Genomic DNA, 144,179 nt, shown 5'->3' on the forward strand with positions numbered 1-144,179 from the left:
AAAACCACTTAAGATAAACGCAATGCATTCTGGGTATCCTCAAAGCACAAAACTCATCAATGACTCCCAGCATGCATTGTGGCTGTAAGTTTTTCATTTGTTAGTCACCACTGTTGAGATTCATACTCTGATTCATGATGTCTGAGTCAAAGACCAAATGCAAGCTTTTTAACAGTTCAAATACTTTTTATATTGACAATTGCAGGAAATGTGAATTTTAAATACAAATCCATTGAGACATTCGTATCAAAAATAAATTAAGTAATTAAACAACATCCTAGAAAAAGCTTTTGAAAATTTCTAAATACATTTTCATTTGATGTCATTTGCTACAAAACTATGTTTTATATAAAACAATGACATAGCAGCCCAAAGATATAACTTATTCATGACGGCTGAAAGAGCCCAACTAAAGCAAACCCTTATCACAAAAACAGTGACTTTGAATACACCAATAAAGCATCAAGTCATGGCTGTTATGCTGCAGTCCCTGTGAAGCAGAAGTGATGATCGTCTTCAGTATTCTGACGCGTTTACAAGATGAATAGTGGGTGTGGCTCATGTTTTCTACTGTGAATTGATTGGATGAATAAAAAACAGGATGTTCCTGTAATTTTACGGTAGTTTGCTGGCAATCAGAGCTGCCGGTATTTTTTGTGGGTCACCACTATGCTGAAGAGTGGAGTCTGTGTTTAACTTAAGGTCAGCAATGAGATGTTGATGTCATGCTGCATGTTGTTTTTTCAAAAGTGACTTTGATGTTTTAATAAAGAATTACAAAGAAATAAATTAAGTAAATGTCATGTTTTCACTTTTATGCATTTGGACCAAGTTTTCATTGTATATAAAGAAATGCTGTTGATATAAAATACTAAAATGTATTAAGTTAATTCACAGCTTGAAGTTTGTGCCCTGAAGTTTTAAACTGCAAGACTGTTTACGTTTTTTTCCTGTATTTTTTACAGAATTTTACTGGCAACCACAGCTGCCGGTATTTTTCCGTAAAAATTACAGAACATTTTTTCACAAAATTTCTTCGTCTTTTCTCGTGTATGGATGCTTACTGCTCAAATGTAAACAGGAGCACCAACTGTATTTGTAGTTTTTTCCCGTAGCTTGGAGAAACTAGACAATTGTAGACACCCTGTACAAATACATTTTGATAGAATAGGTCAAATCATTTCCTGGTGACTTTGGGAAATCTGACATTGTTACAAACTCATCTAAAACCCACATGAGAGATTACCAGGTGTTTTTTAGGAGAAACATCTGAGAAACAAGAAAGTGTCTCCATCTGTTTATGAGCGACAACGATAATAGAATGATGAAATTATTTGTTTCCTGTTGGTTTGTTCTTTTCACTGGTAAACACTGAAAGTTTCTGAACCCGTCACACTTCTGGATATGTTATAACTGAAGATGACATGTCAAGTTCCTTCCCATGAGTCTCTCGATGATGGCTCTTTTGATCCTAGTCGTTTTCATTGTATCCAGGGTTCACTGACCACATGTTCTCACATACTTGTGTGAGTACGAGACTCAGGGGAGCAATTACAGTCAGTGAGAGATATGGATTACAGTACAATTGCTTTTTTACCACACCACAGAGTCTGACACATAGCCACTTTGCTCAGACTATCCAGACTGAGGTTTGTAACTGGATGATGTCCTGTAAAATATATACAACACAAAGTATCTCTGTGAATGCATTCAGAGGGCACATCTGTTTCCTGTGCGCATATAATTGCTGATGATTTTCACATTCAAGCAGTTCATCATTTTAATCTCAAACAAGAACCGATCTGGACTCCACTTTCTGTTTTAGAGGACTAGAGTGGATTTATTTTAGATCTTTCTCTCTACAGATGAATTCCAATCCACCTCTATTGGATTTTACAGTCGTGATTTCATCCATGTTGAAAAGTTCATTGATCTGCCTTTTTTGAAAAACTGCCTTAATCAAGGCAAGGTTACCTCTGAGACAACAAATATTGCAATATGATAGGCCTTCAAACAGCCATGATTCCTCTGCCCCGGGGTTGTTAACCCATAGACCTGCATGTGAATTATTTAAAGCTAAATTCATGCAATGTGACCCAGTGCTTCACCTGCCCTCATGCCCTGAAAAACAGAGAGAGAAGAAAGAAATATAGAGAGTGAAGAAAGAACGCTTTGACTGTATAGACGTTGTATAGAAACTTTGGCAAGAGTTATTGTTAACTGTATTTCATTAGACAGCCCCTGACAGACATAAACTTACTTCGGAAAGAAATTTGGAAATTCCAGAAGGCTGTGTCCATCACTGGAAGTGCTTTTGGAAGGAATTGAATTGCTTACAAGGAATGGGTCATTTTTTTTCTAAATAATCTTTATTAAAAGTTCATGAAACGAATGTCTTCTTGTTTTGAGAAATGGGATAAAAGGCATTTTGACCTAAATAAGTTGAAAAAATGGAAATGTCCAGTGTTCCAAATTTAGCGGCACCTAGTGATGAGGTTGCGAATTACAACCAATGGCACACATTGTCGCGTATTAGCTTAAGAAGATATTACGAAACGCGTTCTGTAGAGCAGTTTTTCCATTTAGGGCTACAACATTGCCAATTCCATGTAAGGGGACCTGGGGGTGTATATTAATAGTTAATACACAAAATATAACACTTCATAAGGTCTTTATAAAGAAATAGTAATATACTGTATATGTATATTGCATTTATGTCAATAAATCCTCCAAAAAAATGACACATTCGACCTTCAATAAAGAAACCACAGTAATTTCTTATAATGAATGTAAGTGCTGTTTGGTAATATTTGTTTAAATATATGGCAGCCTGAGGAGCTCCCACAGCAGAGTTTGAGTTCTCTTATGGTTTCTCATTCATCCTATCTAACCACCATTGCTTGCCACTGTCGCCTTTGGCTGCTCACGGGAGGTTTGTGTGGCATGTTTATTTGTAAAATCGCTTTGGAACATTATGTTTTGTGCAAAGCATAAAATATTACATCAGAGACTTTTGACGTGATTTGTGACTTATGACTGAAGTTGCTATAAGATCTTGATGCGAGATTGCTGTGAGGTATAGCATCTGTTGATGGCTGAGAGTTGAGCGTTTTTTAAACACAAAACATGTACAATTATATTACAGAATAAATAAGAAAAGCAGACTTTCAAAAAAATGTGTCATTGGTGTTGCTTCACAAGGAGAATACACATAACTACATCAATATCATCCTACTGTTTACCATGAAGCTGAGTTTAAGTAATGGAAGAAAATACAGATAATGATACAAGATTACGTTTAAGTGTCCCACTTTACCTCCACTCACCCCTACAGCCATGAGAGTTTATATATTTTGGCTAAACTTCTCCCGAGCTGCTCAGTCAGTTTATATAACACATTTTTCTTCATGAGAATCATCTGGAGTCCTGCTCTGATCAAGTCAAGCTCTTGTTAATCCCGTCTGCTGAGGTGTTGATTTGTTTACCACCGGAATTCCCGCCGACAACATGTCACTTCTCTTATGACAATCAGACGAGGGCAAGCCGGAGAAAACAATCTTTAATGGCTTTCCTGGAAAGGGGCCGACTGTAAATTGAATTTAAATAATTTCTTCTGAAATCACATATTAGCATCTTAGCTTACTTGAATCAACTACGATTTCTCTCTCTTTCTCTCTGGTAAAGCACTTTCATCAGCGCTTGGAAAATATGAATTTTATCCGTTTTGTTGGTGTTGAGTCAGAATCTATGAATTAGAGATGCATTTGATAGTTGAGAGACGAGGTAAATTAGAGGCAGGCACAACATTCCAGTTCCTTGTCCGTTGAAATGTAGACCCCTAAAAACATTTTTGACCCGGCTCCAAAAAGAGTATTAATGGAAAGGAGAGTTGCTCCCAGCAACTGCCCTTAAGTCACGAATCAATCAATCATGCATGCTGCTTTCTCATGCTTCTGATCTATACCCAAAGCATCCATTTTAGGGTCATCTGATGAAAGGTCAATGTACTTCCAAGTAAGGGATTCGGACAAATTCTCTCAAGCTGAAATTGAGCCAGCCTGCTGTACATTTATGAGATTTATGGGAGGATTTATTTGTTTCCCCAGCACCTATATTTACAGTAATATCACAGTGTATTTTTTTTACACCGTATGCCCCATATTTGAAAGAATTCATATCACATTCAGTCACTCTTCTCCATTTCATGCAGGGGTCAAGATTGTTTGGCCAGTGAACCCTTAGCTCCGAGATATTGTTTATTTTTGGACTGCAGTTATCCTAAAACAGAAACTACCAGATGAACATGAATGCTAAACTGTAGCTCTCAACAGGTATTTTAGACCCTTTTGGTTTTATACACATTCCCGTATTGTGCTCATCTGTGTCATGTTGTTTGTTTATTCCTTTTCTAGTATTATTTACGTAGCCAGCTGTTTACGTGCCTTGCTTGTACTATTAAGACATATCACAAGTGACGTTTTGTTAAGTCAGCTCTTTTGATACTGTGTTCAAGGCTAGTGGTGTTTGCTAACGCAAATACAAATGAAGCTGTAGGTGTTTGAATTACTCATAACTTAAGCATGAGAAACAGATAACCCAGTGTAGCCTAAAATTTTTTGCTTTAATTTTAACCGTTTCTTCATAAAGTTTAACATTCTGAAAAAAAATTTTTGTGTGTTACATCGATGGTAAAAAAATTGATTTCTGTATTGAAAGTGTTTAACTTAATAATAAAACAGTAAATATGAAAGCAAAACATCTTTTGAGAAAATTCAAAGTATTAAAAATATTTAGGTTATGAGTTTTTCAAACCCCTAAAGCTTCGTTTGGAACTTCTATGCATGACATAACATGCACCATTGTGATAAGAACCCAAGCCACAAGACCCATTCTTAGTTTTAAGATTTACAGTTGTTTATTTGGCAGATGCTTTATACCGTGAGTGACAAAGTATAGCATTTGATCAATTTGAGTGTTACCTGGGAATCGAGCACTTGGATGCCCACATAGCAATGCCATGTCAAACACCCATGTTGCCCCACGTTTCATCTAGTGATAAAGCAGAACTCACTTCAGAATTTCAAAGAAATATAGCTTTAATAAAAGCAATGCATTAAGGATGGCAATAACACGTTCAGAGAAGACATGATCACATTCTAAATGTACCATTACCAAGTAACAAGCCAATTCAGTTCAATGCAGCTACTTTGATATGGTGTTATACATCATATAAAACATACACTCACAAAAATCACAGCATTATTGAACCCATGTATAGTTTATGTACCAATTAAATGTCAGTGCACTCAGATTAAACAAAATACACTTGACATTCGTTCGTTCCTTCCCTTTATTAATTTTCTTAATCTCCACACCCGTACCAGCACACGGCACATCTCCTCGAGTCCCATGAAAGAGAGCAGCGAGTGTTCCTGCATAGAGAATGAGGAGGGGCTTGAGGTCCTTCTCCATTAGCACCACTCTGCTGTTAATCTCTCTCCCCTGGTGTGTCTGTTACTGCAGGAAGAGATTACAACTCTTTGTTTATCTCACATCCCTAATATTAAAGCACAATTAAAGCGCTGCAATGAAAGTGTAATCTTCCTTCTCTAGAGACTGTGGGCAATAACGCATACATTTACAAAGACACGGATGCAAACATGTGTGTATGTAGGTACATGTAGAGAATCATGCCGCATTTTATTCGACATTGTGTATAATTCACATTAGTTCATATAGTTTGTAATCAAATATTTCAGTTTGACATCTTTCGGTTCTAGCGCATGTACATTTTTATTACTTTGAATCTAGGAGCATATGTATGAGTACAGTATAAACAACTATAGAGATGTACAAATGTACTGCATTTATATGTTTTTCTATTTTATTCATGATAAATTCGATAAATTTACATAACTAACAACTAATTGGACATTTCATGCAAACAGTGTTGTTTTTTGGGACTGATTGAAATCATAGTGAAAACACATAACAAAAGTAACAACTCCTACAAAAATATGCTAGAATACTGTACTTAACATAGTTTGTACCCACACATACAAAAATGTGCATTATGTATTATGTGCCTGAGATATTTCCTTCTCTTTCTTCCTCGCTCACACTAACACCACTGTCTGTTTGATTTAGTCACGTCTGGACCCTTGTCTCCAACAGTTGAAACATCTCAAATGGAGAATTTATGATCCATGGCTGCCGTTTGCATTATTTTACATGATCTACAACATGTGTTCCTTATGAAAAAAGTGTTTTGACCAAAAAATATTGGTTTTATAATTTCCTTTAAAATCATTTAATTATCAACTGACAAATCGTCTTTCTTGGCAGATTAATTAAGAAGTAGTTTCTTTCTCTGCCTGTAGAACCCTGACCTCCTGTTATCTGTGTGTGTGTGTGTGTGTGTGTGTGTGCAATTGTGAGTGTGTGTATGTGCACGTGGCAATCAGTAGCTCTCAGTCTAATCACAACTGTGCACACACACACACACACAACTTCATATTAAAAATCTATAGATGCACACATTGAATCTAATTTGACATTGTCATAAAGGGAAGAGTGATATCAAATTTATTTAGAAATGTGTATTTGGAACCATTTTTAAATGCACGATGTCATTAAGTAAATGGACCAAAAGACTAGTTAGTCTAGTCAAATTGGAGATGCTAAATTGCCCTTCCCCAGTTTGTGTGTAGATAAACTTGTATTAACTTTAACAGGATACAGTATAATTTTCAGTAGATGCAGTATGTTTTGCAGTATAGACAATAGTGGGTATTTCACACTATACTGTAGATACAGTATTTTTACACTAGATACAGTATCTTTCTAAATTACACAAACATATTCAACTACTTGTGACAGACTTTTGGACCCCACTGTTACACGGGTCAGAAGAGGTGTACGAATTTGTTTAGTGCAAGCTTCTTCAGTCCCCAGGGAAACACATCAATAAAAATACAGTTTACATGCTTATCCGATCAATCCTAATTCAGTTATTGAATGTTCCTTTACAGAAGAACCGCTGTTATGAAGCGCCATGTCCTCGAAAGCTAAAACAAAACACCATAATTGTATTTCTCTTGATCTGACCAATGGAATATTAAACGCTTGTCCTATTACAATTCCAACAGCAATTTTTACAAGCTTACAGTAGACCATTAGCATACAAGACCGCAGGGCCTCAACATGGCTGCTATACGTCCTGTCAAACACAGTGACACATTTGTATTCCGCTCACCACTTTAGCCCTTCGTTGCTCACATAAAGTCATTCTGATTCATTTCGCTCTTTTGATCAGGCCTTGTTTCTCTGCGTGACCGTGTGAAATTAATAATTAATGTTCCCCTGGTTCGCTTATCAATTTAAAGGCACAAACAATGGTCTTGAATCGAGGTAAAACGCAAGACCTTCTAAGAAAACGAAAGCGATGAGAGGTGTTATTTACACAGGAAATAAAAGAAAAATTTCCACCAAAATGATTTTGTGCTCAACATTTTTCTTCCAGATGACTTGTTTATTTTCCTCATTTAGAACATAAGGTGAGAAAGAATTCCACTGAGAAAACAGTTTTTTATCTGTCTGGTTGGCTCATCGCAGTATGAGATGGAGGTATGGCAGTATGGCATTTATCAAATGGCTGGCTTGACAGCACATGGGAAATTCTAGTTTGATTGCTGGCAGAATGAAGATCTCAAGATGGTGTCGCTCTCATTGGACAGGCATGTCAAAATGAGGCTTGTCAGAAAGCCACTCAGGATAGGACTGCTGCACCTGGTCATGCAGGGGTCTGTCGCAGAGGAAAGCTGAGTCAAAGGCAGATATGCAAAGCTGGAGATGCTTATAAGGTGACAAAGCTTTTATACATTTTGCAAATTTTATACATTTATATTTTGTTTTTGTTTACCATTAATATCTCTGTTGGTAACTTCTAGTATGTTGATCATAAATTAAGGTGGATGTTTACATTCCTCGAATGTTATCCATAATGAGGGAAAATATGTGCAAGGCGAGAATACAAAAACAGATTCTACGAACTCTTTCATAATTATATCCAAATATCCAATAGTGACCATCACTTTACTGAAAAATGATGTCATTAAAGCATAATGATATAATTTCCCTAAAGTGTGTCTGACATTCAAAAGGAGGAGGATGTGTTACATAAATCCTATTAGATTTGCCTAATCCATGAACCCAAGCACTTATCAGAATTCAAACATTCGCTGCTGTGAACTAAAATGCACAAGTAACAGGATTAAAATTGCTGGAATACATTCCACTCGACTTGCTCTCACAGAATGAGGCAAATAAAGCAGATTACAACAAATTCAAAATGAAGTTTAAATAATAAGAAATGAAAGCATGAATGTGGATAGAGCTGGCTTTATTAAAGGGATGGGTCACCCAAAAAAAATTTTTTGCCATTTATTCACCCTCGTGTCATTTAAAACCTAAATGTGTTTTGTAGAACGCTAAAGAAGATATTTTGAGATATGTCTCGGTGGTGTTGTCTCCATACAATGGAAGTCAATGGCCTGATTGAAAATGATGATAACATTCTTATCTACAGTGGATCACGATATATTTGTTACTGAAAGTTTGGGTCATTGATGTTTTGAAGGCAGTGAACATCCATTGAACTGGCCAGGAACAGGAAATAAACAAGTCCATTTTTCATCATCCGTCGCCTCTTCCACTTGTATCACAAGGTCCAACATCAATCTTTATGAGTCCTGTGCAGTAGTGGCTGTAAACGTAGGTAAACATGCTCCATGATGAAAAGGAATACCAGGAGCGTAATGATGTCAGTATTGTTGTGGGAGATTTCTTACTTGCTCTGCCTTTTGTTTTCTTTTTCCTCTCTGTTTACCTTGTTCTCTCTCTCACCACATAAATATTTCATATCAATATACCGATGCACTGGCATTACAAGATCAAAGGCGAAACAAATTTCCGCAATGCGACATGTTCTCGCATGTCCTTGGTTGCATTTCCCGCGAGTCATTTGTTTCTAATATTCAATACATGTTCAAAGAATTATGTTTAATCTTCACATTTTGCGAAGGATTTTCTAGCTGCCATCTTTGTCTAGCATCATCTGCCGAGCTTTGAACTGCAGTAAAGTGAGTCTGTGTAACTTCTGTGAGTAAATGTTTTTTGATCCTACAGATTTCTGAGATAAACTTTAGGAAGACCCTACAGGCATACCGCGAAACTGTGCACCACGGATGAAACAAGAATGAGTAGTGAAACCAGAACATGATGACCTAACTTTGGCTCCGAGCCAGAGGAATACGCATAACTTACAGTTAAACATGCAATAAGCTGCTTCACTGTGCAAAAAGGCCAGTGAACCGGGAAGGCCAGATCATTGTTAAATTTATATTAAGGATTGCATGCTGTATTATTGATCCCTTGCTAATCTATTTCTTACATTTTAAAGTGTGGTAGAGGTCTCATGCATACAGTATAAATACATTTGAGATGTTTCCAATATTCTTGCTTGTTAAATCTCATTAAATATTGTGTGTTTGTTACTTGTTTGAGTGCTGACCAGAACTCCTGTTTTTTTATACAGATGCTCACCTTGACAGCACATGGCTCTCCTGAGACCCTTAGGCAGGTTCTCGTGCCCAAGGCGACGCTGAAAGTGATAATTCACACTGAAACGCATTTTAGGACGTACTTTACTGGACTGCAAAGATTGCTACGTCTGTCTCTGGGTCCAGTGCACCAAGACAATTACTAAAGTAAGCCATGCATATCAGTCATCTATTGGCCTGGAATAAAAGTGAGTCTTCACCTCTAATACATGCTAGCAAGAACCTTCTAACTAATTTGGGTTTACATGAAACATTGGCATTGCTCTTATTATGCTTTCAGAGCTTGTTTTTTAAAATTGGCCTTATGAAGATTAAGGCTCAAAAAATTATATAATTGTTAATTTGTTTTGGCTGGCTGTTTTTATGTGTACCTGCACTTTCAACCTAAGCAGCTAAAAACGTAATATTCGCTGTCACTCGTGATGCTTGAAGCTGCTAATGCTACTTTTCCACTCCACGGTACCGTCAGGTTTAGGACGACTCGGCTCGGTACAGCTCATTTCACTTCAGCTCGCTTTGCATTTCCACTGCAGTTTAGAACCGCTTCGGAGTGGGTGGGGATAATAAACTATTTGTCATGGATGCGCCGCCTCTACTGCCGTAGCATCATTGTTAAGGCAACAACACATGCACAACACATGAGTAATGGAGCACATCGATTGCGGATGGCTGAAAAAAAAAATACCAGAGAGTTTGAGAAATCTTACACCCAAGAGCAGAAAGTGATCATTTGGTTTGCTCGACGGCCCACGAGGATAAGCTAATGTGGCATTTAGCATTGCGTTAAGCGTCTCAATCTCCATTTTACTGTCACGAAGCATATAACGAAATGCCAATATTATATATTAAAATGCGTATTTATGTGTTGCAAATGCAATGACGCTGATAATGATTCTCTCTGCCCAATCAGTGATCTGTCACATTTGAGTATCTGAACAGTATGCTTGAAACCTAAACCAAGGGGGTTTTGAAAAAACTATCAGGTACTAGGTAATGTACCCAGTGGGAAACCCCCCAAAAGTGAGCTGTACCGCGCCTTACCGTGCATTACTATGCAGTAGAAAAGCGCCATGAGTTCCCATTGAAAACAGTGAAATCATGTTGCTGCTAGTCACTTGCAGAAATGCAAATCATTGCTGAGAGTTTAGGTTTAAATGTGAGAAATAGATAGAGCTAATTGTGTCAGTCATTGAGCGATCCTATAAAACTGAGTATTGTTGTTGCTATGCACAGGCTTGTGTCAATCCTGACACATTTTGGCGAATGGGAGTAATTGTTGTCCCCCCTCATTTCCAGAACAAAACACCAGTGGATTGAGGCTAATTACCAGATATTATGATGAGGAAATCAAAGGCTTTAAAAACCCCTCGTCACCAATCATGAACGATTTATGCAAGTTACACCAGACAAATTCGGCACAGTTGGAGCACTGCTTCGAGTTTCCACGGAAAATAACGGGAGAAAGGAAGGGTTTTAACATTTGATTTATCTGACTTTGGAATTACTTGGGCAATAAGGACCCAAATTCTGTCCAGATACATGACTTGGTTTATGGAATGCATTAATCTACAACCGCAAGAATAGTTGACATGCCATACTTTAAGTCTAAGGCTGCAGCCTTTTTTTTAATTAAATAAGTCTAATTGAATAAAGGAGTTTTTGAAGAGTAACTGATGTTGAAATGTCTGAAATGAGTGCTACTTTAAACATGAAGTGTGTCATTTTTACGATGTTAAAATACTTTTTCCTGTCTGAGTTTCTTTTGTAACATCGGCTATTCAGATAGGCTATTCAAGTGTGCTTTTAGTATATGTCTGAAAACTAAAATCAAGGAATATACTTTTATTTCCTGTACAGTACTTATATTCTGAAGTATTGACTTATACTGATAAAAATGTCTAAATGTATTTTGCCTACTTGTAATTAATCTTTTAATAAAAATAAAATAAAATTATAATTAAGATCTGTAAATGAAGAGCTCTTTTCCAAAACGCTATAAATCCATATAAATTAAACGCTAAAAATCCACGCTATAAATTCATGAAAATGACATTTTCTTACCTAGACCCATACATTTTGTTAATATTTAATTTATTCTGTTAAAATGGTCTGTTGGCTCAGTCTGAACATGTTAAACAATTATTGTTAAATGAAACAACAATATTGTCGATTATAAATTCAATTTTTTTTTTCAAAACGCTACAAATCCATCTTTTTTTTAAAAAAAATGTTGGTTTATTTCTTTTTAAAAACAAACAAACAAGAGAACATGAAACATATAACAACAGGGACTCATACTATAAATTAATACAAAATAAAATAAATGCTAATGCATGAAATAAATAACAACCAAATAAATTAAATAGTAACAAACTAAATAGTAAAATTAAATAAATATTTAAAATTTCTTGTTTCAATATTTTCCACCACATACAATAAATAATTTAGAAATAACACATACAAATATCAGTAACGAGCGAATTCTGATTGTTCGAGAGGACATATCGCATTTAGGCTAAAAAAGGTTCAGGATTCATAGCGTTTTGGAAAGAAAATGCATCTTGCAGTACATTTTAAACAAGGAAATATAGCGATTTGTTATGAAACATTGATGGAGCAGTGAATAGGTTTAGTACACAGCAAAATGGGATGACAAACTCATTTTTAAAAAAATTGGCATTTATTGCATTTTGGAAAAGAGCTCTTCAAATATACTTGTAGTCAAGGTGTACATTCATAAACTAAAACACTAAAACGTGTGGAACACGAATGAACTAGAAAACCATTAGTATATATTGTGGTATTTTTGTAGTCACTTGTAGTATAGTTGCAGTACATATGAAAAACATAATTGTCGCATACTCAAAGTTTTCTACTATTACACTCAAAAAGTATACTTGTATAAGGCTAAAAGTACAGTTGGCAAATTTAGTAGTACTTAGTACACCCACAAGTATACAGTACTACAAGTACAAATTAGATAACTTACTACAAAAAGTATACTTGAAATGTCCTTAAAAAAATTAATAACATTAATTCAATATAATTTGCTATACTTCATAAACTGAGCTTGAAATATACTTACTTTAATTGACAGCCTCAACATTTTACTGAAAACATTTACACCCTCTCTCTCTTTCACCCAATAAAAACCTATCTGAAGCTTTCAAAGAATTCCCATTGGATGCATATGGGCTGCAAAATCTTTCACAACAACAGCCAGAGGGGAATATCCTCTAGTCTAGCACTAAGACCGGAATGGTCAATAGGGACGTAAGTATCACCTAATTAGGATTAATATCTCACTCCATTCTGGCCCACAATAAAAATATCAGCTCTCAGGGGACATGAACCAAATCCAAAAGGACCAGAAAGCATTTCAGATCTTCCACGTTGACCTAGAAGTATCAAGACAATTGCAAGGTTGTCATATTTTTTGCCCTGCTGTGCATGGCAACGAATGACTCTTGGAGGTTTAAGTGAGGACAGCTGTGCACACAATTAAATAAGATAATGGTTAATCTCAGTTAGAGTCACGCTTTCTCTGGACAATCGTGGGATGGGGCAAAAGTTCATCTTAAGGCCCATCTGAATATGTCTTGTTTGAGCAGCTTGTTCCCAGAATGGGGGACCGAGGGAGTTTGCCATGAACACTTGGCATGGTAAGCGAGGATCTGAGAGGGACCCCGCTAAAAGCAAATAGCAAGGAAAAGACAGGTAAGTCTTTATTTTCTGTTATCTGGCTGGATTTTCACACACATTCCCTTACACATTTGTACAGCTGGGTATTGACCTGGATGAGGACCAGATTGGGCCTTGTTGCTAAAGGGGTTGGTCCACAACCACAGGGAAGACTGCCAGGACTCGGACACCAAGACCTTGTGATCTAATTTGATCTGGTGTGTCCCAAACTTGTTTCTCACTGCCTGTTTGAGTAATCCCAATAGCACAACAATTGAACATGCCTAGTGTTGACCACAGATCTGGAGAATGGCTTTTGCATCCGCTTCAAATCAATCTGGAGAAAAATCCAGGAAAGGTGTGTGAACTACGCTGGGAAGTTTCAGACACGTAGATAAAAGCCCAACGTTTCCTGCTAGTGTGCGAACGTTAGTGGAAGTGTCGTAAACAGTGAAGTGCGTTAATTGTGAACCCATTCCTGGAAAGTTAATTATAAGCACCCGTGGCGAGTCTATCACGCCCCTTTTCTTCAACCCCGAAGTGTCACTTCTTATTACATTCTCCCATACATGAAATAGTGTGCCGCTCTTGTTGTCTTCACAACTCCACGTCAATGTCAGCGTGCGGCACAAACATTATAGGCGCTCAGCTTTCCCCCCATGATCAGGCCAGACCTGGCTGTGCATCACATCACCACAAACTTAATTATGGGTCGTAATTACCAAGATCTGGGTGAGCTTGACTGAAAGTCAAATTACAAAGGCAACAAAACACGAGCTGAATTGAGGGAGTGCTTGACAGGAGTCATTAAATCGTCATTCACATTCAAATGTCCGGAGCGTTTCAACATCAGTATTAAGGTTTTGGCACTTTGACTCCCTCTTCTCGGGTTGTTTGCTCAAGGCCTTTGTGGTGGGATTGAACAAAAGCTGTATGGCCTTTCTTTGCAGGTCATGAGAAAAACAGAAGTTAGTTCTCCTAACTAAGAGCCAAATTACCATTTCAGTTTATTTGTGAGAGAGCACAGACATTTTAATTTTATCATGGTAGGCATCCTTCCAAGAGACAGACGGAGACATAATACAGTATAGATTAGTTTGGATCAAAAGTGAGAGTTGGTAATAATCCGTAGGCGTTTTTAGATTAACCCCGCGTGGTTTTACAGAATAAATGTAACGTAATTATCTTTTTAAAACATATTGTAAATGGGTACCTTCATTATTAGTGGTTTACAGCTATTGCCAATGTTGCTCTAAACTCTTCAGGCATGTTAAGAGATAGATTAAGAAGAAACCGTCTTCAAAAGAAGCGGCAAGCCAGCTCTGTGACGATTGAGCCATAATGCTTATATTAATAATGAAAAACACTCATGCCCATAGGGACCAATTCGCAGTGGAATATAAGAAAAACATCTCTGTTCCATAATTCTCAATCGGCTCCTTCTTTTCTAGAGTTTTCTTATGGATAAAAGTTTTAAAAACAATAGGTAAAGATAAAAGGGGTAGATATTGCATATTAGCATTTTTTTTAATTACACTCTCAGAACAAAAGCTACAAAAGCCAACATTAGGACAAAACCCTTTTAAAAAGGAAATAATATGCACACTTTAGGTCCAAATGTAAATAATAATAATAAAATATGTGTCTTAACCATAGATTAATTGCAAACTCTCTGATCTCAAATCTCTAGACTGATATGAGAATATATGAAATTGATCAGAGTCAGAGTTTAACATATTTCATGGTGGTGGCTGGCATGACACTTTAAATCATAATTGGTCACACTTCAGTATAGGGGCAATTCTCGCTTTTAACAAACTACGACTTTCCCCCCAAAATAACTCATAATTTGTTGCTTATTAATAGTTAGTTAGGTAGTTGTTTGGTAATGTATTGGGTAGAATCAGGGATGTAGAGTATGGTCATGCAGAATATGTGCTTTATAAGTACTAAAAAACAGCCAATAGGCCAATAACAAGCAAGCTATAACAACTAGTTTGGATGGCCCCCTATACTGAAGTGTTACCATAATCATTTTAATGTAACGCACAATACTATAGTAGATACAAAATTGACATTAAGTACAAGTCATGTTTGATATAATGAATTCAATACACAACAATATGTATTTTTTACATCTGTTTAATCAAAAACACTATATATACAACATAAAACATTATACATGCATATGGTCCTGCTCCCAAAATAGACATCAATTTATTTAAAGCTCCATTGTCTTCTTTTGGGCCCAATTGTACTTTGAACTAATTCCCTCGTAATTCTTAATGCCTGTAAAATCGACCTTTTAAAAACAGGGCAAGCTTACAATTCTGATGCAATGCTAAGAACAAACATTAAAACATAAAAGACCCATCTCATGACGCGAAACAGAGATGCATACTGTAGCACAAAAACATCAGTTAGCCCCATTTTGCAGCAATAATTGGCGTTGGAATTTATTGTGCTGTGACTGTTGTGGTGGGCTGACAGGCTGACGACTTTGGTCAGAGAAAAATAAACTATGCAGAGTTTAGCAGTTTGGAAACTCTTAGATGTGGCATGTAGCATTCCTGTACAGTGACTGTGCCCTTATTCTGCAGTCTGTTCTTAAACTAACTAACAGTCTCATTTGGGATTTACAGCACACCACATCCTTCCCACTGCCAAACAGACGCAAGAATTTTATGAAGCAGGGCTTGTGGTAAATTCATTATTCTTTCAATAAAAAATCTCTTAAGTGCACTGGGAAAGATAAACTGATACTGGGAGTTTTACACATTTTCGTTCCTATTATGTCTTGCCAGGTGTCACTTTTGAAAGTAAATGTGATCTCACGAACCGATCTGATGTTTTCTTCTGCACAGCTGTTGTAGGTACAGTAGGCTCACCTATAATATCTTGCTGTTCCACAAGGGACCGGGTGGCTTATCACCTTATGTTTTTTACATATAATTCAGCAGTAACAGCTTTTAATAAGATACACATACAGGTGTTCCCAACGGGCTGGTGTAATCTGATTTATATGCAGCACGCTGGGTCATTACCGCATGCTAACCGCCGCAGGACTCCAGAGGAAAGTTGCGTCCCGTGTAGACAAACATGAACATGCAAAATGCATAGATCTGCCTGCAGCATGTCGACCTTGGGGTGAACGTTGCTGCTGCAGCACTTCCTATGCATGCTTTTTCAAACTGCAGAGATGCATGCAGCAGCAGCAGCAGCTGGCTGACCCAGTTTCACAGCTCCGGCAGAGAATTGAAGTTTTCGCTCAGCACTTCTCAGGTGGCCGAGGGGCAGGAGCCAAACTCCTATGAGACCCATTCCTCTCTCGTCCAGTCTGCATCTTACCTCTGACTTTCAGATGTTAGTGAGAGTGAGTTGTCAGTCTCACGAGCTAGGCAGAAGTTAGTCATGCGCTGTGAGACCGCAGGCCATCACCTGTGTTGTTTTTTGCTGTAGGTAGGATTCCGGGGCCTTTATAAAAATAAAATGTATGAATTGTTGTGGGTTAGGAATTAGGATTCATTCCTACATTTCACCACTTCTCTGTTTGTACTATTTCTCTGTATTTCTCCAGTGTTGCTTGTCACTTCTCGGTGTAGAATCCAGTGTCAGGTTTCTGTGCTTAGTAATGAGTAAGAGTGAGTAGGGGAGGGTTTCATTATTGTCAGATCCTAATTTGTTTTTAATTAAAAGCTAGGGGATATTAATTGTAGTTTAATCAGTTAGCTAAAGTTGTTTGCTAAGGTTCCATGGTTCTTAGATGCAAAGCTTCAGATAAAAAACTGTGGAGGTTTTGGCGCTTGAAAAATGCGCCAGAATCTGTGAGCAGCATATTTTCCTCCCTACTCAAAGCATTCTACTCACTGCAACTATAATTTGATTGCATTGTTTAAATTTATTTTTTGCAATACATCTGGGCAATTCCAAAGTTATAGATGTGACATTTTGTGTTATGGACGTGACATAAAAATGCTCAAAGAATGAGCTTGTTACGGATATATTGAACCATCTGTTTATATTTGACTAAACCCTTGTTGAAAGAGTGAGTCTAAACATAAAAAATGTAAGTCTATGAACAAATTTTCTATTTTAAAAAAAGGGACAAAACATCCGTTATAGATGTGACAAAAATGGGAAGCGGTTTTTGGGAGACAACAAACTTTGTAGGATTTCTGTGAAATAAAATGCACAATCCTGAAGCAATAATACCCAATGAATGGAGAAGGGATGCCTCTTTATTGAACATAAAGTAGTTACTTTATTTACATTTTGAGGAATATGTAGCGTTATGGATGGGACAATTCCGAAAATGGAACTTACCTGACTATGAAAAATGATGCACTAAAAATAAAACAAATGCTTTACAAATTTGAAGAGAGATCTCACATGGGTATTTGAACCACCAAATGCTAATATCTGTGCTGTTACCAAAGTAAACACCGTTGGTAAACAATTTATTTTTTTGTGGTAAGGTTGACATTTGGAATTGCCCAACTCATACAATTAACATTCAATCGAGAGCCCTGGTTGTTTTGTAATATCAGGGCAAAGATGCATTAAGTGAAAAGAGTGACGTATCACTTTTCTTAGATGGGAAACATGTATTTCTTTTACAACACATATATTAGAATTTTGATTTGAATGACTAATGATTTGTTCAAATGTTCATTTATGCATTCGGAAAACACTTGTCTCTTACGACTGACAGGTTATCTAGTGCAGTGGTTTTCAAACTAGGGATTGTGGATGGATGGATCCAGGGGGCCACAGATTTTGTGCCATTTTATGAAATATAGAAATTTATAACATTTTCAGAAAAATAAGCCCACCAACCAAAAGAATTGATGTTTCAGCATAGTATAACTGAATATGTTTGAATTGTATGAATACAATTTTAAGTTTAAGATTATATGTCTTTGTTTGGGGGGACGCAAATTAATGCACCCTACACAAAGGAGGCCTTACAACAGAAATATTTCAGAACCACTGATATAACATATACATGTCTTTTAACAGTATGTGCGGTTCCTGTGATCAAACCCACAACCTTTGTGTTCCTAGCCCCTTTTCAATCTATATTTATTTTAACATTTAAAGCTGCAATGCATAATGTTTGCCTCTGTATGTCCATCTCTGTTTAAAACATGAAATTTCAGGTTGCTTTATTTACTTATCTTTGCATGGGGGTATATTCAAATATGGGCATATTCCATAAAATTGTATCCTGCAGCTTGACTTCTAAATATGTTTAGTTTTTTATGTACTTGCTGATTTATAAACACAACCGTAACTATTTTACGACATGGCTAATTCATATAGATTTGTAAGATCTTATTCATACATTTTAATACAATTTGTCAGGTTCAAGGGTTTTAATTTTGCATTAATCAAATTATTACAAATAAACCACCTCGTAAAATAGTAACGAATCCTCGTGAGATTAGGTCGGATATTTGTTATTTTTACCCAATAAAGATACAGATTGCCACTTTAAAATGATTCGGCTATTAACAAAATGTAATACATTTATCTAATTCTAACTGCTAATATTATATTCTTGGTCTTCATTCACATCTATTCTTTTCGCAATTGAGCCATGTTTAAGCAATCCTGGAGCGAGAGATAAAATGTAAAAAAACTTTGCCCCAGGCAAAATCATACTCCACTCAATTTCCACTTCACATCACACACACTCTGGCTTAGGTGTTAACTCCATTTTAAGCTTCTGGGCCAAGCTAAACTATGATTGAATAATGTCCAAGAAATAATCAAATGAAGTCATCCCAAGGATTACACAGAGGCATGTCTTTAAAAAGAGCCCCGCCCTTTGATTTAAACCTATTGTGAGCTGGGGGGCCTCCAAAGGGAAAACAAGGCTGTGTAATTATGTTTCCTGCAGGCAGGGTGAGTGTGCCTTTGACAAAGGGCTGATTCCCTTGAAGACATGTGAGGAACGTCAGGGATCAGAGAAATCCTGGGCTAATTATCTCAGTTCTGCCTGGTTGTTAGGGCTCTGGGACGGCCTCTCTCATTGGTCAGCTCCGTCATCATAGCATGAGATTAGAGCGAGGTGAGAGGGAGGCGGAGTCTGCCCCTGTGGTGGAGAAGACCCTCGGAGCATCGTAATTGAGGACATTCCAAATTTTTCAAGGAATCAAGCACAAAAGTTCGGGTGGCGGACAATGGAGCTCTCGGTTTGTCTCCACACGCGGGTCCAAAATCTTCTATGCTATTGTTACCCTCGCCTGCATTTAATTTCCCAGCAGTCTCCTTTAGATCACAGTGTCTAAGTCTTTAGATGTGTGTCTGAAAAGGCTATTGTGGATAGAGGTGCATGCTGGGAGCAGGGACCCTGGGTCCTGTCTATGGTCAGCTATTATCCTCTCTTTTGTTGACAGCTTTAGGAAAGAAGGTGGTTGCGGTGAGGGCAGCTTTGGATTTCATATTTTAATAATTTTGGTTATGGCTGATTTAAAACGGGTTTGGAATCCATCAGTGCGCTTGACATCTTCATTCAACAAACTCGGCAAGACTTACAGACCTCCAGCGGCCAACAGCAGCAGGTCATGCAGCACTGTTGCTGAGCTCAATGGCCTTGCCAAATCTGACCTGCTAAGCTGTACAGCGGTAATGAGCTGGGAGCTCATGCAAGCAGGTTAATGTGCTTTTATTGTCACGGTGCGCCCATTAGAGCTGTGATGCCTGTCAACCCACCTCCAACCTTCAATGGAGGTTGACAGAAGAAAAGTCACAGTGAATTCCCCCCAGAGGAAGAGAGGTTGTCATTGGACTAAAATGTACCAGACTGATGAAACAATCTTGAATTTTAAATTTAAATCTTTTTTTATTTGTTTCATCCAGCTTATTTCTGGACTGTTGGTAAATTTAACATAGCTCAAGGAGAGAGTGCTGAGAAAATGGGGAAATGGCACCTCGATACATCACCACCCCCATTGCAAACGTTTTATTAATGATTTAGCCCAGTCTGGAGCTCGGAGACCAAACTCCCACTCACTCGAGCACACTGAACTTTACTCTAATGCACTATTGATTTATCATAATGATTTGCATCAGTTGGATCACAAATATATGCTTTTCTGAAGCCGGTTAATGGGATTTACGTGAAAACTGCAACAGCCCATCAAATAAACAACTTTTGAAACATTCCAGAAACGCATTTTACAGCAGTAAGTGTATAAACTTAAATTCACTCAAGCTGATATCCATTGACTATTTATGTTAGTTTGCATGAGATTTTGGAGCGCTTCTTAAGACCAATCTACACCAGCAACAACAGTATGACAGCAGGGTTATTAATATTAAATGCTGGTTACTGTGGAACTTCATGTGAAAATACAGGGATATTTACAAAAGTAATCATATGATGACATCAAACATCACCATAACCACATATAAAATCATAAAATAAGCTTTCCCCCAATTTACAGATGTTGCATTTAATGTTATATGTTAAATCATTTTAGAAAATCTATAAACAATTGTGCGGGTATATTTTGTTTTTGCATTCAGTAATTCTAGGATTTGATTACCAATGGTGTAAATGGTCGAGGGGGTTTGGGGGGCTCTTGTTGGGAGCATATTTTAAACTCATACAGGAAGAAGATTGCCATTTATGTCTGTACAAATTTGTGTAGTGTTTCGATGCAATATATTGGATAAAATATCAATATCATCAACATTTTGAGGTGAAACTCCGGCTCATCCCCCTGAAGTTTCACTCCCTGGACTACGTTCTCTCCCTATTCCCCCATTTCCAGCCTTGATGCTATTAGGTAACAATACAAACACACCCAAAAATATGTAATTAATGTAATTTGTGGTATGTCCTTATCTTGTGAGAGGGTTCTGAAGGCAGCATCACGGACAACGTACTAAACTTTCAATCAGGGACTGTACAGCATCACTCCAGAACTGTGATCCCACCACTTGAATCAGCTTCTTAAAATGATTAAATTGCACCTGACCACTTTTTACATTCTTCTTTAATATTAAACAAACTACTGCTGCCATGTTTGTTATATACAGCTAGACTGTAAAAAACTGTAATCTTACAGAATTTTCCAATTTCATTTTGAAATATGTAAAAAAATGTCAGATTACAGAAATCGACTGAAAAAGTATGAGTTTGATGCAAGGTTATTTAAGTTTACTAAAATAACATTTTTGAAATGTTCTTTCTGTTTCTGTTCATTAAAGTTAAATAAAATATTGACCTTAAAAGTATTGGGAAAAGTTCTACTAAATAAAAAGATGGAATGTTGCCATAAAAACTAAACTGAAATAAGTTTAAAGCACTAAAATTATTAAAATAAAATAAATAAATAAAAAATGTATCTTCTATAGCAGCATTAAAAATAAACAAATAAATAAAAAATGACAAAACCATGCAACAAAATTTCTAAAACTTTAACAAAAATTAAAGTGTTTTGTTCATGGTTTCCTGTGTGGCTTATTATTGACATTTCATATGTAGCAGACGTCCTTCAGCGCTGTTCCATTGCTTTGTATGTTAAGTTTGTTGTATGTATATTCGTCTTCTGTAAATCTTAAGTATGTTTTTTTTACGTTTTATTATTGTTTGTATCCTTATTTAATTATTATGTTTTTAATTATTTGTTAATATATTTTAAGTACATTATTATTTTCTATATTAGAAATTTGCATCATTCTGCACATATTACCCATACGAAAACATCAATAAAGATTTGATTAAAAAAATTCAAAAAATAAAAAAAGGAATAATTTAAAATGTTAATAAAACAAAACTATTATAACTATGGTTGTGTGTAAAAAACTATGAAAAACATTATTTTACAGTACTTTCCTTGCACCCCAGCTGCTGTGATTTGACCGATTTTAACAGCATTTTTTTACATGTGTATAAGCCGCATGAAAAATTGCCACAACTGTTTTATGAATTCATCCAAACATGTCCCTTTTCACCCCTAGAGCGCCCGCAGATGTCCTACAGAAACAAAATGAGCTAGTTCGAAAATATGTGATTTAACCTCAGACATATCCATCCAAATTACTCTTTGATTGGTTTCAGCAAAAGATGCATGCAACGATTTTCAAGTAATATCGCAGTATTTTTTGTTGTTGTAATCAGATTGGAATGCGTTTAATTTGAGGCTCACGGGGTGAGCTGTAAAATGTATTCGTATAATTAAAGCCGCTCCCGCCAAGCAGGACAGCGTTGTGCATACCACATCCAGCTGTCTTCAAATGTGTGTCCATAAAAACATGATTCTTCCGCGCACTTATCCACCCTAGGCAAAAATGCATGGAATATTTAAGGGACATTGGCATTCCCAGCCACTCACCCAGAGACTGAGCCCAGAAAAAGCTCTAATTTGATCAAAAACCCAAACGGTAGAGTTGTGTCCACACCTGGTTTCTCGCACAACTACTCTGATGATCAATTCTAGAGGAGTGTACTTCTATATTCACATGCATGGTTCCATGTCCTTGCTAAGCTGTGCGAATGTTAAATCTGACAGGCGTTTGTGTTGTGCAATCCACGAATGTAACCTGAGTGTTTATATTGAAACAATCCTCCAACCTACTGTTAAATTCTCATTGCACTTTTTAGTCTCAAAGCAGCAAAATGTTCCATTTACTTTGCATTCTGACACCTTCTCTTCACTCTGCAGTACCCATGTTTTAATCTTCTGAGGAATTCCTCTCAACTGTGGTGGCACTGAAAGTGGTAATTGTGAGAAGAGAAAAAAAGGATAAAAAAACAAAATCTGTTTCTCTCATGTTTGCCAGAGGTCTCCTGCTCCCTTCCATGCACTCCTGTCCAGAAAAGTAGGATTACGTCTCCACTGAGGCCAGTAAATCTCCAAACCCCAATTACTCTACTATTTGGTGATTTATGGGTTTATTTTAATGACACATTAAAATGCAATTAGTATTTGTATCCAGAACAAACTGTGTGCATCCAATGAAAATCCAGCTCTGTAAATGACAGTCTCTCTCTCTCTCTCCCCATGTTGAGTGGCTGCTTGGCAGGGTGTATGGTGGTGTTTTGCCCGTTGGCTTCAGTCTACCAATACTTAATGGCTGATCTTTTAAGCCTACTGGGTTTGCACTTTGTTGATGTTCCATGGAGAGAAATTTGAGCCATGTTAAGTTTTTGTTACATTTCGATTTTAGGTCACATTTCACAGCTTACCATGGGAACAAAATTGTTATTGCAACCTTAAAGGGATAGTTCACACCAGAAGGAAATCCTGTCATTATTTGCTCATTTCTTTAAGAGACAAAATGGTCAGGGGGGATTGAAATGAGACAAGGGTGAACAAATAATAGATTTTTCAGGTTTGGGTGAACTGTGGCTTAAAAAGGAACAGGGGAACATTTTAAAGAAAACATATTTTAATCATACATTGCTACGCAGAGGCAGAGACGTCCTGCGGCAGTGACCTCTGAAATCGAGGAATTTACTCTGCTTGAGTGAGAAAACATTTTCTGTCAATACCTACCGTGACCTACAGATGCCAAACCAAAGACTGTCTCCCCGCAGAACGATAGACATCTTTACACACGGCAACATACAGAAATAGCTCAGAGATCGGCCGATTGCATTCTGAGATGCCTCACAGCATACTGATTGGTGTTCCTCTCTGAGATCAACGACTTCACCTTTAAACACATGACTGTGAAATAAAACCAACTGCATGTGATGCAGATTTTCTGCAATAATATCTGTTCACCGCAGATATTGCATTGATTTTGCGATGTGAGAACATGCAAACGAGAACATGTAGAGGCTGAAGGGAGTCATGAATGCCACAAAACAGATATATATCAGTGATGCAACAATTGGGAAAAATGAATTCAGACCCAAACATAGTGCAAAACCATATGCATTTATTCTTTTGAAATTAAACACATTACAAAACAACATTGCAATCCAATGGGTATTGCCTTGGTTCGGTAACCAACATTCTTCAAAATATCTCCTGTTGTTTTCTGCAGGAGAAAGTCAGTCATATTGGTTTGTAATGACGTAGTAAATGATGACAGAATTTTCATTTTTTAAAGAGAACCATCCCTTTAAGACCCTTTATAGTGTCTACTAGAAACCATTGGCATAGTAATACATTGCCATATGAGTATTCCAGCGAGCAGCCGAGTAAAGCAAAAGTTTATAAAAAAGTCATCTACCCACTGGGTTAAATGCAGTCAGGTCAAGGTTTCTTTAAAAGGACGGTTTAAACCCGAACAGACAAGTGAAACAGGACATGAAAGAGTCGGACACCCAGCATCAGAGATCAGCTTGCTTATGGTGACAGCCTGGATGAGAGAGATGACCCATCAGCCAACAGCCAGACTCAATTTGATACATCCATCGGACTGACCACAGATAAAGCACCAACAACAGCCTCTAATCTCATTTCCTCTCATTTTAGATTGGCGAGCGAGCGACTTTTAACCCTCCCCAGTCTACATGTTTATGTTAGAAGGGCTTCCTGGACAGCCAACTGTTCCCTTGCAGCAGTTTTCCCTCTCCATCTCTCTCCCATAAACTAATTAACACGCATAGAACATATGGCCGCAAGCACAGGGAAGTAATCATATGCAAATCTCCGAGATGTATTAGAGGGGCTTCATTTTCCCTGGGATGCATGCCATGAAAACTGTCAGGACAATGCGGTGAGAAAATATCCCACTCTGTGGTTTTTGTGTCCATGGAGACCGAAGACGAAGAATATCAAATTATGCTTCTCTCTTTCATGGATGGTAAGTCTTTGGATCGTATGCTTTATTTAGTGAGAAAGGGAAACTATTTCGCCCGCCCCTGCACTTCAACGTCACATATATAGTCGTGTGGAACAAAAAGCGTCTGGTTTGTTTCGAAGGATAATGAATAAGAAGCGTGATGTTTTCAATATTCTCACTCAATGCTTTGATAAGAAGCTCTCCATCTCAACTACATGAGCTGTAAGGAGTTGTCACAAAACCATTTGTATTGTTTTTCAGAACATTCCTTCACGGACATGGGGTACTTACTGTTCCCCATGTCAACCCCATCTCCAGCAGATGTACAACACAGCTGACAGCTGTGTTACTCGCCAGAACTGCATCAACAGTCGCAACTGAAATCAAGATTTCTCCTGAACAATTCCGTCTGAATGGAGGCCATGAGGTTAATTTAGTAATCACGCAATCTGCATAAATTGGAGATCAGGAAATGTAATGAATTATGTAAACTGTTGGTGATGTTCAAAGCATTAAAACACCCGGAATGTGTTTCAAGAGGGAACGTTTGGAGAAGTTGGTCCATAGACCTATAGACATAAATGTGGCAAGGAAAATAACCAAGTAAAAGTTGAGCTCTTTTAACGTACATGCTCTGTTCCAAAATCTAGTCTGTAGAGGTAACATTTCCAAACATCGCATAAGAGGCAAAGGCCGTTGAAAAACGTATGCATCTTAAAGTCTGATTTCCGAATTACGCTTGTTTAGACAAAGTCGGGCCAAGTACCAAAACAACCTTGTTGTCCAATCAGCGGTAAGGTCACAGTGCACAGGATGGACATTAGTCGAGCCCAGGGCTGACGAAAGCGAAAGATGGGGATAGGGGTGTGTTTGTTTTGGTGATTTGAACATCAACACAGCTATGAGAAATAGGACATTCAGCCTTTATAGAGATCATAAACAATTATTTTCATTACCTTCATCAACTTGTCTTGTCTTGAGGTGTGCTAAGATTGGCCAGTTAACCAGTGCATAGTGATTGGTCGAATACTGCAAGCGTGTTACGGAAATGAAATGCTTATTACCATATTTGGAACATCAGGTTCCAAAGCAATTGTACTGACAGGTACACCCACCTTTCTTGAGTAAACTTTGGGAGGTCTTAGTAAAATCATACCATGAACTGACATTGATTTGTGGGGGTGTGGTTACACGAGGTGTTTCAGGCAGGTCTGGGTGAGCATTTGCTTTCAGATAGAATGCATCTTTTGTTTCGACACTTTCATTTTTGCAATTTTACGTGTCTAATACATGCATGCGCAACTTATAACACACCAAAGACACAGAAAAACATGTATTCGCGCCACATGACCCCTTTATCAAAGTTTCCCAAGGTTTCCAAACTGTGGGTCACGACCCACAAGTGGGTAGCACACGTGAATAAAATGGGTCGAATGTGTGTTTCATGCACGCTCTAAACACCCAGCTGCGCATCTGAAAAACAAACCGCACCCACGTGTCGGATCTGAAAGTGATTAAAAAAAATGTATTGTGAGCAGAGGTTGGACTATCGATACACCTTTGTGAAAAAATATGGTGATAGTTTGCCGTATCGATATTTCTGCACCAGCCCTACAAACAAACAACTGACCCCATTGAATTCCATTAATGGACACAAAATATGTTAATGGGCTTTTTTACTATTAATTCAACTTTTTCAAAATGTATTCTGGTGGGTTTAATGAAAAAAACAATTTCAGCTGACGAAAATATTGCTTTATAAAAATAGATGAGTGTATTGAAACAAACTTTTTCTGCGTATACTGTTATTCAGCCATGGTGCTGTGAAAACAATACCAAATATTATATCTTAGGCCGTGTGTCTGAAATCGACAACCTCCCTGCTATATAGTAGGTGAAAATGAGTCTGAAAAGTTTTGAGTATGTCCGAAACCTTAGTATGCACAAAACATTAGGCGAGAAATACCCACATGGTCTTCTACTTCCGCCGAGATTTGTGAGTGTGAATCAGATGGACACCTCTCTATCCCATGATGCAGCAGGAGCTGAACAACGGTCAGATTTCAAAATGTGATCAAATAAAAATAGCGGAAAACTTCAAACAGGTGCCTGTTTGTTTAAATGTAACTGCAGATTAATGAATCATAGGTCACAGAGCATTCGGGTCACATGACAAGAAAACATGGTTTCGGAAATCTGTTCATACTACCCCCACACAAACTATATAGAATGTACTGTTTTAACGGTCAACTGGTCGGTACTTCATTTAAATCAGTATGTACTGTCATAGTATGCGATTTCAGATGTAGCATTAATGAGTCATAGCCAAATCATGAGCTGAGAGTTTGGCTTCTTGTAGCTTCCACGGTGATACTGAACAGCATTGCTGGAAAATGTCTTCTCTGTTACTGTATCTCCCAAAGGTCCAAGCAGAGCATGTATTCACTGATCTGTTAGATGTACTGTAACTGTATTGCTTAGGTCAGGTTTTAATACTAGACCCAGAACATCATGAGCTATGGTCAAGGGGGACATGATTTCCCATGATCCTTATCACCAAGCACAATACGCCACAGGTAAAGGTGACAGTAAGCTAACCTAGTTTACAATGAACACGCTAGATAAGGTTAGAAGGGGATATGTACCCTATACATCATCAAGGCAGTTTTCCAAAGGAGGACAATACACTGGAGGTCGACAAAGCACAATGCAGAAATGACTTTCATGTTGTTGTGGAAGCGTGGTAATAAGTCAGAAAGCCAAACAAAATATTCGGCAATATTGCGTTTTAATTTAAATTAATTTAATAATATTACAATCAGATTTTAGATTTTATTGCATAATCTTTAGACATACAGGATGTCATCCACAGGCTTCATGAGCACTTCGGATCATTTTGTCTTTGTCTCTTCAAAAAAAACTTTTTGAAAAGTTATAAGCATTATTTTAATAGCGAGCTTAACGAAAACAAAAAGTTCACTTTCTCTAATGTTTGGAAATATACGTATCTAAGATTATATTTGATATACTTGACTTTTCAAAAAACTTTCATTTAAATTTAAATGGATTTTTTTGGCATTGTTGTAAAAGCAGCTTTGCAGTACATAAATATTAATACAAACAGTGACAGAAAGAACATATATCAGAGCTAAAGGTGTATTATACGTCAATAACAAACATAAAGATGCTATAACTCACATTTGTGCTCAAAGCAGAACCAGCAGTAGTATGCTCAAAATCACATAACGATAAATTTAAAGTGACGGTTTTCCTTCAAAGTGAAAATTCTGTCATCATTTACTCACCCTCTTGTCATTCAAACCTGCATGACCCTCCTTTCTTCCACAGAACACAAAAGAAGATATTTAGAAGAATGTTGTTAACAGCCCCCCATTCACTTGCATTGGTTGTGAATGGGGCTGTTTTTTTCCCAACATTATATTTTTCAAAATATCTTCTTTTGTGTTCTGCAGAAGAAAGAAAGTCAAACAGGTTTGAAATGACAAGAGGGCGTGAACTGTAAATGATGACGGCATTTTCATTTTGAAGGTGAACTGCTCCTTTAAAGGATGAAGTGAATAATTTGCACCTGCCACTGCAACTTATCGAATTGCCAACATGTTCCCATACTTATTAACCCAAAAATCACTGATAACAATGAGCTACAGTTATAGTACAACACTTCCATCCCTACGAGCTATAATAGTCCACCCTTTATCTTGAAGATAGCTCAATTTAAGAGACTGTTATGGCGAATTCCCTCTTGCTGAGGTGGGATTACACTGCTTCATACCCCTGTGAGTAATCAATAGAGAATCTTTGTTGTTGCCTCTTAGAACTCTGTATCCCTTCTTAAAGTTTAGCTGTGTTCCCATTTAAACACATTAGTAACACAGTGGGACCCAATCAATGGCGTCAGTATCATCACCCCCTACAGAGGCATCAGGGTATCGACCCACTCTGCACAATATGTGGTGTAACAACATCTGCTTCTTTCTTTCCTTCTCACACTGGCGCTATGACCGTCTCATTCATCTGAGTAGGTGACTGTTACATTACAGTAAACTGTGATTATTTGCTGCGGTTGATTTGTTATCAGAGCAGCAGCCAAACATCTGTTAACACCTCTGTTACTACCGTAGATATATCATTTCATATTCAAGAGTCTCTCTGTCGTTTTCCTGCACGTCATTCATTCAGGATGATTGTTGTGTGGTTTTTAGAGCGATGTGTAATTATTGAGATGAGTAGAAACAAGGAAAATTGCACAGAGATGGGAACAGCGGTAAGAGATTGTCAAACAGTTCTGTGTCAATGTACCAGATGTATTTTCACGGCTGCCATTCAGGAGGAACAAAATTAATCAGTTTGGGTTTTAATCCACGCTTAAATTTAACATGGGCGATTGGTCAAACTTGGGAACTATGACTCACCCAGATACATTTCTAATCAAAGGTATTATCTAAGTACATTTCAGAATATGTGCACAATGTATTAAAATGTTGGGGTTTTGTAACTAAAAACATATAAAATACTCAAATTAATATTTGCGTACCTTAACATAATGTATGTTTTACAGTGCTAAAACACTTGACTGTGACTTTACAAGCTTAATAAATGAGAAATCGATCCAGTCTTGCGTACTTATTACAGGCCTTACATTAAAAAAAAAAACTTTATAAAAGAAAAACAATGAAGTATACTTTAAGTCTAATTTCTATGTAGTTGTCAGAAATATTGTTTAAATTACACTTATACTGACAGAAAAGTCTATATTTGGCCTATACTTATACTTTGTCTATCTTGATCAAAAGAGGACATTCACAGTAGTAATACTACTCTTTTGATTGAGTTTTTTTAACTTTTTCACATACTTCAGTTCAAGTTAATACATAAATACAGTAGGCACATTGTAGTATACCTAAAGAACATAAATAACACAACATATATAAACTATAAGTATCATGTTAAAATGAAACTATCCAAACTACTTAACTGGTACTATTGTGCTTCAAAGTGTACCGTGAACACTCAAAGTAAGCTAGTATAATGTAGCAGTATTGCTGTATAAATGAACATGTAAGTTAGGCTAAGTCCCGATTTGAGCCCCTTAAAGTATTCTCTTAAAAACGCAATTTAGTCTCAACTATTAAAATAGTAAACTTCCATGCATACTTAATAAGTAAATATCACTTCAAATATACGAAAAAAGTATACAAGTATGCTTAAAATATACTTGAACTTTACCTTTAATAAAATTATCTTGAAGTATACCTATTTTTGTAATTGTAGAAATGTGGCTTAACGTAATTTCTTGTAGACCTCAGCATAGTTTTTAATTAATTTAATATAATTAATATACAATTAAATATTAATAGAAATGAAATAGAAACTTAAAATTGTTATATTACTAGCCACTAGCCAGACTGATAAACAAAAACAAACCGGAAGGTAACTTCGGCCCAGGCGTGTGTGTCTGATGAAGCCCTCTATGGTCAGACCTCACATTGCAATTTATAATATATAAAGTAAAACGCGAAACATATTTGCAATACGTAATCATTTACTTCATTGTTTAATTACTGACTTATTATTTCACGAAATGTAAAGTGTGGTCAAGTTTTTTTATCATCTACATTATTAATTCATTCGTTTTTCAGTGATCAAATGGTACTGAGATTGACAGATCTTCTCTATTCATCTCATATCCACGAACATCAAAGCCTCCGGGATTCTCCATGCTCTGCCTATTATTATGGGTAATATCCCACATCTTTCCCGAGATGAACTGATAATGGTGTCACAATGCTGTCACACATCTTCACAATGGGCTATTCTCCCATCTGTTGAGTATTTCGTGCCTTGCATTACTGTCTGCTGAAGTCTTATGTGTAGCAGACACTCGCACGGCCCCCCTCTCTGACCCTCCTCATCCAGAGAGCCCACGCAGATCCAGCCACTCGACCTGTGCATATTGTCGAGGTCACATCTGCCAGATTTTTTTGCTGTCCAGCCGCTGCCATTTTGTCCCACAAAATGGGTTCCTAAGAATGTTTAATTATGAATCCAACTTGTATCATTTAGAATCATTTTTAATTTGTCTTGGTGAATAGCACTTTTTCTATCACCCGACTGCATTGTGTAAGCATATCAAAGAGAGGAAATCCAATATTTTCTAATGAAAACCACTTCCCGCTACGAAAATTCATAAGAGGCTGTTTTGGAAATAAAATGCTAATACGTCTTTCTTGCTGACCTTTGAAATCTCCTCGGGTCTCAGATGCAAGTGCCATTGTTGTGGCAGCCATTTCACATCCAGCCACACCTGCAGTCATTTCACCATCATAAATGAAATCTCTGTCCTTCCGAAGATGAGCTGTCCATGCCACGGGCCGGATAATGGTGGCAACCCCATTACTCATCCCGGTCTTGCATGCCTTTGAGGAAACCATCATATCTGGCAGATCCATCAGAGAAGGCATCAGGCAGCCTGTGAAATTGATCATCTGCTCAGGAGATGGGAGAGGATGGCAGAGAGGCAAGGGGATATATTTTACTGGTTCCTTTAAATACTTAATGCCAGAAGGTGCCACGAAAAAAAGGAAACGTGCAGATCTACAGCAGCGAAAACGCTTGGAATAAAAGCCTTTAGGTGTATAGCATCTAATAGGTTTTTAATAAACATATAACAGTTACTTACGGTTCTTGAATCTGATTGGATGAGAAGTGTTCTAGAATACTGATGCTCTACTGTTCTGTATCATTCAACAACAGTGAAGCAGTGACGACAGGTATCTTCTATGCAAATTACTAAACTCGTACTACAAATTCACTAACATTAGGACAAGGTTAAGAACAAATTCATGCACGTGTTGTGAATTAGGCAGAAAGTGGGAGGTTCAAATGTGCGCATAAATACGAAAAATCTACACAATTATAAGTGAATGACACCCATTGTTTCTCGTTGTAGAATGACATTTATGATTTCTTTTTACCCTAACCATTGACAGTTCTCCCCAAAATGAAAATTCTGTCATCATTTATTCACCCTCTTGTCATTTCAAACCCGAGTAACCTTCTTTCTTCTGCAGAACACAAAAGATATTTTGAAGAATGTTGGTAACCGAACCAACTTCTATTCACTTCTACTTTATGGACACAAAACCAATGTAAGTGAATGGGTACCATGATCAATTGGTTAACAACATTCTACAAAATATTCTCTTTTGTGGTCTACAGAAGAAAGACTGAATATAAAAGAACGAAACCATAACATTGACTAATTCCACAGGGAGAAACATTACATTTGCGTGGTCAATGGAAATGTCTGTCATCTTTGCACGTGCCTCGAGATGAGTGGCTTCGTCCGGCACATGACAGTGGGGAAAGATGCTTCTTTGTATAGGAATGTCTGATTATCAATGTTATTATAACAGGCACTCTGGATCCCTTGGCAAAAAAGAGAACTCACTATCATTATTGCATCACAGTGCATGGGGACGGTAATTACTACCCAGAAACTTTTCTGCACCTTGCCAATTATACGCTACATCACATTCTCATGGGTATTGTATAACCAGAGCAGAATGAGTATATTAAAAGGGAAAAAATAATAAAAGAAAAGAGGACAAAACACATACTGCATCAAGCCGTATTAGTGTAGTTGGACCTTTACGGGTTCACATGACAATACAATGACATTAATGAAACTGAATGACTGATGATTCATTTAATTGTGCTCATCGAAATGTAAAATCAACTGCTCTTTGTATATATTCTTACATTGAATGTCTTTGTGCTTTGTAGAGCCAAGTTGGATAGATTCTGTTGGGAAACTTTCAGTAGGTTTCACGCCGGGTTGTTTTCATTAGTTGAATCTGACATCTGAATGCGTTAAAGCCGTGTAGCTTTCGAACACCTGACAGAATGAACGGTTTACGTCAGCTAGCCAGTTCATTAATGTCAAACATACACGTACCCTTATGTCTAAGTGTCAGCGCTGTAAACAGTTTCAATTACCTGCCCTTCTCTTTCTTACCGGTATATACATTAGATGTCACTACACTTAAATATTTTTAGAACTTAAGTCCCACAGACAAAATGGGAAAATAGCTGACACTGGCAAAGAGCAGAGTTGGCACTTATGAAGTTTGTTTCTAATTTCCTCTATAATGGAAAAAGAAGTAAAATGTTCCTAAATGCCCCCTATTGTCAGACCAGCAGGGCAATGTTTTTATAATGCATCAGTGTTTACGCTTTTAGTGGAGAGTCAAGATACCAATGGATTATTTAATGTTCAACCAAACAAAAATCTGATATTATTTTTCACCCTCCTGTCATTCAAAACCTGTGTGACTTTCTTTATTGGAAAATATATTTTAAAAATGTCTCAGTGGTTTGTGTCTGAACAAAGTCAATAGGGACCAAATGTTGATGGATACCAACGTTCTTCAAAATAACTTGTGTTCTGCAGAAGAAGAAAAAACATCAAATTAAGAAAACGTTTTTTATTTTTTGAGTAAACCTCAGATGTCTTCAGCTGTTTTCTTATATATATATATACAGTACATAGATTATTTTATAGGTATTTTATTACTGTATTTTTCAAAGGTTTAATCCTCTCCAACAAAATAGACAATTGTCATTCCATTCAGGGGCTGTGTGGAATCTAATTTTCCCACATGTACAGTGGTTTTTAGAGAGCCTTCAGTTACTTTTCTTTGCCAGTTTTGCCCAAATACCAAATACACACTCCAATGTCCATTTTGTTATCTTAACCGAGGATTGTAATCCCTTTTTTTGAAGCAGTAGTGTTTTTCTTTCGTATGTTTCCAGACAATTTTTGCTTCTAAAATGATATCAAATTTTGAGTGTTTTATTAGATGTAAATTGCAGGCTAATGATTTGATTGTTGAAGGGTTTATTGTGTTGTTTTTCCATCTAGTTTTCCCTCCCTTTATCATTTTCTTTTGAACAGTGGTTCTTACATGATACGACTCGATCTGGGGTCCACTGAAGGTACTTGAAGACGTGGAAGTAAAATCTGGTATTCTAAATTTTGAGTGTCATTTTGAGGCTCAGTTGTGTTCACATCAAAAGAGTCCGGTAATGTTTAATGGAAGAAAGATTAGGGTTAGATCTTGGTCAGAAAAACAGTGCAAGAGTCTTAAAGCAACCATGTATAGCCCGCAGTACCTTTCGGCTGTGTGTTTTCAACAAGATGATGTTAAGATTCGACCAAGTTAATAAAATAAATATCAGAGTATCTGCAGAGATATAATCTTTGTAAATCCATTAGGGGCCTCTTTATTTAACTCCCAAAGGAGGCGCAGCTTAATCTTCCCACATCGGGGGTTTTGGATAATGTCTTTATAATGACACAATCCAGGATACTGTCACGAGCCGGGTCATCAAACTCTCTCTCTCTTCTCTCTTTCTCTCGTCAATACGTAATGTTAATATTCAGAGAGGCTGTAGCAGGGGAGGATAAAAATCCCATGCGGTATATGAGCTCTTTGAAATGTTCTTGAATATTTGATAAATTGCACGACGGGGAACTTGTACTCAAGTTATTGTAGTCAAATCATAGGGGCCCTACGAAATACTGTACAGAGCACTAACAAAATCGTTCAGAGAAATGAAACACACAGACACAGCTATAGAGATTGCATTATATTTCCAAAAATATATGTACAGTCTATTACAAAGGTTACAAAGCAAAAAAAAAAGGTAAAAGAGGTCTATGTAACAAGAAATCGTCTAGGTATGACCATACAGTTTCTCAGCTGGGGAAAATACTTTTTTGACCAATGAATACTCTCCGTTCTCTTGCCACAGAAAAATAAATAATAAATCGACAATTCAATTTCAACTGTACATTTTTAACCTAAAGAGAAAACCGTAAAGCGAAAAGATCATTCGAAAATGGAAACCTATTAACTCTCTTTGGTCCTAAATGAGAAATTATGTACAACTGAAATAGTGAGGGTAACAATAATCAGCTGCGTGTGAGATAGAAAAATATAGTGCATTTTCAATGAGCTCACTACAGAGTACTTGAGTGAAAAAAGAAACGGCAATTATAAATAAAATATACAAGTTTTACAGTTAGAACATACACAAATTGTCCTCTGGTTTCGTGATTTCTCCGACACAATCAACAGTGCTGAACTCTTTGGAATATTCCATTTCATTTTTCTCTAGGTGGGGTCTCTCTATACGTCTTTCTCTTCAACTTCATAACAGGATACCCTGGTGCACCGTGAACTCAATCTATCCACATCACCGACTGTCATGACAAAACCTTCGCTACCAAAAAAGTCTGAAATAGCACGAAGCGCCTATAAGAAGAAAAATGGACAGATTTGTCATTGACCCGTACGATGGCCTCAACGCGGGATTGATTGAATCCAGGCGATAATCTCAAATTGGCTCAAATTGCTGTCACTCCCGGGGCCCCGGATCCATACGGAGAGGGTAAGAGCCCGCGAGGGGCCCCGGAGTGTGAGATCAGAGCGTGGGGAGAGTGAACTGAGCGACTGCAGCAACCGCTGAAGCTCGGGAGGTTTGTGCTGACCAAGAGCCTTTCCGCTTGCGTTCAATTCAAAGGCCTGGCACGGGCTCAGTGCTGAGGTTTGCGAGATACAGCGGATGGTAGACGGGCCCCTGACCAGGGCGTGATATGATCCACGGGGGACGTGCGCGCACACACATAGGCACACGCGAACCAGCTGGGTTCGGGCCTTTACGCTGGCTCGCGATGGCGTAAAATGAAAATAGCCAAACATTCACATAAATCCTCTAGTGACGCTGTGTCTTCTTACAGTCGAGAATAACACGGTAGATTTGCACAGCTGTTAATCACGGGGCAAAATAATGAGAATTCCACTGTGTTGTGAACATTTCAAAAGACACACAATCCTGATTTCAAAATAAATAAAATACCTTAGTGCTCCAAGCTGAGTAAAAAGATTATACAAGTGTTTTGTAAAGTAAAATGCAAATGAATGAGCTCTTAATGCTCTGGACGCAATTCAACGCTCATTTGTTAAGGTGAAAGGCAGTTATGGCACTAAAAGAAAAGATTAAACCTCTTGAGCTCAGAACATCAGGGAGGCGGAAGAAACGTGAGGAGAACATATAAACATTTAACCTCATAAGAACAACTTATTAAATTATACAGTACTGCCGTTGTTAAGTGGCTTTCAAGCAGTACATAATAAAAGTCTATATAGCATCTTAAATGTCTCAGCCTTGAGTAATTATTGCTCATATTGGTCAGTCTCTCCCCAACTCAGCTATGATCTCACAAAAAATCCTAATACCTAAAAATAAGAGCGATAGTTGACTTTTTTAAGGCAGTATCACTCCTTTACACCACAACAATGAAGTCAGTCAGTCACAAGGAATACAACCGATATTTAACAAAAACGAAATACTTCTTGCCGAAACAGATTTTGTTTCTAGATTAAAACAGCCGCATTTTTTTGCTTGCTTTTCTCTTTATGGAAACTTGTATTTATGGTAAATAATATCAATATTAAAAAGGACACATTCAACAACAGCACTGATAAGATCAACTCCATTCATGTGGTACATATAAACTTAGAAAGAATATTGCCACTGTAATAGTTGTTCTTACACTTTAAAAAACCCACCTGAAGTGGTTCTCAATTGTCTTTGTACTAATTCACATCTGAATTGTCATGTAGGACCGTAAAATAAACCGTCCGCTCAAACTATTCCTAAATGCAACCAGTGGGAAAAAAACACCCTCGGGAGCTTCATATAACCGTATGTGTAAAAAACAGTGGGATATTTTCATTCAATATAAAAGACTACTGCAGGTCAGATGGACTCACAGCCGATGCAATTCAGTCTGGAGAGAGCTTCATGTAAATAGTGCTAAAACCTCCTCGGCTGACTTTGAGCCTCTGGTTGGGTCTCTTTTCCCTCCGATGAGACATTTTACCCTGTTGTCAAGTCCGTAACGCAATCCAAAAAATACAAGCTGATACGAAATGAACCACATCGTCCAAATGTGGTTATTCCAAAACAATGAAAATCTCTCCAAATTCACTTCAGATATTATCTATAAGAATTAGACTTGCTTATTTTTATATTCACCCTTTTCGATATAAAAAAAACAGAAATCAGTGAAATCTATATCAACTATGAGCAAATTCGCAAACGTTTGTGACGGTGAAGTAAGGACAGTCCGTACAAAGCTTAAAAATCCCCTCAAACGCTCTGTCTCAAAGTAATGCGAGTTCTTTGGAGCTTTCAGAGTTCATGTAGGATTCTCCTTTGTCTGTCTGCTGTGTCCTCTCCGTTTCTCGGTTTCCAGCACCCTCGCCAAAAATCATTCGCCAAAAACTAAGGAATGATTCTGTTCTGTCAGTTCTGGAAGGTTAATCGCACCCGGAAGGAAGCGGCAAGTGTTTACTTTGTCGTCGATTTGTCTTCTAGTGTTTTTTTCCTGTGATTATCACCGTTCACGCGCTCTGCGGTGCTGCTGAGTTCCGATTGGTCGGAGCGGGCCGGGGGACGGGCCGTCCACGCCCATTACACCTGAATGCCCGTGCCGTGAAGATGAAACATCTGGGCTCTCATAGTCTGTATACTGCTCATGATCTTCTTCTGATGGCCCACCAAGGAGATTCCCAAACTCATTACATCCCTAAAGCAGAAACACAACGTTCATAAATCACAGCAATGGAGCATGAAGCGCCTGAGAGGTATTTCATTAATGGAGCAAAAGGAAATGGAAAAAAGGCCCATATTAAGTACAACATGACAAGGCTGAGTATGAGTCACGTGCTCTGATTAAAATTCAGAGCGATGCCAGATTCATATTGTGAACGAGAGCTGAAAAGACTCTTAGAAGGTTCTCTAGAGGTGAGAAGGTGCATTTCTATAGAGAGTTATGAGCGGGAAAGATTGTTCTCTTACTCGATGGTCATTCTAGCGACGCATTCCAGAGAGCTGTATCCGGCAGCTGTGAAGTTGTCCACGTATCTCTCCATCTTGATGGCTTCCAACCACTCGCTGACCAGTCGGAAGGACGCGAAATCTGGAGTGTTCTGGTCAAGCAGTGGGCTTATGGGTCTGAAGAGCAGAATGATTGTTATGAAGGACACCTACCAACTTTTTAGTACTGGTATGTAGAACAAGGAATGGGTCAAAACAGACTGTCCAACTAGATAATACATGAGTAGACAATTTTTTTATAATTTTTTAGTTATGATATCTTCCTGGCTACATTTAGCATTATGTCTGTAAGTTGCAACCCACAAACTAATGGATTTTTTAAATGGCCAGTTTCGCAAATATCTGTAATGTAATGTAACAAGTTGGTCAGTTCTGATGTCCTAAAAGCATCTGCATTATTATACTTTTGTTTTGAGTTTTATATTTTAAATAAACTTTTATATTTATATTTTTTAGTTTTCATGTTAATTTCAGTTAATATTTTAGCAATTTTGTTTTATTATTTCATTTTTTATGTCGCCGTATACGATTAATTTAGTTTTAATTTAGTTTTCGTTTATCATTATAATTTAAGTGCGTTAAAATTATTTCGTATTTTTTTTTATATTTCTGAGGCTTTTGTAACATTATTATTTATTTGTTTGTTTTGTTGCTATATAAGATAACTTTATTTATAATTTAGTTTTTGCTTATTATTATAATTTTAGTGCCTTAAAATTATTTCAGATTTTTTATTTTATATTTCTGAGGCAACATTAAAATTATTAAATCATTTTAGACCAATGTTTAATTAGATTTCTATATACAGAATTTTTTAGAAAGTTTTGATTTTAGTAAACCAAATAAACCTTGATTTAAATGTATAAAAGATATTGTAGATTTATTATAGGCATCACAATATTGCAGTTATTGTATAAAAAACATAATTATAGATATTGTATTAATGCTACACATATATAAAAAAAGAGAAAACACAAATAAACAAAATTGAAGATAGCATTATTTATTTATATTTAAAAATGTTTAATAGATATCGCAAGAATAACACTTTGCCAATTATTCTTTCATGATAACTGTGTAGTGAAAATCTGATATTGTGACAGCCCTAATACTGACAATAACATATTTATTGTAATCACAGATCAGTGATTTAGGAAACTGTTACTTTTATATCTTTTACCATTACTGTTCAAAGTAATGAAAAGGAGACCAAGACTTTCCTTTTTTTAATGTTAAATATTTTAATTAAAAAATGTGACGCATTGCATAAGGAATATAACCTCCCCCACAAGAAGCTAAAGTTCCCACAAGGCTTTAACATCTTAAAAACTCATCATGACAATTGATTTCAAGTCCTTGTTATTGAACATAAGGGCATGGAAGCCGTCCTGCTTTATTTATTCTTTTTTCATCTGCAAACCCCAATAAATAAACGAAATACCAGACAGATATATTTATTGATATTATTATCTTATTTTTTAACAAATACGCTCAAACCCTAAAAAAGGCCTGTAAGAAATTGTCGACATGTGTATAAAAAAAATACGGTACCAAGCAACTTCCAATCCATAAAAGCAAATCTGTGCCGTAAACAGCATCGTTTTCCTTTAGAGGAGATAGATAATAGCGGGGTGTAAAAATCAAATGGGCGTCCTCACCGTGTACACGTCCCCATCGGCGTTTTTAAAGTGTTGGGATTGCGGATCATTTTGTCAAGGATGCCTACGATCTGGTCAAACTTGGGTCGGTCGGCTCTGTCTTTCTGCCAGCAGTCGAGCATGAGCTGATGGAGGCCAGGAGGGCAGTCCATGGGGGCTGGAAGACGATATCCCTCCTCTATAGCCTTTATGACCTGCGAGATCACAGAAAGAGATGGAAAAATGACTAAAGGTGTGGACAAAAAGTAGAAATGAGAGACCAAGTAGAAAGAGACAGAACCAAAGACAGGCTTGAATTTGCTAAGAACGGTAATTTTCCTGAATCCGCACAGCTGCATGCAAAAGCGTCAAAAACGTTTTCAGAATCCGCCTCGGAGAAAAGGCACGAATACAAAGAGAAATGCGAACGAGCCATTAGTATCCAGATTGAAATATACACAAAGACAAATCCTTTCCTGCACCTCAAGCTCTCTCTTTACATCCTCTCTCCATTTTGCTCATCCTTTAATCAGGATTCTGTAAACAGCAGCTTTACCGGCTAAATCTTTCTGCGGTTTACCTCCAGCATTACCAACTTCAACAGAGGGAAAGTAGGCTAACCAGATGTGATTATTCTTGCTCCGGTTATTAGACTTGCCTGAGCACACGGAAAGGGCGCAGACTGCTGAAACTCTATAAGAGTGTGGGCTGGCACACTGAGTCGGGTCTGTCGAACAGCTGTCTGTGACCGTCATACCACCACGAGCCCGTGTAATTAAGCAAGATAACAAGGGTACGTCTAAACCAGGGATGATTGCATTGGATGCTTGGATGTCTCTGTAGTTGACTAGGTCCACATGTGTGGGTTTACGAATGCAACGGGACCGTGAAGTAATAAATCCACCTGCTTTTTCACCCAACTGATTAAACAATCTGAGTCAACTAAACTGAGAATTGGGTTGTCCAGGGCGATGCTTTCTTCCTCGTCTACTCCCGAGCAAGAGTAGACTGTTTATTTTCCCCGAATCCTCATCTGCTATTCTTGTCGTGTCTCACCAAACAAAGCTTGAGCTATGGAAAGAAAAGTGTCAAAACACAAAAAGTTGAAGAAATGTAAATATTTCTTCTTTTCTTTCTGGAGCCCTCGAGGATTTGTTCGCCTCCACCCGACGGGATAGAAAAACTGGCGCTGAGGCGAGACGAGTATCAACACTTCTAAAAGGCGCATGTTCGAATTTACATTTATTAACGAATGAGAGTGGTTTGACTGCACATGCGGTCTTTTCCAGTTTTGTAAAAAATTTGAAGTTTCTGTATGTATCGAGAATTCATCATCGGTCCCTCCGATAAGGGTTGTTTACCTTCTCTGAGGATGTTAAAGCCTGCGTTAAATTTTGACAAAGAATCAGGCTAACAGAGCAGCGTACACAAGACGAGTGCCGACATCCAGCGATGGATTAACAACACTTCTCCTCCTACATCTCATTAGCCCGAACAGTATCTGAATTTCAATCCAGTTCGAGTGGAACACCCCGAACGGCTGTGATCGGAATGATGAACAGCGCTCCCCTGTACCAATTTCTTCCAGACAAAAGCTTGGCCTGCAGATCATTCGGAAGGTTTTGCATGGCTAAGCAGATATCTTTGAATTGATTGAGTTCTGCTAATGATGAATTTGACTCACATTATCATTTTTCATTAGAAAAGTTGAAGGTGTACCGGGAATACGAAAAGGATCTCTACAAGCAAAACACAATTCTTTTTCGGAAACCCATTAAACCGTTTTATCCTCCAAATGTACGAGATCATCGCTGACAGAGTTGACATCTAACTTGAGATTTCAAAGCGTCAAACCTGTGAAAATAATTGTCCTGAAACTTAAAAACCAATAGATTACCTCCTTGTTACGGTGATTCGAATTTTAAGACTACCTTTAGTTTTACAAGGCCATAAAGTAAGACGAACTAACAAGAGATGTCTTTAAACTGCTAGAACTGCCTTGGCAAGTGAAAGGAAGCTGGAAAAGACGTCAGTTCTCCCAATTTTTGTTTAAACAAAAAGTAAGAGAGATGGGTGGGTTTTTTAAATGTGCAACAATATGCCGGACATTCTTTTAATGAACACAGACATGATCTGATGAACCTGGTATGACACAGGCATGATGTTATAAATCATGTTTAGCCTTCTTTTCAATTTTGTTCGCTATGTATCTATAAAGCTGTGACTTACATCCTGGTTGGACATGTCCCAGTAAGGTCGTTCTCCATAGGACATGACCTCCCACATGACAATCCCGTAGCTCCACACATCGCTGGCTGATGTGAATTTACGGTATTGGATGGCTTCCATTGCTGTCCACCGAACTGGGATCTTGCCCCCCTGAAAAATGCACATTAGAAGGATGAGCAACAAAATGTATAACAACCTGTATCTTTTTTACTACAACCAGTATCTTACATCATATAGGATGCACAGAATGATGATTCAAAACAGAGATTCTGTTTCATTTATAATTAAATTCTATTAAAAAATCTACTCTATATAAAAATGCCCTTTAAATTAGGGGGTATTTATTTTACTGGATTAAAAAAGGACAATCTTACATGGTACTGTAATAAATAATTATATTAATTAAATGTAAAATATATTAATAACATATTAAATACATTATGAATTTAGAAAAAGATTGTAACTTTTTTACACAAATTACTTAAATAGATTTTCATATGTTTACTTGTGAAGACACAGCACATTTTGTCGACCTCTATGTTTAAAAAGGTTAATATATATATATATATATATATATAAATTGTTTGCAAAAAAGTTGCCGTAAAAATATACGTACTCATAATATAAATATTTAGGTCACACGAGCAATCCCTAGCATAGATGTTCAATCCCTTTCTTATAATTCCTACCACAGACAGCCACAGGCAGCATCTATATTTGCTCACCTCTGATGCACGAGTTGATTTGTTTATTCTGACAGCGCCGTGGGTTTTTAGACAGGTACGCCGAGACAACGGCGGCTTAATTGACTCACCGTCGTTGTGTAGACAGCCTCGGGATCGTCGTCAATCACTCTGGACAGGCCGAAGTCGGACACTTTACATACGAGATTGCTGTTGACGAGGATGTTCCGCGCCGCCAGATCGCGATGGACGTAGCCCATGTCGGAGAGGTACCTCATCCCCGCCGCAATGCCGCGCAGAATTCCCACCAGTTGGATGACGGTGAACTGCCCGTCATGCTTCTGCATGAGAAGATAAACACGATTGACTATCCATCTCAGCCGCGCATCCATTGCGAGCGGCGGAATGGTAAAATGCGTTGGGTGTAATGAACAGAACAGAAAAGATATTGTGTTCGCTGACCAGATTGTGTAGGGTGGTTTATACGTACCCTGAGGAAGGCGTCTAATGAGCCGTTTTCCATGTATTCAATTATTATCATGACTGGTTTTCCTGAAAGAGCAAAGAACAGACTCTATTAAAATGAAGCTCGGCCAACAAGAGCCGTACGAAAGCGGTAATGAGAAACAATTCTGAGACCATTCTACAACTGGAGATTTTCTTATTAACGTTTTTGTGGAGGACATAGCTTTAAAACAAAAATTTAATACAAATTTAGCGGCCTTGAGTCAAAAATAACACAATCCTAATAGAAACTGAATTCAGAATTTCACACTAGATTTACGTCTTGTAACCTGCCGATCTGCATAGCAAAAAGACACCTGACCAAAAGAAGATCTTAATAAATCATTTCATAATCTCAAAACTTGCGTTACCACATAATTCAAACTGAATTATATAAACTGCTAACCTCTGGTGACCACGCCCTCGAGATGAACCACATTCGGATGATCGAACTGTCCCATTATGCTGGCCTCGCACAGGAACTCCCGCCTCTGTTTCTCGGTGTAGCCTACTTTCAGCGTTTTAATAGCCACGGAGACGTCCCTCTTTCCGGGCAGCTTCAGCCGTCCGCTGCACACCTCTCCGAACTCTCCTGTGACGCACACAACCACCCACAAGCTGAGTCGTAGCTCTCTGCGCCGACTTTAACACCGTTACCTGCACCGCGTTACCTAATGCGTATCAGTCAAGCTGGCGGCAGGACTCGGCATTATATGATGCTATGCATCAGTACACAGGGGAGTGCAACCGAGAGAGCAGGTAATTGGATATGCTATATAGAGGACACGCTAACGTACTTATACGGTTCGTAACTAAAAGGAATGCGGCGGCAATTTATCAACGGTGATACATTTATGTGCACGCTGGCCTTAAGAGAAGACATATTAATTATAAACCAATCCTACAGCGGCGCTATCAATAACCAGAGGCCAGAGAGATGTCTTGGCTGCTATCGAGAGTGTAAATATTTGCCTGTCATTGTGATAAATGACAGAGGTGTGTGACTAAAGTGAGGCGGCAAAGAAGACAGGAGGAGCTCACCTGCGCCGATAACCCGCTCGATCTTAATGCAAGATGCATCTAGCTCCTTGGCAAACTGATGGACAGCCCGGTTCGGGTCCTCGTATGTTTCAGGGTCGATGTAGGTTTTGGTGCCTGGAAATTTAACTGTAAAAGGGTAAGAGGATTACTGTTACGATTAAATATGCATGCAGCACACACACAGAGGCCGTGATGGACGGATGCGATTACCGCAGGGTAGAAACACAGGGGCTAAAGAGCCTGGCGTGATGGAAGACGGCATGTCAAAAGGTCTCTTTCGTCTGATGCTTTTACTTTCTGCACATATTTTAGAAAAGCCACGTTACATTTTCTTGTTAGCGTTCTCGGAATTGAGCTGAGAGACATTAGCTGTATTGCGTGGCAAGAGCATTTGTAGCTGTCACTCAACGTGTAATGGGTTTTATGAGCCGGAGCTATTGTTTGAATGTGACGAAACTTCGGTTCGGGTATTTTGCTCCGAGTCAGAGAGTGAGAAAATATCCATATGCGACATCAAGACTTCACTTTAGACCCAATTAATGTGTTCAACCAGTCTTACTATCTAATCAAATCCTATAATTACATCGCTACCTGTCAACTTCAACGTTAAGCCCCATTTAATGAGATGCAAAAACTAATAGGCTACATCACGCTGCGATGAAAACGACTAAAACGGACTGTTGTTAACGAGTAATTAAATTACTAATTTGCAACAAACACGCTAAAGAACAGAGAGGTAGAGCATTTGCCTAATATCTCCCCGCTCCTTCACATGCCTTGGCATCTTATATTTACTTCTTTCCTCGCATGCTAAAATTTCTTCCGTCCGTCTAAGCTGTCGGTGAATCTGATACAACGCGTGTTTGTATCGGACGCGTGCGACAAATTGGGCTTACGAGGCAGGTGTGTGCCTTATCTGCCTTTTGTCAACCCAGCTAGACTCTCACGGCTTTGCGTCTCAGACTAGATTCCCTTTTTAAGCTCTGGAAGATGTTATTTGGAGCTTTTGGTGCTGTTTTTTGGCTATGTTTTGCCACAGCGTAGGTATGGCCAGAAGAGGTGCTCTCCGGGCAAGGAAGCAAGCGAGGTTGCGCTGCCCCGTACAAGCAAGCTGCGCCACCTTGAACCTTTGTTTCCAAATCAGCACTTTGCCTGCAGCGCTGATCATTAGCACAGCAAGTGTGGGAAGGCCATCGCCGGCTCTATCTCCAGGGGCTTCATTAGGGACTGCTGAGAGGAAACATCATACTGGCCGAGAGGCCTGCGAGCAAGGGTTTAGAATCTGGAGGAGTCGAACACCTCGAAGAACGTCTGAGAGGTCTGAGGGCTCTCTTTAGATCTTAAGCGCGAGGACTTGGCGGTTCGATATCTGCTAATGGCCCGTTTTTATGAGGGTTGTGACCTAGCTTTTCACCACAGCCGAGTCTATATCCTGTTCGGAGGCGATTCATTCCCCCTTTCGCCCTCTCCCCCTCCCCTAAAAATTATGTAACAGTTTCGACCATAGAGTTGCATTGCGCACTGTACTATACTAGTTGAATAATTTTTCTAAATAAAATAAACTGTATGTTAATGAAATACATTTACTAAGCAACATTTTGACACGTGACCTTCTTGCTCTCAGAACAAAAGGCGAACCTGCAGACTTTCTTTTTTATATGTATACCATTTTTCTACCTTTGGTAGATCTTGCTTACATGTTCTATTCTATTTACTGCTGTCAAATCGATTAATTGCGATTTATCCTGTAGCCTGTTAACTGTCACCTGTTTTTATGTATTTTTCACTCTAAGAAACATAAACCTTTTTTAATTTTTTTTGCAATAATCAGCTATTTTTTTTTTCAAACCCGTAAGTCTGTTTCCAAAGAAGTCATGAGTTACCGCATTTTAGTTCCAACATGCGTTTTCATGTGTAGGCTCAAAAAGGGCTCCGACAGTTAATGGTTATGTATAATACATGTGTGTGTTATGTGAAAGGAACAGCCATGCATATATATATATATATATATATATATATATATATGTAACAAATATTGTAACAAATATATCATATAAACACAAACATTTATTTTTGAACCAATTAATTGCGATTAATCGATTTGACAGTCAAAATTCTAATCTGTTCTGTTTCGTTCAAAAACTTGCTAAAATCTATAGGCGTGACTCAAAGATGTTATTTTAGATACCGCCTTTAGACTGGAGTTTATTAGAGAGTGTTAAACAGTAACAGTTGATCTGAACATTGGTCGGTGCTGTACAGCATGAGTGCGTGCGTCTCCACTACTGTGCAGATCAGTTCCAGCTCTGGTCCAACACACCTGCCCGTAATTCAAGTGTGAACCCAAAGACCCTGATTAGCTGGTTCAGGTGTTTGATTAGAGCTGGCAATAAACTCGGCAGGACGGCGGGTCTCCAGGAGCTTCGCCTGACCACCGCCGATGTGTATATGTATAATGAGCTGATGAAAGCTGGCACTCACATTGAAAGTAAAGCTCTTCGTCTCCTTCCTGATCTGCCTTACTGTAGCCACAGTGTCTGTGCGTGACACAAAAAGAAACTAATTAATGACATGCAGTGACCAAGAAAATGATTTCATACATCACAGGGCTATGGAGGGCAATGCGTCTGTCTCTGCTCAAACTCAACCAGAAATGGCGAGAAAACGTGGATTCTTGGAGTCACGGAACAGAAATGCAGCACATTTATTTCTGTGAGCTTTGGAATAAATCGATCAATTAAATGCAAAAATATTTGTGTTGGCTCATTGTGATTCAGAAAGACTGTTTGAAAGTCTTTGGGAAAACTTCAGGAATATATAAATAATCTTGCATTTGCCTACAGCTGGAAATGATCTATCCATCTGAACATTGAGAATAACTCAGAAAAGAATTTAACTGACATGGAAAACCAAAGTATTCAGAGCATTTTGTGTTGATGGACATGCAGGGAAGCGATGTGCGTGTCCGTGACCATTTCATGTATATTAGTTTACTCCAATAATATGACAAACAGCATGAGTGATGAGTTTTTTTACATGACAAAAGGCAGTTCTGGTTAATCGACATGCACTGCAAAGCGTTCTTTTCATATTCAGTGTTGTTTTTTTGCGCATTAATATCTAAACATCCTTCCAAGATAAAAGTAACAGTGTAAAGCAGTGTAAAAGTTTAACTGTGTAAAAAATAAAAATACCAAATAATTGTAAACTAAAAATATCGTTTGTGGTCCTCTTTGTAGTCAAACAATACAGATTGATCTCAAATAATAGTTTTTAACTGTAATGTTACCAAATTTACTGAGGTTTTTGTTTAACACACACAGACACACACATAAATTACCAATAGACTTGAAAAAAGTTGTACTACAAGATAATACAAGACTCAGAGAACAAATCGTATTATTTTACATAATTTTGGGTCTAGTACATTCATCTTGCTTTGGGATATTTAGATATTTTTCCCGGAAAAGACAAAACTCACACACACACAAAGATTTTCTCTATGGCGAGTAACAGGTAAACAGGTGTGATTATTTGTGAAGGGAGAATTCACAGTTCTGAATCTCATCCTAGGCTAACAGCATGAGCGTGTGACAGGGGAAAATGCATCAGAGGTCATTCCCACAGTGTACGACATGATGGTGGGTGGGTGTGATCACACGCAGGGGGACGAGGGTGTGAGACGTGAATTCCACAGCTATAGTGGCCTTTGAGGGACAGAAAGGCAAACCGAGAGAGCGTACGAGACTCACAGTAGTGGAGAGTCAATGGGGGCCGCGAGAGCGTACCTTCTCCCTATGATGAAACCGAATACCATGAAGACCAGGATGATGGTGCCGGCCACGGCAACCACGGCGATGATGATGACCGGATTCTGCTCGCTCGATATAACTGTAGCTGCGATTGAAGCACAAACACAACACAGAATATGGAGTGAATGAGAACAAGCTGTCAAAGGCAATCCTATGATCTTAGTTTAGAAAACACAAGACGAGAGGAGACAGCCGGATAGCTTTGTTGCGAAGCACAAAACAAACATTTTTTTCACTGTTTGCTCTATTGAAACCAGTAATACAGGCATTTGAGAGGCACAGGGCTATGCGGCAGGGAGGGGCCGGCTCTATTTTAGGGTCTCGCTGAGCGCACGGTTCTACTGTTTCTGAAAGTGGGCTTAATAGTCCCCGATGGTAATACAGTTCCCTGCATTTGAAACAATGACACATTCAGGTTGGATTGTTTCTTGTTAACATAGAACATCTTATTGCATAAAATACACAGTGTCTTAGTGCTTAGACGGCTTAGTTTGTCAGCTAACGGGTCTCCCAGCCGCATCGCCAAAAACCAGTTGAAATAACTATAGCTAAATAAGAAACATTTAAGACATTAAAACCAGTTAAAAATGTACAATCATAGCTAAAAAATAGCTTTTTACATACTGCTTTTCTCACCAGATCCAGCTGAGTCTTCTTTGGTGGTGACCTCCAGTCTAGGACCGAAGGTGCCGTACCCGGCAGCCGTGAACGCCCGGATCTGAAAGATGTACGCTGTGCTGGGTTTCAGATTATTGACTGTGGCCGAAGTGAACTTTGACTTCACCGTGGAGTAAATGCGATCCTTCTGGTTCTTCGGGTTAAAAAAAAGCACAGCAAAACAAAAACTTAGTCCCAGGATATCAAAAGAGCAAATTCTTCAGGCAAGGGTGGTCACGGCGAAGTGCTTGGCAGAGAATACTGCAGCATTTGGCCCTTTTCACACGCAAAGAGATCAAGCGGAGGCAATATCCCAGTATTTCATCCGTAACCAAGGTAACCGGAAACAAGCTGTTTCAGAGGAGCTGGTGCTTCATTTACAATTGGAATGTCAAAGAGAGCTCGAGGAAACACAAACATGCGGCGTAAGGCTGCATCTCAATTTGCATACCCTCCGTTTTTATAAACTGTGCAAGATTAGGCGAGTCACAAATCATTATGTGTAGGAAATTATTCGGCAGTGGTTTTCAAAAATGTATTGCACCCGTCTATGTTTTTTGGACAAATATTGCTCATAACCTCAGACTGGGTTCACTTTGACGGTTCTCTTTGACTATTTCCAGGAGGAAAATGTTAAGCTTTTTAGAAGTAATTTAAATAATTACTATTGCTAATAATTAGCAGTTGCATGTCCATTGCATCAAAAGTGCTTCGAACCTGCATCATCCACGGCCAAAGCTGCGCCACGGCTCATGTATTTATCCCCTGATCTGTAAATTATCTCCTTGGACTCTGAGCAGGAAAAAGTCTCAAATGAAATGCCACAGGCTGTTAGAAGTGAAGTCAAGCTTGTTTCTAATTTCCAAACTGGACAGACCTCAGGAAGAACGAGCTGCTCATGAGAACGGTTCAGAGCAGAGTCCAACAGGCCAAGCGCTGAAACCCGGTGAGCAAACGATCTGGACCTTCCTGCTTATGCTTGGCTAGTTGACGTATAAATTTGAGCGTGTACACTATGAAGCAGTGCTTCATAATGGATGGAGAGACCCAGCAGTGGAAAGAAAATGCATGGCTGAGGTGAAGGAAATTAAGTGAGTGTGTGTTTTTTGAGACTACACTTCTGATTAATGTTTTAGTGACAGCGTGTGCGTGCCCGCAAGGGATTGTGGGTTGTTTTTCATTGAACAGATGCTCGTGTACAATCCCAGACATTAAGAGGTACGTGCGCCAGACTGTTTGTGCGTTACAAAGTGGTCTCAGACTTGTGGCTACGGTCCTGAAGAAGATCTTGTGTACATTATTGTGTATGTTTGTGAAAGACCTCAGTCTAATTAAAGTCTGTTGAGTGGCTCATTTATTAATGCAATTAGTCCGGAAGAATCCACTCACGCCAGAGCGTGTGACTGCGAGCTACGTGTGCAAGAATGCAAATCATAAAAAGATGAAAAAATCAGTAGGTTGCATGGGAAATGAAAACCTGACAGACACACGGTCTCTGTTTCTTTTCCAGCTCTGTCTATCAATTCTGGAACACACACACACGGATTCATTAATAGCTTGTGTTGTGGAGCAGGTGGTGTGCACTCACTTTCTCATAGTACTTGATCTCATATTCGGTGATGACGCCGTTGGGCTGCTCTGGTTCCTGCCAGGAGAGCTGAACGCTGTGTTGCTGTACTCGCTCCTTTATCACCTCGCTCACTTGAGACGGTGCTGAAAGAAACACAGAGAAAGAAAAGTTGCTTTTTTACTTTATTTCATTTTGTTTCAACTTATATATTTTTTATTTTGCACTACTGGGATTTTGTTTTATTTGCTAATATTACTTGTGAGTTTGCTCTATTGTTGCAGCATCCATGCTGCAAATGCTTTGGGAAAACAATATAACATAAAAAAAGAAATATAAATGGCTTGAAAATGGCTAAAAAAAGTTGTATATATTGATATTATTTAAACTTTTGTTTGATAAATATTTGTATATGCATTGCATCAAAACTGTGCTCTATATTGTATTTTTATTTAATTACAATAAATATGCTTTTTAAGATATCATTTTCTCTATAAACATTGTCTAAACCTGTATTAACAAGACACATAAATACATAATTTCAACAAACAATAATATTGGATGTTTCTGCATGAAGTATATAAAAACCCACACGAAGCCAACAAGAAGATAATATATTCATAAACGCATTACAAAAACGAAATAAAAAACTATTCCCTTGCAGTAATGCTAATTCAGTACCTGTACGCACGCGTACACACACACACACACACACACACAAATAATGTTGTGTCTCTCAGTCACTACTCCAGCTCTGATGAATATTCACTTGGTGGCTCCTAAATGTTTACACCTCATAATGGAAATTTCAATTACTGAGCAAACAACAGAATACAGCCTTATCCCAGCCAGAGTAAAAACGCAACGTCTGGCTTATGAATGTCAATTAAGTCAAATTAATTCTGCCGACGCGGGCGGAAGCGTCTCTCATATCCCCCACATGAGTGAGCCCGTCCGGGTGCTTTTCAAAGAAATACACGCGTACAACCCCGACATCCACATTCCGCCATCTCATTTATTCTCTGCCTTTAGCGTTTCTTCCCCAACAGTGGCTGTGTTTTTTACAGTGTGCTATAATTGTCTTTAAATTACAAAGTTATTGCACACTTTGTACGTTGACTCGCCATAGCTGCCATTTCAAAATGCAGTATGAATTCGAAATGAGGGGCTTGTGGGTAACCCAAATTAAATTTCTTGTTTTTAATAACCTCAGAAATAAGATCCATCTCAAATCTCAGAAGGTAACCTTTGGCTGAGGACATCTTGGAAGGAGCGGATGGAAATGTAGCACTCATGCATACACCATTAATGAGATGTGTCCACTCTCGACGGACATCTGTTAAAGTAAGAAAAGACAGAATTCCCACAAGTAGATGGAATGGAAAAAGAGAATTAGTCTTTGAGAGGAATTTAGCTGATGTGTGCGTGTGAGAGAGAGACAGTCGGAGAGGAAAATGAGTGAGAGACCTGGTAATGTCTCCATATCGTGCTCGGTGAACCGTCGAGGGCAAGGATCTGAGGTCGTGACCCTGTTTGACCCCGGATTTTGTTGGGCACTGACCTTGTGGTAATGAGCGGTTAAGGATTAAAACCTCATTATGGGTTATCCGAGACTCCAGGCACCAGGGATGGCGAGGCGGATCCAAAGCGCAACAGTCGATTTGTGTTTTGACATATTTAGTGTAATCCAACTAAAACAATGTGATTTACCATCTTGATCAGCCATGCCACACACACACGTCTGGTAAATTATCTCCGTGGAGACATTCCATAGGTGTAATGATTTTTATACTGTACAAACTGTACATTTTATCCCCAAATGTACCTCTAAACCTAAAGATCATAGAAAACTTTGTGCATGTTAGATTTATACGCTTTTTTGCCCATGGGGACCAACATTTTGTTCCCACTGTGATACGAGTCCAAACACACGCATGCGTTTTATAAGTCTATAAACACAATTCCTCCCTCAACTGAAAACTACAGCATCAGGACCGACTGCTCAAACAGGAGCGATTTTCCACATTCAGCAGCAGTCAAAGTAGTCTCAACTTCTCAGAATCTGTGTTTGTTTTTCGCCTCTGTCCACATTCATTGTATGCATAGAGTGTCAATTACCCATGAGGAGTGGGGCAACGCAGTCAGGACACAGCAATTTAAAGAGCACACTTGTACGCCACCGAACCGGTTGTACTGGAGTAATTGGATCTTTTGGCCCTTTCAACCGACTGTTGGTTTGTAGAAGATGCGGAACTGTCTCTAGGAGTAATAGTGTCAGTCCTTTTAACCCGATCAGGGAAATGAAAGTTGCGAGTATGTCTGCTGTTACTTTTCCCAAAGAGGCTTGCGAGTGAAGTGTTTTCTTGTTATTTCTGTATATCTATTTCCATATCCACCTCTGAGTCTAGATGCACTATATAAACCACACTTCGCTCAGAATCTGTAAACTCAGGCCATACGTTAACAAACATCAACTTCACAAGTTACAGAAGCTTCTTGTATAAGGTACACATAAAAAAGTACATCCTACTGGTTGTTTTTTCAGAGTACTTTTTTTCACAGTTTTTTAAATGAACATTTTACTTAACTTTTTTGTCAAGTTTTTTTCACACAGTTTTTAATACCTAAAAAAATGTGTTCAAAAACTTGACAAAAATGTTAGTAAAATGTCCTTTTTAAAAAAAGGTGTGCAAATACTTTAAAAAATATATTATTTGCAAAAATTATCCAAATTAACACAAGAAAATTAAGTAAATTCTACTAGTTGTTTTTAAAAGTAGAGGAAACAAAAATAACATTTAGTGCTGTCAAATGAATCGATTCCAAAGTTTGTGTTTATATAATATATCTATAAATGTGGCGTGTATATTTATATATATACATATATTACATTATTTTTATTTTTATTTTTACATACTGTATATTATATAAAGACAAACATTTATTTTAGAATCGATTTATCACAATTAAAGACTAATAAAATTACAGTCACTAATTTGAAGAAAGTAATTCAGATTGTGACAACATGAGGGTGAGAAACATGATTTTCATTCAAATTCCTTTGTAGAGTATTATTTTGACAATAAGGCTCTAAAACATGTGTTACTATCAAGGTTGAAGTGTTCACAGACCACCTGCACTTGTACCACAAAATCCGATTCAGCATGTTCCAGTCTCATCTGTGCTGTAAAGTCTCATTGAGATTAACTGTTTAATGAGACAACGCTCCACTTTCCAGATGTTCCTCGAGTCCTTCTTTCATATATCAGATATCTTAGTGTAGAATCTACTGCAAAAAGACTTTTAAAGCATCCCACAGAAGGAACGTTTACAGTTCAGATTTGTGGCTTGCTTTTAGATTCCTCAAGTGATAGCAGCCATACCACTTACAAAAAAGGAACTTTAACAAGGCCAGATTTGCCCATAAAAATGTATTGATCTGGTCTTGAAAAGGTAAAATACAAACATCTAACCAGCGTTTACACTAAGCACACCTGACAACATTTAATACCAACCTTTCATCATAACGCGCCGCCTCTCACTGCTGAGAAACGGAAACGGCCGGTGCCCTCTTCTCCACTGAGAACTAGCCGGGTAATTGTGAATCGAGCGTGGTGACAGGACTCATATCGACTCAAATCTGCGAGCTGCATGAGAGACCCTGAGTTCAGCGTTAATATGGAGGAAATGTGTCCCTCACTCCCTCTCCGAGCCACCTTCCCCGTGGTATGTTTAACCACTGCCCTATAACAGCCATTAATGACATGCTTACTTCAGATCGCTCCCGTATTTATCGCACGTAAGGGCCCTTGCGCAGCAGAAAATCGCATAATTGTTTCGTCTTCTTACGTGACGTGTTAGGTGGCGCCGTTTTCGCATTCGGTGGCCGGATGATATAAAAGCAGATATTAGTGACCTTCTAGAGCCTCTTAATGCATAAGTTAATTCAAGCAGAAGCAAGCTTCTATCATGTTCTGCATTAGAATACATTAGGGATACATTATGCATGTTTTTATATACTCTTGCTTCCTTTTCTCTCTCTCTCTCTCTTCTTCTGTTGGCTGGCTGAGTTTCTAGAGCATGAGCATCTGAAAGCGAAAAGCACTAGAATGTCATTTCATTATAAAAGACAAATCGTTTCCCACTCTGCTTTGCTTGCGTGGTATTAGCTTTGAAGTATTTTAATTATCGAGCCACTTAAGTCAAGGCTGTCACACTCAGGACCGCCGCGTTTTTTATCCATCTCAAAACGACCGTATTACACGGGCGCCGAACGTTTATCGAGAGACGCCGGCTGAAAAGAAACCGCAGGCGAAACGAAACTCGAAGGCGCTTGACTTCCTTTCTTTGACAAAGTCTAGGTGGAGGACAGGTAAAATGTTTGGTTTTGCTGTATGATGTGTGATGCAGATTATGCAGTTTGATGCATGGCTAAAGACACGCCGCGGACACGCAGGGTGGGCCCGTGGGGGGATAGGGTTGTCCTCTGTGCGGATTCCAGTCATTAGGTGGATTTTTATTATTACGGACATCATTCGGCTGGAGCACGAAATTTTAATAGAGCTGGGCCTCCCACAGACGCTTTTCCAGAGGCCTATGAAAACATCAAGATGGGCGACGGAGCCCTCGCCGGACGCACACTAACGAGGGCTGACGTAATCGAGGCTCCATAGCTTGACATTTTGACTCCGAGGGAAAGAAAGAAGGATCTCGATTCAATGTTTGCCGTTTCCCATGAAAGAGATGGAGCAGCAATATTGCGAGTGTGTGTAAATGAATATGCGAGCAGGAAGACAGACAGCGTGGGTGTTAGACCTGCCTCATTATTGCCTGTGGCTCCCAAAGAGTATTTGAGTGTGTGTGTGCATGAACGTCCTCTTGTTCATCCTGACTGCTGCTGCTTCGTTCACAAGTGTTTGTGCATCTATTTAGACTAACCAACATAATGAATCCCAGCTATGGGATTGTGTGTAGGTGTGTAATCTGTCTACATCCAGTGTTGTTATCATCGTAAACAAAAAGGAAAACATTTTTGGTAACTGAAAACAAAAAGTCGCAACGCAAGTCTAGCGCTGTCAAACGATTAATCGCAATAAATCGCATGCGGAATAAAAGTTTGTGTTTACATAATACTGTATATGTCTGTGCACTGTGCATATTCAGTTTGTATATATAAACATATACACATAGATGCATATATAGAAAAATGTTAAATGCAAAAATGAATAAACATTTATAAATCATTCAAATTATTGGTAACTAATAATAAATACAAGTAAATATTTCCTAAATATGTTTACATGTATGTGTTTATAAATACAAAATGAATATGCACAGCGCACATTATGTAAACAAAAACTTTAATTCTGGATGTGATTAATCGCGATTAATCGTTTGACGGTCCTATTGGGAACATAATTCATCAAATGTTTTGTGAATACATGAAATCAAGTAAATCATTGAAAACAAAACTAAAAAGAAAAGAAAAAATATATGTTTTTATGACTGATCACAAAAATCTATTTGGTTACCTTATTTTAAAGATGTTCTGTAACAACTAAAAATGTTCTGTTGAAACAAAAATAACTGAAATAATTAGATTTAAATATACTGAAAATGTGAAACACAGACTGAACTAAGAAAAACAGCCGCTGGCTGAGACACAAGGAATATATATTAAACTTGCCTATATTATCTTTAAGACAAGTTTGCTCAATCAACGAACAATTTGGTCAAGTGCAAACATGACAAGGTGAGAAAAACAGTAAAGAGAAAACAAGGCCGATATAGAAAAGAAGGAAACAGATGGCTAAAAACGGAAGAAAGCAAGTGAAGAAAAGATTTCAGTCCGTCAGAGTAAAGGCTAAGTGATTCAGAAAATAAAGTAGGCAGAAGATGATGGCCGGGCGTTTTGATCAATGTTGAGGGAACCGGCAGAATTGCCGTGACAACCTTTTCTCTTTTGCTGTCTATCTCTCTTTCTCTCACTTTCCCTGCGTGTCGCTCCACTCGCTGCCCCGGCGTCCTCCCGCTGCACACTACCAAACAGAAATGTGCTTTTCCAAGCACCGTTACTGAGAGCTTTGTCACTTTCGGTTAGAGGGGGGCCGGGGGACGCTCCGATCCGGCGTTCCGCGCGGGAACCGCTCAAGCTGCTAAGTAACGCTTTCATTTCTCTCAGGGATCAAAGCCTGTGCTTATTGGCGAACCGCTAGACGCTTTAAAAGTGAAAAGGCCACTGCAGCTCGCACTTACAGCTAAATCTCAAAGTATAAAGTACGGCGTTAAATCGAGTCGGTACTGGTTTGCCTGGCGTTTCCTTTAAACAATGTAAATGTAAAGAACAGCAGCACGTTGGTTTGTGCCTCGCGGCCTTTATAAATCCTCTGCAATGTTTTTGCTGTATTATCTGACAAGCTGAATGATTTCTCCCACAACACAGATTGTCTAATATTAATGGCAAGGATCCCTGAAGCCCCTCTTGACACATTGTGATTTAAAAGGGTGTTTTTGCTATTAGGGAAATGTCTCAGGATTTCAAACTCTCCAAACGGGCTTTGGAGAAGAGAGGAGCACTTCAAAAGCAGCAAGGCGTGCAGCAAAGTCTGGTCATCCTGGAATATGCTCTTGGCAGGTTTGACTGAAAAAATGATTCATATAAATGAACTGACATCCTCTCAAACAACGTGAAGCTGTCTTTTCTTATTATTCATACACACACGTTGTGAATAATGCTTCACTTGAAAACAAAACTAAAACTAAAAATTCAACTTTAAACTTCTCAAAACGGCCTGCTCTGAAAAATGGACCTGCTTCATTCACTATTGTAACTGCCCCCCGATCGCATATCAACATCTCTGGGTTCATATAAACAGTCCAGCTGTCCCGTGCACTAAACCCTCTCATAAGTTTGGAATGGAATTCACTTATGTAGCAGACGCACAAACGGGAAGCAAGTGCAGACCTTCTCCAAACGTCCTCACACATGTCCAACAATGGCAGCCTATTATAAGCCATTACCACTCCCACTGCACCCTCCAGACGCAGAGCTACCTGACCCCAGTTCAGACCCATTCATGTACTTATGTATAATCACATAGTCTCATTGACTGAGAATGTATTGCTTAAAGATTGATATTTCATGGCCTGTTTCTTTGCCTCAGATGTTCATAAGTTGGGTAGAAGGACATAAAAATAGACGCAAATATAACAATTGTCAACATACAGTGAGAGTATAGAGCTTTAAAAGTAATATAGCTAGAATAACACAGATGGGTGCTTTTTCTCGGAAGGGAAATCTGAGAAGCAAAGACTGAGAAAAGGACTTTCACGAAGTCTCAATGCCATCTGGGAGAAAAAACTGACACATTAAGCTGATCTAAATGTATACAAAAGCACCCTGAGTACCCCAATTCATTTGTCCATTTGCAAGAGCAGCAGCTGTACTTTGACTTCGTTGGTATGTGATAGGCTACTATTAGAAAGAAGATATTTTTCAAACACTTGGACATTTGATCGATACGGACTAACAAGAAAGCAAAAAAGATCACAAAGATTATGTAGATAGTCATGATGTGAAATCGTTACCAACAAAGAGACGTTACGAAACAAGCAAAATTATGATCTAATTCAAGAGATGAGTAATCGTTGAGGGAGACAATGAGAGACATATTCGGGCATCCCTGAGTCTCTGCTGTGCGTGAAGAGAGGACAAACAGAAATCGTGCGATTATGACTTTACTCCCATGTGCTGGGAAAGACAGCGTTCTGGATTTTAACAGGCTACCCAGCAGCCCCTCCACTGAAGCGTGATGGCCACGGCCATAAGCACCTCATCATCTCCGTCCAATTCCCAACTCCGCCGCAGCCTCCGTTTGAGAAACCCTCAGACCGCTTCTGACATTATACGGCCCACCTGTGGCCAAGAGCCACCCACGTTATCTACCAGCGAGTCGCAATTCAACATCTAACTGCCAATAAACAGGACCACGGTTGAGTTGGCTTAAAAGTGAGTTTGTTTTAGATCTGACCATGTTTCTGCAGAAATAAAAAGGACTTATTCTGAGTTTCTTTTAAGAAACATTTTTTTTAAGCTGCACTTCACTGGAAGATCGCTCATGTTGGGACCGGCTTCACATCAGACAGACAAACACGCACAAGCGTGCCTCATTCGAATAACAAACTTTTCGGAGAAACACAAACCGTGACGGTGAGGCGAGAGGTTACAATGTTACATTAAAGTATGTCGGTGCTTTCGTACAATATTTCTCACCCTGAGCGAGGCTCAACCTACAGCAATTGAGGGATGAACATCCCGGGACAGAGGCCAATTACGCCCTACTCCTCCAGCTTATCTGCTGCCAATCTAACCTTTGGCTACACAGGAAGCTCGTGGCCGCACAGAGGCTCGTGTTAACACGAGCTGTGTTTTTTATCGTTTGTCTTAATAAAACGAGGGCTGTGTGACGATTCGCATTTGAAAGGCTCACTAAACAGGCTGAAGGACCTCAACCTTCTCATCTCAGGGAAATGTCAAAGTAATGCCTCGGGCAGGCGCGTCACATCCACACTAGCGAAGCGCTGATTGCATATCTGAGCCACGGCGGAACGGGAAGGCTGCGATTATTCGCGAAACAAGCTGCGCTTTAAACTGATGGGTTTTTCCAGGGTCAGAAGCACATAGCAAAAGCTATTATTTTAGATTTTGCATGCGTTCAAGGCCACTTATCTCACTTTTACCCACAGTTCAGTTCAGTTCCACAGACTCTCTATTTTTCTCTATTTCTAGGTCTCTTTAAGAGATAGTTCCCAAAGAAGGGAAAATTCTGTCATCATTTACAGAATGTCCATTTCATTAATCCAGTTCACAAATTTGTCTACTAGTTCTCTCGCTCTCTCTTGCGCACATGCTCTCTTTCTATATATATATATATCTATATATACAGCACCAGACATAAGTTTTAAAATAATTACTTATTCTTTTTCCGATTATTTTTCACTTTTTAGAATAATACAACACTACACTAAGTAAACTATGGCTTAAGTCTAAGATAATAGTAGCTGTTCAAATTGTTATAATTTTTATTTGTTGTAACAAAAGCATTGAAAATGTATTTAAAACTGTTCTATTTAAGCATCTTCTAGAATTTGCTAAACTGTTTTCTTGACATTTTATAAACCATCTTCTTCAGGGGAAGGTTTTAAAGAAGTATTGAAGGAGTTTTCAATCTATTCAGGGCTATTATCTGATTGGTCTAAATCGTCCATTTAATTTTTTTTATTTAAAATTAGTGATAAAATAAAATGTGTTATAATTAGAGAAATTGATATGTTGCCACATTTATATGTTTGTCTACAAAAGTAATTTCAAACATTTTAGAATACGCCAAGAGATTAAAATTATTTGAAACATTTTAGCTAAGCATTTTCAAACTTTTGACTAATACTGTAAAGCTGCAGAAAAATATATATATTACGTTTTTCTGAATTTACTATTTATAGGTATGCATTAAGGTAAAAATAATATTTTTTGTTTCATTTCGTAAAGTACTACCAATATTTCTCCCAAATGTTGAAATAAAAATATTGTTTCTATTTGCATTTATTTAAGGAAAAGGAAAAATGGAGAAACGGGTCAAAATAAAAGAAAAATGTTCTATATTTTTCCAGACCTCAAATACTGCAAAGAAAACGAGTTCATATACATATAAATAGAGGGAGTATAAAAAAATTTATACTAGCTGCTACTACTTTATAAACATTCCATTCCATTTTCTACCGCTTATCCGAACTACCTCGGGTCACGGGGAGCCTGTGCCTATCTCAGGAGTCATCGGGCATCAAGGCAGGATACACCCTGGAAGAAGTGTTTATAAACATTATATACTTATTTATAAAACACTACAGGTGAAATAGTGGCATTTGATAGATCGGAGAAGACCCCATGGTAAACAACCACTTCTCAGAATCCCAAACCCTCTGTCATGAGGAATCTGATCATATTAATCATCTCTCATATGCTCTTTAATCACAGGTTTGGATGCTGTCCACACGGGTGGAACCGAATCCAGCTTACCGGGGGGGAACAGGTCTCTCTATATTTGCGCATGGTTACATGCATTCCTCTGATTAAGGCTTGTGTGAGAGCCAAGGTTTAGTCACTCATCGAAGGCTGACTAAACCGAAAATCAGGGTCGTTGATCTTTCTTAAGAGAACACGCAGAGGGACCTGACATGAGAAAAATTGTCTTGGACACAAAATCACGCACACCTGAATATGATCATGTGTGCTGATCGGACCGTATCACACGCACAGATGCTCGCGCTCCCCGATGGGAGGAGAAGTTACTAACATGGAACACGCGTGTACAATTAATAGATGCTCTTTCTTTTTTTTAACATGTCTGCTTTCTGAGACGCCGAGTGATGAAGAGGAAATAAGAGGGAAAGAGAGAGAGAGATATGCCTGTATCCTGTACGAGATGTTTTATTTGGCCTGAACACAGCAATCAGAGGCAGGGAGAGGGACACATCTGCAAAGGCCTGGACATGCTCCGTTCCAGCCAAATTGGCATCAAAGCGAGCGAGCGAGGTAAGGAAAATGAGAGAGAGAGAGGGAGAGACAGATGAGAGATTGAGGGGTAAGAGAGAGCTGCTCTTGTTCAACAAACACTCCACTTCTGCTTGTGGCCAGAGAAAATATGAAATGAAAAACAGAGGAGGCTGCCTGGGCCTAAAAGCCAAATAAAGAAAATACTTTTTTCCTTTCACAAAGCGGCCAAATTTATTTTCCAACCTATGGTCTCGACCCCCCTTCACTCATGTCCATTCTCTCTCTCTCTCTCTCTTTTTAATGACCCCTTATTATCTCGCGAGTGATAGAGGGAACATTTGCTCAGGTTGTCACGGTTATTTCACATAGATATGCACCGCCGTACTCGACGTACACTCGTGGTTAACATGCACACGGAAATGCAATACGGGCACTCGTTCATGCAAACACACCAGAACGCGCTTGTGTGTCTCCGGTACGGCGTGTGTGTGTTCAGCTGGTTTTGGACAAACAAAGAACAGCTATTAGAAAACTTTTTGTTTTTGTACCCAACATTCACTAAATATAAATACAGCCGTGGAAACAAATAAGAGACAATTCCGAATTTTCATTTAATGAGCATTTCTAAGTTTAAGTATTGTGGCCATTACAGTCCATTGTCAAAAATCAAGGTTAACAAATATATATATATATTTTTAACTTTTCCTAAATACATGTACAAATATTACTGCTGTATTGCTTAAAAGGTAATATGAACTCAGAAAAAATACAGAAAATCTTTTCTTTTTATCCAGCTTTGGTAGAAAAATATGTTTATGCAAAATATTAAAGAAATGCTGTTCACAAAATGAAACAAAAAATATAATTTTACTTAAACAATTTCCCATAAATAGTGAACCGAAAACTATTTAAAAATTATGAAACTATTTTGAATTTTTTTTTAAATGTTCTCTTATTTTTTCCACAGCTGTATATATAGATCACACAGAACCTATGGACTAAGAAGCGAGAACATTGTATTACTGAAAACCCCAAAAAATATGCATAAGAACAGGAACATTGTTCACAGCAGGCGATTTGAAATCCAACAGCAATTTCCTTGAAATGTATTGTTGAAGGTGGGGATGTTACACAAGTGGTGTTTTGATGGCTACGGCAGTACTGTTTTACAGGACATGAATTTAAAGACTCAACTTCACAGAGAATATTTTACAGTCCTAACCATTAAATACCTTAAAACTCTCAGCACGCTAAAATCCTCTCATAGCGGTTGTGTCTCTTAATTTATCCTCTTTAAAGTAATATAACAAAATACTTCTGTAAAATAAAAATTTTGATACTCATTAATCCACTAGATTAATCCTTTAATTGACACCTGCCTTAATTTGTAATGCATTTCATGTAGCTACTCTAGTCCATTCTTTCCCTTGGACTCAAACCCATGACCTTAGCGTTGCTAACACCACACGATCATCCTAGAAGAACGCTCCTGAGATGCATCTGGCTTCGTTCATCCTAACTCTAGTGAACAGGCTTTGATGGAGGTCATTTGGAATAACGCTAAACTAATTCCAGACACGCTCGCACACAACCGCCAGCTGTTCGTCTGTCACTGCGGCTATCATTGCGCAAGACTTCTGCCTGACTCATGCGGATGTGAATCGTGTTTGTTTGCATGTATCTGTCATTGCAGGTGTGCAGCCTTGTCATTTTGATGTCTCATCTGCTCCTGACGTCTTTATAGTCTCATCCTGACAAAAAAAAGGTGTGAAGAAATCCCCTCTGACACACAGCTATGTGTGAAACACGCCCTTTTTTTCATGAATTAAAGTAAGACAAAGGGCGTCTTGGAGCTTGATGATGTATAGCTTTTTTGGAATTTATTCCAAACGGTCTTGCTTCTGTTGGCCTGTGACATTACTCCACGGTGACAGTCCATCGGATTACAAATAATGAGGCCCGGGAAGCCCCGCTGCTCTGTTCTGTTAGCGTAGAGAAATTGTGCGTTGATTGTGATTAATGTTGAGTTGAAATGGAACTAGAAACAAACAGATTTGTTAATCAGACCTTCGGACTGGAAATACAAAACAGATACTACGTGAGTTTTCGTTGGTTGGTCAGTAGATCGTGATTCCCGCTTTAGTCGCACCTGTAATGATGATTTGTTATCAATTAACGGGATGTTAACAATATCCTTAATGAGATGATTCATGGTCCGATTAATTTGGGCGGTGGGAAACAGACGCTTGAGGTAACTGCGCCGCACAACGGTGGCTAAAAGTTCAAGCTGATTTCAGTGGTTTCATTCTTCCCCTCGGTTTTGTTCTTTCTGGTTTGAGAATAGGGTGATCGGAGTGAGAAAGAGCTGATTATTCTCTCTGTCTAAAAGAGAAGAGGATTCGAGTATCCATCTGGCTCGCTTTAGTGTGAGAACCCGAGGACTGCTGACGGATTCTCTGCAAGCTAAAACAAAGCTCTCTCTCTTACTCAGCCGTGGTTTACCAAACCTCTCCTCTTTCATTCTTTCCCGGTAAACGAGTCAAACCAAAAACATGGAAGCCAAACCTTTGTTGCGTTTTAACTCTTTCTTCGATAACCTTGAAAATTAAGTGTGACCCCGCAAGTGAAATCGGTTCTATTCTAAATTGCACATTTTATATGTATGTAAACTTTTGTACCAATGCTAATGGAAAAGCTCATCAAAAAAATGAAAATTCTTTAAGCATTTACTCCCGCTCATGCTATTTTAAACCTGTATGACTTTCGTTCTTCAGCAGAATACAAAATAAGATATTTTGAAGAATGTTGGTAGACAAACAACATCAGGCCCCATTGTACGGACACAAAACCACTGAGGCATTTCTAAAAATGTCGTCTTTTGTGTTCCACAGAAGAAAGGTTCACAAACAGGTTCTGAACAACATAAGGGAAAATAGTGCTGACAGAATTTTTATCTTTGGGTGAACTAACCCTTTAAGAATAGATATATATTGTAATATATATTCAAATATATTTAAGAATATATTTGAGAATTTCTAGTATTTCTAGAATTTTAATATCAGCACACACTGAAACCCTCGAAGTTTGTGAAAAAAACTGATGATCCATGTTATCTTAACATGATTCGAGACATTAAACATGATTTCAAGGACATCTTGAGGACATCTGAGCTTTTGCACACATGCACTGTCAATTAGGTTAGTGACGTCAAAACATCACAGAACCCCAAAATAGTTCCTCTTCATTTTACGTCAGAGCTCTTCCTCTCTTTAAATATTTCAAAATCCATAAACTTTGTTTATTTCCCTTTTAGAATTAGATTTGTCATCCCAGATTTTCACTGTGGTCTCAAATGGTATGTATAAACCAAAGATCTTTTCCTCTCCCTTTCATGTATCTTTCCATTCTCTATTTTCTAGGCCAAAACCATAATGCTAAAAAGCAAACCTGGCTTACAGTCGGCACAGAGTTAGTATGTTTCCCTGCTTTTCTTTCTCTCTCTCGATTCCCTTTGTCCCTTCATATCTCCATATCTCTCTCTGTACATTGCAGATTCGGAAGACTTAATCGCTCCAATTCAAAGTGCCTGTGAGCAGTCCGAGCTCCCAACACACAGTACAGAGATAAAAGAGAAGGCCAGTTGACTCTCATCCCCAGGATAGCTGGCCCTAATCCTATTTTCTGTACCTTTATGAAATGAGAATAACAATTGCGATAGATAAAACAGTGGCGACATGCTTCTCACTGCTGGAGGGGAACTCTTGAGCTAGACTGAATTTGACGGCCTGAACTTTGACCTGTCTCTGGTTTAAGGGATAGCTCATCCAAAAATGAAAATTTGTCATTAATTCACCCTCATGTCATTTAAAACCTGTGTATGACTCTTTTTTGTGTGGAACACTACAATAGAGGTCAATGGGGTTGTTGGGGCACCAACATTCTTCGAAATATCTTGTTTTGTGTTCTGCAGAAGAAAAATAAGTCATACAGGTTTGGAATGACATGAGGATGTGTAAATGATCACAGATTTATTTTGGGGGGGGGGTGAACTATCTGTATAGAACTATCTATTCCTGTTTTCTATTTTTGCTATTGCTGCTGTATTTGGGCAAATAGGTGCATTATCGTTTCTGGTTATACAACATTTTGTAGTGACGCTACCAGAACTTTTCACAGAAAAGTCTTATCTTGACACAAAGAGACAGAATCTTCTCGCAAAAAATTTTATTTCCCCCTGCCTGCCTGTTTTAAGCACACTGGCTCTGCAAACAGCCGTTGTACCAGTCTTCCATAATGCAACGGAGCGCCGGGCAGGTTTTCTGACATTTTTAATGGGTCTAGGACATGAAAGCCTTTAGTGTCAAATTTCACTAGCATCATTATTGTATAATAACTCTAAGCGCCATATTAACAAAGCAGTCCGAGTCAAGGAAGACAATAACGTAAGCTTTTAAGGCCCGTCGCCGCTAATGGACTAGAAGTCTACGTTTCAAGTACATTTATGTTTTTCATTATCATTAGTTTCTTTTATAAGGAACGAAACAACAAGATCTTTTTTAAACCGCCAGGGAGCCCAGCAGACTTCACACGACAGATACAATGTGGATCAACAGCTCCATGTGTGACATAGTAGAAACTAATTGAACTGACAGCAGGTAATGACTGGCCTTAACACATCTAAAGCACAAAGCTCGCACAGGGTCGGCAGTGACCGGCTTTCAGCTCCTCCACTTAATAGTCCACAAATAGTCCTATAAATATGGTGGCCTCTAGATAACATACTTTGTGTCATTAAGTAATTATTGGAGGTACTTGCTGAAATTGCTCCATTAAATAGATAATGCTTTCTAATTTAAGATCAAAGCCAGCCTCTCTTACTTGCCGGCGCGGGACGTTATTGCGAGATCCTTAAAAAGTCAAATGCAGGGAGAAGTTAAATAAAACTTGGCTCAGACATGTTCTTTTTTTCAATCCCTTCCTCATCATTCTTCCTTCTCCTCCCTTTTGCTTTCTCTTCTATCTCTTTGACTTTCTTGCTATAAGTTGAGGAAGACAGTAAGTAGAAAGAATTGAGATGTAAGTGGAACAACAGTGAAGATCCTTTGAAGTCCCCCTGGCTGATTAAAGTCTGGAGTCTCGGCAGATTAAAAAAATCCAATTTAGCTGTTCAAAATTCTGCTTTTATTTATTTTTTTAGCAAGCAAAACATAAGAATCATGCGTCCACGGCGAACGCATAACAAAGATGTCCCTGAATTTCCGGTCAAGTGAACTCTCCATCCATATGGAACTAATATGTATCCGAAGCCTTGAATCACTCTTAATGGTGCTGTCTTTTAAAGTGGTCGGCCTAACACAAGCACCATTAATCAAAGTACACATATTTAACAAAAGCTGCTCTTGTCTGCTCTTTGTTTATTGGCCTGGATTGCTATAATCCCTCACTATTAAACCGAACCAATAGCAATTCAAATCTATATGGCAGCCCGATTCCAGAATGGGCCAATCTGATGTGATGGTAGAAGTGGAGGACCACCATCACAGTAGCTCCTGTATACGAGGCCCGTGTAACAATAGACACTGGTTGGATAAAGGGTCAGCGATCGGGCTACTCCACAGGGCAACAATTAATAAACAGGTGTTACTTTTTTAAGGAACTGAACAGCTTTAGAGATTTACTGTAATTGATGATTTTACATGTTGGAGGACAGAACCGGGTCGTAAGTGAGGACGAGCGCCACTGTTTTCTTTTAAGAAGCTGAATAAAATTGTCACCAAGCCCACCTCCGTCTTCTCGGAGCACAATGATGGTTACGTCGATGCTTTGGCCTGCCTTTGTGCTCTAGACTTGTTTTCTTAAGGGAACAAAATCTACTTTGTCAGCAGTTAATTGGGAGGATGCTGCTTTTGTATTATGCAAATGAAAAAGTGCTCAATGCTTTTTAAAGTGAGCCACCTCTTCCGTTGGTAAAGAGCGAAAACGCCATTAATGTGAACCTCGGTTCCCACACCTGCCCATTGAGGCATTGAGGCTTTCTATTTCCAATAACAAATATCAGTCTGGGTGGTCACAATGTACTGTCAGGTTCTGGCAAACATGGAATTTGTACTGTGGCACTGAAACGTTGACAAGATTTCTTATTTGCTACCATCACTTTGAGAGTTTGGAATGGAGGATTCTGGGAAAAGAAACATGTCGTGACATTATGGGGGCTGAAAGCCTGCAGCCTGACAGATTGTTTTAGCCCATCTTTTGAAATGACGTGGCGTTTATCACACTTTCTGCCTGGAAAGGAGAATTTGTGCTTGAGTGATACTGGGTAATGGTTGATGAAGATGTCTGAAATACAGGATAACTTATGACTTATACAATGCTGATATTTATATAGAACTTATATTATGATGTATTATATTTTATAATAAACAAAAGAAAAATTAATTAACAAACAACAATTTTCTAAATTAATTAATACTATGTAATTGCTTTACTATAATACTACAATAAATAATGTTTTGTTGTAGTATTTATGTGTATATCATATTGGCCTATATAATGTTTAATATTATGACTAATATATATTCTATACATTATTCAATGTTATATTTTAATGTAAACATTTTAATATTTCGATCTTTTTAAGAAATTGTAAACAAAAAATGCTTAAATCACAAAAAGAAAATAAAACAGTCTAAAAATGTACAGAATATTATCTGAACCAGTATGTCTTGACCATTTCTGTTACTGGGCAATGGTGAGGACTTAACCTGTTTATGTCTGATCTCTCTGAAAGAGGAAACACACCTGTCTAGACCACGCCAAATTTCTTTTTCTTTCCTACAGAGACAGATGAAAAGGTCAGCAAAAACAGACAAAGCAACACAAAGGCGGCAGTTTGTGTTTTGTTTTGTTTTGTTTTGTTTTAACAGGACGTGAAAACGGGCGCCCACTCTTTTCCAAAGCAAGAACAAACTAATGCTCTACATTTTCGCAATTTCAGGTGTTTTCCTATGAACTGTCAGAGAAGAGAGATCACATTCTTCACAGCAAAAGAAAGTATCAAAGAAAATAGGCCTATAAATAAACCAGAAGAAACGTCCGAAAAATAGCTATAGAGCAAGCAACAGAACATTCCCTTGAGCTAGAAATGGTTCTTTTGCTCAGATCAGCGCAGGTAATTTCCAAGCATCTGTCAGCAGAATCTGGTTTCTTTATATGGTACTATTGACAAATAAAGCATTATGCTTAACGCATAATAACCTTGATTCATTATTTTAATGGGTTGGGAAGCTGAGTCGAAATCGATCAAGATATCTTTTTCATGTTCCAAAGAAGAAAGTCACACAATAACAACATGAGCGTAAAAAAGTTTTCATTTTGGAACAACTATCCCTTTAAAGATAAAACATTCTGGTTTTAATAACGTAGAAAAATACACCAAAAGACACCAGTCTAAAAGATGAGCCTTCTGGCATTTATCAAAACCAAAAGTTAATTTTCATATCAAATCAAAGCTTGTCGAAACGCAAAGCGGCCCGCTCATTTGTCCACTGCGATGACAGGGCACCTGGTGTTGGATAAGACTGCAATAAGTTTTTCAAAGCTGGTGGTCACTACCCGCCGTCCCAGCATCCCCTCTGCCTCCTGTTAACACTTTTACAGTGTCCACTCCAGCTGTTTCCCCCATCTGGCTTTAGTATAGATCTCTATCTCTATCTCAGTTCGTGGATGCTGTAATCTTTTTATTGTTGTTTTATACTACAAACATTAAAAGCCAGGAGACCAGATGGCCCTCATATCACCCTCAGCTTTGATGAAAACGTGGCTGAGAGGAAAGGTGTTTGTGCACCTGTGTGTGTGTTATAATATCACGTATTGCTTTCAGCAGGTGTGGCGTGATGGAAATCATGTTTAGGGTCATGCTATGCTTATGAAACAGCTAAAAGTTGTCCGAAAAGTTGCAAATTCCACGCAGGTGCCAAATGTTTTCCCTTCATCCGTTTCTCTTTTTCTCGTTCGCTTATTCCCATGCCAAAAGTAGTTGGTCTAAAACTCATTAGAATTTCAATGGCTAATGGAGAGAATAAGAGGAGGTGTGAGCAGGAAGAGATGAAGACATAATTAGTTTCCTTCTCCACAGGAGACGGTGCGTTGATGAGACAATGAACAACAGAATAATGAGGGAAAAGGAGAACTTTTCCATCATCTTCTGGCCTTTCGTCACGCAAAAAATAGCCCAGCGCCTTAAAAAACTAAAGCATTACATGGTTCTGCTTGCCACGTCGGTAACCAAAAATGTCAAATGCGTGTTATAGATAATATACAGTAAGCCAGCCATTCGGTTCATTTTGGATAAATGACTAGACAACTGCACCCACCAAATACATAAATTCTTATTATAACGAGAGAGAATACTGAAATCCTACAACTGACCAATCAGAACCAAGCATTCCTAAAAGCCACGTTATATGGAAAACCAGACTTACTTGCCAAAACGTGTGTTTATAAGTCTGGCGCCTTTACTGTGAGTGTTTCTTATGTGATTGAACAGACTGCTATAGAGAGGTACGATATCAGATGGGCCCAACATCAGCAGGCTTGAGAAGCTGTTCTGTTTGGCACTTAGATATGCACTTGTCACACGAGCGAAAGACTGGGTTCAAGGACTTCATCGCTACAGCTGTATTTTACATCCAAACACACAGCCGGTACACTCACTCTGACACCTACTATAAACACGCGCGCGCTCCCCTCTCCACATGCACACAATTTGTGAGCTGTTAAGGTGTTGAGTTGGCTCTTGAGTGGTAGGTGTGGCAGTTGGTCTCGGGCACGGGTGACACGTATCCCGATTTAGTCTCACTTTGCCACGGTACCTCCCCTTTATGTCAACCCTTCTGCCGCAGGAAATGAAACACTCTAACCTCAGAACAGCACGCGGGGACACATGTTGCATGTAAACATGAGAAACAAGCAGCACAGGTGCATTTGTATGTATGTATTTGTGAATGTGTCTGAGCCTTTTTAAACTTGAGTTGTTGGGAAAAAATGCTTGGAATCTGTTTAATTTCCCAAAACTGTTTCCTTTCCTTCTAGTCTACTACCATTTGTTACACATTTTTATGTTATGTTTCATAAGTAATGTCATAAAGTATATATAATAAAGTATATAATAAAAAAGTAATTTCGTAAAAATATCCAAAAATATTGTTAAAATATGAAGACATATATCCAGGCTCATCCAATTAGTCTGGAAAACCATATGTGGTACTGTATGGAAAAAAGCATGTTATGCAACTGTTTCTGGGTTTATAAATATCCGCATAACATCCTTAACAAAACCATGAATTATCCAGTAAGACTATTTAATTAACGCCTGTCAGCTAGAACAGACCCACCCTCATGGCCATAGGCATTGTGGGACATTTCCAGTTTTGTTCCAATTTTGATTTCTCTGGTGCATTCAAATTTGTTTACATTCAGGTGAAAGGCCCTAAAGAGTTCAGTAGCCAGTGAGACTAAGAAATTGGAAATTGAAATGGATTGATAGTCATTTTAAAACAGCATCTGATGAGAGACAATGGATTTTAAGGCAAAATCCGGGGGGAGAAGAGATGAGGGGGGCGAACTTTGTCTAAAAACTTTGTTACAGCCTCACAGGAATCTAAATAATTGAACGAGTTGGTATCCGCTCTTCTGACGGAGAGAAAAGATGAGTGGTAGAGGAAGAAGGGGGTGGAGGGGAGGGGGTTTAAATAGGAGACAATGAAGAAGGGAATGCAAGTGAAAATACGCTGTGAAAACATTACCTATTTCAAGTTTTATCAAATTGTTTAAGTCCCTTGAATTAAAATGTTTTTTAAATTGGTAATAAATTGTCTAGTTCCATTTTGTGAAACTTCCAGAAATGTAGTTTCAACTTCATTTATAAGTCAGTTTAATATCACCCTCGAGTTGTTGCAAATCTGAATGAATTTTATTGTACTGATGAATGCAGAGAAAGATATTTAGAAGCATCCTCGTAACTTAACAGTTCTTGGCCACCTTTGACTACAATACTAGGAAAACATTTATTTGTTCTGCTGAACACAAAAGAAGATATTTTGGAGAATGTAGGAAAGCAAACAGTTCTGGGGCACTTTTGACCACCATTAAAAATGTTCCTACTATGGTTGTCAATGGTGGCCTTTTAACATCAGTAGCTTCTTTCCACAACAGATATTACAGTATAGCAAAAAACATTATTTTGTCTCATAATTTGTCAAAACATTATCTAAATTAATAATAACAAAATAAGACTCTGAAATCCTGATTGGTCTTTACAGCATTCTCAACGTGCTGAAATTCAAGATATAGTGACAGCTTTAGCATGACACCTGTTCATCTTATCACGGCACAGCACCCGTATTGCTATTTTAGTTGCATAGCAACGTTGTGTTATGTCAGGGACTATCTACTTAAGCCATGATTCTAGCTGGTCTGATCTTGACAGGGTTATGGATGGCAGGAGAGAAGCAATTCTGAAATGTCAATAATAAAATGCAATCATGTAATCCCACATAGTTAGAACAGTAAAAAGATTGGTTCATTAACTTCTAAAAAGGAGGATAAACATTTTCCATTAAGTCTTTATATCTATCAATCTCCACAGTTAAATATGGCTACTTTATTAAAATGGTTTATTAAATGTGAAACTAATGTCTTTTTCCATTCTAAAGTGACCATCCCTATGCCCTGCTCCCTTTAAAGAGTAAAGAACTTGATGTGTAAACTCTGGATGGAACGACACAACTGTATCTCCTAATGTATCTGTTTAAAACTCACTCGGCATAAAGAGCAATTAAACAACGTCAATATCTCTTTATTTGGAGCGTTGTTATGTGGGGCGTCCCCTTCCCAAAGGTTTCTTTGGAGGGCAAAATAACCCGTTTGAAAAATGTTAAATCTACACACAGGCCACCGGTCAGTACAATTTCATTTGCTGGACATTAAAAATCAAGCTTCCATTCAATCCAACAGGTTTCCTTCAAGGTGGCCGGCAACCATCCTCCACTCCTCGCTCACGCCGAGAGACAAGTGTAGATCTCTTTCTCTCCCTCTTCTGTGACACAGCGGCCCGTACAGGAGGACACTGCAGAGCAGTGGCTGCTGGGAGTCTGCACTCAGTCAAGCAGAGAGGATTCTGGGGGATTTGGGGGGCTTCGTTTGTCAGCAATAAAAGGCTTGCAACAGGATCCTCGCTGAGATTAATGACCTAGATAGGCCACCGCAATGCCATTTAAATGGGAAAGTAATTAAAGTGCACCTTCCATGAAAATTATTCATTGCTGACGGATTGGGTGACGGACGAATCGGGAGGCATTCCTTAACAATGCCACAGGTTAAGTGCCCGCCGAGGCCACCTCGAGCCAGACCACCAGCGATTTAACCACAGCTGTTGAATCGCGGCGACCGGTCCAGCTCTTATCAAATTACCGCAGATGGAATTACCAAAAGGAGGAAGAGAGAATGAGAGAGAGAGAGAGGCAAGGGAGAGAGAAAGGGCTCTCAGGTAACATAAAACGACATACAAATGCTACAAAAGAGTCTTGCGGGATCCGCTTAACTAGAAAATTACACCACCTAGCACCGGTCGACTGGGAAACCCGGGAATCAATCAATCCATTCTGTTTAACGTCCCTGCCACAGATTAGGACTTTGCAGAGATCAATCAATGGCTTTATTGTTCCCCAAAGTGTGATTCTTCTCAGGGGTATTGAACGAGATCCATTTTGCAGTGATAACGTGTCGAAAAAGTGGCCGTATTAATTACCAAAGACTTGCTGGCGGATCATCTTTCAGTCTGGGGCATGAGAATGGTTTCTGGCACTTTATAACGCTTTGTGTGACACATTTAGACATCGGCTGAAACGTTTCTAATCTGAAATGTGAGATGAAAACAGGCGCACTTGGATGCTCCGAGCTCGGCTGCATATAAAATCCCATCAAGGAGTCCCTATTAACGCCAACCAGACTGCCCTGAAGACGAAAATGATTCTCCCCGTTGTTTACCTCACAACACAAAGGTTTACCAGATCAAAGTTTGACGTTCGCTACAGAGAGATCCTCTCTATGAGATAAGAAAGAATAGACCATGTACGGTTCCGCAAGTCTCAAGCACTTAGCTAAAAATAGTCACGAAGCGTCTCATCTCAATGACTCTGCTTCTGCAAATCTCATAAAATGGGTCTACATGCACAATCTATGCACGCTAAGTACGAAATTTAGCCTATTTCCTCGTCGCTCTCTCCAAAACAGAAGATGAAGGCGGCACGGCAGAGTACTGGGTTAATGTGCTTCCCTCTTAACACTTAAACAACTTTCTAGACGAAACGGGCCGCAGTCAAAGGCGGCTATCAGCGGGCAACGTGCACATCGTACACCTCTGACATGTAACCTAAGCATTAAAATTCAATTTCCACAGCTTCGCGTCCTCCCTCGCTTTGATTCTGTTTACCGCGCAAGCTGTTTGCATCTAAACCACCCGTCTCTGTGCACTGAAGTCTGCTGCAAATTCTACGCCACGGAGGGGATGTCGAGCGCCCGATTCCACACTGTTCTCGTCAGAAGCACTCTGCTGAATAAATATTAATGATTATTCCTTAAGCTATTTCCACTCAGGAGCATCAGGAAGAACAATGGGTGTTGTTTAGACACAGAGAGAGAGTGACAGAATCAGAAAGGGAAGAAAGAACGACAGATCTGAGGGCATCTCTACAGAGATGTCAAGTGACAATAGAACGCTGATTGAAATGCTCTTCACCCAAACGTCAGCAGTCCTCTAGGAAGAGAGAGAGAGAATGAACATAAAGATTGCCATTAAAAAAGAAAGAGGAATTTACAATTGCCTGTAAGGAAATACAAAGGTGGAGAAGAGAACGAATGGAGAAAGAAGAATGTTGATTATGAACCTGCCGATACAAAAGCGAATTGGCTATTTAAACCCATTTCAGACAGTCGGGAAAGAAATTGGGCTTTGGAGGAACAATGAAGACTTCGAATAGCCCCTATCTAACACGGACACGTCTCTTTAACTCCCCTGCTTTCGTTTTTTTGGCACTTTCTGTGTCTTTCTTCTTCCTCTCAGTAGTGGAAGGATAATTAAGGAGAGGTGTGAATTCCTCATCAGATGCCTAGCCATCTGGATTCAGGCGCCGCACCTTTGCTTTCTGCTCTGCTTACTGTTTCTACTCCTACGCTCGGTGCCTAGAGAAGCGACTTATTCACATGCAGATGGAGACGAACGACGAGAAGGTCTCGCCTCCCTTCTTCTCTCTCCCTCTTTCATCTGTGCCCTTTTTTCTCTCAGCGTTGCCTCCCGTTGCTGTTTTAGTGCAGTTAACCGTATATTTAACATTATAAATCCCCTTAGATCCCTAATAGATCCACTCTTTTCCAAAACCACCGTCTCATTTTTAAATCAACATGAAACCACATTCGCAACCTATTTAACCGAGAACAGAATACTTGTTGAATGCCGCAGGGACTTGATATGACTCTCCTTAGGCTGCGCCTTGGGTTTAATAGAGCCATATTATTGGAAAAATATAATTTTTCCAACCCATGCAGCCTAGGAGAAATGAGAAGGAAGGAAGAACTTGGACTTTGGAGCCCAAAAGATGCCGTTTTTCCAACTTTAAAGCCTGGATGAAGTCATCAGCGTTAATGAGTGTCCTGCTCCGTTTGACCGACCGGCAGCTTATTGTTTCAGGAAGCTCCATTTTCACCTATTATGAGGTAGTCAGCCATTGCCGTGGTAACCCAGGGGTAAAATTGCGCCCGTAAGGCTCCGGTGAGCAGAGAATTGAGCGCGCTCAGATAGGGTTAAATTCTTCCATCTCGGTTCTAAACAAGGGCCTGATTGTCCAGAGGTCCTATCAGTTTGCCCTCATAGTCAACCTGTTGTGTTCAACTCGATTCTGGGCTTAATTATAAAAAGTGAATTATTAAATCTATTAAGAGTTGAAAAACAGGTACACTTGCAGTGCTACAATCCACATGTCACATGTCTCCTCTTATATGAGGGATATTTCATTATGTTCCCGATTTTCCATCTCTATGGTTCATTTTGTAGTAGACAGACATGAAAGATTAAACCAGTAACTACCAACACTACAAAAAAAGTAGAGCCATACAGTATATTTTCTCAATCTGACAATAACTAATGAGTAAATATTGCCCAGGGTGGCTGGTGTAATTGTCTGTTGTCAGTATGCCAGACACAATTACTTACGGCTCTCTCTCCGAGACAAGGGTCTTTTCCTTTTTCTCTCTTTTCCTCTCTCTCCCGCTTACTAGCTCGCTCCTAACCTACCGTGTGTCCTTGTGGCTTCTTCCTCCAACGTGTGTCTCTGTCATGATCCCTGTCATAAAACATATATCATATTTTCTCCCCTTCCTCCTCGGCTCAATTCCCCCCCCCCCCCGTTTTCCTGCCTGTCGTTCATTATCCTTTTCCCCTGTTTTTTTTTATCTCTCCGACACGTGGACGTGTGCACCGCCCGCATTATCCTGTCACCGACCTTGTTTTATTTGCCAACCATAGAAACAACAGAATGCAAATGAGAGGTTGAGTTTTGAATGCAGGTGGGTTGACACGACAGTTACTGGGATCTGTTTTTTTAGAAGTAGTGAAATACTGTACAGCTCCAAAAACTACCGCTACCATCTGCACAGGTAGCATCTTACATGACTGAAATTTGGGATGTTTATAAGAAATATTCTCTCGCATTTCAAACCTGGATGCTTTAAAATGCTGCCAACCTAGGCAGTTCCCTATAGGTTTAGAGAAGAGAGATGTGCTTTTGTGTGCCAATCGTCCACCACAACTGCAGTCTAAGCACTAGGTCACTTAAGTGCTAAGCATTCATTGCTGCTAACCTCCTGTTAATGACCACAGCCAGTGTGCATTCTATAGCAAATTGTTTTTCATGGATGCTTGGGCATGAAAGAGAAATCTTGTTTTGCAGATCCATAAAAAAAAATCATTAAAAAACGAACAAATAAAGAGCTCTCGTATGGTGTTTCTCTAGCACAGGAGTTCCCAAACTTTTCAGCCCGTGACCCCAAAAATAACAGTGCCAGGGACTGGAGACCCCTACTATTCTCGGAGGTGGGTAAAGGATACAAACTGTATAACAGCCCAACTGTATAAAAGCACTTTTTAGTTATTTCCAATAACACAGTCTAACATAATATGACTTTATAGTTATTTACTCATTTTTTTAATAGTTGTTTACATAAACCATGAACTATTACTACAGATGGTCAAATTTCATCAAACTGATTCGAGTGGTGATGGATGTCCTCTTTGTGCATACGCCGGCCTCTTTTCGTACCCGAGGACGATGACTGCTTCTCCGTCCTGCTCCGCTGGCCTCCCTGCATTGTCTTTGGTCGATATTAACCAACGCTTCATTTTGACCAATAAAAATATACTAAACTTAAAGCGTGAAAGAAAATCTGCGTGCACATATCATAATGTTTAACGTGGTTCTGTTAAATTGACTTGCTGCACCTAACCTATAGTGGTTGCTAATGTGGCGTAATAACCTCAGGGGTCACGATCGAGGGGGAGGAAATTCCAAAGGCTGATGGGTTTTTATTTGCATGATTTAAATTTTAATCTAAATAATATATTTATATTTTGTTACACTTAGTGATTAAATACGGTATTCCTATGAAAAAAAAGATTTCTGGATATCATCTTGCAACCCCACCCTCATGGCCTTGCGACCCCCAGGGGGACCCGACCCCTCTTGACCTCTAGCAGTCTTAGAAACCGTTCCTAAATTACAACAAATCCCGACAACGTAAGAGATGGAGAGAGAAAGAGACAAAAAGAGGGACACCACGAGAGCCCGTCGAGCTTATAATGTTTGTGGCTCTGACTTCAGCGCCGGTGTAAGCATTTGCCACGCATTTAATTTCAGAGGATAACGTGAGACCTCGTTTCATTCATCACAAATTCAACAAAGACTCTCGCAGAAATGTCAACCCTGGCGACTGTAAGTGATATTTAAAGGTGGCGGTTCTTCTGGCAGGCAATAAAAAGGAAAGCGGAAACGCGAGGTATTCTTGTGCGTGACTTCTTTTATTTATCATCCGATGCTGATCGCCGCTCTATCCCCACCACAAAACCAGAAATTATGAACTGCAGGAAAACTGTTGCCAGATAATTTGTTAAATTATCCCAACGGCGGTAACAACAGTGGGGGTGTTCCGTGAATGCGACTGCTGGATATTATGCAGGCTGGTGCTGAGAAACGTTGTCCAGCACAATAAAATATTGACTGGAACTTCATTGAAGCCTAAAATATGCTACCAAGGGACCTAGCACAATGCCAAAAATCCAAAGCACCATATATTTGAAATGCAACTTTGGATATGTAGTCCAATATTAACCTCAACATTTACATTTATGCACACTTCACACTTTTACCCAAAATTAGAATGTTTCCCGCATTTCATCCATACATGCATTTGTTGAGAATCAAACACCCACTGTTAGCACTACGCGCTACCAAATGAGCTACAGGAAGTCCAAACCTCTCACCTGCTTGGCTGGTGGCGATGCTGACGGCAGCAAACAGTCGCTGGGTCCGGCTTAGGTCAGACACGCCGTTCACAGCCTCGACCTCGAAGGTGTAGTTTGCGTGGGCTAACAGGTCGGTGATGGTGACGTAGGTGTCCGTTAATCCACTCTGCTGTGGAAAATAAGCAACGTTGCTCCCGCATGGAAAGCACTCCTCGGGCTCCCATGTGCAGCGGCGGCATATAATCCGGTAGGTAACGTCATTGCGGCCGCCCGTGTCGGCCGGCGGGGTCCACTCCAGGCTCACGGTGGTGTGGTTAATGTTGTAAAGCAGGTTCTGAGGAGCTGATGGTGGCCCTGTAAGTAAGATGAGAGATAAAGTTTAGATAAATATGCCGCCGCTACACAAATTTTATGGGTCCTCCAGACGCTTATGGATTCTGCCCACTTCTCTCCTCAGAGAAAAACACCAAGGAGATTCGAGGAACCCAGAGAACTGGCAAATCCTGACATGCAATTATACTGTAACCTAGATACATGGAGATGTTATGCTTAAGAATTTGGGGGAGTTGAACTTGAGTGCTGCCAAGGTCAATGTAGACAAGAGAGCGATCGCAAAAATGAACATCGAAATACTCTTTCAAACCACAACAAGGTAGAACAAGATAACACTATCTTCCTCCTACTGATGGGAGTCATCTCCACAGAAGCACTTCATTAGAGGGCCAGGGGTAATGAGTTTCCTGTGGAAACATTTGAGGTGATACTTTATCAAAACCAATGCTTTCGACCGCCAGAGTGACAAGCAGTCTGAGCCATGAGGACAGGGAGTCCCTTTCAGAATATAAGAGTCAGATCATGAGCAAGTTATCACCCCTGACAATGGGAACAGCGCAGAATTCCGCTCAGCCAGCTCACAGACGGATGACCACAGTGGAAAACAACTCATCATCCCCTAATCCCCGCCAGTGCCAAAGAATCTGGCGCGTCTCATAAAGCAATGATTTATATTTTGCTACTTTTATCCAACCACCAAGCTCTTGCTTTTATCACCGTAATGTTTTTATAACTGCACCACTGCCTGTTCAATATCCCTTTTATTAGAACCTGGCTTTGTGGTCGTCCTGCATCATGGGTTGGCCGTTTTGGAGGGGTTCGAATTTGGTCCCTCGAAATGAAACAACTAAAGCCAGGCCTCGTTTATGGTCGTTGCTCGTCAGATTGTCAGAAATGAGTTTGGCAGACTGTGCAACATTATTGGTCTTTTGTCTGACTCTAGAATTTACAGCTTAGCTAAGACCTCAGTCAAGATGGACAATATTAACTGGGTGTTATACATCATCAATCCATGTCACATCATGACAGCGTCACTGACACGCAAAATTGAAATGGTACCGCACAAACCCAAGATAGCCTTGCGGTGATAGTGGCATAGTAAAAGAAAAGGGAAATTAAAAGCAAATTCTCCAAAATTGTGTCCAAAGCAAACTACATAACCTTTGTTACGCTCATTACGTTAAAGAATGTTATAGAAATATAGACAAGTCAGTATTAACATTTTAATAAATGTTTTTGCCTCTCTCTCACCACTAAGTCAATTGTTTTGCTCTGTTTGGTTCATCATTAGACGGCTGTCTAACCGACAATGTCAGAATTTTGTCGGAGGCTAATATTCAACACAAAGTTAACTAATTGGATGTCGGTCAGGATGCCACACTGAGTGATCAAAGACTAAAAGTTTTGCCCTACCATAAAAAATCAATCAAACTTTCCAAAACTTAGTGGTAAAATTGCGGCCCACAGTGCACGCCGCACTTAAGTCGCTTTGCTTCCTGTGTTGTCAGTGATGTGCCGGTCTGCTAAACCAGAGACGTTTACTAACAAAACACTTGATGCATATGCATGAGAGGAAAGAGCAAGCATTAGAATTGTGTGAATGCTTAATGTGACACTTAAAATTTGCTCCTCATTAAGGCTAATGGCAGACACACTTCCATCCATATTCATCAAGGTAGGAGGGAAACGAGTGAGAGGAGGACATGAAAGGGCCACCTGTGGCAGGTGAAGAGACACTGTCCGTCTCTCTCTCTCCTCGCCGTTATCTCCCAAGCTAGAAGCGCAACTTCACCTACTGATGCTAATGAGGTCCCTCCTACTCCATTCCCCTCAGGGAGAGCCTTGCACACACACAAAACATCCTTCTAGGGATTTAGCTTTCTATTTCCATGGCTACCTTTAAGGATAATAATAATAACACTAATGGCTCCATTTGGCCTCCCTGATTTATTCCGCCTTGAGTGGCAGAGATCAAGGGATTGTTTATCTTTAAATGGACAGCTGAGACAGAGAAGGGACTTAAGTCAAGCTGTCATTGAGCAGACCTATTCACCGACTCAGGTAGCCCTGAGATGAATCACTACTCAACGCTGGCTACAAAGAGGTCCCATTGATTCAATTTTCACAAAACGTTAAATAAAAGTGCTGTATCTAATAACAATGTATGATGTTATTCCAATTTCATGAATAGCTACAGTCGCTAACATAAAACTAAGAGCGAGCTCATGCAGTGTGGAATGATCCCGAGGGACTAATGCGGCTAAAGCAAGATTTTCACACCGTCGAGTCGGCCGACATCCAACTAATAGCTTTCAACGTCTTTTCCATATTTTATTTGGATTTCAAAAAATTCCAGTGTAACAAGATTGAAACCACTACAACTGTATCCAAAATGTCTGTATTAAAGAATACAAAACTGAAGCTGCTCTTATCGATCTCGTTATAAAACATTACATCGCTTTCTTTTATACTATAGCTTTAAAGTAGATGCAATCAGTACACACTCTTGGATAAGCATTTATGCATAAAATGTGACAATTAAATACAAAAATTCTATAATATATATTTTCATACAGCCAATCAGAGGATGTTTGATCTTTAAAGGGATAGTTCCCCCTAAAATGAAAATGCTGTCATCATTTACTCACCCTCTTGTCATTACAAACTTGTATGACTCTCTTTATTCCGCAGAACACAAAAGAAGATATTTGAGGACAGTTGGTAACCGAACAGCGCTGACGCCCATTAACTTCTACTGTATGGACACAAAACCAATGCAAGTTTATGGGTGCCTATAAACAACATTCTTCAAAATATCTACTTCGGTGTTCTGCTGAAGAGAGAAAGTCACACAGGGTTGAAATGACAAGAGGGTGAGTAAATGATGACAGAATAATCTTTTTTGGATGAACAATCACTATAATGTACAATTACATCTACTGGGCCAATCCAATGTCACTGTAATCGGGGATATCGGCCGTCAGTATATTCCAGCAGCTCAGCCTTTCATTTCCGCAGGCCGATGTGGGCGTCATCAGCTGTCAGTCAACAAAAAAAACGCCTTCTGAGTTTACAGCTCCCATGTGCCTGTTCACATACGAGTGTATATATGTGTTTCTATATATGTAATCTGTCACCTCCTCTGCAGTCTGCTGTGAGACGGTTCTGCAGGGACGCTTGAGGAAGGCTGGGGGAAACTGGGACAAATAACTGCCACAGTCAGTTTCGTTCTCGCCACCGCAAACCAAACTATTCTTTTAATGGATATGGAGTTTGCTTAAAGCCCAAGCCCACTTCTCGCCCCTTCACGCTCTCTTTTGCTTTCCCACTCGACCTTATTTTTAAATACACCCTCATTCCTCGACATACACGCTGTATTGATAGAATAGTAAAAGACGATCTCAATCTCAAACAGTTTATCATCTGATATAGTGATGCGCACAAAACTGTTCAACTCTAATCTGATTGGCTGGCTTTATCCAGCTACCCGTGGTGCTGCCACATTATTTCTTTAAACAATACACCTGAAAAAAAACAGGTAAAGATGTGTTTGCAGTAAAGGACCTAAATGTCTTCTCCCCGACCCAAAATGTGACTGAATATGTTACACCTGACCGAATCTCCAATCAAAACCATGGAAATTTGATCACGACTCCTCCAGCACCACTTCTCTTGCTCTTCTCCTATGAGAGAATGTTAATTAGGTCAACCTGCTGATCTTGTGTGTGTGCGTATGTGGGGGGGGTGAGCGCCTGTATGAATGTGTGTGTAAAGCCTGAAGTCTCAGGCCAAGTAGCGCGGCAGCTTAACTCAGGAATCCAGTTCTTATCTGCACTTTGAGAAGCTCTTGGCTGTTTTAGTGCTACTCCATCTATTAAGATTCAACCCGGTAATGAGGCTGACTCAGAGCTGCTACTCGTGAGCCGTGTTCAAACAGTCTAGCCACTAATCCCTAATCTACAAACATGGTGCCTGAACTTTGACCCCCCTCATACCAAGGATAGAACAAGGGGCCGAACCAGAGAGAAGGGCGAGAGATGCTGGTTTCTTTACTGTGCTCATGTCCCTTAGCAGCTGTGGGAAGAAAGGAAGTCTCACACAGGGACACGTCAACAAATGGAGGTGATGATTCCAGGGGGCTGAGGGTTGGAGTTGAAAGGGAGTATGTGGGTTATTCACCATCACTTTCAATTTCTTACTCGATCTGTCTTACCAACACTCACAAGAAACAAAAATAGTATGGTAATGTAATTTATTCTGTATTTTTAGAAGTACTTTTGTGAAGAACAACGTGAAAAACACTGTACCTTAGTTTCTTTACCACTTAAATGTACTATGATATTAATTGATATCTGATATCATGATACCAACAATGTTGTATTGTATATACTGTGGGTATATATTTAAAGAGATACTTCAGCCAAAAAGATTAATTCTGTCATCATTTACTTACCCTCTTGTTATTTCAAACCTGTATGCTTTCTTTATTCTGCAGAACACAATTTTATTTTAATTTATATTATAGTATTACCATTTGATAGTGTCAGTGTAAAATACCACCCCATCACAGTCTTTTAAAGGGCTCTTTACCGGTCTCCTGGCCTTTCTCTACCGTCTACCACTTTCCCTTCCCTCTTTTCTTTCTGTCACAAAGTCCCACGCTTCTCCCAACCCCTCCAGACCCTCACTTGCGCCGACACTGCACGCAGCTGTCGGATGATTGATGTCATCCCCGAAACCCGTCAAGAACTCTCTTTTTTTCGCTCTATCTCAAGAGGAAGAAAACTTGCCGTAAGCCCCCCCTCATTCACAGCAGGCTCACCTAAGAATCGCCCATTTATTTTAGCGCCTTACACGTTCTGGTAAACCGAATTTACGCTACGCTATTGAGATTATTCGTGCTATGCGGATATAATCACCAAACCAAATCTTTCTCAACAACTACACTTCTTTTATTCGATCAGCAATGACAGACGCGCTACAAGTGAATATTAATTCCATTCACTCTTGAATCTGAATTTCATTAAGGCCGCTCTTAATCCATGTTCTGAAGAGTTGAGTGTGTATTGACAGAGCTTAAAATTCTGTAGGTTTACACCTCGCTCATTTAAAAAGCTGTCCATCAGGGTGTTTATTCAGCGAATGTAAATTCACCCCCAATTACCATTCAGTTCCATGCGGCTGTAAATCCCGGAAAGAAATCTTCATCTCAGACAATTCAGATGGCCACAATAACTTAATCCTGAGATAATTAAGACAAGTCTGCCAAGGACAGTATTTCGATCGCTCTACGCTGTGGCACGACTTCAAAAGCGACGCAATTTATGTTTGTTAGGAGGTTTTCTTTACCCGCTTGATTTACATTGTTTTAACTTCTGTAACAAACTTTTAAAAATCTTCCAAGTTTTTAACCTAACAAATCACACTTTTCCCATTCTCTGTCAAATCCCCCTTGTCCTTTAACATAATAAAAAAAGTTTTAGTCCACCTAAAATGTAATACCATGATCCGGCCCTAGTGCCAAACTCTTCAAATATTGTGTTGTGTTAAATTGTACTTATTTTCCCGTATAACACTTGGCACAAAACATCAAGCTCTCAAGTTTAACCTATTCAGGCAACACTTCCCTGATCTGTGAGAGATTATAAAATATATAAACATTCACTTCATAATATTTTTTCGACAGCAACATAATGACGTAATCTTCGGAAACATCATTTTTCCACAGTGAAGTCTCTTATAATCTAGTTAACGTGTAAAAAACAAATCACAAATTACCTTCATGGTCAGTGAATTTCACATGGTTGCCATGTTACTTTTAGACAACGATGATGAGTTCATGTCAAACATTTTATATCAATTAACTTCACCGGCAGAGACTTCCTTTTTCAACGTTTTTCTAAGAAATATATCCCCCTGACCGCTTCTCAAATGTCTGGGTTAATTCACTGTGTATCCTTTTTGATGATACGCCTCTCTGGCCTCGTGATGTCAACATTGCATGCAACTGTATAAAACGCTGTCGCTCTATATCATCTCTGCAGTATTTCTGCATCACCTCTGTTACCTATTTCGTTTTTTGTCAAATCCATAACGCATTGTGTTACTAAAAAAACCTTTGTACTAAGTTCTAATGCGTTTCAACATCGCATGACTTCTCCATTATTTGCCCTCAATACGCTATAGAGAGAAACAAGATGATTCCTAATCCCTCCCTTCTGTGGCATTTTGCCCTTGATCAACAAAAGACGCAATTGTGGAACAGTAAAGTCAACGTTTTCGTGCCCAGACAATGTAACCACAGCCAGACCACGGTCAGGGTAGTGACGGATCGCTTGTGTGTTTGGAGGGAGAAAGAAGGAAAGCAGAGGAGACCAAAGCAATATTGTGCCACGAATTTAAAGCCGGTGTTTTCTCTGTTCTTTGATTGGAGGGCATTGGGCAACAATTAAACTAAATCGCTTGTAGTGTGATCATCTCTTATGGAAGGCAGCGGTGAGGCTAATTCCAGGAGTTACAGTAATAGAAAAAAAAGAAGAAAGAGAGAATATGGGTGGAGACAGAATGGAAAGCAGAGGTGGATTGTAGCAAATCATTCAAGCGTGATGTGCGTGTCATCACAGAATAGACTGTTCAGTAGTAGCCTGTAAATTTGCCTGCTTCACAAACAACAGAACAGCTCTGGTCTATGTCAGTGCCATGCCTTATTCTTTTTGTTTGTTTTTTTGTCTGATTTGTTCTTTTATCCCATTTGTTTTCATTATGTGCTGACCATCGGCAGTCCTACTGACACTGAAATTCATTCACTGTTAGTGAATCGACTGCAGAATATAAGCTTCCATAATATTTGTGTTTGGTAGGTTAAGTTTGACTCTTTAAGGGTGCACCCTTAAAAAGAAAATCTACTGACAAGAGTATTTCCATTTGAAAGCACAACATGCTTAACATGTCCAAACACACAAAAAAGACGTTCTTTGGTGCCAGAAGCTCTTCGTAATATGCTGTTTTGTTCTTTGGCTTTGATAACTAAGGAGAAGAGATTTTTTCCAAGTACACCTTATTGGCAACCCAATACTTTCTTGAACAAATTTCATAAGCTGTTCTCCTTTCTCTTGAAGAAAAGAATATCCTGGGATTCTCCTCTATTTAACCCACATTTAAGCATATTTCCAGGTAGTTCAAACTCACTCTAAAGAAGAACTTTCCTCCTAGCTTTCGCTCTAGTCTGGCCTGTGCAAATAAGTCATCAATGGCATAACTGTAATATTCAAGGAGAAACGGCCGAGGAGAGCGGAGGAACCGAGAGGAGAGGTGTAAATGAGAGGGAAGGGGAGGAGAACTTGACAGAACATAAAGCAGCGATGGAGAGGAGGGGATGAAAGTACTTCTGAGACCTGCTTCCGTAACTTCTGACTGTAATTATGTTCTCGTTTTACAGGAAAGACACAATTGCTTGGCTGATCATGAGCTGCTGGAGTCGGAATAAGTTGAGTCAACATGCCAATCATAAAGACGTACAGGCTAAGAATATACAAGAGAATATACATATCAGTTCAATATTTGAGTGCTTAACCTGGTTTCACATCCGGAGTGTAGTTATAAATAGTTTATATAAAAGTAAATAACTTACATTAAGTTACATTAAAAAAAAAGAAGGGGTTTGACGTTAATAATTATTAGTATTCAAATATTCATACCCCTGTTGCATGAAAAGAATTAATCAAGAGTCACTCCTGTTAGCAAATATGAACATCTATCACAAAACTTACTGTGTGAACATACAGAGGAAAATTCTCGGGTCTGGACGACTAAAGGGAGGGTGTTTAACACAAATAGTTTACTTACTAGTGCAGGCGACTGAAGGAGGATCGGAGAGGGCTCTGTAGTAGCCGTCCTCGCAATCACACCTCCACGAGCCCTCTCTGTCGTTATAACTGTGTGCGGGACACCGGGAACACTGAAGATCCTGAGATGAAGACTTGTAGAATCCACGACCACAGGCTGGATGGAGATGGAATAATGAGAAAATTTCAGAAGAATTAAACGGTAGTTCACATAATGGAGTAGCAATTTAGCAACTAAGTTCAGGTATTATTAAAAATGCTTTATACTTTTTAGGGATTTTTTTAAACAATTGTAAAAACCCAATTAAAAAAACAATTTTAAGACCAAGCAGAAACCGGTTGCATAAATTCGACTCAATGTTGCAATAAATTCAACCTCCCTTTGAGCGAGGATTAAAGTATGTCATGTAATTATTATTCACGATTCAAGTAGATGATGTATTAAATATATCCCTCCAACGTTTTAAATTGTTTCTACGACCTGGAACACCTAGGGGAACGTAACAGGGGATGATGAAGAGAGCGCAGAAAGCATGTTCGCATTTTGTGCATCTGGTGTTTGTATCAAATTGTCCCTTAAACATCATGACAAGCAGACACACACAAACACGCATTCGCATTCATATGTTGCATCAACCAGAAGCAGATGCATATGTTTACTCTGGTCTAATATTACTGATCTTTCATAAGCACGCCTGCCTTCGCATCACCTCCAGCAGTCAAAAATGTCCTAGAGGCAAGGTTACTGTGGAAAATAGGAAACTTAAATGGATTATTTCAGTATTTCACCTTTTATGAGGGAAAAAGGACATCCCACAGGCAGCCGGGGATCAGAGACAAAGCAGAAATTAGGGCCGGATGGCTTTAGGCTATGCACAAGAATCACCCTTGCACGTTCCAATGACAACGAGTCATTTATTCCCACACTTTATTTCATATGCCCATATGGGCTGCATTTCCGATGAAGCACTACCGTCATATAATACTATTTGCATTATAATTAGACAATAACATATTTTTCGGTGTATTCAAAATATTTTATTATCTCCCAACTCCTTAACTAGTTGTGTTAAATCGAACAAGCAGAAAAAGAGAAATTGCAAAAAAAGGACGGTGTTAAAAAATACAGTTTAGGGCGAGACATTTTTCTCATTCACTCTGCAAGCGGAGAGAAATAAGCTATTTTAAGTTTGGCCTTTTGGTCCGCACTGCTGAGAGACACTAATCCACACTTAGCAGCTGTTTTCTTAAAACCCCCTCCAGCCTAAACAGGGAACCAGCCCCACATGATTTTTCTCAAACGCCAACCACGCCTGCATCCCCGGGATAAATATTACTTTGTTCACTGCTATGCATTTGAAAGATCATTACCGGGGACAAAGCGCTACTGATTTTCGATTCCAAATTGCACTTTTTAGATCTCGGTAGTTCCATCACTGCACGCTTCCGTGACAAGACTAAAATGGAGATTGCACAGAAGGCCGTGCTGGTTTCCTCGTTTTAAGCGCCACCTTGTTGAGGAGGGGGGAGGCTGAGGGATACGGTATCCCCATTTCAGATACATGAAAGCCCTGTCACTGTGTATTTAGCTCAGAACCCCAGTAGGGCCGTGCTACACGCAGAACAAGAGCCTTCTGAGGCTGGGACGACGAGGAAAGGGATGTGATTTTATCTGGGATTTTTCTTTACCAGTGAGGACTTGTAATTGAAAGCAGCAAGACTAGTTTTGCACAGAAACTGGTGCCAGCAAATTGTACAGTGTATTAGCCGTGGTTCAGAAAACAATTATTGTCGTTTTTTTTAATACCTTTGTTACCTTTGTACTTATATTACTTATAATGATAGTGTAAACAAGGTAAATGCAAACACAATCCTCCTGTGGCAGCAATGAGTTGGTTTGATAAGGCACCGAAATTTCCAATATGTTTATTCACAGTGGGTTTCTTGGAAAAGGTGAAAGGAAAAGAGGAAAAAAAATCCAAAGAAAAAAGAGGTGAAACATCTTCACTGGAAAGCTGGTGTGTCTGTTAGCTTTGTGTTCAGCTCTGAGCTGATCTGTATGGGGAAAAGATCCCGTCTGAGCCCGAGAGCTCAAGACAGGCCACCGGCACCCAGCGGCTCCTCGCGAACACGCTAAGATTAGCGCTATCACAAATCACCAAAACAGGAGGACTCTCGACTGCCGACGCGCTGGCTTTTTACGTCTCTGAAGCAGGGACGGTTTATTTTTACATCCGTGTGATCGGGATTTGTTTATTGCGGCGTCTGAGAAGCCCAAGTATCCTTGAGTTGTTTACACAAGCAACCAACCAGCAAATTAGGCCTCAAATCAAACGGAGCGCTGACACGAGGGCCCGTTTGAGAACCTGTCTCCACTCCACCTCACTGCTTTTACCATGAGTGACATGCACAAACAAGGCCATTTCTTGGGGCCCGAATTCCTGCCCCCCCATAGTAACGTCTAAACACTCGTGCTGCGCTAGCCAAAAAACACGCTACCATTGTGCTAATGCACTAACCCGCCGCCGAGGAGATAAATGATAGCTTTGTTTTCCCCTTCCTGACAGCTTTATTTCTGCGAGAGGGAAAAGATGAGGCTTGCCCAATTATGCCTCCTTCTGCCATGCTGCATAATGTCTGCTAGCATGTAATCATGACTAAATTAGCGCTACATGACCTCGTGTGCCAGCAGTTCTGGAGAGCACGCTAACCAATCTATGAAACTGACATTGAGACAATATCCTCCACTTAACTGCCTATTTCGGCTCTGAATTGAAAACATGTCCTGCCAACACAACTGCTTCATTGCTTAATTGCCAAACGGAAAAGAAAAACAGTAGCTCAGGCGGTTTAAAAAGTTAACTGAAGGACTCGGTTACGACGGCTTTGTTTGAGCTGCCGCTAGCATGAAGGCGAGCTAATGGGATGTGCTTGTTGACACGGGCACGTCCCGCGGGCAACGCCAACCTCATTTAATGCACAAAGAAATTAGTCGGACCCTTAGAAACACAAGCTAAGGTTAAACAGAACAACAGAGAGAGAGAGATTAAAATGGGCTGACGTCCCTCGCAGGCTCTTTAGTAGGCAGCGGCGGCGCTAGCGTTTGTAATTTACCTTTAAGTGGTCAACTCTAGCTTTCACTAAGAGAGAGAGAAAGAGAAAACGGTTGAGGTTTCTCATACAGTATTGATAATATAGGAGGGCATTGCAAGAAAACCAGAGCTGGATTTTAAAACATCCCAGTGAAAATCTGTATTCTGTGCGTCTAGACACAAAACAACAGAGACTCTGAAGGGTTTAGATACTGGCTTTCCTTTCTTTCTCCTGTGTTTAACTTGTTAACATTTTTGTCCAAACACTTTAAATGAATGATGAAGAACTGAGCGAAAAATGACCAGCCCAAAACAAAACGCAGTCTTTGCAACACCGAATATCTCTTAGTTTTTTGTGATGTCCGGCTGAACTGCATAGACAGCTAACAATCCCAGCAGTCATCTGTGTGATCAGAATAAGCAAATGTCCTAATCCCACATTTTCCTAAATGCTCCTCTCTTGTTGGCTTTCTTTCGATGTGTTCCTATAAAATGCTGCCCTGCCCTTTTATGACCTCAGTATGTTATATTTTGATCTAAGGCTGCGTTTGGAATATATTTAATTTTATATGTTGTTTTTAATCTATATTTTTTCACTTTTTGTATATAGTGCATTATTGTTTTTATTAAAAAAAAAAAATTATATCTTTATGTATTTTTGCACTTTGTTTGCACCATGTGTACACTTTCTTCTGCACTAAGCTCCTGTCACCAAGTCAAATTCCCTGTGTGTGTAAGCATACTTGGCAATAAAGCTCCTTCTGATTCTGATATACTGCTAAATAGGGCACAGTATACACTGAACACTGCTTACAATTTTAACCATATGATTTATTACACAATTTGCGCACAGGGTTTTTCCTGCATATCAAAATGCGAGGCGGCCGCCTCCGTCAAATTTCTTGCCGCCACCGACTCTCATCAAAATTATGTCATGTATCTGTCTTCACAAAAACACTGCGTTCCCTCAATGAATTTGTAACTGCAGTTGCGGCATTACGCCGCTTCTGAGGCGCGTTTTCTTTATAAGCGCAGTGAGGCGCTGGAGTGTTGATGTATTTCGCAGCTGTTCAGGGTGAATATTGTTTATTTTGCATTCTTGAACTCAATTTCTTGAAAATGTTTCTTAGATTAACATGGTGTCCTTCAGTATGATGTTTTAAGTGCAGATGGCTCCGTTTACACACCGTACACTGTACACATCGAGTTCGCCTGAATGCACACTGTGATCAGAACGACTCGCAAACGAATGACTCTTTTGAACCGATTCGTTTCCAATTGAAACAAATCATTCAAGCTCATTGAACCACAAAAATATAAATACGCAGGATGTGGAAGAGCTTTGCTCATTTAGTAAGACTGATAAATTCAGTTGGCTCTTGTGGGCTACAAATGATAAAAGTTTAAATTTGATTTTAAACAACTTTTCTGTTTGGTTGAATAAATCTAATATTTTCTAAAAATCTTTTATGTAACTTAATAATTGTCATTTTAATCAAATTTTTAGAACAACTTTCTTCGTAAATTGTTTGTTTATACCACTTAAAGGTACAGTAGGCCTACACGCAGTGGTGTAGTGGTGTCTGGAGAAGTGGGTATATTGTTAATTTTTGGCCCCATTTTTAAAGCGGCCCAGCAAAGGATCAAACGTCTCGGTGTTATGAAGTAGCCAGGTTTCCACCCTGGATTTATGCACATTTTAAAGTTTCGTATCAGAAATGAGTCATGGCCATAGAAGAAGTGCAGATTCTGCAATCAATCCTGACTACAGTATGCTATAGTATGATGAATTGTTGTCACAAGATATCACGCTGCATCAAGTAAAACTTGTTTAATTTCCAAGATTTAAAGCACTTTACAAAGTTATCAATTTTGATAACAAAATATTAAACATGCATTTTCCCATCTTTATTTAATTTTGCTTCCTTTTTATCTTTTTACTCAAATCTTGAGTTTTCCACAAGATAAATATTAATTGAAATTGTCATTGTCATTAACACATCTCTGATATGTGGAGGCCTGTTCTATCTGGCTTTGAAAATGTTTTTATCTATAGCTACTACTACACTATTATTTATACCGCTGATGAAAACAGCCTGAAAGAGCCCAGAGTCCGTTTCCATGCGATCAGCCATTGAGTGACAAGCATTTTAATCTTCCCTCCGAAGAGGCCAAGAAATCTACCAAACTCCAGGAAACAGGCAGAGGGCACAAAGGAAGGGGAAAGAATCAAAAGGCAACAAGAAAGCAACAAACCAGGACGGGGTCCAGTTTTGGACCTACCCAGCATGCACTTGCGATACAACAGCTAGACTATAACAAGAGGCGTAATCGTTACAGACTAAAGAAACTTGGATTAGAAAGTTGTGAAAATGGCAGATTAAAATAGATCTTGTTTTTAGCTATTCGCATAGTGCCCCACGCGTTTCTCGCGGCGAACAGGTTGGATTAGGGCTGTGTTTCGTACATACAGACAAGAATCTCATTCATGGCAGCTACCTGTGTGGAGGAGAGATAAGTAGCTTTCCATCAGAAACAAAGAGAAGATTAGCATTCTCTTACACTGTGTTGAAGGACACACCGGGATGCCCTCTGAAGCCCTCGGAGGCAACAAGAAAGTCTTGTAAAGAAAAAGCAGATCAAAGCCCGTCAGGGTCCTCTCCTAAATATAGTTAAAATGTTAACATCATGAATCGTGCCAAAATCCAGCTGCTCTTTCTTGCCGCCAGTTAAACTCCATGTAAAAATAGGTTCCGTTTTGGTGAATTTGCCAATGGAGTTTTCTGGAACATTAGGTCTATGAATAGTGTGCTAACAGAAAAAGCTAATTATGAAAGACATTATAGAAAAACCCAGCAGGGTTAAAAGAAACGCTAAGGAAAAAAGCCGCGGCTGGCATAGTAGTCAGACCGCAAACCTTCAGGAAAGCAGCTGTGAAAATAATTTGCATGTAGCTAAGCTAAATACATTACACTGACTTAAATTAAGCCAAATTTCTTATGGGATCCATTATCCACTGAACAATAGAAAAACAATACTCTGGCTGTCTTTAACCCATACATTTGAAACAACAGAGGAGGACAGCGGCATTATATATCCACAATTATGCTCAATGCGTTTTATTTGTCAGTCGCATCCGTGCTTCGGTCATCCTCCATTGCCAAGAACAGATCATTCAACTAGCTCCTCATTTTACAAAGAGAGGCAATCACGCACAGATATTGGATGGACAGAACATTGTGCCAAAATAGGGAAAAAACGCATAAAGATGTTATTGCTGTTAAATTGACCTAAAAAGCACGGTATCTGTTAAATACAGCAGTGCGACACATCCCCGCTGCATCTGTCCAGATGGTATTCTTGGAATATGAGCTGTTCTGTGATAGTTGAAAAAAATGAAACACAAAATGTCACTTTTACAGAAAAAAGGAATGCTTTTAGAACAAAGTACCCTTTTAAGAAAAAAAGGTTTGGGCTTTAACCCGCATTTCAAATGCCTTGGGTGAAATGCTTGCTTTCGAGTATAAATGCTGTTCTGTTGTTTTTGTCTGATATCGAAATCGAAAAATAAGCATATCCCGAGGCACCTGCGTTTGCTGTTTTGGATCATTCGGCTTGACTTATTGTGTAGATTGGCAAATGGAAAACAAAGACGATTTTACCATTAAATAAATAAAAGGGGCCACGCGTCATTTACAGAAACGATCTGCCTCGGCGGATAACGCTTCTGCCTGGATGCGAAACAACATAAAAATGTGCGTTCGGCTATTACATTTACGACATCAAAATAACCATTTATCACCTTGAGTTAGCTCCTCCCCCGTAAACTTGCTCCGTACCCCTGCCAAATCGTATTTTATGTCTGTGTGTTTACAAATACCACTGAAATGGAGCTCAGCAGTCCCCTCGAAAGACATTTAGCAGACGCTTTTATCCAAAGCGACTTACATTGCTTTATCCTATACATTTTACATAGGGATTGGCAAACCCCTGGGATCGAACCCACAACCTTGCGTTGTTAACGCAATGCTCTTATCACTGAGCTACAGGAAAGCTCAGTGGTAAGAGAGGGATGGAAAACGGCTTTTGCAAGATAAAAAGTGACAAGTCCTTAAGATCAAATCTCCTAAAGGACTCACAACCAGCACAACTAATTAGATCTACAAAAACCTTCACCATCAGCAAGTTATCCACACACAGCTTGGATGACTTTGCAGCTATAACAAAGGTGACTATGTGAGACACAATGGCAAACCAGCAGAGGTCCCGTACTATAAAGCCAGGGACGGCTCTGACCTGTTCAAACATGCATGAACGCACACGAATTTGAACAAACGCACATCCACACTGTCCCAGAACCACCCACACACGCTCTTTAATGCCCATCTATATCCCCGCACGGGGCCCAGAGACTAATATAGCACTCAATCAAGTCCCAGCATCAGTCCTGGCGATCCATGAAACACAAACATACATCACACATTTATAGCTTTCAATAATCAAGCCTTCAGAAGAATGATCCTTTCATGTGGTCTTGATTACTGTGTTGCTTGTAGCTATCCGCGCAAAAATAAAGAAAAACATTACTTTCTTATTTTATTGATTCTCCTTTGGCACGACGCGTTCACTTCAAGTTACATTCGGTAATAACTTGGCAGAAAGACAACAGTCTGTCTGTGTGTGACATTTCTTCTTCATAATCTCATTTTATGAGCAAGAGAGAATTTAGTCTGCTTCTCATTAACAAACTGCATCTCTGCCCCCACAGCGCGATCAGAGCACGACGAATGTGGAACGATTCCGAATGTGATTTTGGAAAGCTTCGATAAACAAGCTATTTGTTTAAATGTCGGAAATAAGAGGATTCTACAGGAAAAAAAACTCTGCGACTTCCGAAAACATAAAATTAGTTTTGTTTGTATCCTTGGATACAAAAAACGCCTTGCACACAGACTTTTATATGTTTGTTTGTACCATTTTATGGAATGCAATGCAAATGCAAGACACTCATCTTTTCCCTGAATGTTGCTGATGGTCAAATTATTATTATAAATGGCAGAAAAAGTATTTATAGGCCAGGACTAAAAATAAACAATAAAAATTGAGCAGATTAGCATGGTGAATGTAACTAAATGGGAAAATGGATGTACTTACTATCTAATTTCGAGAAATAAGTAAACAATATTTCCCATGTAAATGCGTTTAAATCCGTATTGTAAACTATTTCTTCCAGTTTGAGCCTAGGAAATTGAATTCGTGCGACACCCCTAAAATTCTGCATCTAAGTCTTATTTACACAATCACAAAGAATTTGAGAACAAATAAACACTTTCAAACACATAAACACTCCACCGCCTTTCGCATGGGAAAGCATAAAGTACTCTCGGCACGAACTCGCTCACGCCAACCGTTGACAGCACTGCTCGACAATCTTTCTTTCCTGCTTAAAGCAGAAAAAGGTGGATAGATCTGCGAGTGTGGACGAAAAAACACAACAAAGCCGAATGTGAAAGAGAATGTGACTCAGCGGCAGCAGATCAAACGCACATGTTCAGACAAAACAAATGAAAACATTTAAGCAATGTGAACTAAATAGCCGACATGAATAGACCTGGATCTTTGTCGTTTTGCTAGCAATGCTGTGATTTCCGCGGTGTCACCGGGGTCGCTGGCGGGCTGAGCACGAGGTCAGTGAATATTAACTTCATTTACACATGGTTGCAAACAGAGCAGCTTGCACAATGCAGGCCTGCCTTCTCTGCTTAGTAACGTGAGCAGCCGGGCTGACAGGTCACTGCCAGGCTGGAAGATGGATGAGCCAAGCAGTTGACCCTTGGCTTGCTTGAGGAGCCAATTCTATGGCTTCTTCCCCCTCCAAACAAAGACCCCCTACCAGTAACCGCCCTGCTTGCAACTCGGGCAACACTAACAGGTCCCGACATCTCCATCGAACCTCACACACGCACTGATTTTGATAGGCTTAGTCTTCTAAAGCTGGGGAAAAGCCTGACACACCCTGCAAAATGCTCTTTTTGTGTACAGAGGCACGCAAATGGGCCTCTGCTATGGGCAAGCTTGCTCTCTTTAACCGTCTAAACACTGGCACACACACTTCTTTTTTCGGACTGCTCACTCTGCTCATCCGTACTAATGGATGCAATTGGACTAGAGGACATTGTGTTAAAAGCAACAAAGCAACTGTGTGTGTTCGGAGCAGCTTTGGCTCAGAGCGACCGGGTGAAAGTGATATGTGACCAGGTTGAAGGCCTTAACACTGAGCGAACATCGGGGAGGGTCGTGTTGTCAGAGAGACGCTCCTCTGGGAAACCGGCAAAGCAGGAGACTCAGCAGCTCAATCTCTCCCTAAGAGCAAAATCAATAACTTATTACATAACTGCAGACTTTTCTCCTTTACAGAGAGACAGGCAGACAGAAAAGAGTGACAGAGACAGGAATGTGTGCTCTTTTATTAAAATATCCCTTTCTTTATGATAACTTAGTTTGTTGTAATGATAAAACTGTACTAAAGGCCCATGCTGGCTGTTTAACGCATATTAAAGATGCACCCTATTAATGTATCCCACATTAGAAATATTTTACACAAAGAAAACTATTATGATTTATTTTCATATAAAAAAGTAAAATTGCAAGCACATGAGCTGAAGTGAAGTAAGTTGAAGTTTTGTATTTCTTTGATGTAAAATGTTTTTAATGTAAAGCTTTGTGACAACAACAAATTCTATTTAAAAAAATCTGTAAATCGTGTATTTCCAAATTCGCTGTTTTTCAGGAAATGGAAAAATACTATATTTTTTCAATGCTTACAAACTGTGTTGTCAAAGTTGACAAGTACTTTTTAATGCATTATATCGGTTAGATATGTGCAGAACCTAGTGACAAACATAAACCGTGACTAATAATAATGATTTATTGCAAAAAACAAAAATCACGAAATTTGAAGATACAAGGTTTTTTAGAAGGACAGCTCGAAATTTGAATTGAAGGGAAATGTAGTGTTATAAAAAATAACAACCTTTTGCCATAAAATATTCTTCCTTTAACCAAATATTTATTTGATCAAATAAAAGTTACTGTTAACATGAAGCCACCACAATACATCAATAACTGGAGTGCTGCGAACTGACAGCCCTGCTTTAGCTGACTAACAAAACAACCAAATGACAACTCCTCTCGTGTTCAAAGACACCGTCCATCTGACAAAACCAATGGGCAAAAATAAACAGTTCTCCGGAAGCATGCTATCCTCTGAGACCCTGATCAGGCGAGAAGACCGTGATCCATCAGCAGATGATTTTAACCCCGACAGCTTCGGACCCAAAGGGGTTGCCAGAGGAACTTACCTCCGTTTGAATAATTAAGCTCACTTACAGTTCTCTAACGGATGACCGTTTGTAGCCTTTACTTTCACACCTTATCAATCACTCGAGTGTCGGGCCTTTATGCAATCTGCCCACCCCTTGCTCCTGGTGGCATCATTTGAAATGCAAAGCACGCTCTTTTCCCTGAGCTTGGGCCTGGCTCTGGGGCCAATCTTCCAGCTAGCTTCCCTCCACCCTGGCTAAATTAGTGGCTTGTCTCCACAGCTAGCTCCTTCCTTCTGTGTTCTGGCAATCCATCAGGCTTTGACTAACTTCTGTCCAACTATTTGACATCTGGGAGATGGATGGTGTTAGCGCCTGACGTTGCCAGAACCTCCACCCGCTTGCATGTTAGCTAGAGAGCAGTAAAGATCCATTTTGATTTTTGTTCTTCTTTGAGTCATAAACACAACAGCTTGCTTGGTAAAAAAAACACAGAGACAGCTCAACTATTTATCTTTATTTATGGATTGAGATACAATTTTTAATGTGATGTGTTCAAATTGAGCAACATGCATTCCACAGATTGTCTGAAAAAGCTCAACGAATACAAAGAGATCAATGTCTGTCGACAAGGACTCTTTTTCTGCCACCAAAGGACTTAGTGTGTCCCTTTTTGTCTAAGTAGCCACTGTTGGACAGAGTTTAGCAAATGAATGGCGACTATTTTTACTTGAGCTCTATGCAAATAAACTCTGGCATGCTGCTGAACATTTCACATTGCTTCTTTTCCAGCACTCAAAACACTGATTCTTGACTGTGAGGAGCAGATTTTTGAATAGCAGAAAGGACTGAAGCCTTCTACTGAGACTAGCTGGAGTGAGAGTCAGAGCTAGGGGCCGTTCAAACAGGAGAAAGAGCGCAAAGGAATTGAATGAAAAATACAGGTGTTTCGAGAAACAAATTCAAAAACAGGTCTGTTTCTACCTTGATGCAGTGACTCACCAATACTGTTGGTAAAACAACATAGCTGGCTGAAACATTCATCCCCTTAGCGAACATTTACATATAAAAACAATTAAAAACCAATGTGTACGGACGCAAGGACGTGTCCTGTGTAAACGGCCCCTTAGAGGAAGAGGAAAAGACCAAAAGGAGGAAGAAATGAAAGACGCACAATGCCCATAAGGCATCTGATGAATGACACCGTCAAAACACACATTTCGGTGGCCCTCCTCAGGTTTCCCTGCTCAATTATTAATGCCAGACATTTTAGACTCGATTCTGTATGCATGAGCGTCTATTTGTGTGTATATATACATATACCGCACATCAAGACGGTGTAAAAAATTAACTTTCGAATGCATAAGGGTCACAGACTCTTAGCAGACCCCTGAGGAAAGGAGGGAGAGAGCAAGAGAGAAAGAGGAGCCGAAACATGAGCAGTGTGCTCCTGGAAAGATCAGCCCTCCATACTAAAGAGACCCCTGTCACTCACAGGCCATCCACCCCAGATACCGCGCACTGCACCACTGTTTTCTCTGACAGACGGGGAAAAAAATCCAGTATTTTTCAGTCTGGTTGGTGCTCCGGGGGAAACTCTGTACAGGCAATTTAATATCGGTCGAATCGCTAAGAGGAAGTGCTGATGCTGCAGTCTCGCACACATTTTATTTAGATTAACTACAGCGGTAATATCACAGCCACTCATGCCAGGAGCGACGCACAACTCATAAAGTGACAATGGAAGGGGCAGAAATCTAAATGGCTGACAGTGTTCGTTTGTTTGTTGTTGGCTGCGAGAAAAACAAGCCACGTCGTTTCTATGGAATGTTAAATGAACAAGGATTCATTCGAAAGTATGCGAAATGTCCCAAGCGTTCGCATTGGGACGTGTCCGAGTCCCATGCGAGTTTTACTGCTTTTAAAGATATTTTTGTGAAAATAGGTTGAAAACTACAAAAGTTCTAAAACACATCCATTTATTACATTCTATGTGTGCCAAATAACCTGTATTATATAGAAGTACCATCAACTTTCTCCTTCGCTCCCACTTTTGATTTTAAAACGGCTTTTAGCTTTGCAACAACCTCTCAGCCTGAAGCAGCCTGTCCCGGACGGCATGCCCATTTTAGCTTTGATAACGTAATAGTGTTCTGAAGTACCCTTTACATGATAACTTAATGATGTGGACCTGTATGTGCGTGGAATAAAAGCTATCCAATTCCAAACCTCCTGGTCCGCACGCGTGAGGCTGAGAAAAAACTGTGTTGACGGTTAAACCAGTCCACTTAAACTGTGCAAAACCAAACGGTCCTCTTCCCATACGGTAATCACCAGAGTCAGGTGACTGCCAAAATCCAACGCTTAGCACCATTAGTGAAGCTGATGGGACTGGAAGTATCTTAGTCTTAATTGCAGGCACAGCTCGAGTTACCAGAACGATGCAGAAGCAACTGTAATTGCGTTTCCTGTTCGGACACTTCCTAAATAACCCCAGGCCTAAATGTAACAGAATGTCCGTTGTTTGTTTTTTCTTTTTGTCTGGGTCATTTCAAAGGTCTAAATTGAGACTGAGCGACGGCTGAACCTTTGCATGACTTGGTGTCATTTGCGAATGATTGGCTTGGCCCGGTGCCAGTTGGAAAGAGAAGAAATGAGACAAAATAGAGCAAGAGAGAAGTTGGACACGTACTAAAGAACGGTGAGCTAAACTGAAGTGCAAGTTATCATTTAATTCCAGTGTCAACACGACTATGGCTATAAATTAAGAGCCCACAAATCAGGGATTCCAATTACTGTGCCAAGGATTTTTACCCCCGCATTTAATCCATCATTATTATCTCCGCCCAATAAGCATTTTTGTTAACTTGGCTTTTCTTTTTGATTTATTCGTTGGCTGTTTCATACTTTTCAGCATGGTTTGTTTTGCTTTTGTATCGGTTCGCCTTAATTCATATGAATTACCTCGCACAGAAATAATTCTATGCTTGGGCACCCAGTCAAACAATTGGAACAAGAATTGTCCAAGTAAATGGACACATAAGCGCACATTATAACGTAATAAAACCTTAATAATTGCACCGCAGCTTTTCGAAGCATTGCATGAGGTTAATGCAACCCATGAACGCACACACCAACAGATATTGAGTGAGTGTAGAGGATGGCAGATGTAAATGAAATAGTTAACTCACGTTCACATGCATCTCCCTTCTGGTGAAATCCGGCTTTGCATATACATTTCCCAATGGGTACCAGCCACTCTCCTTCTGCACTGCAATGCATTTTGGGAGAATTGTCAGCCTCTTCTTCGGCGTCGCTGACGCACGTCCCCTCCACTTCCACCAGAGATGAAAATTCTGACCCTGTCACTGTATCTGGGAAGGTGGCCAGGTTCTCAATAATCGACCAACACTTCTTGTAATAAACTTTGACGGAGACCAAAGCGATGCAGGCCCCTACATCCTGAAAGGCCAGGTAGAAGCCTCTGCGGGAGAGAGGCCCGATTATACGCACCTCCGTGTTCAGCTTCATCTTTCTTTCCCCCAGGTCACCCTGAGTAAAACTCTCGTCCGCAGCTATAGTGTCAATTTTCACATACTGACTTTCCCTTATATTCCTGCCCACCTCCACGTCAGTTTCTTGGTAGTACAAGTTGAACGTCTCCTTGCAAGAGCCAACCACCCCTGGAAGGCTGTTACAATCCCTCAAGGTAAACTTCAGCTCTACAAAAATCCTCTGGGCATCGCCCTTTTCAATCCAGTTAGTCCGTAGCCAGTTGTTCTGATTTGGTTCCATGACCTGGCAGACCTGGTATGTGCGAATGGGTGTGTAGTTTTCATCCAAACCACTTATCTCTTCCCACTGAAAAAAAGGAAAACACAGTTAATCATCACATTATATTGTGTGCAACGCTAAAATGTTCAGAACTAACCTCAAGGGAGAATGTTACTGCGTGTTAAAACTGGCCTCTGTGTGAATAAAAACTAGACACTCAACAAAGGGCAAATCTGGTGCATTTTTCAAAATATTGGTTTGAATAGAAAATTATTACTGTAAGTCTTAAGTGTGAAGAGAATAATTTTTCAAAAATTGTGTTTTCAGTGATTTGCTATTGTGTGCAGTTTTAATAATTATAGGAAGAATCTTAAGTTGAATCATTGCAAAATAAGAAACACAAAGAAATTGAACTGGTCTCATAAGCGCGTCGATGAAATTACAGCATGCTCTAATGTAATATACAATACAAGTCAAAAGATGTAAAACACCTACTTTTAATATTCATAATTGTCAAGTTTTCAAAACCATGAAGACAATTGAAAAAACAAAACTATGGAGGGATTAAAACTTTAAAAACTCTTGTAATTTAGCTTCTTCAAAGCAGCCGCTTTACGCCTACAGTAGATTACAGCTCTGCACCCTGGAGACATTCTCTCAACTTTATGAAGTGTGTTTTATCCAGCATTAATAGGGTTGTGTATGCTGAGCACTGGCTGACTGCTTTTTATTTTTTCTTAAACAGTGTTTTATTAATTTAATATTAAATTGAAGCAATATATATTATTTATGCCTAAAAATTACTTTGAAATATTTAACCAGAAGTCACAGTTTCTTTATTAAAGAAAGAAAAATGTTATGCTTCAAAACTTTTACTGCGTCTGAGAATGCACACCCAACCTCTAAATAAATAACTTTTATTGTACCAAACTCAAACGAAAAAAAGTTTGCGTTAAAACTTCTACAAGGAAGTTACTGTAGCCGTTCTGATTTTAGTAGATAGTTAAAAAAGGTTTACTTTGAATCTTTGCAAAAGCAACATCACAGCATAATGCGTACTCAAGCTTGGCGTTTTTCAGCCGAAGGCCACTTATGTTCAGGCCTTCCCTAACAAACGCGTTTATATTTTACTTGCCCTAACCTTCTCAAACCATTTAAATGAGACTCAAAAACAACTATTTAAATTTTAAAAAGTAGGCCTCTCAATCGCTTATTGTTGTAGAGAAGAAAGCATATAAAACTCATCCGGCGTTGTGATGTGGTCCGACAATTAAAAACAACAATACAATATACCGCAACATGATTATAGGGGATGCTAAAAATACAAGTGGCAGCCAGCGATTTACACAAGAGGTGAAAATTATAAATGTTTGTAAGCACTCAGAAACTTGTAAAGTTTTCATCTTACCCCGCTCGGAGGAGACGATATCCATTCCAGCTCTGTCTGCTGCGCCTTTGAATCCAACAGGATCACTGCCGACGAGACATAAAGCGCAGACTTAAAATAATGCATCTTTAATTGAGATTAATGTCTGTAACCTCTTACATACCGCAATCCTAACGTTACTCCGGCGGAAATCTAAAAAGACCGTGAATGATCGCAAAAACAGCGTATGTGAGAGAACGAGTCTGACCCATTTTCAGACGACAGCGGTTAAGATTTATGACAATAAGCACCTCGCACCTCTGAAAGCCGCGCGACACCTGTTCCTGTGCCAATATAACTGACTGACACGTGTTATTTCAAGCCTTTGCTTTTGGTGGACTGCGATGAAGTTCATATGTCCGCATCGTTGAGAATATTTCACAGATACGCACGCGAGCGCGCAGGTTAAAGCAGACTTCATCACGTGTGAAATTAAAAGCAAGGTTTCCCTTCGGATGCCTTTTATTGAAGCGTTAATAGATTTCGCACGATAGTGACAAAACAAGAGACCACTAGCAGGCCGGTGCGTTTAAAATAATTCGAGAAAACACCTTTGTTAAAATGTCTATAAAGAGAATGGTCTGGAAATAGAAAATACCTTTAATAAATTACACATTAGCTATTCTGCGTATTAACATTTTACTAAATTACTGTAAACTGTCATAATAGCAACTAGACGTTTATCCTTAAAATAAATTATTTTAGACAGTCCACTTTATAGTCTGCACCATGTTCTAAACTCTGTTACATTATAATGAGAATGTATTCTGCGTTTTACGGATCTTTCGGGTAAGGCTGCATACTATATGTTGCTGTGTGATAGATTTGCAGTCATGAGACATGTATTGGCATGCAAAAGCAGCGCTAATACACCGTAAATATCTCAAACGTAGACTTGATAACTTGGTAAGAATACATAAACACTTCGATCGCTTATTGATTGCCGAAGGCATTCGTCCAGGACAATTTCTTTACCACTTAATTGAAGAGGATCGCTCCCAAGAGCATTTGCTCTAAAAGATAATCCTGCCTTTACATCTTTTGCATGAAACGGATGATATGTAAATTGTATTGATGAATGTGTCCTACGCCGCCCGTTTGGTTGGCATCAAGTAGACCTTTTCAAGTTTGGTGTTACATCTGTCCGTGCGTTACCGTTATCTCTTTGCAGTTCAAAGAAAGCACGTTATGTTTATTGATCAAATAAACACATGTAGCCAATATGGGATTTCGGGTCATGACTATATTGAGCGTGCCTGGATTAAACATGGTTCATTGCAGTTGTAAATCACTCATTTTGGTCCGAATAGCGAAAGTCTGTGCGTCAGACTAAACAGTCAACAGAAATGATACATTCCGGCGTGAGTACAGGATACGCAACGTTGTCTAACGTGGAAAAAACAGCTTGAGCGATCTGTGTTTGACGCTGCGCTGAAGTAACAGACCGCACTGTTACCGCGATGCTGCTGTAATGATATTTTACATCATGACAACATTGTTACGATATTTCACTTTGGACTACTGGTTTGTTCGCTACTTCTAAACAGATCGCGCTCCGCTGTCAGGATGTATTGGTCGGACTGCAATGAAGGAAACTTTCCTACTCACCCTCTCGTGTGTTCTGTGCTATTCCAGTGTTCACATAAAAACATAAATGAAGGCAAAATATAGTCCACAAACACGAAACTGAAGCGCAAACCATGGTGCAGTTCAAAGTTGGCTAAACACTGTGCGCTTTTTTCCAACGCGGCGTTCCCTTCCCATTGACGACGCTCGGCCACCAGCTCTGGGTGAATGAAACAGCCGTCTCTCACTCAAATAGCATCGGCAGCTGAGGGGCGGGGCATGGAGCATTCGGAGTGTCACTCATGTAGACTGACAGAGAGCACACCCACAGCTGGAGCGCGAAAAGCCATGGGCGTGTAATTGAGGACGAATCATCCTGTAGCGAAGGCGGTGCCTTAGTTTTGCACGAAAACACCGAAGTATGTGCATTTACAAACTTTCGGATTATATGCTGTTTTTACATTGTCGGAGAATGTAGGAGAAGACATACGGACAAGTACTGTAAGTCGTTTAAAGATTTGTGTTGCCTTTTACTTTTATGAATATCTTTTTAATTTTATACTTAAATAGACCGTCTCTTTAGACTAGAGGTAAATATTCTTACTGTGCAACGAGGTTTATTATAATATTTGAAATATTGTAAATTCAATGTTGATAAAAACAAACTTTAAGAGAGGCAGATGGTGGTTTGAGAGAGAACCACTTGCTAAATTCAAAGCCTCATCTATCAAGATAAGACTTGAATCGTGGGTAGGGCACTCGAGCATGTCACGACTTCCAAGCAAAACGTTTATATTTTTTCCCAAGTCATTGCATCATCATAAGTGCATAAGGCCTTAGCAGACTTTATTATCGTCGTGTCTAGAAGCTGTTTTCGAAAAAGAAACCTACTCATAGCTTCTCACAGTCTGCACTTCAAAAAAGTTTAGCCACACAACCTAAATAGTTTTATGTTATTTATGGCAACATCTAAAAAACTGGTTTCGTGTAACCATGTCAAATAATAAAATATTATTTCAAAAAGACAAATCAACATGACTATAACATGACTATAATAGTTTTTTAGGCCTAGTTAGGTCAATTTGTTTTCTAGGAATTTCCAGGCTTTAGAAAAATAATATTTTGTCATACTACATTATAAGCAAAATGCAGAAAGCCAGTTTAGTTTTTTGTTTGTTGTTTGTTTTTTGTATTGACCATTCAACTACTTGTTAACCTAATAGAGTAAAAAATATCTCTTGACAATTTGATTTGTTTGAATATATTTGTAAATCACAACAACCTGAATTTATTTAAAATATTCCAAACCAACAAACATTTAATTAAATATAATAACAATAATAACGACAAATTAAGATATTTATATGAGATAGAAATTTAGAGATATAAGAGTTTTTGCTTTTATGTATTTGACTTTTGCATACAACTACTGACAGAATATGAGAATTGTTTGCCAGTTTAATTTCACTGGTAAAAACACAAAACAAAATAAAGTTTTCTTTTTAAGAAAAAAGTGTAATAAAAGAAAAGAACGTTGTGTCCACAGACTGAAGGGCAGGTGGTCTGTTGTGTAGGCATGAAGACATAGAAAGAGATAAGAGACGGATAAACATTGACTGCTGTGTTTTCAGAAGGTCATCTAATGAAGGGAAGTACCCTGCTGGTTCACTGGGCAATGGGCGTTAATGCATTGATTCATTATATGCATTTCTGCTCCAAAAAACGTGCACTATGAAGATTGAACTGCTGGGGTTTTAAGCGGCGCCAAGGAATCGAGATAAACACAAAACACAATTAAAAAGTGTAAAGTTAATTTCCTGCTTCTCAGATGACTTGCCAAATCACTGATAAATGAGTGCATGAAAGGGACCTCATTACCCCTGAACGTATAATGCATTTGTTACAGGTCACTTATGAATCTCCATTTCCTAGAGTGAGTAAAACAACTGTAATTATGGCCCACAAATATTGATTAATAAACTCTGTACATCACAAATGGATGCAGGTAGACGAGGACTCATTTCAAGGTTTATTTACCTCTGTTTTCTTATTCATTTTTTTGTTGTTGTTTGGCCTGTTTGTTATGCAAATGATTTCTAATCCTCTTTACCCTTGATAAAGGCTCCTGTGTTGCATATTTCCACGTTGCTCATTATTAGCGCATTAAACTAGCTGCGAGCTACTTTCAATTATTAATGTTTTTGATTGATATTATTTAGTTACCAGTCTCTTAAATTAGTCGCAGATTAGATCGCATGGGTGCAAGTGTCATGTTGGGCGAAACGCCACAAAGCGACAAAGTATTCAGCAATTTTTTGTTTATCGTCTATCCTGAATAAACAGACCCACGTAAACATGTATGAATTCATGCTTGAATATTTATAACCAACAAAATGCATGCTCATTAACATTCCCATTCAATTGAATCTCAAGCGACAGAAGGCTTTTCAGGTCCCCTCTTGCAGTTTTTCACAAACTTATCGCTTAGTATATGCAAAACGGTTTGTTTTACTTTACAAAAAATACGCAAATCTTTACGCTGAAATTTAGAATACACATTTAGCTACTACTAAGCTCTGGCATATTAAGTCCTCATGGGCTTAATGTTGCCATGGCATCAGTTAATTGAATTCCATTGTTTGAATTGAGATTAGTATGTAGTAGTCATGTGGAGATGACAGTTTGTGCAAGCAAAGTCGTACCTGATTCCACCCGGAGCTCCAAGCTGAGCCCTCACAAAGAGCTAATCATTTCTAAGGATACTTCATTCCAAGTAGGTCTTTAGTGCGTCTTTCCTGAAAAGAAATGCAGCTTTTCGGAGATAAAATGGAGAGTTATTGTAATTTTGCCTAAATTTGTTTCAAATGAAATCAGAAGGGAGATGCTGAGTGTACTAGACAACTGCAATATTTTAAAAAATTATCTGCATTCTTTCAAGCAGTGATCATGCACAAGAGGTTATACAAATGTTTATTAGGGACTAAGAAAGCAATAGTACTCCAAAAACAATCACAAACACTGACCCCAGATGGCTAACTCTCAAAGTGAGTGAACTGCCCACACTTGCAGATGTCATCCATCTAACTACCACAGAAGACTTGGTCGTCTCTTTAATCTTTGTGGCGTCTGTTTTCTGCATTTTTCACAGTAGAATGGCTTTTGTTTTTGGACTGCATTTCTTTATAAGCAAACAATCACATGCTGTTGTGTTGAGGTGATTTCCCTTCAGGACTACACGTCTTTTCTTTATATTTTCTCACTCGCTCTATCAGCTTAACAACCGAGCTGAGCTAAAATGAATGGAGGGATAGGCCAAAAGTACTTTTTAAATAGTACGTGTTTTTAATCTCCTTCCACCCTCGCTCGTTCATAATGAGAGCGGTACATCTTCAGAGCAGCAGGCTGTCAGCCTGATCTCTCCATTCAGGCAGGGTGGAGCACTGTCGGCCTGTTTGAATTCTGTGAGGGCATGAAGGGAAAACCACCCAGAGCTTTAATATCCAGCGGGACGGAAACCCTGGCGGACTGCTGGAGAGACATGGGCTTGGCGAGCGCTCGCGGGCAATTTTTATTGCACTTTACAGTTTAGTAATACAGCATCCCAAGTGATTCAGACGGGTGTTGGAATATTACTCAGAGGTTGGTGTGGGCTGAATACCATTTGTTTGCACCTGACACTGTCTGTTGGTGTAATCACAGATGAAGACAAGCACCGACATCTGTGTCTGTAAATGGATTAAAAAATGTTAAACAATTAGGTAAGTATCCCTCGGATGCTAAGCAGACATGTGGCTCGTATGCAGGCCAGCGGGTAAAAAAACATGCATTTGTCTAAGCAGCTGTGTCTTCTAAAGGAAAAGTCTGTTTTAAGAGTTCACACTGTAATCTTTAAAACATGGCCAGATTAACCCCTAAAATTAGCCCTTTAATTTTTCACATATGGGCAAGCATTTAGTCACAAGTACAGAGGGGATATATACTGTATGAGGTCTGGCCTACTACTATACAGCACACTTTCAACAAAAAAGCAAACTAGAGAAATGTAATAATATCTTTCTTTGCCCTTTTCAAATATACAATTAATGAAACTAAACGCATGCATCAATCTAAAACTATCGTGGACGGTCATTCCCAAAGTGTTCGTCTGAGGGAAGGACAATGACACCTCATTTATGTGAAGGGAAAGCAAGTGATCTGTCAGTTTAGACGGCAGGGCTGTTTAACTCCACTAATTGTCAGACTAACATGAAAAACAAAGCTCTTTTATCTGTAATACAATTATTTACAGAGCATCAGTCGCCATGCAGTACAAATCATAGACAGAAGAGGGACCGCATGAATCTTGAGCTATGCCTTTCTGTCACCAGAGGCGGCAATAAACCCCATGCATTGATTGATCTGCGCTCATTAAAGAAGAACTAAAGCCTGCTCGTGTCTCTTACGTGACCATTATTATCACTCAAACGAAATTGATTTAAGCTCTTAACCAAAGCATGCGCACAAAACGGGTGAAATGAAATCTACTGTTTGTGGAAAGGAGGGACAGTTGTCATTCAGAAAGCAAAGCCTGTCTGCATCTGATTGACTGAAATACTTTTACTTGCTTGACAAAGTATCCCTAGAAGATCCCTAGAGTCCTGTGCGACTGCGTAAAATGGCTTTTTAATGGGGAGCTATTCTATATACTTAGATATATGGTGTGAATGAAAAGATTAATGTAGGAGAGCATAGATTTGGCAAGATCATGGGTTTAAAAAAATGTAAACTGCAAATGCGCTGTACTCACTTTGGATAAAATCTTCAGCCAAATGCATAAATTAAAACTCCACATGGACCACACATGAGTATCGTGTCAACAACATGACTGTCTTTATTTCCATTTGTGTAATTTTCCTGGTTTGTGTGGACTACAGGGACACTTGTGTAGTAGTACACTGATTTTGAAGTTGACAGATGAAGACATCCAGATGGCCACGAGGAGTTAGTCACACTAGCCTGATACACTAGAGCACTATGTTGTACCAAGGAGGGGTATGGCTATTCCGTAATGTCTGTTTTGGCCAGAAAAAAGGGTCTTAAAACATTTCCTTGTCAGTCTGCAAGCTCAGCGTGCTACGTTACAACTTAGTCCCAGAATAAACAGACAAATCGTATTTTGCATTGTAAGTGTGGGGGAGCCTGACACGCACATCTGGAGATGAATAGTTTTAATGCTCATGTGAAGGCACGTCAGTGAGGCTTTCAAAATCACAAGCAGAAATCTGGACTTTCATCAAGGTGATTTATAAAAAAGTGCCGTGTCTTGCTCCTTTCAGGATCAATGGGAATGAAAATGAGGAATGATAAGTCAAAGCGGCTGACTGATTTACAGTTGATCAGATATGGGACCTCATTCACATATATCATTCCAAGTAGATCTACACAAATTCCATATAAGTTTAATGGTAATAGCGAGCACTGATGCGCAGGGGAATTTATCCGAGTCAGTTTAATAATACTGTATAATGAACTTTCCAACAACAGTTTAATAAAAATACATTTGAAAAAATCCTTGAAAATCACATAGGCCTACACTCACAACATTTGTTTTAACGGAGAGAAGAAAACACACTCCCTGCAAGATTATGGGTTAGGATTAGGTGTGGGGAGGGGTTAGAAGTAGCCAATTGGACAGCATGCTTTTGAAGGGGGTTCATAATCTGGTGTGTTTGCCGGACCAACACCGGCAACACGGGCGAAAGTGACCGTTGGTGACAGAAAGTGGTCGTGATTAGCGGCGCAACAAAAATTTAGATTTGCTCAACTTTAAGTATTTGATGAGCAATTTTCGGGAGCAACTACCAATAGGAGTAAAGCAGCAGAGCCCTCGTCATCTGTCTCTAGTCAGTTATTGCAGGGTTTGTTTATAAATGTTACTAATGTTACCAAAGATAGGAATGCCTTCTAACCGACCTCGTAGCAAGAGATTAGTGACACACAGTCTGAACGCACAGTAAGAACCCATCATCATTTTAAATTTTGTCCACACTGGATGCGGCTCCACAATCCCATTAGAACGTGTGTAGATTGTCATGACAACAAGGTTTATGGCGGCCGCATATGGCAGAACAAACCCACTCCTGCAAATGATGAGTAAAACTGGATTTCACTTTAACTCGACTTTCTTGAATATGAATATGATATATATATCTGAATATGAGTTAAAACAAACTTTTTAGTATAAACACTGATAAGCGTGCCATAAACACAGTTTAACTACCAGCTCACAGTCTAGAACTACAAAGAACATCTCTGCCACTACAGAACTACAATACCCACGCGTTCTACATGCCGCAATACATGCTTTTTCGGTACTACTAATAAAATAAATTGCATTTAAAATACATTTAAAACGTTTAAAATGATAAACAAACCCCACTTAGTTCTCTTGTAATTCATTACCTTTGCCACTATTTCTGTTTTCTTTGTATGAAAAATAAAAGTTGCACATTCACATACTTATGTACATACCCGTGTATAAGTTTACAGATGTGAAACGGACCCCTCTTGAATTATAACAAATATTTTAAACTTAGCATTACGATGATGAGTATTTATTTGAAAGCAATATCTCGCAACTGTGGTTTGGTTAGAATGCCTTGAATAGAACAATAAAATATTGTCTCAGAGGTTAATTTGCATTAATTTATGCTACCATTGATGTTTTTCAGATGCTTAACACCGGCAGCTATTCACCATTGAGGAAATCTTGCTTGGCTGCCAAAAACAAGAAGGTGTTTAGCTTACCATTCAGACAAGCACCCTTCCCAGGTACAGCAGACAGGCATGAACCAAATGTAGCAACAGTCTAACATTACTCACCGGACTAATAAGTCAACCAGCCATGAGAGAGAAAAACAGCCTGTGTGGGTTTTCCGTGGTGGGAAACGGTAGAAGGTGGCCCGGTTTGAATGTGAAGGATAGATAGCTGAAAGGTGTATAATTTCAGTATTACTCCAGCTGCCAGAGGCAGCCCTTAAATGCTGACGGTAGTCAATTTGCTGATCCGTGACCCGCCAGCCGGCGTTGCATCACCTTACCATGCTACAATCTGAATTTGTGTGTGTTAGCAAGACATCACTCCCTTGGAATTAATGTTAATTTGTTTTCTGCAAATATGCTGCATGCAAGACATTAAAGCCTCTAAATAATCATCCCCAGCCCAATAAGTTTCACTTCATGACTACAATTATTAGCTGAATTTATAATGTGTGAACGTAATAACTTCAAACCATGTAATAAGAACAGCTGCCATTATCAGGCGGAGTGGGAGAAAATAGGTGTGAATTTGTCCTTGAGGCGTATAGCAAATATGAAGTATATTGATTTTTAATTTCACAAGAGCACCACCAATAGTGATCCAGAAACCTTCAGCAATTATTGTTCAATCAGGAGGCTAATGACATAAAACACAGGCTCGAATGAGTTCACTTTAGGGAAAGCCATTGAACACACACACACACTTTAATGATATCCGCTGAAGCATCTGTTGTGATGAAGCCAAGCAACATGCAGTTGGTTCCCGGCAATCCAGGTTTCTGATACATTAGCTTTATATTCACATGGGGCTATTGCAATATCTGGTTGTATCTTCATGCATTTTGGACCAATGTGTAATGTTGGTTAGCACTTTTTTACTCAAATCAGACTTAACATTGTGCTGATAATGTATCACAAAACAAGATATCGTATGAACTCTAAGATGTTTGTCTGAGGATCACTGTTAGGTGTATGGTCAGCTTTATGTCTTTATTAAAGGCCAATATTTACTATGACTTTTTTGTTTACTATGACAAAATATTTTTCACGTATATGCACTTTTCACTAAACATTGCTAATATCTTTTCCTTACATATGTCTGTTTTGCAGAAGACAATTATGTGCATTTGTAAAAATCAATATTTTTGTATATCTATATTCTAATCTCATTAATAGTTAATGAGACTACATTATGTAGTTTTGAAATAGTCAGTAACCATTTAAAAATAAACTGTTGTGCATTAATTGTAAGATTAATTATGGTTATGTTGGATGTTTTTATTCATTTTTAGTTACAAGATTTTGATAATATTGCAGAGATTATTCAAACGAATCACTTCCCAACTGATCAACATTACTTCTAATAACTGCTTGAGCTGTCAGAATCATGCCACTCATTGATTTTATTGCTAGATGTCAAAATAACATTCAGAAGATGACAGAAAAAGATGTTTCTAGAACATTTGTGATAGTGTACAGAAGGACTTTGTCAAACTCTAAAGTGCAGTACAGACAGAAGTGGATTATAGTCCCACAGGCTATGAGGAATCAGCCTCCGTGGAAGCTCATTGCGAATGTAAGATCCAAACATCCAAAATACAAAAAAGTAAAATCACAAATATCCAACTGCAATATGTTGAGTTGATGTTTCTTTTTAAATAAACTTTTTCACAATTTCGAAAAACAGTATATTCTTGGATCAAAAATGAACAGATGACAGGAAGGCAAGGGAGAGGGGAGGAGAACATCTTTCACTCATGCTGAAACCCCAAGCTCCAATAATGAGATGCCAGCGAAGTTTGGAGTCATCGTCATCATTAAGGAACCCACATGGACTTTTGACTTTAAGCATAGGTAAAATTTCCTTGAGGGAATGAAAAGAGGGATTATGTAAGCTTCAAGGGGATTGGAGGACGTATAGCCCAGTCCTACGCCCTGTTTCATCTTTTGATTCACTTAATTCTTTGTGGGGTGGTGAAAGCGCTGACTGTTGCCTGACTCTCTTTCATTTGTGCCCTTCTTTTTCTTCCCGTCCTTCTCTCCTTCAATTTTCCCTCCCGCTTTTATACCCCCCACCCTTCCCCGTGCTCTCATGTTCAAATGCAATGTTTTACTCTTCCTCTTATTCTTTCCCCTGTTTTTGTTCCTCCTGTCACCTCACAAGTTGCCTATACTGTTTGCTCTTCTCTGCACCTCATTCTTTCCTTCACAGTGGGATATAACATACTGATGCTGACAGGAAGACTCCAGAGTCACATCCGATCTAGCCACCAGCTCATTTTCCCAGGTTTATTCCAAACACACTGCTGTGTAGAAATAGGCACAGCTGACCCCACTCTGTGCCACATACAATAAGTGCCTGTGCTCAGCTACTCTGTGTAGCTGTTTAACAAAACAATACACCAAAAAAGTTTGCAAAGCAAAAAGCACTTTTTATATTATTTTCTTAACTGTAAATTACCTTTAATGGCAAAAGAGATATTACGAGACCGATATACCATTATATAGGCTTACTGTTGTGTTAAACTAGTTTTCTTTGAAAATCGAAAATCACATGTTTTCATAAAAAAAATTGTTGTTTGTTTGATTGACTCTTTTAATCAACAAAACTATTATTTCATCAGTTGTATGTATATCAAACAACATTTGCCAATTCCATCATTATGGATGTGACATTTTCAGTCGAAACTTGAAATAAAAATTCTCAAAGAATAGATTTATTACCAATGTATTGAACCATCTGTTTATATTTGACCAAACCCCTGATGATGTCCAGACATCAGAAAAATACCAGTCTAAGCATGAGTTTTCTATTAATTCCAATCTGTATTAATGTGTTATGGATGTGACGAAAAGGGACACATGTTTTTGAGAGACAACATTTACATTTATGCCTTTGGCAGACGATTTTATCCAAAGCGACCTACATTGCATTATACTATACAATTGTTTCTACGTATTTGGAATCCCTGAATTGAACCCATTACCTTGGTGTTGCCAGCGCATGCTCTTACCACAGAGCTACAGGGAAGACAACATACTTTCTATGAGTTAAAATGTTGGAGAAGGGATAGCCCTTTTAGGAACATTAAATCATTATATTTTAATTTTCATGTGCCCATTTGTGAGGAATATGGTATATGGACCTTTATGAATGTGACAGTTCTGTTATGTTTTGTGCCAGTTTACTTGACTGGCAAACTATGCTTTAAAAAAATGTTAAACTTCACATGTGTATTTAAACCGTCGAATACTGACATCTGACCTATATCAGTATGGTGAATACCTTTGGTAAAACCCTGATTTTTGTATTTATTTTAAGGGTGACATTTTCATGGAATTGCCCATCTCATGATTTTTAGTTAGGATGTGACCTATTTATAATGTGAATTGTTACGGTGGTTTTCAGTATATTTAAAAGTACGCAAACTCAAGTACTGTATGTTGGTAAAACAGTTAATTTTATATTCTGGGTTATTACCATAATTTTACATTTTTCATTTCAATACTCTGTTTAGTTATTATTGAGTTTCTCTGCATACTCTGTATTCAGCAGGCGTTTGTGTTTTTAAATGACAGGGTGGTACTCCATGACATTAAATTAGCAGAGATGGTCTTTTTGTCAATGGAAACCTTGTGTTAACCTCTACATCATTCAAACTAGTTCATACTCTTAAAAGATTTTGGTATGATGAGTCATAAAAGATGTAGCAAATGCGGTATGATTCACAGCTAAATTATTAAAAGCTTATTTTTGCACTTGCAGCAATGCAGGCAAACATTGTCTATTTACATACAGAGCGAGCTGCTGGTGATTTGCTGGTACACATTGATCAGTTGCACTACTATTATTATACAAACATACAAAGTGTTCCTGTATCTCTGGTGTTGCGTTTCAGTATGACGATGTCATGGGTTCGACCTCAACAGAATGCACACTGATATAAATCTATAACATAAAAGCATTACTTTGGATAAAAGTGTCTGCAAAATATAAATCACTTTTATTATAGGTACGAAGGCAAATTTTCAAAGCTTGGCCTTGGGTGGGATTCTGATCTAAAAGCAGGTTTGTATTACATGACAAGAAGAATATTCTAGACATTTGTCAGTGATGGGAAGCACGACAATGTAATAATCTGCAAGACCTTGAAAACTAAAGTGATTTATAGGGATGGAAAAAGATTTTGCTTCTGACCATGAGTGGCAAAGCCTGCTTTAAAACACGGATTTAATTGCAGAATTATAACCCACACAATGATATCAGATAATTAAATCAAGAAACAATTGTGCTTAATGTCTTCTTAAAATGTCAGATTTAACATGTGAAATGTGAAACTGCCACTCATGGAGACGCAAAGCCGATGCTAAAATCGTTTTTAATTCCCGCAGAAAGCTTAGCATCAGAGGATCGGAGAACCCACCTGTACGGAGGGCAAGATTAGCAATTATTTCTCACTCTGAGAGCGCCTTACCGCTGCTGGCCGCATATAGCAAAACCTCCAAGTTTGCACTTTGCCTCAGAAAAGGTGTAAAATCTTTTTTTGCTATTAAATTGAAATCCAGTTCCCCTGACCTAACAGATATGGCATCTGAAAACTTAATAAGTCATTTTCACAGCTCATCAGTTGTTCCCGTTCCACAAGCTTCGTCCTAGCTCGGTGGACGCCGCGAGCCTCAGAGGCCAGCTGGATAATGTACTTCCTGTCAAATCTTGACACTTGATTGACACTCGGAGACAGGTATTAGGCCTCATTTTCCCCCCATAAATCCCCGAGTTAATATCTCCAGATAGCTCTGAGAAAAAAAGGATGAAAATAGATTTGTTTGGATAAGTGTTCGCTCCCCTGGATGCTTTAGAAACAAAGCCCCTTACAACATCCCATCAGAGCTGAATGTGTAAGCGTATGATGCATTTGATAGAGTGCACTGGAATATCTGACCCCAAGGATACTTTTACATTATGAAAGAAATAATTTGATCAAATAAATAAATAACTATGACAGTAGTTCATGTAGTTATTTGAGTCACTGCGCATACTTTGCATACCTGGGTATTTTACTAATAAACAAGCTCTCCATGTGTCTGGTTCAATGGGAAACTAAACAAAATAAAACATGAAACAACCTTGGGGCTTTGTTTCTTTTCTCATCTTTCAGGTCCCGATAAGCATCTCTTTCAGCATTCATTGCATTCGCTCGTGAACAACGGTGGTTAAGAAGGCGCGGCTCAAGTTTGTCCTGTGATGTATTGCAAGTCACATACCGACATACCATTCTATATTTTTCTTGGAGTTTTTTCGGCAACTGCAAGGTTCTATGACAGCGCACGGCTCATGAGCTGAGAACACACATGTTTGATCACTCTAAATAGACGACAATTAGACATAACATCATCATTGTCACCGTTGACAGTTTTTGATTTTATATAACATTAGCTGTATGATGATGTAGATTGACTGCAGAAAAGGTGCAAATACAACTATACATGACCTGTGAATAGAGAAAGAGAAGGTAAGTGCAGGGTATGTGTGGTATATGACAAAATAAAAAGCAAAAAAAAGTATATACCGTTTATATATATATATATATATATATATATATATATATATAAATGCATTTCTGAAGCAGAACATTTCTGTTCTGCAGAATAAATAAAGTCATACAGGTTTGAAATGACAAGAGGGTGGGTAGATGATGACAGAATTTTCATTTTTGGTTGAACTATCCCTTTAAGTGAACCTACTGAACCTATGAGGTAACGTTTCAGGTTTCAATTGATTTGCTGTCAGGTTAACTTAAGCTTATTTAAAAAAAAATCAATATTGTTCTGTGAAGAAATTTGATTTGTTAAACATATACAACAAAAACTTTCACCAGGTGCATTTCACATGATGAAAGAACCCGTACCATCCTGATAAGATGATAGCAGCTAATCCTAGTTATTGGACGTGACATTGTTCCCAGACCATCTCTAGAAACTTGACAATCCTGTTCATTAATATATTTACGCATTTGGCAGAATTAAAAAAAGACTTTTCTAAAATCACACTTCCTTGTCTTTATAACAAACCACTAAAGACAAGGTTTCAACAATTTCTACAAATATGACGAAATTCCCTGATTTATCAATCCATACAGTCTCCTCTGCTCACTCCACACCCACATATTAACTCTCCATTAGCTGCTTGCCCTGGAAACCCTGAAGAACGTGGCTGTAGCATAACAATGTAAACAGTAAATAATTTCAAGCCCTCCTGGCAAATATGATAATTCAGTCTTGGCAGAGAGCGCGGTCCTGTTGGAAAGTAGCCATAGTCTTTCAGGTTGTGGACGGTGCAGAAGCTGATAAGGTATAAAAAAGGAGGAGGACATTTAGCAGGTAATTCATCCAGAAATAATCAGTACATTTTAGCTCAGCAGTGGAATGCATCTTCCAGCTCTGCCTCGCTCCCAATGGCCACAGCAGGCCGGCGGTAGCCACACGCAGGACTGAGACTATACATAACAACGTCCCACCTTTGATTTTGTAGTTTAGGGAGTCGTGCTGGTTCTGAGAAAGTTGAAAGCAAACTGCAGAGACAGAGCTTTATCTGCCAACTGGCGCAGCAGGTAGAAATCGCTGAGGTATAGTGTCTCATGTAAGGGTCCACATCCGTATCCCAACCCCAGGGTTCCTTGAGCTCTGTACTCGGTTCACACCCGGTAAATACTTTAAGCTCAAAGTTTCATTCGAGTTTTCCATCGTATTCGTCGTGTCAATTTATGAGGGATGGTGCTGAATGCAAGCTGTTATTTTCGTTTGGCTCATATGACTGTGGTTTTACAACTGCGCAACTAAAACGGTTGTCGATCATGGTTTCCCAATTCTGACTGCTTCTCTGTGACATTTAATGATGGAAAATACGTATTTTAGAATTACCGAATTTGAAAATTATAAGGCTACTCCTTGCTTATTTCTCTTAATTCTTACAGTCAAGGCCAAAGCGAGAGGTCTCAGGCCTCCTTGCTTCTTTTTCATTTTTATTGAGAATATTTTTTCAACCTGAAATACTTTAAATTAATTATACCATAGATCCCACATCAATCTGGCTGGAAATGCTATGGGTCCTCCGGGACCCCTAGAATTATTTCCACCTCTCAGCCCTGTAGCTAAAGCTCTGCTTACATCATAATTTAGATACATAGAACCGTCGAGAGTCCCGCTGTTGCTCTGTCTGCCTAAACTCAGATATGTGTGCTTACAGGTAGAGATGCAGACGCCTGTCGGCAATGCCAGATTGTTATTTCAGGCACAAGTCCTGGCTTTCGTTTCAAACCCATCAGTGCATTTCATTTTCCCGTTGATGTGAATTCAAGAACATTTGCGGAAACGTACATTCTCCCTCCGTGCTTTGTTGACTCCTTTCAGGAGATTTGTTTTCCTTGACTTTAATCTTGTTTTACGAAACGTGTCACGTAGTCATAAACAGGATGTTAGTGTGATAAACCGGCAGTACATTATACCACTTGTGAAACCGAATCCCTTGTGCGCGAACACAATTGCCGCTAAATTTAGAGTTCCGAATGACCAAGAGCATGTTTACATCAAGTTAGTCTTGGATGACTTGTTTGTGCGATAAAACACGGCGAGGAAACTGATATTAGTTGTGAGACCAGATGGAGTATTGAAGTTCTCCTGGCCTCAGGTGATTAGTGATCTCATTATAGTGGTGGAGAAGATAATCATTAACCTTTGCAGGCTCTGCAACCCTTTTCCAACCTGACTATCCCATTGTAGCTATGCAATAATCACCTCCTTTAATTAGCCCATAGTAGCACCTTTCCCAGAAGACCAGTGAGTCATTTAAGAAAATCACCCACATGAATCTATTATCGGCCACTACAAGCCCAGTGGACAATGAACTGTTTGCATAAATGAAGTATATTGTTTGTGTTATAAAATAGTAAGAGTTGCCGTTTATTGTAAGGCTTTTGTAATTACTGTAAGCTTGTACTCAGGTAGAAAATAGCAGCGTGCTACCTTGAGGATTACTTTCACTGGAATAATGATGAGTTCATAAGAACACTAGCGTGAATTTTTCTAATAATGAGGAAAACAAGCACCGTAGTTTTAATCTTATCACAGTTGGTCAGATGGGGCTTCTTGGATGTATTCTTTTGGTTCAATTCAGATTCTGATAAAAAGCTCAATATAGTATGGTTAATTTTTAAAGCAAAAGTTCACCCAAAAATCTGAATTCTGTCATCATTTACTAACCCTCTTGTCATTTCAAACCTGTATGTGTCAGGATCCTGGCCTTCCTGTTCTGAGTTTCGTGCCTTGTGGATAGATCGTGACAGTACCATGTCTTGTGTGTGTATGTACCTGTGTGTATCTTGTGTCTTGTTCCAGGACCTTGTTCAACTCGTGTTATCGAAGTCTTGATAAACCCTCTGAGTTGTTCTTCAAGTAAGTGTAGTCTAGTGTTTTATTAAGTGTTTGTTTCTTGTAGTTTAGTCAGTCCATGTGCTAGTTCCTTATTTTTCCCCTCAGTCTAGCTTTTCCCATCGTGGGTTTTTGTTTTGTTTTGTCTGTACAATAAATCCCTTTGTTAACCCCTTGATTCCCGTGTTGCTGCCTGCCATTGGGTTCTTCTGTGCAATCCGTAACAGAATGACTTTATTTCAACTGCAGACCACAAAAGAAGATCATTTGAAGAATGTTGGTGACCGAACAATGGCGGTACCCTGTCACTTTAGTTTAGTTTAGTTTTGCTGAAGAAAGAGTCATTTACAGGTTTAAATGACATGAAGGTTAATAAATGATGCCTGCATTTACTATCCTTTTAAACAATAGCACACATTTAAATGTTTCATCAACAGCTTGATCTTACTCATATCAGGTTTACTGTTGGCAACAGCAAGCTGAATTCTTTTGGTCTCTCGCTTTAATTTTGCTACCTGTCTCTGTGTGAATGTTTTGGCGTTAAAGCGAACAGCATGGGACTGGCACACGTGTGTATGACTCTAGATTGATTCTGACACATTCTTTACCAACAATCTCCCTGTGATAGAAACCAATGAATAAAAATCAGAAGCTATTTGTTGCCTGTTGAAGAGCGTATGTGAGAGGTAGGGTCTCCTTTAATCCATGTAATAGGTTAATGACTCTGACCCTTCGATAGCTGGGCCTGAGCCATTTGGTCGGATTTAATTTACATTACTGTTTAGCCTGTGGGATTATCAAACTTCTATTTATTTCTGTTATTTTGGACTGCACCTCGCCCTCAGAAAGATTTAAAGAGTTGTCATTGGATGCTTTTTTTAAAGATAGTGTTTCACGACTTCGTTTGTAGCCTGCAGAAGATAAGTCATGGGGTTTAGTGCTAACATATTGTATTGGAGTGTCTTCTAAAACACTTTAAAACTTCTTCCAGAAGTTATTTTTTCATGTTGTTTATTAAAAAGACTTGTTTTTCTTACTCAATTCAATCTTAAAAACACACAAAGGTTAAAAACATATGGCAGCCTTAACTATGTGGAATTTAACAATGCCCACCATTCAGTCAATTCTTAATTTATAAAAAAATTCTGTTTTACTCTGAAGCACTTCAGATAACAAAAACAAACTTGATTTTGAATGGAAATTTGTCATGAATTCTCCTAGAGGATTAATAACGAGACGAAGCGGCGGGAAACACAGATGAGACCCAAAAAGAGAGTGGAAGGCCAAAAGGGACAAAACGTCTCTCTCCACATGAAACCTAAGGCTATGCCATGACTCCGCAGCAAGACCAAGAATAAACATGACATGATGGCGGAATCATGACAGAAATAAATGTTTCTGATTCATGTCTGATTGGCTGAATATGTTGATTTATTTAATTGTTTTGCCACATACGTAGTAAATCAACACTAAGAAGACTAAACAGTAAATGTGGACGGGTTTACTTTTATAAACCACCAACTTGTGACTCATTATCTATGAATGCTCATTCTATGTATCTTGGAGCTTGAGGTTAAAAAAAAAAAGACTTGAACATTAAGCTTGCCAGAGCAATGCCAAGTACATTGTTGTACAACTCATTTTGGTAAAGCCACAAGTCAAATACATTGTTAAAACTTGAAAACGTTCATTTGGGTCATCATCTTTGGGCTGCCATTACACCATCATTATCCGGTTTTGAGTGTACATTAAGATTGTCTTGATTGCCACAGTCAAAACCGCATGTCAAAGTTTGTATTAATCTCTCCAAACAGGTGTTGCTAAGCAAGAGACGGATAACAGAATCCTCAATCACATTTGTAAAACAATGATCGTGAAGTAACAGATTTAACTGTCATTTAAAACAACTTTGCATAATCATGTGTCTCTTGAATAACTTTGCATAATAATTCGCGCGGTAATGTTCCCTGTGAGATCTAATCCATGGATCGTAAACCTGGAAAACCGAGTATTTGTGTGAATAACTGCGGTCCATTCTCTTTAACCTGTGCCAGTGACAGGACAAACATATTTAAACTGTAAAGATATACATAAGCAATAAAAGACATATGCATTTTTTACTATATATACAGACGTAAAGGTTGAAAAAATGGAAACTGTGGTTGCCAGAGAAAATACAGTTTCAGTGTTTCGGGCATTACAGATTGACACTTTGGTGCCAATATATTCATAGGCACAGATTTATGTTTTAGTTATGTATCTGCTGCTTTTCCAAATCACCTCTGCCTGTCATGTACTGCAGAGAAAAACATGCCTGATGACAATATAATATAATATAATATATTATAACATTGCTGATAACCAGTTAAGCCTTTGTTCTTTTTCATTCTTTTTCAGTCACGCTCAATGGTATTATCATTGTTTAGTGTTAATTAATAATTTAAATTAGCTAACAAATTTCAGTGAGACACAATGGTAATCCTGCAGCATTTTTTTTAATGTAAGGATTCAAATGAATAAAACCCAACACTGTGTCAGCGTTAGACAAAATACATCCTTTTATCAAATTCAGCACATAGTCAGTCTCAAATGACCTTTGGTCAGTAGGTCTGCACTTCTTTCATTTTGTCAGAGCTGGGGGACCCGCAGGCTGAGGCGAGGTGCTCCATCCCCCCTCTTCCATGTCAATTCCAGCCTCCAGCCCTGGCCAGCCAGTCAAAACCCTGTGTTTGTCCGGGTGCCAACTTCTGAAGGTAAACAACATGCACAAGGGCGCAGAGGTCAGACCACCGGACCGTCTGGACAGAGGCGGCTTTTCCCCTAAAGACAGATACTGTCAGGGGCTGAGCTCAGCCTGTCTGTAGCCCGCAGAGGCTCGGAACCCTCCTGTCACTGTGGCTGACATCACGTCAAGAGCTGGGCCTGAAGTTGTCATGGCGTAGTACTGCTTCCCGTCTCAGACATGCATCTTAGAATTCCATAGTCGTATCCTGGTGCGTTGTGTGTGTGTGAGGCTCGAGAATCTCGATGCAATTTAAAGGCATGCTGTCAGAGAAACGCTGGTGTAAATGCTGAACATGCTGAAGGCTTGAATAAAGAGTCTGCCTACATAAGGATATGTGTAGAAACAATGACAAGTGTGTAAATTAAGAAACAAGGCCTACCCTGCTGGAAATCCAACTGGAAGTTGTATTTTGGAACAGTTCTTGAACACTATTGACCACCATAGTAGGAAATATGACAAAATGAGTCAATAGTGGCCCAGAAACGGTTTGCTTACCTACATTCTTCAAAATATTTTACTTTTGGATTCAACAGAACAAAGAAACTACAAATATGTTTTTCCTACTATGGTAGTCAATGGTGGCCAAGAACCTGGGGCGATTCTAGGATTATTTTCACAGAGGGGCGATCATGTTCCTAGTCATGCGAAAAACGCAGAAAATCGAACCCAGTCCGAATTTTTTTTTGATGGACGAAAATATAGGAGGCAGTGTGTTAATGAGATTGACACAACTTGAGGTCGTATTTAAATTTTAACGTACGGAAATTTCGTACGCAAATTTTGACTCAATTTGAAAAACTTTGCTTTTACAAATTTGGCTTTTACCAAAAAAAACACTGTATGAATCTATGTGAACGGTAGTCTAGTGTGTTTACATAAAAGAAAGTGGATGATTTGTATTTGTGATCAACAGCCTGGCAGACAATTTAAGGGGTGGGGGCACACCGGGGGACAATCGATTTTCAGAGGGGGCCAGTAGCCCCATCCCTGGATACACCACTGCCAAGGCCTGTTTGGTTAAAAGCATTCTTCCAAATATCTTTTCTGTGTTCATCAGAACAAATAAAATTATACAGATTTAGAACCATTTGAGGGTGCGTTAATGATGACAGAATTTTCATGTTTGGGTGAACTGTTCCTTTAAGATTGATACTCCAGCAGAGTGAAGTGCCAAAGGGAAATCTGAATAGCATATGCAAATGTGCCTGAAACAGCTCGCCTGTGATCTTATCTATGAGATGATAGGTTGCTCCTTGTCCTGATATATCTGATGGTGGAAAGAGGAAATGAGACATCTGCGTGTTTCCCGCCAAGGTTACAATTGAACAACTGAATGTGATTGAATAATGCAAGGCAGGTAGTTCTAACTATAGCAGAGAAAAAATAGAAAGCATCTATTCTGAAAATGCCAGTTTTTCCAGACAACAACATCAAAAGCATTTCCGTTTTTTAAAAGAAAAATGCCAAAAGAGTACTTCCGAAACAAATTGTAATCATTTTAATGCTAAAAAACACACCAAACCATCATCATTGTCTTTCATAACTGTCCCTATAACTGCACATTTGCACATAACATTACAAATTAAGCATCTGTAAATATATACCGTACACCTGCAAATAACAGATATGTAAATGGTTAGTTAACTGACTACTATACAAATTTGTCCTGCAGTGTGACTGCAAATATCTCTCAAAAAATATCAAAAAAATTTCTCATGTTATGTTATTTGATAATAACAATAATAATAATATAAAACAACGGAATATTAACAGTTTGCTTTCTAAATTTGGCTGTCACACCATGGACACATGTACGATTTATTTGTCAACTACCCATATAACATTACTTTATCATATGTTTTTATTGTTTCACTTTTATATTATTGATAATCTCTTTTTCTTTTAATAATTTCATATTATGCCCATATTTTCTTGCACTATGTCTGTACATCTTCATTGAAGACTTCTGACACCAAAACAAATTCCTTGCACTGTATTCGTAAACATACTTGAAAATATAGCTCTATCTGATATTCTGGTTTGTTGGTCCTAAATGGTCTCACTGACTAGTCTGTATGCTGGTTTTAAAAAGTATTTTTTTACAAGTTATCAGCTGCTACAGCTTCCTATAGCTTAACCCGCTGAGGACCAGTTTTACCAGACTGGAAGACCAGTTTCACCCGTTTAAATCAACTAAGACCAGAAAACCAGCTCTGGCCAGACATATTTTGTTAGTACTCACGTTGAAAGTACTCTTTACTTGTTTGTTGTCTCGGACCAAAACATGCACACCTAGTTGTGCAATAATCAGGCGCCAAACAGGCATAATGTTTTCATATGAAGGTCATGGTATGTTCACCACAATACAATCATCAGGAAGGAAGATAATACATTCTTATGAGTGAACGGCACTCATGGTCACAGTGTCAACAATTGGATTTTTTGAGCCCTGGGACACGCTCAAGTGCTGTTACCGTCGGCACTGTGGAGATGAGTCTGCAGCTCACTAAATCAGAATATAATTAATCCTGTTTGACTCCCAGCCCTCCGTAACTCTTCTTAGCCATCAATTAAACTGCCACCAACGTGCCAAGCTCTTAAAAGTGCCAGAGAGAGACATTCGGTCCAGCCGTGTAACTTGACGTGACACCTGACGACCTGCAGTGCAAAAAACAGATACTCGCCCACATACTCGCTTTCACGCATTTATGTCTCAATCAAACCAGGCGGAACCGAGAGCGTTCAGCTTGTGTGAACGGAGATCCTGCGTTCTCAGAGGTCTGAGGTCTTAAGCTGATTAGAATACTTGTGAATGAGTTTAAACAGGAGGGAAACGAGACAAGCACTCAGGCCTGACCTCCGCTGCTCCTTCTAGTTCTGCTTTTGTCCTGGAAAGCTCCGACACGGTGAGGCGTATGTTTGTGCAAGAGCTCACGGGCTCAAGGAGGCAGCTGGGTTGCAAATGATAAGTTATTAAAAAAGGAGAAAATACCCAAACTAGGTGACGACATAAAGACGATGAGGAAGGCAATTTTCGTTTCGTTATTAAAGCAGAACAATAGGCCAGATGTTCCTAGGTAGACAGGGAAGATCTCATTGTGGGGGGAAATATTGGGTTCTCACTCATTTCATTTATGAATTCATTTTGTCTCAGATGTTTCTTTTAAAATGAAATGAAAATAGAAATAAACGTTAAGATTGACACAAAGCAAGAGTACAGAGTTATGCAAATGTTGTGGGTAGCATTGGCCAGATCATTATGGGTTGTGCTGTAGTTTATATTGAAACGCAAGAAATTTGAGAGCAATCTTGATAAATATACAGCAAGCACAGATTTGAAATTTTGTTAAAAACTTTTCGAAGCTTTTCTATAGCAGACACCTGAAATATAACTTGAGTCTAACAATTTAAGTTTACAATTATAAAATTGGTTACATCATGCTACGGTATGTTGTGTTGCTACGCTACAGCATATTTTAATACAACATACACCAAAAAGCCCCAGGAAACTCATTTGGGTGATCAGATTGAACTATTCCTCTGCTTTAATTCATCCTCAGTGGTTTTCAGCACATGTTTTGCTACCCGGCAGCATCCCCACTGTCAGTGGAGACCATCGACTCCAACCCGCCCATCTGCAGGTCACATTTGCAGTGGTACTTTGGGAGCTGGAGCTCATCTGAGTAGCTCTCTTCAGAACTAAAGCATCACTGCTTTCCTGTAGGTGGTGGACCACTTGGCAGAGGATGAGAAGTGAGTTTATTTCGCCTGCAGAGGGGGATAATTAAAATGCAAGCAAGCTGCGCCTGTTTCTCTTCTTAATTTAACCATAGCAGCAGATACTAAATAATAACCCTGCTTTAAAGGAGGGTACGTGGTTACATTCATGGCAGATTAATTAAATGTGTGTTTGTGGTTTGTTTTGTGGCCTCGAGGGGCTTCGTGAACTTTGGCCGAACCCGATAAATTCAAAGTTTTCCACTTGAGAGTAACTTCTGAGGTGACCAATATACGGGATGGTAACATGTTTATGTTAAAATGTCTGAGCATATGTGTGTGTGTTATTAATACAAAATTATTAATAATGCACTCACTCATTCTGCCCAGCTATTCCCCCAATACTAACTCTTTCAGTATTGCCAATGTAGTGACTTTGTAAATGTGGCAACTTCTTGGTCACCAATCTAACGACTTTTTGGACAAACCTTTGGTTCTTCAAATGATGCTAATGCATGTAGCTTTATCTTTAATGTTTTTGTTTTCTGAACACAAACAACATAAACAAACAGATGTATCGGTTATTTGGCTATTTTATGACGCAGTTTGCGAGCACAAAGAGGAGGAAAGAAGCAAAAGCGGTGTAAAAAGCCAAAACTAGACAAAATATGATGCGATGATGTCATCTGACTATGTTTAGCAGCTTTTCAAGATTTGCAACAGTTTCGACACTGTGTGCTGAAGTTTAAGCTAAGATTAGCGATTAGCATACTTGGATATCCTCAAGTGAGCTCTTTATACCTGCCAAATAATCTCAGATTTGCAGTTAAAAAACCTTTGAAAAAGAGACAATGGGCAAAAAAAGGAAAAATAGCCATCGCATTTCTGAGTGACATCCCCGTACAGCGCACCTGAATATCTGCCAAGAGACTTTGAGCAGAGCCATTCAGTGTGGGATTTAGAAAAGAGCAAAATAAAGAAGAAACATGTCCAGAGGTGCTGCGCTGTTTTGCTCGTCACCTGTCCAGATTAGCTTTGGGATGAGGCCTCCCCGCTGTGCCAGATGCACATTTAGCGGCTTTAGGGGACTTCCTGGAGTGTCAGTATCACTGGTGAGGTGAGAGAGTGTGTGAGGTGTTTTTATGTGGGAGGCTGAGATATGCTGTTGTGTTGTTAGTATAAGGCATCTGTTCTGGATGTCAAAAAAGAGACGAGCCCCTGGCATCGCATCCATCCCCAAGGCCACGATACTGCAGCAGGTTTCCATAGATAGAGACACAAGAAAGCAAGCATATGAAGGAATAGTTAGAAGGGAGGTTAGAGAGAGAGAGAAACATAGTTGTGTGATACAAAAACAAGATAAGCGGGCGCTCAGAGAGTGAAAGAGTGAAAGGCTGTATTGATCATTGAAAGATTAGTATGTTTGCTTACCTGCCTCATCAATATTACACTTCCCTTGAGCCACTGTGGAAAAAAACAGAAATTAGAATTGGTTTTAGACACCCACAGGTAAAATGTATTGGTCACAGGTTGCTCTTTCACAGCTAAAAAAGACTCTTTAACTATCAATGTTGACAGATGTTTCTCTTTAAAATTTCCAGGAGAGATAAAATGACAAATAAGACAAGTGTTATTTGTATCTGTACATATACTTTAGCAGAATAACATCAATGTGAATAGCATGGATCAGACATGGGCTTTAAAAAGAAATGTTTGAATTAATATTGAAATATTTGATTTATGATTTATGATTGCAAATTTTAGTCTATTGATGCAGTGTAAAAAATGGTCAACATGTTCTCCAAATGAAAAAAGAGTAACTAGAACAAAACTTTTTAGCAGAACAAGAAGAAACATATTGTTTAGCATGTACTGAATAAGATTAGTCTAAACATGTTCCTAACAAATTAGATACACATTTTAACATTAAATAAAATTGCAGCATGTACAATTTGGTGGTTAAGTAAATAATAAAAACAATTATAAAGCTTTATATTTTTAGTTAGGAAAACTTGTCAATTTGTTTTCCAAAATGAAAAATCAGCATTGCACGAATGAACAAAAATAAGTTAACGGTACGTTAAAACAACCAACACTTAATTAGTTACATTTTTCTCAAAAAAGATTTTAACTGCTGTGGATACAATCAAAAAAGATTTTTACTGCTGTGGATGCAATCTGAAATGTTTAATTTAATTTTAACTTGTTATCATTTCAATTGTTAAAGCTTTTTCCAGATTTCGTGACTTTTCCTCGAAAAACGATGTTTGTTTACTTTTTTAAACGCAGAGTTGCCAGATCTCCAACAACAGATGTTTCAAGTCATTCCCATTCTCTGTCATCTTGCAGAAGGCTGAATCAACAATTACATTTTCCCTAGAGGAGTTTCAGACGATTGTCGTTATTCTTGATATGAAACGCTTGAAAATAGCTTAATGGCATTGAGACTATGTGATGTCTGTGTATTACTAGCTCAGGCCACGGGAAACATGAAAAACTCAATTTAGCCCGGAAGACGTTCATGTCTCACACCAGATACTGTTGATCTCCCGTGCAGTTATTTCATCGCTTCCCCTCCCGCAGTTAGCCGGTCCCGGGGGTCCGCTGCAGAGCCCTGTTTGTCACCCACACACACAGCAAACCCCTTTTCACATCCATTCAGCGATTGTTCTCGCTTCACACATTCAACTCAATAAACTAAAGACAAACAGAATCTCATTTTTGGCTTGTATTGTCCACGTGAAATAACAGTGTCACAACTGTCAGTCTCAATTTTCTCATTTAGCTTCAAACGTTGATGCCAGTTGATTGAAGTATTTGAAGTACTGGGCGAAATTTAGTCACTGAATTATAAAAGAACCATCCACACAAGACTATCCACTTTGCAGGAAAAAATACAAATAGGGCAAATAAGATCTTGTTTGCTATTTACACAAGTTCTTCAATTAGCTGTGTAAAGGAACAGTGTTGAGTTGGCGGGTAAGCATTGTGAATCAAATCGAAGCTGACTGCTCCAGGTTGGCTCACGGTGTGAGCGGGATTGATTCGCTCTCGAGGACGCCTTCCTGGAAACGTTCTCCAAGTTATTCCGAACGCACAGCGCTTTACCGATCAATGGCAATCCTCAGATTTTCCGTACGGTGCAGTAAGTTTGTGGTCGACCCACAGAGTTTGTTCCTGCCCTTCCCGCTGTTCCTTTAGACTGCAACAATGGATGTTACAGACACATTGAGACGGAGTAAAACACAAACCATTTCTCTGCCACGGCAGTGTCATCTCCGGTCGATTTTAGTTCTTGGGCACATCGGCGGGGTGGAGAAATGACCCGCTAAGAAATGAGATGAGCGCTGCGTATTCTGTCAGGTAGTGATGCCTGTGGTCACCAGAGACTAATCTTGGGACTTTACCTTGTCAAATGTCAGAGATAAAATCTGTTGTGGCGTAGGGTTCAGATCAGCAGGGACGATCACGCACACATAACACACACAATTGCACGGCGATTCTTTGCTGGTCTTGTTAGTTTGTTTTGATTTATGTGTTGTCAGATACTTTACATATGTTTAGAGCGTTCACCACATAGAGTCGATCCCATTTACTTCTATTATAGGTGCAAGTCAAAACAATGCAAATAAAACTGTTGCTGAAAAATGTTGAACTACTTTTTTAAAATTCAAGGTGTTTTGTGTAATAATTAGGAGGATCTACTGACAAAATACTTGAGATTACTTTAGAATGAGCTATCTATCTTTATACACCGCAGGTCTCTTTATGTGGAATTCGCCATGTTGTTTCTATAGTAGCCCTAAACAGACAAACTGCTCTACAGAGCGCATTTCGTAAATACGTTATCTCCTTTGGCAAAGAAAATGTGATGACATCTTAGTTCTATGAGAACCGCCGTAGTGCTTCGAAAGGGAGGAGCAGGGGTGCAGTGAGCCGTTGGTTAAATCTCCACATTGCTCCTTTAAAGAACTGAGGTGTCTTGAAACACGCATTCAATATGTTGACATAGTTTAGGGCCTCCTCCTTTATTTTAAATAGCCAAAGCGTTAGGTTTACCTCCGCAGCCTGGAATGTAATGAGAAGCTGAAGTGCAGAATGATGTCATAAAGTTGTTTTACAGCACATTGTTAATAGACATCTTTAAGGCTAACTTACTTTATTTACAGTAAAAGACAAAAAAAGCATTCTCATCTCATGCTACTTTACGGTGATACTTCACCTCAAAATGTCATCATGATGATAATGAAACAACGGTGGTACCCATTCACTTCTTTTGTATGGACACAAAACCAATGCAAGTCAAAGGGAACAATCGTTCAATTACCAAAATTCTCCCAAATACATTCTTTTGTGTTCGGCAGAAGAAAGAAAGTCATACAGGTTTGAAATGACAAGAGGGGGTGTAAATGATGACAGAATGTTTGTGTGAACCGTTGCTATCGTGTTGAAACAAATACGGCGAAGCATTTTTGTAAAGTCACTGATCATCTTTTTTGATGTTTGGTATATGTATAGTGTACATAATTCGAAAAGTGGTACTAAGATGTACATGTGTGTAATATTGGTAGTTATCTCGCTAACTGGTGCCTGCCTGACGCATAATAACATTGTGATAGAATGTACAGTTTACCGTGATAACCAGGTCCATTTCAGGAAATAAGCAGACAAATTATAGACGGGGGCATTCATGAGCTGAATTCAAATTGTATTCTCAGTTTATCTTGACAATTAGTTACTTCAATATTTGCTATTCTGAAAAGTCTCTACCTTAATGAGGTGTAATTATCCAGGTATTTTGCAGTTCAATGGGTTTTAGGTTTTAAATCATTGCCATGTGTTTTACTTCTGTTGATACATCAACGTAATGTCCCATTTCTGACCCCGGTAAACAAAACTGAATCAAATTAGCAGCAACATCCGTACGATATTTGAGGAAGTACCCTTATTATGATGTGCCACTGACAGCTCGCGTATAAACACATACATTTCTTTTCCTCCTCTCTCTCTCACTTCCTCTGTCATCGTCCAGTCACACTGCCCAAACAATCACATTTGCTAAAAGAGTCTTAGCCTTTGTTGTTTCAGAAGGGAGGAACTACGGCTCTGATTTCAGCCCGATAGGCACAACCCCCCCCCCAGACAATTAATATTTCACCTGATAGGCCAAGGAGACAGGCTTTGAAAACAGATTAGAATGGAGGCAATTTATACATGCAAAATGAAACCGTTTTACCTCGGCGCAAGGGTAAGTCATCTCAGGCCAGCTGTAAAGGCCAGGCGGCGGGCTCATTTCTCAATTATAATAAAAGCGCTTCTTTTCGCAGCCTACTGTTTGTTCTCGGGCTGCACCGGTCCTTTATGAACCCGGCCTGCTCATATCGGTTCCCCTGGAGAATAATGCTCACGGTGTGCTATTCCATATCAGCGCTCAGGTTTAGCCCGAGTTGCCACCTTCACTTTACATACCCTTGTTGTTTGTAAATATGTGAGTTATGAGTGATGTGGCCTCAAATGGATTATTACCCTTCAAAACGCCCTCTGACCCGAACCTCGTGGGCGAAACTCAACCTTGTGTCCAAATTATTCTTGGAAGGACCCCTGGAGAGTGTGACTTTCTGCCCTCTCGCTGCCAGAACGAACTGGCCTCAAACATTCCTGCATGCGAGAGCGCAGCATTCCACGGTGGCTGTCACATGAAAACAGGCCCTGGGAGGAACCCCGTTTTTAGGGAGGGAAGACCAACTTCAAATCGAGATATCTTTGATATAATCTCAATCGACTTTAGAGAAAATAGAGACCTCAGATCTGAGAGCCCATGACAGAGCTACCTCCAAGCAATTGGGTTTTCCCACGTGAAGCCAAGACACGTCGCGGAAAACGTATTTCAGGGGAAAAACAAGTTATGAAAAGAATTAAGCAGGCTTATTTGATGAATTACGACCGTTTCGCATTACATTTCAATTACGAGCCAATTTCTTATAAATAATACCCAATTACCGACCGGTTACATGAAACCCAGATCTGGGTTTAAATCACAACACATCCATGCCAAGTCTTAATCCGACGTGGTGTGTGGCAGAAGGTTAAAGACTTTGGATATTGTAATTAGGGGATTTACATACAAATGAAGAAAAGGTCACCCGAATGCCAGACCCTAAATACGTTTTTTTTTAGATGGGGGTGAACGGATTTGCTAATGTGTTTCAAAGTCAATATTTGAGTCTGCTGATATAGTCTTTCCCCTCACTTACTCCATTGTGGGCCTGTCAGACGGCGATGCTTTGTTTATGATGTTTCAATTGAGGCCCATTTGGAAAGCAATGTGGCGATATAGCGGCCATTTACCTCTGAAAGGAAACGTTTTAAACATTACTTTAGGGCCACTTCGCCTTGGGTCGGCCGTTGACGGAAAATTAATCAGCTTCGACTGTTTCGTCGGAGGCATTAAAAGGACCGTTTTTGCTTACTAATGCAATTTCTAAACATTGTGTTCCCGGGTTAAGGATCCTATATAGATCTACACAGAAAATCCATTTCCCCTCAATGAAATCTGAAATATTAATATTCTCCGTCCCCGGGGAGTGCGTTTAATGCTCAAAGTGTAAAAATCTTTTTGTTCGGAAAGAGCTTGGAGTTATGGCTTCGTGAGGGATTTTTTCTAGATTTTTTCTGACTCTTCTCGGCCTTGCGTCTTGTCGTTCTTGCCAAATTGCTCGAGAAATTTATAAACATCTTCTGAAAGCCGGTGCGCACATTCAAACTGTCAAGTCTGAGAATATTTCTGGTGCTGAAGGTCTAAAAATACATGCAGGCAGACTGGGGAGACTTCAGCCCCTCACAGAGACGTCTGCCGTGACTGGAAGCTCGTGAGAGAGAGAGACATGTGAACAAGACAGATGAGTACCAGGGTCCGACTGTGAGTGAAAGGCTCGGATGTGTGCCGATTGTGTATGCCTGTGACGTATTGGTGCAGAGATATCCAGCCATCAAGGAGATGTTTGGAAGGGGATAGGAGGTGAAGCATGCAGACCTTTGACAGGCTAAACTGAGGGCATAAACATTTACGAGTACGTTTAAACAACGTTTTCACATTTAAAAAAAAACTTGTTTGTTTACATGAATTTTTGAAAACTGGTTTTAAGTGCAAGTTTTTGACACCAATACCATTATTGATACCATATAAAACCACAAAAACGCAAATCTGCATGTGTATTACAATATGTAGTAAAACAATAATGACATACAAGACTGTGTTTTTACTTCTCAAAATAGTTTTTAACATTTTGCTAGCAAAATTTAGATTATCTGCACCACTACAACCTGCAGAGATTATTTACATACGGCAAAATCTAAACACAAATATATGCCAATTTTTTTCTATGTTTACAGGCAAGTAGTGTTTCTCCACAAAGTTATATTGTCTACTACTGGCCTGGCTCAGTGGGGGGAAAGGGGAGAAGTATACATACAGTACACAGTAGAATATACTGTATCTATGTATGTGAATATACTATACAACTACTGACTGCACACTACACACTTTATACACACATAAATGGGTCATTCTACATACAGAATCGGTGTCAAAATTAGGTTTGAATGAGGTTGGAAATCTTTTTTTCCCAAATGCATTGCTTTGTAATTGAAATTGTAGAAAGTTTTCAACCAGGGGTTTCACACTGGGGTCCAGGGACCCCCAGGGCGGCTTTAGAAGGTTGCAAGGGGCCCCCAGACAATTTCAGGAGAAAAAGATCAAGCAAAAAAAACACTGAACATAATTAACGTATTATGTGTTATTAACGTGTTCATCTGCTTTTGTGCTACATGCAGAATTTCCAGAATTGTATATATTTCTATCTTTTTGTCCTGTTGAGGACAAGTTGAGGAAAGTTGCTTTAATACAAATACACTTGAACTGAAAATGTCTCTTCATGGTTATAAACCCTGACAAAATAACTATTTGAGTTCGGAAACAACATGCTGTCTTAATAATATCATATTGACTAATTACAGTACCTAATGAAGTTTAAATGCTTCTTCACACATTAAAAAATATGGATATTTATCTTATCTTATTTGGGGGTCCTTGGCATCATAAAGTTGGAAAACCCCCATTTTAAACAACGACCAAAAAACGGGTCAGTTCCAAATTTCTATACAAAATGTAATAGCATTTTGTTCCACTTCTGTAGACTGACTCATATATGACTACACAGTTATATACTGTGTGTGTGCGTGGCTTGGACTGTGTGTCTGCTGCTGTATGTGAGTTAATACTCCTTATCAGGATCACTGCTAGAAAAGTACGGACAGCGTACGGACAATTTAACACATGAGGGGACACACTCACCACTGGAATGGGCTACAGATAGAAGAGATGAGAGCATGTTTGCAAGCCCCTTTCACTGCATCTGCACGTGTGTGTGTTTGTGTGTGTGTGTGTGGTCAAGGGTACAATAAACACAGCAAACCATGGTCAAGCAGTTCAACAGTGCAAACGCAGTAAGACATCATTTCTTAGATAATAAACACCCAGGCACAAAAAAGCATCTAACAATTATAAGAACTAATTCTCTCTTTCTGTCTTTCTATCTATTGCAACATTCCTTTATATCTTTGAACTCAATTGAGTAACTCTGTTACACAGGTTATCCTCTTTAGACTCAGGTTCATCGTTTTTTTTTTTGATTCCAAGCCGCCTGCGTTCTGCTCTCCTTATTTGTGCAGATTTATGTTCCTTCTTTCTTTCTGTCCCCGTCTGTTGTAAGAGGAATAATCCTTCCTCAGTAAAATCTTTAAAAGCCCTGGCTTTCCCTTTATTGAATTACTGCCTGCTGTCCATATGTGGGGATGTTTATGAGTGGCGATGGTTTTTATGCCTACTAAAGATTTTATAAGTAACCATAAGGATACCATGAGTTACAGGCTAAATCATTTTGGAATATTATTCTTTTCCTTGAACGCATGGAAAATGTCGATGCATTTGCTCATGTTTTGAGGCAGTTTTCGTATGGTAATTTCATACGGTATGAGTGTTTAAAAACAAAGAAATCACTTAGAAAAATATTTTTGGTTGTGTGTTAACTTTTTCACGTGACGCCAGAAGTTTGAGCAGTCCAATTACTTTCTTTGGGGGATGAACATTCTCAATTTGAGGAGCATTTGATGCCTGATGAGTCATCAATCATTTTTGTCTGTTTTCAAAAAGAGAAAAACTGTAAATCTGTCTAATTGTTAGGAATATACCACCATCTAGATGGCTTCAAAACTATAAATGCTGTCTAATGGTAAAAAATACAGAACACCTTATGGTGTGAGATGCTGAAATACGTAGTTAGACAATTCACAATTTATGTTAATGTAGATAAGCAATAAAAATCACCTATTTCTTAATATTTTCCAAAACTTGTCTATTTCAAAACGTTTGTGTTTTTCTTGACCAGTAATTGTTTTCTTTCTAAGTTTCTCTTTCTTTTATGCAAATTTATTTCATTAACCATTTTTATTATATATTTGCTAATTAGAGGTGGGATTTATTGTTTGTTTAATAATTAACAGTCAGAATAATTTACCTCAGAATAAACATTCAGATGAACCTAAACAAACACTGATGAATTTGAATGAGCAGTTTTTTTATTCACTTTCAAAGTAATTGTCATGGTAATAGATACCTTTGCATAAAATTTATGAAAAATGATTAAATACTCATGGGTATACAAATTGTTTTCCTCCGTAACACTAAGCCATTTAAAATATCCACAAAGTATACAAGAGTTAAAATTCCCTTCTACCAGCTGGACGCTATTTTAAAACATTTTTATTATTCTCTTTCTTCCTCTCTATGTCTCTGCTCACTGACTCCCATTGTTCATTACTGTACACAAACAAGTGGCTGACCTCCACATTACCTCCTTCACCTGCTAAGGTGTGCTCAGGTAACCCGTCCAGCCAGGTAGACGGCACTAATAAGAAAAGAAAAAAGGCTTGAAATGTCAAAGGTCACTCTCTGCTTCTCCCCCTTGCTTATTACATCATCCCGTCCCGGTCGTTCTTCATCGTCTCGCTCTAACCTCCTCTCCCTTTTTCTCTAATGCCATTTATGTAAACACAGCTGTGTTGTTGACATTAAAAGGCCTTGTTCTTTAGAAGTCCCTCAACAAAAATGTGTGGTCCTCTTTTCCTCTCCTTACATCAGAGAACGCGCACATCTCCCCCCCCCCCCCCTCTGATACAACAACCACGAGTGCAACCGTATCTGCTTGAACTGCAGGTGCCGTCCATCATGACAGCTTGTATCCAAAATCATCAAACAAACACAAGTTCTGCGGTTCGGAGGGAGAGATGGCCATTAACACTCGCTGCACACAATTGTCATGCGGTTGCCGTGTAAACAGATGTGAGGATGCAGTACACTTAAAAAATCTGTTGGCATTGCTTTTTACAAACACAAAATATTGTTTTTTTAGAAAATATATCTTGAATTAAGTTTATTTTTCCCATTGGCAAACATTTTTTTTCATTTAAAGCAAAAGTATGATAAAAAAATGAGTTGAAACTCATGTGCACTGTTTAAACAAGAACAGATACGCTAAGGGGGTAAGAAAAATAAACCTTATTTAGAACACAAATGTATTCTTTGAAGGCAAGATGTATTATCATACACTGTTTTGCTTCCTAAGTGAATTTGTTTTAGGGATATTTAGATGTTTTACTGGAAAACAAGAGAAATATACTAAAGGTGCGTTCACACCAAACGCGAATTTTAGCGATTTGCGCGAGTAAGTTAAAAAGAAAGACAATGCAAAGGCGCGAACGATGCGATTAGGGTGGAGCGGTTGCTGCGAAGTGCGAACGTGAGTCTATCTCGTCTTCCAAGCAAGTTGAAAACATTGGCAGATCGCGTCACTCACGTGAAAATAACAAACTTTTCCTGCAACTAATAAAGAGTGTGGAATGTGAATATTCGCCTTTGGTGTGAACCCAGCTTCAGATAAATTTTTTATGCAGTGTGAATAGACTGTGGTGGTGAGACATACAGTATATGTATGTAATTGTGATGTGAATTGAGACATTTAGAGTATAACGGTGGTGCATATTGAAGTATATTGGCTCAAATTTAACTGCAAAAAAGATTTGTGAATTGTATAGCTTTACAAAAAATGTGTCAAGAAATGCTTACAAAAGAGTTTCAAACACAAAAGATGGGCCGTGGTGGAGCCCCCTGGTGTAGATTCTCCCAAGCCTGTTTGTCTCATTAGGGAATCTATTGATTAATAACATCCCTGAAAACCAGTGGTATTAGCCGAATTAGAGGACCTGGGGGAATTCTGAGGGAAAGGAGAAGGGGGATAACCTTTCACCAGCCCATGGATATGTCTTGCGGTATTTCCCTTCTCGCTCAACGAATGAAATCAAGCCTGCTAGGCACCCGGTCTCTGAACCCTAATCTAATGGCATTAGTATTCTCCTGTTTAGCTTTGCCATGGCTGCCGTGATTAATGTGGCCCCGGAGTTGACGGAGAGAGATCCTGCGTTGTGTTGATGGTCCGCTTCACATAATCAGATGTGGGTTTGTGATTGATTCCTTCACTAATTCCCACACCCTACTGTACCTCCAGCATTCTACCTCTGTTCTTTCTGAAAATGACATCTCTTTCTCTCTTTTATCTGGCTACTGTGTCTTATTATGTGGCTAATTCGCAGTGAAATAGTTCCAGTTGTACAGAGAGTGAAAACCAGGAGGGTTTACAATAAAGCCGAACTACAGTGAGTGTATGTGGGAGAAATACACAACTTCTTTTTGAAGTTAAGGCACATAGTAGAGTGACCAAACGTGCGATTTTTCCCAGACACGTCCTGGCCAGGATCTCGGATGTTCGTAAGGTATGAATCATACAAAACAGTACAAATAGTAGAAAAGGCCATTCTGAGACCCCACCAAACTTAACCGTTACTGGTGCAAATCATATCAAAACATATGGATTAGGGGTGTCACAATATACAGGTATAAACAACAATTGTGAAAAACAGGATTATTGAAAATGAGTTAATTCTGCAAACATGTTAATATGAGAAATAATTCAGCATATGTGACCCTGGACGACAAAACCAGTCTTAAGGATCAATTTTTGAAAAATTGAGATTTTAACATAATTTGAAAGCTGTAGAAATAAGCTTTCTATTGATATTTGGTTTGTTAGAATAGGACACTATTTGGCGGAACAACAACTGTTTACAAAGCTGGAATCAGAGGGTGCAAAAAAGCAAAAATTTGAGAAAATCGCCTTTGAAGTTGTCAATCTGAGGCACTGTAGCAGGCCATCCACTCGGAAATGTATAAAACATGTTCATGGAACATGATCTTTACTTAATATCTTTAATATACTTAATATTTTTGGCATGAAAGAAAAATCTGTAAATTTTACCCCTACAATGTATCTTTTGCGATTACTAAAATGTTCCCATGCTACTTAAGACTGGTGTTGTTGTCCAGGGTCACATATGTTTAAAGTTAAGAGCCAAAATGTTTACAACCTCTCTCTTTAATTCCTACTTGAATTTTAAGTTTGATCTGTTGGCCAAAAAAAGACCAAAACCAAAATTAAAATAAAAGTAAACCAATTTGAAAATAAATTTGATTGATGTAATATTTTTTTCTTTTTAGAAAACAATTAAAATAAATTACTAAAAAAGATATTGTGACAATATTGTTATTATCGGTAGCATTGCTTTTGAAAAATATGTTATGATAATATAGTTAATGCAAACTCTTTGGCCACGATAACCGTGAAGCAAAAACCTGATATTTAAAGAGCCCTAAAATTATTTCGTTTGTACGAATTAATACAAACTAGCCACGTCATTAAAAAGTTACCAATTGATATGAGATTGTATTGGTGATACCGGAAATTGTGCAATATTGTTGGAAAAAGGATGTCCTATTGCCACTGAATGACAAAACCGCAAAACAATCTCAAGCCATAACACCAGAATATCACAGATATTGGAGGGGTAAACAACAAAACTGGCAACCGCTCAGAACTCCCCAGCAACCACCCAAAACAAGTCAACATTATTTTTCAAAAGACTATCATTAACTGACTTTTAACAGCGAAATCAAATCTTTCAGTCTGCATCTTTCATCAGCATGGCAGAACTTATAAATGTTGGACTGAGCTGAATGTATGTGGACATATTAGGTTAGGTATGAGGGCCAGCTGTTGCGGTCGAGTGGGTCTGCTGAGTGGACTCTGATGAATCCTCTCTGATAATGAGCACTAAGCATGCTGGGAATCCGCACACATTTCAATCATTACAACTCAAACTCTGAAGAGAGAAAAATGGCGAACGAAAAAAATAAAGAGAGCTGACGAGGACACATAGAGCCACCATGGCAAAGTGAAAATCTTCATTTTTCTAAGCGCTGTTAGTCTTGGCGTAGACGAACTGCAGGTATCGCTTTCCTCCGACCTGGCCCGACGCCGTCACAGCTCTTTAACGCATGAATGAAGCGCTTAACGAAGCCGATGTGTGCGGGAACGCCGATACGCCTGTGTGCGCACGCGTGTTTACCTACACAACTAATGGCAGAACCAGACGTTCCTGTGAGGAGAACCGCAACTCTGATCCAAGAGCTCGTCTGGGTCTGTTGCGGGCCCAGAATACAAGGACACAGGAAGGCCGTTATGCCGGACGGTGCCGAAATGACATCTTGTGTGAATTAAAGTGGGTCCATGTCCCTGTGTGCGGCGGATCGTATAACAAAGACAGGCTTGTGAGGGTAAACCGATCCTATCACCAGACTCATTCTGCAGCTCCACAGGCCTGTCCGCAGAAAAGTTTCTCTGTTTCTCTGCAATGGACACACACACAGAAACAAGCACCTATATAGTCGAAGCTCTGGAAGGCACAGATATACTTCCAGCATCACAGACACACACACACACACACACACTCAACAGGCCGTGAAATGGGCCTTATCAGACTGATGGCAAATGAGATGTAAAAGGTCTTTTCAGGTATGCACATTCCATTCTGACATCCTCGAGAGCATCATTCGTCATATATTTCTGTTAAGAAAACTCTAAATGATTTCTCTCACATTTTGTCCTTGAGATGCTGCAAAAGACCTTCTGTATAATGTAGCTCAGCACAGATCCCCACACACTATAATTCCCTTCCTCAGTTTATACTCACTTGAACAATCATTTTAATGTTGTTATAAAAACTATAATAAAACTCAAGGGTCAAGGTGTTGTAGATGGGTTTTACCTCTAATAAATTATATATAAAAGGGGAACACAATAAATTTGTCTATAATATATGCCCTACTAATATACTACACTATTCAATGCTCTGCTTTGACAGATTGGTGACTACTAAACTGTAAAAAAACTGCTGACTTAAATGTTTTCATTTTGGATTTCAACCGATATTTACTTTTTCACTGTTTTTATTTACCAGTGGTGGTAAGTTGCTGTGATGTTATTGACCGTATTTTGATGAGTTGAAGTCAATAGTCTTCATTTAGAATTCATAAATCCTTTGCCAAAATGTTGGGCATTACTGCCCACTCCACTGTTTCATATCAGATTTAAATAATTTATCTTTCTACAATGTAAAAAAATTCAACTTAAAAACGTTGAAAATATGTGTTACATTTTTAAGTACAATCAAACTAGCTTCACAAGTCGCTTGAATTGAAATTACATTTAGGTGATTTAAAAAATCTAGTTGCAGTTTGAATAAACTGAAATAGGAAATGAACATGAATTTTTATGCAAATTGTAATATATTTTTCCATTATATAAATATGCTCATAATATTTAACAAATTTACAAAATACTAGGTTGAAGTGACTTGTAAATCCAATTGATTGTATTAAACATTTAAGGCAGCACAAAAATTGCAGTTGTGAATTTACGTTTCAATTTTTTAATATTAATTAACTCACAAACTACTACAAATCTATGTTCCATATTTTGGTAAAGAAATATGTGTGGCTGAAGAGTGGTAGGGGGCAGTTGTGACACTTTTAATCTTAAAAGTGTAGATTTTCTAAACCTTAAAATTCTGTCATCTCACCCTCAGGTTGTTCCAAACCTGTATCTTTGTGTAAATGTCAGTTACCGAACAGATCTCACCCCCATTTACTGCCATGGCAGGAAAATGAATAGGGAGTTAAAGGGGGATGAGATGTATTTTTTCCAAACATCTTCCTTTGTGTTTAGCAGAACAAAGACATTTATACATGTTTGACATGACAGGAGGATGAGTATATGATGACAGAATCTTCTTTTTTGGGTGAACTATCACTTTAAGTCCTTGTTTCCCTCATTTTTATTTATGAATTTGATGAAGCGAACCACATTCATATTAATCTTTGTCTATTCTTTTTAGTAAGAAATAAACTATAAGCCATCCAGAACTCTTTTGTAAGAAAATCCTCTCTGTACGCACTGATAAAACGATGCTGAACAATCCGATTCTGATCCAGACCCGCACAAACAGCTTGAACAGCAGAAACCATGACAATCCCTCTGGTTGTTCACCTCAACTGCTTATTCAGCATTCACATGGCCAATATTTATCTCCTTCCAAACCAAAAAAATGGAGCGAACATGAAGTGAGACCACATGGCTTACGGTCTGAAGTGAGAAAAGGACTCGCATGATAATGTAAACTGGTGCTCCATCAGGGCTTGGGTTACACACAGCTCGCGGTCAGTAGAGCACTCAAGATGGCAGGCATTCTTGAGAGGCCATCGTGTCAACCGAGCTGCCCCTGGAGCAGAAGAGGGGTGGAATTTGATGAGCGATCCCTTCAAATGCTCTTACAGCACAGTGGCTCCTGTATCTGTTTCATATTCATTTCTCTGTCGGAGAGGGAACGTGTGGGTGGATTTGGAAGAACAGCGTTCAGAAATTCACAAAAGATTGTAGATCATTTTTACACGAACACATTAAGAGAACATATTATAATGTCGTTCTCAGAGTTATATGCGTAGATATAAGTGTCAGCATAGATAAGGGAGATGAAGATTTCGTTTTAACCGAATGTTGGCAAGGGATATGAGGTATTTCCAGCTTTCCCCTCGTCTGATTCGTTTGTTTTTGTTTTTTTAATCTCCATTCTGCAGTTTTTCAGTACGGTTCTCCAGGTATCTATCGCATAAATCCTCGTAATGTGTGCGTGTGAAGTGTGTGAGAAAGAGAGATTGTGTGTCTGTGTGTTCATATCTTTTGCCAACGTCAAGACAAGTGCATGATGCATGTGGGAATAAAAGATCACATCTGTGTATTTTCTATTTGTCAGTGTTGAAACAGCACATCTGGCTCTTAATTATACAGCCCATATTAGGATATACAGACATCAGACCTCTTTGTTACCATTAGGAAGTTTATTTAATTGATTGCCGGCTACGCCGATGCGAAAGGTGATGAAATGAGGTATATAAAATGCAGATTAAATCGTTAAATTAACATAAAAGAATAGTTGGAAAATTCTCTTATAAATAAACAAGCAGAACCGAGAGCTAAATTCAAATATGGAAACAAGTCTATAACTTTGAATCATATTGATTGATTGTTGCGTTGGATATAACAACTAGTCACGTTTAGAGAAGTGGGACACTGTGAGATTTAAAGTTATTGATATGGTGTCATAGATCTGCGAATTTACATTTTAATTTAGCGAAAGAAATTCAATTTATTAATCCCCAGCCGACAAAGATTACAACAAAGCTTTAAAAGCCAATATACACTTGGAGAGGCCTGTAGCAACCTTTACTGATCTTGCTAAACATAAAGATGTTTCTTCAGTCGTAAATTTGAATTATGTCATCATTTATGCACCCTCTTGTCATTTCGAACCTGTTTGACTTTCTTTCTTCCGCAGAACACAAAAAAAGATATTTTGAAGAATGTTGTTAACCGAAACAACGGCCGCACCCATTCATTTCTGTAATATAGTCACAAAACCAATGCAAGTCAATGGCTACAGCCATGGTTCGGTTACAGATTTTTTTTAAATTTCTTCTTTTGTGTTCTCCAGAGAATGTAAAGCCCTACAGGTTTAAAATCTCAAGGAAGTGAATAAATGATGACAGAATTTTTATTTTGGGGTGAACTGTGACTATAAATTCAAGCTCTGATGGAAGGAAATGTTTTGAATTACAATTTAAGTTTGCTTGAATAAACATGGCATTTTTAAATATTTAACTAAATGTTAAACTAAGCCTACTTTGTTAATAACCCTACTGTTAACAACCATTCTTTTCACACCAAGCCAACTGGACATTTCTAACAGCTGTAAGTGTGTGGCGTCTTAAGTTACATGCTTAGTTTTATGGAGGAAGTTGTCTTCTTTCTAGGTGTCCCGGTCTGGACAGCACAGCTGCGGATCATAAGAACAGAATTATTTACAGTTCAGGATTTTTCTGAAGAGGGCAAAGAAAGGCAATAACTCTCCCTGCATGCTGTCCGTCCATGAGACAGCATAACAGCACAAGAGAGCTTCATGGGAACTGTTGTCGCATTCAGAACTGAAAATATTTTCATTCCTAAAATGAATGAGCTCACTTCTAGGGGCTTAAGGGTCACTTACGCTCTCCTATCCTGCATGTATCAACAATCGCTGAGCTGTAATTGGTTTTTAATTTGACAGCTGTCATAAGAGCAGCCACACTGCATCACCGTGGCCCAAAAATTTACACGCAAACGCATTTAATCGGCCGCTGGTAAGCACTTCACACTACCTACCAGTAAAAGGCTGACAAATAAGTTTTATGTTGAAATATTGTTTTTTATTTCTCATTGTGCTTTAAACAGAAAAATCACAGCCAGGTTATACAGCATGCAGGTTATTTCCGGCCCCGATGAGAAAGCGACCTCCAGCCCCCTTCATCCAGGCCAGACTCCCTGGCATTTCCCACTTCGTCGTGGCCAGTTGTTGTTGGTGGACTGAAAACCGGAGGAAAATAAAGAGATCTAAATGTCAGCAGGGAAGTGCAGTGAATTCCGCGCCCCTGCATCTCCCGAGCGGTCACCTAGAACAGCATGTGATGCCCGAAACGGAAGGCGGGGGTGGTAGCGGAGACATTACCCAGAATGCAAGCCGGTAGGATAGTCACCAAGTCCAGCAGAATATCTCTCTGGTCCATCTCTACCTGCAGGGTCCGGACCACTTTTCATTTCGATTTTTTTCAGGATACTGCGCTTTTCTAGGTCGGGATGACAGGGGACCGGTGGTGGTTCAAGCAAAAATGGAGGAAACTTGAAAGGTTGTACCTGATCCTGCACAAACCTCCGACGCATTACATTACCTCCATATTCTGCTCTGTTCTTTTTATACACACAAACAGGAACACACACTTAGTTTCTCTTCCCCTATCATTCAGACAGATAATGAACGTTCACAGAAGGACTTGGAGATTTGGAGGTGTGTACAGTACACGGCAGGGCATTTCCTTTTTGTCCCCTTCATTTCCAAATCCCTTTTTCCTCAAAGGTGTTTTCAGGGGGAACATGAAAGATGCATGAGGAAGTAAAAGGTCACGGCGGAAAAAAATCCTTTCCGTTGCGGCACAAGAGAGAATAGTCATTTTATTTAGTCTTTTATTTCTTTTTTTGTTTTCGTGACAGTTACTTGGCAGAGAGATATGTAGAAAGGACCACGCCACTCCTGAATTTGTTTTGTCTCTTAAACGCTCTCATAAGATTTCCGAAAGAGATCGGCACACTCGCGGTGCCGCCGGGACCCCATAAGATCTAAAATTCCTTGTTTATGTTAACGTGAAGGCATGTTGCATGTTTTACATGAAGCAAGTATTTACATCCAGCATGGCTCCGGTCCGCATCCCAACTCATCTAGATCCAAAACATGCTCTCAGCCGCTACTGACGTCTCATGGAATACATTATTCTATTTTATTTTATATTAGATTTACCTCGAATACAACACCAGCAAGCCAATTCTGGATCTCTAAGCATATGTACAATATTATGTGGCCTGGTTCGACTAAAGCTTTGAGTTCTGACTAAAGAATTTAGCTTACCACAAAGGGAGGAAAAAAAACATTTACTGCTACCGTGTTTGCTTTTAGTTATTCCGTACGGACGTTTCACTACGGGGACCTCCTGAAAAAGTCAGCAAATATCTGTAAAGCTGGATTGAATGAATTAGAGGGTCACAAAAATTCAATGAGATTTAACCGTACGCAGAGAATTTCCCGTACGAAGTGGCATGTTTTATTAAACGTGGTCATAAAGGTGAAGTGAGTCATTTTGTTCATATGACATTTATCTCTTGTCTCAGTTTAATATGCAGTCACCTATACGTTAGAAGTCTGCCATTTTATAGAGTGTAAACAATGTGGCTTTGTGGTGCAATCCGACACGGCACAACATTTGGAAGCAGAACTATTTATTATTTTGACCAATGAAATTCAGCACCTTTAGAGAAACGCAAAAACGTACACATTGCATGTGTCAGCCTATTTGTATCAGTGTCTCTTTTTCTGCATTCTTTCTTACGTCCCTCTCCCCGTCTGCGTCTCTTGGTGACTCTAAGCGTGACCAGCCAGTCTGGTCTCGATGTTTCTCCTCTCCTGGACCATTTGCTGGCCAACACCTGATACTTTCATCTTGCAGCCCCACAGCATGGCTAATCTGGTCGTGCCAAATGGCCAGAGACCACCAATCCTGAAGGTCTCCATTGTGGTTCCACTGAACACTGTCCAGGACCAAAGTCTCTCTAATTAACCCCATATGCTTGAAGAAAGCCCACATCCCACCCGC

The 144,179-nt window shown here is 39.1% G+C and overlaps 1 protein-coding gene across 7 annotated transcripts; it reads right to left on the bottom strand.

Moving 5' to 3' along the window:
- Window positions 1-34,711: 34,711 nt before the first annotated feature.
- On the bottom strand, window positions 34,712-102,859 carry epha7 (eph receptor A7). Of its 7 annotated transcripts, none has more exons than XM_056764003.1 (17): window positions 102,697-102,859; window positions 101,071-101,135; window positions 99,080-99,749; window positions 85,476-85,631; window positions 77,316-77,651; window positions 50,194-50,318; window positions 48,585-48,759; window positions 47,925-48,033; window positions 46,618-46,673; window positions 44,137-44,250; window positions 43,502-43,687; window positions 43,082-43,143; window positions 42,723-42,932; window positions 41,909-42,058; window positions 39,701-39,894; window positions 38,004-38,159; window positions 34,712-37,731 (listed from the first exon to the last, which is right to left on the bottom strand). In XM_056764003.1, exons 1-17 carry the CDS (start codon window positions 102,788-102,790, stop codon window positions 37,617-37,619), a joined length of 2,973 nt encoding a protein of 990 aa, XP_056619981.1. In that variant the 5' UTR covers window positions 102,791-102,859; the 3' UTR covers window positions 34,712-37,616. The 7 variants fall into 7 exon arrangements, with proteins under 7 accessions (XP_056619981.1, XP_056619979.1, XP_056619976.1 ...); XM_056764001.1 differs by having other exon boundaries at window positions 44,137-44,262; XM_056763998.1 differs by having other exon boundaries at window positions 44,137-44,262; window positions 47,889-48,033.
- Between the last annotated feature and the right edge of the window lie 41,320 nt (window positions 102,860-144,179).

The sequence above is a fragment of the Triplophysa dalaica genome, chromosome 13, assembly GCF_015846415.1.
Source record: "Triplophysa dalaica isolate WHDGS20190420 chromosome 13, ASM1584641v1, whole genome shotgun sequence".
NCBI lineage: Eukaryota > Metazoa > Chordata > Actinopteri > Cypriniformes > Nemacheilidae > Triplophysa > Triplophysa dalaica.

Coding starts and splice junctions, on each gene's coding strand:
- epha7 (XM_056763997.1), bottom strand. CDS start 102,790: ATGGTTTGCGCTTCAGTTTCGTGTTTGTGGACTATATTTTGCCTTCAT. Junction 48,034..48,572: donor TGGATCTGGTGAGAAAAGCA/GTATGTAAAAAG, acceptor CTTCAATCGCAG/CTACAGTTATATCGAGCGAG. Junction 43,688..44,136: donor CGAGCGGGTTATCGGCGCAG/GTGAGCTCCTCC, acceptor TGTGCGTCACAG/GAGAGTTCGGAGAGGTGTGC.